We start from the raw sequence: 114,838 nt of genomic DNA, 5'->3' as shown, positions 1-114,838 counted from the left end.
GTGCAAGGCCTGCAGGGGAAGGCGGGAAAGGGGGGGCTTGCACGCGTGGCCCCAATATGCTGAAACATGGTGCCTTGGTTCAAGCCCAGCTCATTTCGCTGTGTGCTGCACAGAAGCCTTTCCAGAAGAAGCGAGCCTGTCCCAGGCTAGGGTAGCGTCTGGGACCAAGCACCTTCAGACCGCCAGGAGTGTCAGCGCAGAGTGGACGCTGGCCAGAGCCGAGTCTCAGAAGCTAGGGCCCCTTTGCAACTACTGTCTTGCGGACTGGGGAAAAGTCCCATTTAGTTTTGAGCTTGATTTCCCTTGTCTTTTAGGGGAGAGGAGGGTGTTGGGCTAGGGATCTCACCTGGAGAATTTGCCTGAATTCAGTGCAGATTCAAGGGATTCAACTCCAGCAGATGTGGAGTAGAGCATGCCCCTCCAAAAGGACACCCCCCAAGCAGGGCACACCCCTCCAGAAGGACATGCCCCACCCTAAGGACACGCCCCACCTCAGCAGGCCACACCCCTCCAGAAGGACACGCCCCCACCTCAGCAGGCCACGCCCCACCTCAGCAGGGCACACCCCTCCAGAAGGACACGCCCCACCTCAGCAGGCCACACCCCTCCAGAAGGACACGCCCCACCTCAGCAGGCCACACCCCTCTTCAGCTGGGCTCACCCCTCCAGAAGGACACGCCCCACCTCAGCAGGCCACACCCCTCCAGAAGGACACGCCCCCACCCTAAGGACACGCCCCACCTCAGCTGGGCTCACCCCTCCAGAAGGACACGCCCCACCTCAGCAGGCCACACCCCTCTTCAGCTGGGCTCACCCCTCCAGAAGGACACGCCCCACCTCAGCAGGGCACACCCCTCCAGAAGGACACGCCCCACCCTAAGGACACGCCCCACCTCAGCTGGGCTCACCCCTCCAGAAGGACACGCCCCACCTCAGCAGGCCACACCCCTCTTCAGCTGGGCTCACCCCTCCGAAGGACACGCCCCACCACAGCTGGGCACGCCCTAGGGAAAAGCATGCTCTCAGCAGGGCACGCCCCACTTTGGGGGCCCTGGCTTGGCTTGAACAGAAGGACCCTAGCAGGAGCCCTAATGCCCCGCGCTCTGCTGTCCAGGAGCGCCTTGGGTGAAATAATGACTCCTTAAGGGCTAGACTTGAGTTTCCTGCGGAGGGCAGAGCCCTTCCCCCCGCAGGGGGGCCCTGGCTCGTCACCTGCAAAGCTCCCCAAGGGGAGCCAGGGCCCCCCCCCACCCATCCGCTCACTCAGGAGCTGAGAGGAGGCTCCGGCGTGCGTGTGAGCGCACGTCTGATGCTGGGGAAGCACTGGGCGGGGTGAGGCGGGCTGCGGGGTCAGGGGGCACACCAGCCTTCCGCCTCAGAGCCTGGGGGTGGGGGCCCGTGGGCACGGAGCTGGAGGCTGCACTAGGAGGAGAGGCCGGCCAGGTAAGGAGCGAGTCCTCGTCAGAGGGAGGGCTCTGCACCCGTGAGCCCCCTCCTGAAAGACTGCGTGGAAAGCCGCAGAAAGGCAGACACGCTCGGCTCCGCTTGGCGTGGGAGCCGAGGAGGCAGACATCTGGACTCCGACCGGCTCCTCAGCTCCCCGCCCCGGACCACCCAGCCCAGCTGCGGGTACAGCTCGAGTCCTGTGATGCTAATGGGCTCAGTGAACCGGAGCCCTTCAAGCCCTCCTGGTCCCTGGAGAAACCCAGGGCTGTGCCGGGAACAGTCCACAGGCCCCTTGGCAGGGGATCTGCGCATCACCTCCGGCAGGTCCAACACCAAAGTGTGGAGCCGTCGAAGCCGCGTGGCCCAAATCTCCAAGTCCTGCCAGACGGATGTGCACTGTAGAGAGATTTTATAGAGAGATCGATCTCTTAATCATGGTAACACTCACGTTGTTCAAGAGCTTATCATGGTCGCGTTCCTGCTGAACTGAGAGTGGGGGAAGAAAAAGGAACCTGAACTTTGGGATTGGTTCTCCACCGGGTGCAGTTAGCGACGTCTCCACCAGGGGGCACCGCCACCCCAGCCTCGCTGGCTAGTCAGCTTGGGCCTCGCAAGTGGGAGAGGTCACCCCCAAGGGGTGAGGAAAGCGCGTTTCTCCATCCTTACTGCCGTTCCCCTTGCACACACGAGGAGTCGGGGTCCAGGGGAGTCAGGTAACCGGGCCGGCTCTGGGAATCCGTGGCCCTGGGCTCCCCGCGGTTAGAAGTCCTGTGGGAGGTCCACACACACAGCAGGCTTTTCCGGGTCCCCAGCCCCCGTCAGGCCCCACGCCCGGCGCGGCATCGGCTGTCCCACCGCAACCGTGGCAAAGGAGGGGAAGTCGGGGTGACCACACACGACCTATTCAGACAGCGGGGACCCCGGGCCAGAGGTTCCCACAGGCACGCCAGCCACACTGCCGGCCTCCCAACCCACAGGTAACGGTCAGGCACTGGTGTCCGGAGCCGGCTCCCCGCGGTTCTCACCCAGAACCTCTGGACCGGCCTAGGATCTCTGTGTTGCCAGGTTACCCCCACAGTTCTGTCATGTAGGCGCTACTGGGGCTGACCGGTCTTGCTCATTTCAGCCCAGTATGTACGTGTGTGTGTGTGTGTGTGTGTGTGTGTGCGCGCGCCGCGCACGTAGGTCCTGGGGCTTGACCTCAGGGCCTGAGCACTGTCCTGCTTCTTTTGCTCAAGGCTAGTTAGTGCTCTACCGCTTGAGCCACAGTGCCACTTTTTGCTTTTTTGGTAGTTTGGTGGAGAAAAGAGTCTCACACACTTCCCTGCCAGGCTGTGTTCAAACTGCGTTCCTCAGGTCTCGGCCGCCTGAAGAGCTAGGATCACAGGCGTGAGCTGACAGCACCCAGCCCAGGATTCTTAATGAACTCTCCCCAAATAACCTTAGAAATCCTCTTCGCTCAAATCTCATTTCTCCTCCATTCATTTCCCCTGGAACAACCCTATAATCTCCCTTCCTACAGGAAATTCTCCCTTATGGACTCCTTTCTCATCACAGGAGATAGTTATTACAAAATAGGATTTAAAAACATAGCTGGGGCACTGGTGGCTCATGCCTGGAATCCTAGCAGTTGACCAGCAAAAATCTGGCCGTGGAGTTGGGCACAAGTGGGTAGTGTACCCAGCCTTGAGCAAAAAAGCTAAGGGACAGCATCAAGGCCTTGGGTTCAAGCCCTAGGACTGCACAAAAAGGTAAACCATAAAAAACAGGATTAAAGAACATGATTCAGCGAGCACCAGTGGCTCACACCTGCAATCCTAGCTACTCAGGAGATTGAGATCTGGGGATAGCAGTTCAAAGCCAGCCTGGGCAGGAAAGTCCGAGAGACTCTTATCTCCAGTTAACCACCAGAAAACCACCAGTGGCGCTGTGGCTCAAGTGGTAGATCTCAAGCTTTAAGCTGAAGAGCTCAGGGGACAGCACCCAGGCCCAGAGTTCAAGCCCGACGGCTGACAAAAAAAAAGCAAGATTCAATAACATGTCTGAGTCATATTACAGATAATTTTATTATGCATATGTTTACATTGTCACACAGTATATATTTATACATTATATTAGAGACACAGGCCTTTAGGCCTAGTGTATAGATTTATGCATTCATAATGTTATAGAGCTGAGAAGGCCCACCTAGTCGCTTGCTCCTTTTCTCCCCAGTTTACAGACAGGTCAATTGAGGTCCCCCAAGTGCACAAGTCACAGGGCTCTGGTGACTGAGCTTCCTGGGCCCCGTGTCCCCACTCTCTTGGGTGCGAGTTCACCAGATTTAACTGCCCCTCGCCTCTGCCTCTGGATGCCTCCCTTGCTCGCGGAGGCTCGTGGCCCGCCGGTGCCCTCAGCCCCTCCGTCCAGGGCCATCGGCACAGCTGGAGTTGCTTAGCCACGTGTTTATGGGTCTCTGCTCTGGTGTTTATGGCTCTGCTTCGGCTCTGCTCTGTGTCCCCGCTCCTGGGAGGCAGCTGGGACGTTGGGACCGCCGGATGGGCGACGGCTGGGCCCTGGCCAGGCTCTGCCTCGCCTCCTTTCAACATTCAGCCTTTCCCAGGAGGCGGGAAAAACAGCAGGATGCCACACGCTAGGATCGGGTGAGAAAACAGAAACCCGGGAGAGGCAAGAGGAAGTGTAAAAATATATTCTGTGTGCCCGTGGCACTTAGTAGAGGCAAAAATAGGCCAAATGTATCTGTTGCCTGTTATCAATCTATCACTTATCTATCATCTACCTTCCCTATCATCTATCTGTCTATACCTATCTTGCTGTCTATCCATTCATTATCTATGTCTGTCTGTCTATCTATCTACTTACAAATACCATTATGGAAAATTTAGAATATAGAGACAAGTAGGAAAGCATAAATGTCAATATTCCACCACCTAGACATAGCCCCTCTTCACCCCTCTCGTCTGCAGCATTGTTTTGTGAAAAGGAGAACACCAGACTGTGTTAGAATTATGTTTATGGTTATAATGAAGGTGATGTATAGCGGGGTCCGGTTAGGTAAGTCGGGGTAAAGAGCGCGTTTCTTGGACGGTGTCACCCCCCCCCCCCGCTCTCTCCCAGGTTTCCCCTCCCGTTCCTACCCCTGTGTCGTAGCGTTCACGTTCATTAGTGCCTAGGAGTCCCACTGCTGCGTCCGCCCACCCCGTGTCCCCTCCGTGCTCCACCTCCCCTGCCCGTCCGCCCACCCCGTCCCTCCGCGCCCCTGCTCCACCTCCCCTGCCCAAAGACCAGATACACGAACAAAACAAGGAAAGAAGAAGAAAACCTCTTGTTTCTATTCAGACACCATTGTTTGCGAATGTCCTTTGGCTTTTATTTCCCTTTATTTTAGTTTTGAGACTCATCGTCCTCACACGTGCTGGAGTTACAGGTGTGCATCGCTGTGGCCCAACCGGAACCTCCTTCTCGTGTCAGTAGATTGGGAATATCTTTACATGCTCTTAAATCGTGTTCTAGCTAGGCCAGTGGCTCATGCCTGTAATCCTAGCTACTGAGAAAGCTGAGATCTGAGAATTGTGGTTCAAAGCTAGCCAGGTCAAAAAGTCCATGAGACTCATCTCCAATTAAACAGCCAAAAAGCTGAATTGGAGGCATGGCTCAAGTAGTAGAGCTCCAGCTGTTAGGGGAAATGCTGAGCAAGAGCAAGCTGCCCTGAGTCCAAGCCTTGGTGGAGTAACAAAAAGATTAAAAATAAATAGGTAAATAAAATGATACACATATAATGAGTGCCGGGCTAGATTCACCTCCCCTGTGCAGGGATGCTAAGCTTACTCCCTACCAGTGCTCCCTTTTCCACCCTCTCCCCTGGGCGCCCGACCCGCGGGTGGCCAAGGTGGAGCGAAGGGACACGGGCTAGCCTAAGGTGCACGTGGCCGAACGAGATCCCCTTTTCCTCCCTCCTTACCCGCCAAGGAAGCCAGGCGCACACGGATCTCGGAGACGCTTCGGAGAGCAATCCGGTTTAATCGGAGGGGCTCACAGTAATATAGTGATGATGATGAGGATTGAGCAGGAGCTGGCGATAGGCTGGCGAGCTTGTCGTCCAAGAGCAGCTCCCAAGGACCTCCCTCACGGGCTAACGTCACTTCCCATAGTACGCCCTCTGGGCAAAGCGCAGGAAAGGGGAGCGCACATGCTCGCTGACGCAAGATGGGGGATGGTCTCAAAGCTACCTCTTCTGGTTCCGGACCCAGCAGGAGATAGGTGTGGCTCACTTCCACACTGCCCCAGGGCTGGGGGAAGGGCGGCCTCTCGGGAGCGCTCTCCTCGCCCTTCCCCCTTAAGGCCAAGATGAATCCCCAACCATGAGGACTGTGTGCCTGCCTGTCCAGCCCAGCCCGTGGCCAGACCCTCTGCACAGCTGGAGTCACTGCCCCCGTCATAAACCGGCCACGAACTCGTCCACCGGGGAGTCTCCCTCCACGCGAGCCAGGTTTCCATTTCCAGCGAGTTGCAGCTGGAGCGGCAGCTGGCGCTGGGATTCTCAGATCTTAGCTAGGATTGTAGGTGTGAGCCCCCGGTGCCCAGCTAGCCTCCACGATTGACCCTCCCGCCTCACCTTCCCACGCGCGAGATCACAATGTGGCCGCCGGGCCTGGCCTACGTTGGCTTTTGATTTTGAAAAGGAATCCAAGTCATACACATTCACCGCGTCTTGTTCCAAAAATACACACAAGCCAGCCTAAGGGAGGGGAGCACGGGGTGACGGAGAAGCTAAGTGCTGCTTGCACTTGGCATGGTAAGGGGGCTTGGACATCAACAGGCACAGTGGTCCCCTCATTGTACAGGGGTGCCTTGGCAAGCTTTTGGATTTGATGGGTTTCCTGGAGTTGCTGGCGTGGCCTTCCACTCCGAAGCCCCACCCCCACCCCTCTGCCTCCCTTCCAGAGCTGCGTGGCAGCTTCTCCCCCCCCCCCCACATTAGCTACACGGTGACCATCTCCGGTGTCATGCAATACCCTGCTTCATGGACCACACCGCAGCTGGCGACGGTGGGATCCGTCGAGCTCTTAGTACCGTAAACAAAGGCCTGTGAGCGTTCTTGTGGCCGGCTCCTCGAGCGCATCCGCGGTTATCCACGGGACTGCGTGCCCTGCGGCTCTCTCAGACCCGCTAGACCTAGCGGCAGGAGCCAGGGCGACCTCCTCCTCCCCCGGCCCCGGGCCAGCGCAGCCCGCTGCTCTTTCTGGCATTTGGGGTAACACAGCACAGGTCCCCCGCACCGCCCAGCCGGGCCCATCCCTGCCTCTGCAGAGATGGAGTCTCAGTGTGGAGGAGCTCCCGGCCTCCCCAGAGCTCCGCTTCCACAAGTGCCCCGGCAGATGTTCAAAGGAGCGGGGGGGGGGGGGGGCAAGCCGCGGGGGGCGGGGGGTCTGCTCTAGCTGAGTGCAGGCCCGTGGGACCCCACGCGGGGAGCGGGAAGCCAGCGGTCCGGAGGATCGAAGCCAGCCTGGACAGACGGAGCTGAGAGACTCGCCTCCCAAACCGCGACCAGAGGCGGGAGTCCCACGGCGGAGCCCCGGCCTCGCCTGGAAGAGCCGAGCGGGGGCGTCGGGCCCCCGAGGTCAAGGCCCGCGTCAGGCCCCGCACACCAGCAGGTCAGCAGCTGCCCCTGCCCCTCGGCCCGGGTGAGGACAGAGGGGGCGAGGCCTGGCCCCCTGGACGGTGTCCGCTCCCGCCCGCCCTGCGCCCGGGAGCTCGGGTCCCTTCCCTCCCCGAGAAGGACACGCGGGGCGGGGAGGGGGGGCTGGAGGCCCCTCCTGTGGGCCCCTGGGGTGGCCATGGTGCTCCCGCCGTCGCTCCCGTGGCAGGCTGGCGGGCTCAGGCGCCTCGCGTGGCCCCCCCCGCCGTGCAGCCCGGCTGCCGGCTTCCCTTTCTGACCTGTGCCCGGGCCGTGGCGGCGGACTGGCCGTGAACAGAGGAGGAGGGCAGCGGGAGCCCACGCGGCCAGGCGGAGGTCCCGGGGGAGGAGGACGGCCGCCCCCCCCCCCTCCCCCCGTCTCCCTGGCACTCAGGTGCGGCTCCCCAGGGACAGCAGGGGCCGGCGGAGGCCCAGGCACGGCCCAGGGAAGCGCAGGACGCGGGGCCCGCACACACCGGGCCTCCTGCCTCTCAGCAAACCCCGTCGGTGAGTCCCCAGCTCCGGGCAGGCCGGGCTGGACTCAGATGGTCACACCGTGTGCCCGGACTCAGATGGTCACACCGTGTGCCCGGGGCCTCCGTCCCCAGTGGGCTGGACTCCGATGCGCACACCGTGTGCCCGGGGCCTCCATCCCCAGTGGGCTGGACTCCGATGGTCACACCGTGTGCCCGGGGCCTCCGTCCCCAGTGGGCTGGACTCCGATGGTCACACCGTGTGCCCGGGGCCTCCGTCCCCAGTGGGCTGGACTCAGGTGCTCACACCGTGTGCCGGGGCCTCCGTCCCCAGTGGGCTGGACTCCGATGGTCCACACCGTGTGCCCGGGGCCTCCGTCCCCAGTGGGCTGGACTCCGATGCGCACACCGTGTGCCCGGGGCCTCCGTCCCCGGTGGGCTGGACTCCGATGGTCACACCGTGTGCCCGAGTGGGTCTCCTCCGTCCCCAGTGGGCTGGACTCAGGTGCTCACACCGTGTGCCCGGGGCCTCCGTCCCCAGTGGGCTGGACTCCGATGGTCACACCGTGTGCCCGGGGCCTCCGTCCCCAGTGGGCTGGACTCAGGTGCTCACACCGTGTGCCCGGGGCCTCCGTCCCCAGTGGGCTGGACTCCGATGGTCACACCGTGTGCCCGGGGCCTCCGTCCCCAGTGGGCTGGACTCCGATGCGCACACCGTGTGCCCGGGGCCTCCGTCCCCGGTGGGCTGGACTCCGATGGTCACACCGTGTGCCCGGGGCCTCCGTCCCCAGTGGGCTGGACTCCGATGGTCACACCGTGTGCCCGGAGTGGGGTCTCCTCCGTCCCCAGTGGGCTGGACTCAGGTGCTCACACCGTGTGCCCGGGGCCTCCGTCCCCAGTGGGCTGGACTCCGATGGTCACACCGTGTGCCCGGGGCCTCCGTCCCCAGTGGGCTGGACTCCGATGGTCACACCGTGTGCCCGGGGCCTCCGTCCCCAGTGGGCTGGACTCCGATGGTCACACCGTGTGCCCGGGGCCTCCGTCCCCTGTGGGCTGGACTCCGATGGTCACACCGTGTGCCCGGGGCCTCCGTCCCCAGTGGGCTGGACTCCGATGCGCACACCGTGTGCCCGGGGCCTCCGTCCCCGGTGGGCTGGACTCCGATGCGCACACCGTGTGCCCGGGGCCTCCGTCCCAGTGGGCTGGACTCCGATGGTCACACCGTGTGCCCGGGGCCTCCGTCCCCTGGGGAGCCCGCTTGTCGCCCTGTGTGCCCAGGGCGCGGCCCAGACTCCAGGGTGTGGCCAGCTGCGCGGCTGGGCCTGTGGGTGGCCGGGCCAGGCCCCGCCCCATCTGTCTGACCCCAGGCCCTGCCTCCTGGCCACCGTGCTGCGCGGTCCCCGCCCTGCCGCCCCCCACCTTGCCTCACACCCCCTCCTGGCCTGCCCCCCCCCATCCGCCGTGCCGCGGAGGTGAGCCCTGGGGTGCTCGCACAAGGCACCATTCATCCAGGCGGCTGCTGATGAAAACCATGTGTGGTGGGGCCGGCCAAGGGGTGGGGGCTCCGGAAGCCAGGCCGAGCCGGGCGAGGACGCGGGGGGGGGGGCTGCGGAGGGGGGGCTGACCCGAAGGCCTTCCAGGCTGGGGAGCTCTGGAGCTAGACTGAGGCCAGGGAGACGAGGCCCTTCCCGGTTCCTGGCAGGCTCTCTGGGAAGGGCAGGCGCTGCCCCCAGGGCTGCGTGTGAGGAGGAGGCGCGTCTGTCTGTCTGTCTGTGTGGGAGCTGAAATCTGCTCAGCCCTAAGCCCTTCACTCCCAATCCCTTCAGGCCTCCGAGGGAGGCTCACAGGGTGCGGGGCTCACGCCAGCCACAGCAAGGGGAGGCCGGGGCCACGCGGTACGGTGCCAGCCTAGCAAGCGTGAGGCTCTGAATTCAAACTCCCCGTGCCACCCGCAACGTGGCCACCGTCCTCACAGTTCCTGAGCTTTGCAGGTGTCCGATAAAGAGACTGACTTCCTTCTTTCTCGTTGTTTTCCCTCCTGTTGCCACTTGTCCTTGCTCCTCCTCTCTTCCCCCCCTCTCACGGGCGGGAGGAAGAAGGAAGGGAAGCAGAAGAACGTGAGAGGAGAGGGGACCCGGGTGGCTCATGCCCGTAACCCTAACTACTCAGAGGGATTGAGGTTCAACAAGTCCACAAGACTCTCGGCTCCAATTCACCGAGAAAACGCCGGAAATGGAGGGGTGACCCGGGGGGTGGGGTGCCGGCCTTGAGAGAAGAAGCCGAAGGGAAGTTCAGAGACCTGAGTTCAAGCCTCATTATTGGCACAGGCACACACACGCGCGCGCGTGCACACACGCACACAGCCACACCCATGCCACCCACACTCACGGGAGGGATGAGGGGCCTGCAGACAAGGCTGCCTGCTCTTTGTGTTGTTGTTGATATTCATGGGACTTGAACCCAGGGCCCAGGGCGCTGTCCCTGAGCTTTTCTGCTCAAGGCTAGTGCCCTACCACTTGGGCCACACAGCTCCACTTCCAGTCTTTCTGGTGGTTCACTGGAGATAGGAGTCTCAGGCTGGCTTTGAGCGTCTATCCTCAGATCTCAGCCTCCTGAGTAGCTGGGATTACAGGCGTGAGCCACCAGTGCGAGAGGGTGTTCACTCGAGTTTCTTCTACTCAGCATTGTGCCGGGGATCTACTCAGGGCCATTAGGCAAGAAGAAGGAAAACCATTCAAGTTGAAAAGGAAGTAGCTAAACTCTACTCACAGATGACACGATCTTACATATAAAAAGCCCTGAGTAACCCCTACATAACTATTAAAAAATTCAGCAAGATTGCAGGGTCCAGGATCAATGTATTTTTTTTATACTTACATAGTGAACAATCCATGATTAAATTAAGAAAAACATTATTCACAATAGCAAAAAGAATAAAATACACAGAAATTTAACAAAAGATTTAGAACTCAGAAAATTACAGCTGTAGAAAGAAGTGAAAAGATTTAAATAAGTGGAAAAACATCATATATTCATGAACTGGAAGAGATACGTTAGCGTAGTTAACATTCAAGTACTCCTGACACTGGTCTAGAGTTGACACAATCCCTATCAAAATTCCAGATGATTTCTTTGTTCAAACCGGCCAGCTGATTTTAAAATTCAGGTGGAATTCCAAGAGATCCAGAATCGCAAAAACAATCCTGAAAAGGAAGATTCAAGTAGAAGGACTCACTCCCAGATTTCAAAACTTACTACCAAGTAATAGTATTCAAAACAGTGTGGTAGTAGAACAAGGCTAGATCTATAGGTCAATTGCGAGTCCAGAAACAAATCCTGGGCAACAGATTGTCAATCACGGGGCCAAGACCATTCCATAAGAACAACCTTTTAAATAAATAAGACAGAGGAGCAAGGAAAGAACTTGGGTCTGGGATCAGGAAAACTTTGATTCTGCCTCGGTGTGACTGAGCCGATGGCTTCACATAGAGATCAAGTTTTCTCATTTGTTAACACAAAGAGAGAGCTCTGCTCGTGAGCCTAGACGCAGAAATCGCCTTCTATGACGCCCTCACGGGGCCAGGGCCTGGGGCATGGCCAGTGGGGGAAGCTGGGCGGGGCTTGAGGGTCCTGGAGCTTTAGGGTCTGGGGTCTCGTATGCCCCTCCCCAGCCCTGGAGGGTGACGCCTTCTTCCGGAAGAGGTCGGGTTGGGGCTCGAGTCTGCAGACGGGGCTTGGCGGAGCCCTGTGGGCTGGTAATAAACGAACAGGAAAGGAGGCTCCATTACGCAGGAATGTCTGCGGCGGGGGGGGGGGGGGGGGGGGGGCGGGGGGTGTGCGGGGAGGCGTGGCAGCCCTGCAGCCTCGGGCCTGGCAGGAGGGGGGCCCCTCGCTCACCCCTCCTGGAGTGGGGCCAGTAGCCAGATGTTCCTGGCCCCTGGGGAGGAGCGTGGGGGTGGGGAGGAGCAGCCTCCCAGATGCTGGGCCTCCCCAGCGCCTCCTCCCAGCTGGGCTCAGGTGGCTCCCATTCCTCCGCGCCCCCCGGGGACCGTGGGTTCCGCTCACCCTGTCCCGCCGGATGCCGCCATTGGCGTTCTGTGTGAACCCAGTGCGAGCCCCTCCGCGGCGGCCAGGTGAGGGCCGCGTCCTCCGCCTTGGATGGGGGACACTGGGGGGCAGTCTCGATGTCCCCCTCCTCTGCCCCCCCCGCCTGGCGGGAGGGAGCGTGGCGCACCGTGACAGCGCCCCGTCATGTGCGTTTGCCCAGGCTCAGACGTGGGGAGACCCGGGGAGAGTGACAGCCGGCAGCTAAAGGAGACCCCCACTCTCCTCCTTGGAGAAAGGCCATGTGACAAGGCCGCGCAAGGGGTGGCCCTCGTGGGAGGCTGGGGGAGGGGCCCCACCATGAGGGGGAAGCCAAGCCCGCAGCCAGCTGCATGGAGCCAGCGACCCCACTGACATCCAATCGTACACACGCTCCCTGTATACAAGCCCAGCTGCTCTGCGGCTCCTGCAGTGTGCGCTACACACACACACACACACGCATGCACACACACACACAAACCCAGCTGCTCTGCGGCTCCTGCAGTGTCTGCTACACACACACGCATGCACACACATGCACACACATACAAACCCAGCTGCTCTGCGGCTCCTGCAGTGTCTGCTACACACACACACACACACGCATGCACACACACACAAACCCAGCTGCTCTGCGACTCCTGCAGTGTCTGCTACACACACACACACACACGCATGCACACACACACACAAACCCAGCTGCTCTGCGACTCCTGCAGTGTCTGCTACACACACACACACACACGCATGCACACACATACAAACCCAGCTGCTCTGCGGCTCCTGCAGTGTCTGCTACACACCACACACACACACGCATGCACACACATACAAACCCAGCTGCTCTGCGGCTCCTGCAGTGTCTGCTACACACACACACACGCATGCACACACATACAAACCCAGCTGCTCTGCGGCTCCTGCAGTGTCTGCTACACACACACACACACACACACACACACATGCACACACACACAAACCCAGCTGCTCTGCGACTCCTGCAGTGTCTATTATGCACACATACACATACATACATGCACAATACATGTACACACATACACGTGCACACATATCCACATACACATATCCCCCCCACACATACATATACACATATGCGTCTACACACACTAATAATAGAACAGTGCCACTAATGACACGCTCGCTGATTCACTGAGTATTCACGAAGTGCCAGGCCCTTCTGAGGCGTTGTTTGGTCATTCCACTGTTTCCATCAGGAGGTGACGTTACTTGCCTGGGGTCACAGATACACTGAGTCGAGGAGCCCTGCCCGGACCCGGCCTGCCCTCTGCCCCTTGCAGACACCCCGTGCCCTGCCCCCCTCCCTGCCTGCGGGCTGAGTCGGAGGCTCACCACAGAAACCCTCTGCCTCGCCTCGCCCTTGGTCCACAGTCCCACAGACCTGGCTTGTCCAGGTTCCGGCTATAAACCATCCTCTTAGCTCCTTGGGTAGACACAGTTGTTCCCAAAACAGGGCTTTTTAACTGGAAGGGGCAGCGGCCAAACCCATTCTGAGTCACTGAGTTCTCGACCCTCCAGGCCTCTGCCTTCTCTCTCCCCCCTGGCCCCTCAAGCCAGCCCCGAGGACCTGCCTGACAGTGCGCCTGGCCCTGGGTTGGCACTGGGGCCGGGGTGGGGGGAGCAGAGCTGGGCTTCCATCCTCTGAGATCTGGTAGCTTATCCCGAGGCTCAGAAAGGAGAGGCTTCCTTGCAGACACAGGAGGGCCGAAGGGCAGGGCAGAGTTAAGTCTCCTTGTGCCTGGGCAGGGTTTTGTCTGGGAAGCCAGAGGTCTGAGCATTGCGTGCTGCCTTTCAGATCCTAGCTGATGGGAGATGCCGAGTCCAGAGCTGTTCCAACATGGCGCGAGGAGCGTGTAAGTGCGGCACACTTTCCCTGTGCATTCTCTCCCTTACTCTCCTGATGGTCTGACAAGTAGGTGCCATTTTCCACATTTCCCCTAAAATCAGGAACAAGACAAGGAGGCCCACTCTCTTCACTCCTATGCAATATAGTTCTGGAATTCTTAGCCAGGGAAATAGGACAAGAAAAGGACATTAAAGGGATCCACACAGAGAAAGAAGAAATTAAACTATCCCTGTTTCCAGATGACATGATCCTATACCTAAAGGACTGAAAAACTCCACCCCAAAACTCCTAGAGCTAACCAACCATGTTGGCAAATAGCAGGATACAAAATTAACCCACAAAAACCAGTACCCTTTCTTTATGCCAACAGTGTACAAGCAGAAAGGGAAATCATGGAAAGAACCCCATTTGCAAGAGCCTCAAAAAGAATAAAGTACCTAGGAATTGACCTAATCAAAGATGTAAAAGGATCTATTTAGTGAAAACTACAAAAATCTAAAGAGAGAAATCAAAGTGGAAACCAGGAAATGGAAAGACTTTCCATGCTCATAGATAGGTAGAATCAATATTTTAAAATGGCTATATTGTCAAAAAATAATATATAAATTTAATGCAATCCCCAAGAAAATCCCAATAACATTCTTTACTGAAATAGAAAAAGCAATACAAAATTTCATATGGAACAACAAAAGACCTAGAATAGCCAAAGCAACTCTAGGCAAAATAAGCAGTGCAGGAGGTATCACAATACCAAATTTCAAGCTTTATTACAGAGCCATAATAACAAAAACAGCCTGATACTGGCACAGAAAGAGACATGAAGATCAATGGAATAGGTTAGAAGACCCAGAAATAAAAACACATACTTACAGTCAGCTGATATTTGACAAAGGAGCCAAAGACATACAATGGAATAAACAGAGCCTCTTCAACTATTGGTGCCAGGAAAACTGGGCAGCCACATACAGAAATCTCAAAGTGGATCCCAGCCTGTTACTATGCACTAACATCAACTCAAAATGGACTAAAGACCTCAACATCAGACCTAACACTCTGACTCTATTGCAAGATAGAGTGGGAGAGACACTAGAACTTATAGGCACAGGCAGGAACTTCCTGAACAAAGTCCCAGGGGCACAACAGATAGGAGAGACTGGAAAAATGAGACTCCATCAAAATAAAACATTTCTGCACAGCTAAAGACATAGCTACTAAACTAGAAAAACAGCCAACCATTTGGGAAAAGATCTTCACCAGCAATGCAACAGACAAAGGCCTAATATATCCATCATATACCGGGAGCCCAAGAAACTAATGTCTCCGAAATCTAATAAACCAATCACAAAATGAGCAAGGGAGCTAACGAGAGAGTTCTCAGAACTAGAAATAAAAATGGTACAGAAACACACGAGCAAATGCTCACCATCCCTGGCCGTAAAGGAAATGCAAATGAAAACAACCTTGAGATACTACCATACCTCAGTCAGAATGGCCTATATTCTGAATTCAGACAACAACAAATGCTGGCAGGGGTGCAGAGGAAGAGGAACCCCACTGCACTGAGCTGCTGGTGGGAACGTAAACTCGTACAACCACTCTGGGAAGTCCAGAGGTTCCTCAAAACACTAACCACAGAGCTTCCCTACCACCCAGCCATACCGCTCCTGGGCATCCACCCTGAACATCATGACCCCAGACATGACAAGGACACCTGCACGTCCATGTTCAATGTCACAGTGTTCTCAATAGCCAAGGTATGGAAACAACCCAGATGCCCCACAATAGATGAGTGGATCCAAACAATGTGGTACCTGTATACAATGGAATTTTACACTGGCATTCGAAGGATAAAAGAATAGCATGCACAGGGAAGTGGATGGAAGTAGAATGAGTCATGTTGAGCAAGATAAGCCAAGAGCAGAGAGACAAATGGTGCGTGGCTCTTTACCTCATACATGGAATATACGGGCGCATCTGAGGGAAGCTGGGAGGAGGGTGCAGAACGAGTGGAACGCGGGTGACAAAATACAGCAGGGAGCCCATCATCGCAACGGACAGTGATGAGCGTGAACTAAGCCACTCAAGGACGGAGATGCAAGGGAGGCAATGAGAGAGAAAGAGGGAGCCGACGATGCTAAACAAAAGGAAAGAAATGCACATGCCGCCCGATCCGGAATAAATGGTTTTATTGTTAACGTTCATAGACTTCATAAGCTTTGTACAGTACAACGGTGATTTTCATCATTGTGAAGGTTAAAATGTGTACTGTGAAATGTATGTAGTTACTTAATCTCAATTAAAAAAAAAAAGAAAAATTCTGGGAGAGTGCCCAAGCCCTGAGTTCAAGTCCCTTTACGGACACTAAACCAATAAAAAAAAATTTTTAAAACCTCATACTGTTCATTTTTTTTAATTTACAAAAGCTGAGCATCCGCTCAGGGCAGGCCTGTCATTGTAATCCTCGCTACTCAGAAGTCTGAGATCTGAGGACTGAAGTCTGAAGTACCCTGGGCAGAAAGGTCCAAGAGACTGGCCTGCGCACGGATGGCGTCGGCGTGGCCGTCGGCATGACCGCCGGGCCTGCTTCCGCGGGCGCCCCTGCAGTGACCCCATCCCGGTGGGCCCGTTGAGGAGCGCATGGTCTGCGCCCCTGCAGTGTCCCCATCCCGGTGGGCCCGTTGAGGAGCGCGTGGTCTGCGCCCCTGCAGTAACCCCACCCCGGTGGGCCCGTTGAGGAGCGCGTGGTCTGCGCCCCTGCAGTAACCCCACCCCGGTGGGCCCGTTGAGGAGCGCGTGGTCTGCGCCCTGCAGTGACCCCACCCCGGTGGGCCCGTTGAGGAGCGCGTGGTCTGCGCCGTGTGCTGGGTAACTTCTTAGAGCTGGGGATTCAGAGGGAGTGTGCCCCCCATTCAGTAGACAGCACCCAGTTGTCACCTGCGGGCTCTGGATAATGGCTTCTGATTCACTTGGCAGGGGGTGGGGAAGCAGCTACTGGGTGATGAGCCGCACAGCCTCACTCCCCCCCCCCCCGCGATGGGCGGTGTGGGGAGGCTGCCGTCTGCCCGTCAGGCATAGTTTCCAGGGCGAGCATCTTCAAAGGAGCTCATTCTGAGTTCCTTCTTGAGTCCGGGCCAGGGCGTCCCGGTGGCTAGGTTTCTTTGCGCGTAGAAGAGGCCCCTGTTTTCTTGGTCACGAGAGGACCCCGCTCTCCCCGAAGCGGCTGCGAACCACCTAGCGGGGAGAGGATGGGCAGCGGTGCGCGCGGCTGGGTTCAGCCAAAGCCCGCACGGAAGGCTGCCGGGAGGGTCTCCTCCTCCTCCTTCCAGGCCTCGGTGTCGTCCTCCTGTTTCCCATTACTCCACGCGGCTCCCTTCAAAGCGCCAGCCGCACGGGCCCTTTGATGTCTGGCCGGGGTCTGCCTCTGCCCCTGCCCTGTGGAGACATATCTCTGCTGAGGACCGGGGATGGAGGCCTGGGGGGTCCCCAGGCCTCTACCTGATAGGTGACCCCCGCCCCCCCCTCACTGCAGCCAGGACTGCAGGCTCGGGTGTGTGTGTGTGTGTGTGTGTGTGTGTGTGTGTGTGTGTGTGTGGAGGGATCATCAGAGCCTGGCCAAGGGGAAAGACCCAGTGATGGAGCCCTGCAAAGCGCCTAGGATAGGCCCAGAGAGAGCAGGGCCGCCCCTGGCCACAGGGGAGGCTGGTGGGGCGCCATCCTCCCGGACCACACTGAGCCTGCAGTCTTTGTTCTGCTTGAGTTTCTGGAACTGAGCGGCGCAGCCGAGGGTGGGGGCCGGGTGGGGGTGTCTGGAGTCACCCTGCCTAATCCTGGGCTCTGGCCCTTGTGCGACTCTAGGCAACTTGACGTAAGTCCCGGACACAGCTCGCTTCTCAACCTGTGTCTCCCGAAGAAAGCATGGCGGTGTCCGCATCTGAAGAGGTCCGGGAGTGAAATCAGGGCTCGTAAGCGTGGCGCGCCGGTGAGTGGCTTGTTCGTGGTTAACTGGGGAGAAGAATCTCGCTGGACTTTCCTGCCCCAGCTGGCTTCAACCCCCAGCCCTCGGGTCTCAGGCTTCGGAGGAGCTGGGATTTCAGATGTGGCCACCTCGCCTGCCTAACGCATCGGTACTGTTGATGATGATTAAAAAAAAAAAAAAGAGCGAAGGGGCGCGGCTGTGCGCCTCGCGAATGCACCTCCCAGGAGGGACCAGGGCTTCCACGCAATCCGAGAATGAGCCCCTCAGCCCCCCCCCCCGCCCCGCCCCGATCTCCTGCCTGTAATCCCAAGGCCCCTCCTGGGCACAGGGTGGGTCAGGCCCTGGGCGGGAGGAGGGCCCGGCAAGGGGACGGGAACCTGAGGGGTGAGGCCTTGCAGCCCCATCTCTGGGAGGCAGCCAGACTGGAGGGGAGGGGGGATGGTTTCCTGGCAAAGCAGAAAGGGCTTCGATTTTACTTGAAAACACATGGAGAAGTCCCTGGCGGCGGCCTCCTCAGAAACAGCCTCTCTGAAGTCGAGCCCGGGCCGGGGAGGCTGTTTTGCAGAAAGGGTCTCCAGGGAGCTGGGGGACGGGGAACGGGCTGAGACCATGCTCCTGCCGTTGCTGCGCCTGCAACCCGGCGTCCGGCATTTCCTGCCGTCCTGCCAGGCCCGGAGACTGCGTGCCCGCTACGTGGGGTCAGGGGACTAGGACCGAAGAAGGGACCCCCGCCCAGACGGCCGCCCGAGGGACAGCCCAGGCCTTGGCCTTTGGGCTCTACCTGCCCAGCTTTCCTTGGGCTTTTTTTTTGGTGTGTCATGTCTCTGGAGATAACACCCAGGACAAGAACGTTTTCTCTCCAAATGGAATCATTTGAAACATCTTGAACACACTTATTTCCAAAGGAACTTGTATTGCTACTGTAAATGGAAGCCTGGTAGTACTTCTTCAGCCTAGTAACCATACAAGTAAAATGCAACAAAAATGGAACAATGTTAAATTTTACTTAGCTGCTTGGGATTCCTGCTCTCCAGGACTGAGGAGAACATTAACAAATGGGTGCACCTGGCTAAAGACCATCCAGCCCCCGCCCCCACCAAGACTTTCCCATTGGATTCGCTAGATACATGAAAAGATGCCCAGGGAAACGTGATGATCAGTAACAAGAAACAATTTTTAGTGTAACTGCACCCCAAACATTGCATACTTAGGCTATACTTAGAAGAACAAAAATATTTACCTAAAATTCTAATTTCACAGGGCATCTATATTTTTGTTTGCTAACTCTGACCACTTTACTCTTGATGGATGAAAGCAAGCTTTTAAAGGAATGCTTCTCTTGGTGCTAAGAGACGGGAAGTGTCCACGGGCTATCCCTACACTACCGAAAATAAGGTTGAGAAGGCCTTTTCTGATTCAGTGGCATGGTTTGGAGGCAGGAAGGTCCTTCCGAAAAGCTCCATGGAGAAGCCGGCCGCCCCAGGCTGACCTTGCTCCGGGAAGACAGGCGGCTTGTGTTGAAGAGATTGCCCCAACCCGCCCCTCTCAGGCCGGAAAAGGATTGGGGGCGACCTTTCTACTGCTTTGGCCTCCCCCAGCATAAGGAGAAGAGGAGGAGGAATCTCAAGTCCCAAGTCTCCTCCCTCCCCCCTGAGTCTCTGGGGGTGGGAAGTTCTTCCCTGGGCTGCGTCTCACTGGGAGGCCCCCTCCCCGTCCCCCGGGCCAGGGCCGTCCTTGACAGTTGCCAGCTCTGCTGGTGGCTCCAATGGCGAGAAGAGACCCAGTCCTTGGAGCCGTGTCTCGGGATGAGGGCTGAGTGACCCTGACTTGACCGGGACATTCTGGGAGCCAGGCTGGGACAGAACCCACACAGGGCGGGCAGGCCCTTCCTGGGCGCCCAGTCTGCTGGTGTTGTAGGGGGAGCCCTGGAAGCATGGGTCGGGTGTGCTGTTCAGTTCCTGATTTGCTCTGTGGCAGCCATTTCTGAGCCTTCGCTCTGTGTTACGTGCTGTGAGAGGCTTAGCCTTCTTGCTGTGGATAAAACGTGAGTTCCGACTGGCTAGCGCTGGCGGGTGTCTATGGCGGGCAGGGTTCGGAGGCGGCATCTTCCACCAGAGGGAAACAGGCAGCGTGCACGGCAGGGAAGGCAGCTCGCAGCTGACCAAGCACCCGTGGTGGTGGGATGGTGCTGCTGGCTTTGGCAGCGTCTGGCTCTGCAATGAGACAACGGGACAAATGGGACACGTGGGCTGGTCGGCAAGCCGGGCACCAGTGACGCACACGAGATTCTCATCCTAGATTCTAGATTCTCAGGAGGCTGAAATCTGAGGATTGCACTTTGAAGACACTCTGCAAGAAAGTCTGTGAGACTCTTATCTCCAATTACCCAGCAAAAAGCTGGAAATGGAGGTGTGGCTCAAGTGGTAGAGGGCTAGCCTTGAGTGAAAAAGTGAAGGAACACTTTGTGTTTTGGCCCTGAGTTCAAGCCCCAATACTGGCACATCAAGAAGAAAAAGGAGAGAGAAAGAGGGAGGGGGAGGGGAGAGGAGAGGAGAGGAGAGGAGAGGAGAGGAGGAGGACCAACTCATGTATAGTCAAATGGTCCCCAGAGACCCTTACAGACCCCAAGTTCTCCATCCGCTGTATAAACACCCAGGTTTACAGAGCACCTGCTTTCCTTTGACTTGACAGAGTAATTATATATATTCATGAGGGACAGTGCCTGTGTACAAAGTGTGATGATCAGATCAGGGTAATTGGCATATCCATTGCCTCAAGCGCTATTATTCCTTTGTGTAGGAAGTATTCAAAATCTCCTCTGCCAGCTACGTGGAAGTATGCAATTAGTTGTTGTCAACCACAGTTCCCTATTCACCCTTTCCTGTTTACTTTCCTACTGTTCGCTCAACAACCTAGGTGGGCAGGTGGGCGTGGGGGGCACTATTCTTACAACTTTTTTCAGGTGCTAAAATCTTGGTGGGGCACACCTGTAATCTCAGCACTGGTGAAGAGGAGGCAGGAAGAGGAATGTTTCAGGTCAATCTGGGGTTGCATGGTGAGTTCGCGGCAGCCTGAGCCACATAGGAAACTGTTTCAAATAAACAAAATTAAAAACAACAACAACCAATAAGCAAGTCAAGCATCAGTGGCTCAAGCCTGTAATCCTCGCTACTCAGGAGGCTGAGATGGAGGTTCGAAGCTAGCTTGGGCAGGAAAGTCCATGAGTTATCTCCAATTAGCTCTTATCACCAAAAGGCTGGAAGTGGAGATGTGGCTCAAATGGTAGAATGCCAGCCTAGATCAAAAAAGCTAAGGGAGCACACTAGGCCCTCAGTTTAAGCCCCAGGACTGATACAAATAAAATAAAATAAGCAAATAGAAGATAGTGAAATTTAAGTTTTCCAGACCTCAATCCTCTGCCTAGAAGTTTGCAAAAAGATTCAGAGAGAGTCAAGATACTGTAGAGGTGGGTTGGGGCAGATATAATTGCTTTGCTCACCTACTTTCTGTATGATTTCCATGTAGGATGTATGTTGAGGAAAAAGCATTTGTGTGCTGACCAGGTGTTGGTAGCTCACACCTGTAATTCCTGCTAATTAGAAAGCTGAGGTCTGAGGATTGGGATTTCAAGCCAGCCTAAGCAGGAAAGCCTGTGAGATGCTTACCTCCAATTAACCACCCAAATGTCAGAACAGAGCTGTGGCTCAAGTGGCAGAGCAGTAGCCTTGAGCTAGAAACTAAATGTCCAGTCCATGACTTCTAGCTGTAGTACTAACACACACACACACACACACACACACGTATATAAAAATCTTTTTTTTTTCTTTTTCTGCCAGTCCTGGGCCTTGGACTCAGGGCCTGAGCACTGTGTTCCTGGCTTCTTTTTGCTCCAGGCTAGCACTCTGCCACTTGAGCCACAGCGCCACTTCTGGCTTTTTCTACATATGTGGTGCTGAGGAATCGAACCCAGGGCTTCATGTATATGAGGCAAGCACTCTACCACTAGGCCATATTCCCAGCCCCTGTGTGTAAAAACTTGGGCTGGAAATGTGGCTTATGGTAGAGCGCTTGCCTAGCATGCATGAAGCCCTGCCTGGGTTCGATTCCCCAGCACCCCATACACAGAAAAAGCCAGAGGTGGCGTTGTGGCTCAAGTGGCGGAGTGTAGGCCTGGAGCAAAAAGAAGCCAGGGACAGTGCTCAGGCCCTGAGTTCAAGCCTCAGAACTGGAATGCTGGAGAGATCTCTAGGTACCATCCCATCCCTCCTTCCCTCCCTTCCTGCCCTCTCATGAAGAGAAACTGAGGCCTGAAGGAGAGGGGGAGGCGTCGGGCTTAGGTCCCATGACATCAGTGGCAGAGTCGAGAGGCGGTTAGCCCCCGGCCTTCCCTGCTGGCCTTGGGGCAGGCCGCCTCAGGGGGAGGCCGTGGGGGGGGTGTGGAGGGCAGGGGGGAGGCTGTGCTGGGGCAGAGGTATGCGGGCCCCGCTGCCGGCTGATAAGGGACCCCCAGTGCCATTCCGGAGGGATATTTTATCAAGATGTAATTCTTCTCGGGGCAGACACTATTTTCTTTCTGGTGGAGCCGGGGCTGGCCGTTATGATAAGGCCTCCAGACATGTTCACACCGCGGCAGCCAAAACATGAGGCAGGAGGCAAAAATTCCCTCCTCGGTCTCCCCCACTCCAGCCCACTCCCCCCTCGTTTCCTCTCATTCTCTCCAAGTTCTCATGCCCCTCCCCCCCCGCCCCACAAGCTGGCTGGCCTCTTCCTGCCTTCCAGTAAGTCGGCCCAAAGGAGCCGGGAAGGTATGTGGTCCATTAGAGGTCAAAGGAGAGAGACGCAGAGGGGCCTCCCCAGGGAGAAGAGGTGCGGGGGGGGGGGGGGGGCAGGCCGTCTGTGACATTGTGACTGGGAGAGCAGAGGTTGCAGCCCTGCCCCTGGAGCCGCCTTGACTGTGCGTGTGCAGGCGCGGACACACACACACACGCACACACACACACACAGAATCCAGAGCAGGCGTTCCTTTGGGGCGTCAGCTGGAGGTGATTAGCCCTCCCCAGCCGCAGAGGCTCTGCTTCCTGAGCCCCTCCCCACCCCCGTCCCCGGCTCCATCGGCACTCGGTGGCAGGGGAGGGGGCTGGCCCTACCCCCACCCAGCCCAAGCCCCCGGCTGGGGACAGCGGGACAGACACAGATCTGGGGTCCTGACCCAACCCGTCACCGTGGAGCTGTCTTTTCTGTTCTCTAGGCCTCCATTTCCCCCTCTGCCCACGCAGGGGGTGGAACTCAGAGCTCTCAGCCTGGAGTCTCCTCTGGCTGCTCCAGAAGATAATGTTCTTTCCCAGGTTTCCTGGACACTTGGCACGCTGGCCACGCGGTCCCCCGGCTCAGTGCCCGGCCCCGCTCGGCTCAGGCAGTCTACCCCCTGCACATCTGGATGGAATTTACCCCCAAAGCAGCTGCACCGCTGCAAGCTGATCAGGACGGCTCGTGTGTCAGAGGGGCCCTGGTAAAGGCTCTGCCGGAGAGGACTTCCTGCCTGGGACCTAACGTCTCCGGCCCCCGTGGGTGCCCGTGGTGGCTGGGGAGACAAGGTGGCAGGGCCCTCCACCTCTGCGTGCACTCGGGCAGAGCCCCGTGTTGAGGGAGGGGGGGAGGTGTGCAAGCGTCGCACACCCCGGCTCTGCCAGGTGCCCGGCCCGCAGGGGCTCTCGAGCAACGCCCTTCCTGCCTTCATTCACCCAGGCACTGCCAGCGAGCCTTCACGGTCTGCTTTATGCTTGCGAGGGGGTGACCGTGAGGAGTTAGGGACTTGGTGCTGTTCCCCACTATGCTTTGGGGGGAAGCAGGATAATTTCGACTGTCTTCCTGTGGCTTCTGCTAAGTTGGCTTGTGGGGGGACAGAGGACTTTGGGGATTTCTGCTGTTTAGCATCTCCATTTATTTTTTGATTGTTACTATGAAGGTGATGTACAGGGAAGTTACAATTACACAAGTCAGGTGAAGAATGTATTTCTTTTTTAAACATATATTTGCTGTACAGGTGGTGAGCAGGGAGGTTACAGCTCCATAAGTCAGGCAACGAGTACGTTCATTTTGAACACTGTTACCCCCTCCCTCCTTTTCTCCCGCGTTCCCCTCCCCACGCCCTTTCCCCCTAAGCTGTATAGTTCATTTCCGACATAGTGTCTAGTGAGTATCATCGCTGCATGAATTCATCCTTTCGTCCTGGCTTGTATACAAGACAGAGGGTACAGGAAACGAAAGCAAAAAACAACTAGAAATAACTGCAAACAACATAATAAGAACCTCTCGTTTCCAATTCCTGGAGTTCTTTCTGATGCGTTTCCTCTCCAGTCCCATAGCATCTTCCTCTAACGACTGAATTCTTAGCCCATTGCCAGAGGGCTGCTTTCCACTGAACCCCTGGTGCTCAGCCCCGCCCCTCCCCCTCAACTCACGGGCAGCACTCAAGGCCGGGAGTTCAAGACCCGTGCACCGTACCGGCCAGGCATTCCACCAAATGTGGCACCTCTTGCCTAAGTAGTCCTGAACTGGCTTGGGTCAGACACAAGGCAGAACCTCTCGTTTCAGCCGTAGTGGATGCCCGCTGTCCAGGTGACAGCGCGCCGTCTGGGCTCCCTCGGGCCGGAAGGGGCTCAGCAGGCCCCACCTCCCCCCTCTACCTCAGAACCCCGCAGCCGGGCCCACTGCAGTGGGGAGCTGGGCGCGTATTCACCAAGGCCGGCGCAGGGCAAAGCACTGTGCTCAGCCACACTCCCCGGGCAAAGACAACAATCCCAGGCCCAGCCTCGCTCGACAGATAACCACGCCGTCCCTGGGACCCGAGCCCGGCTACGCAGCCGTTCAGAACCCACGCCGCGGTCCGCGGCCACGCGTGGGTGCCGGCTCCGCCGGGGCGGGCTGCGGAACCTCGGGGGAGCCTTCAGCCCGCTCCCTGCTTCAGGCGGTTGTCAGGAGAGAGAACAACACGGGCAGAAAGCCCTTCACAGGGCGCTGGCAGCCAGCGCCCCACTCACGGCCGGGCCACGACCCTTCTCACAAAACGGTAACGAGGGAGGCGACTGCCGCTCGCCCGAGCACTTCCCGACGCTTCCAGCGGGGACTTAGAGGGAGCCCTTTCCAGAAAGGCGCCTGGGCTTCGCGAGCAGAAGTCCAGCGTTCTCTCGGCAAGAGAGCTGAGGACTGAAAGGGGTGGACAAAGGGGGAGGGTGATGGGGGTGGAGGGAGAGGCTGAGATGGGGTCTGTGTCCACAGGGTCCTGCGAGTTCCATCACTCGGCCCGGCGGGTGGGTGTTGTAGGTTTGCTGTGGGGTGTCTAGACGGAAGGGCTTCTTCAGTGGGGTCAGGACACCTGGAGGGCCAGCCATGGGCACGGAGGCCCGTCAGGGCCGAACGCCAGCACCTAGCACATCCCAGCCTTCCCGACGGGGAAATCACCGCGCAGGGGGAGAGGCCCCTCTCCCCGGCTTGGGAAGAGGGCGCTCGCTCCTTGTCGGGGAGGAGAATCACATCCTCGGAGAAGGGAGCTTTTGTAGCTCTGGAGGAGGCTAAGCAGCCAGGTGTCCGGCTTCCTTTCTCGGGGAAGCTCTGGGGATCGGGCCGGGAGGAGGAGAGTCAGTGCTGCTGAAAGATGTTCTGGGTGGTAACAAGGCTCTGCCCCACCCCCCCCCCCGCCTGGAGCCAGGGCCCGGCGTGAGGGCTGAGAGAGGATCATAGTGCGAAACCAGCCCAAGCAGGAAAGTCCGCCAGACTGTCTATCCCTGGCTAGCAAGAGGCTGGGAGTGAATACGGCTTGGTGGTAGCGTGTCAGCCTTGAGAGCAAAAGGCAAGCGAGAGAGCAAGGCCCTGGGTTCAAGCCCCAGTGCACGCACACACACACACACACACTTGCTGTGAGCACAAGAGGGCAAGCACTGAGCTATCGATCAGCTGAGTAGGTGCTCAGACAAGCTGATGAGAAGACTGGGTTCCAGCACGAGCGGGAGTCCAGGCCATCAGCGGAGCAGAGCTAGCCACCGGGGGCGCGGCGCAGACCAGGAGGGACGGGGCTGAGCGCAGGAGGCTGGAGCTGGAGGCGGGCTGGCCATGCCGCACAGGCTCTGGTTCCGTCCTGGGCCCTGCGATCCTCTCCCTGCCTGACTTGGCCGAGGCCTGGCCGGCTCTGGGCCTCTGTTTTTCTTCCCGGAGGGCAGACAGTGCCCGGGAGGCGGGGAGCTGGGCTGTCGGGGAGAGGCACGCTCACACCTGAGGCCCCCAGGCCTGTCGGGATCTGCCGGCCTGCAGGGGATTTCCTGGGGCCGGCCGGTTCCCAGCCCCGCTGACGTCACCCTTGGATGGGTGCCCGGGGTTGCTGAGGGGGTGGGTGCCCGGCCCCGCGCGCCAGTGGGAAGGGCAGGCGGGCACGCTCTCGGCCCACACGCTAGCCCTCCCTCCCTCCCTCCCTCGGAGCCCCTGAGGTGAGGAAGGAGGGGATCCCTTTGGTTGAAAGCAGCAGCGGCGATACCCCCTCGGCCCAGGATCCTGGTTGGTTTGCTGTGTGACTTCAGGCAAGTTCCTGTCTCTTTCTGGGCTTTGGCCTCTGTTTCTGCAATGTGTGGAGGGCAGAGATCTCCGAGCTCCTGGGGACGGCTGGGGGGGTGGGGGGTGCCCTGGAGGGAGAATTAGGATGGGGACGGGATTCTAGGGGCGCGCTGCTAGGGAGCAGCAGGCAGGGTGAACGTAGGAGGGGTGAGTTGTAGGCACGGGGTGGGGGGGCAATGGAGCCCCCAAGCCTCCAGGCGGCTTCAAGAGGGGGTTGGCCAGCCCGAGTGGGCTTGGAAATATGTATGAAGTGTCTTGTGTCACTGAGACTTTTTCTTGGGGGTTTGAAGTGCTCCAGCAATCCGCCCTCTGCGTGTGTGTTTGTGTGTGCACGCGCACGTGTGTGTGTGTGTGTGTTTGCTGAGCAGAATATGGGCTGTATTTATTCATCCTTTAGCCCGAGCTCTTAAAAATATAGACGGCTAATGTCTTCAGTATGTATGAAATATCCCATATGCCGGGGAACAAAAGGGGCTCTGTTATTAAAGTTTCGTTTCCACACGCCCCCTCCCCTCCCTCCCGCCCGCCCCTGACACCCTGCCCTCCTCCCATCCTGTTCAGCCTGCGGGAGACAGCCAGAGCCAGGAGGCTGGCGGGCAGGCGGCGGGCAGGCGGCGGGCCGTGGACGGAGGCCGGGCATAGCGGGTCCCGCCGCGGCGCGTGCCGAGTCCCGCTCCAGGTGAGAGGGCGATGGTGGGGAAGGACGGCAGGGCCCTCGGGGCGGGGGGGGGGGGGATGAGCATCGGCGCCTCCGGGATGGCCACGGGGGAGCGTGGGCCAGGAGAGCCCTCCTTGTGGGCTCCGGTGGGTCTGGGCCCGCGGCGGGCTCCGCCGTCTGGGACGGAAATGCCCTCTCTGCTGCTAACTGAAACCACATGTGTTTCCCAGGCAGCGAGCGGGGCAAGGACGCCGCCAAGCCTGGGGCTCGGGACCGGGAGGACAGAGCCGTGGGCCCCGGGGTGGGCGAGGGGCTGCGCGGGAAGGCTGAGGGGGGTCCGCCCGCGCGTGCGTGTGCGTGTGCGTGTGCGTGTGCGCGCGTCTGCAGGTCTGAGTGAGTCGCCATTCCCAGGGCTGAGGGGCTCCCTCTCGGCCTCCCGCGGCCCAAGGCTGGCGCAGACACCTTTCCCGTCGTCCTCTGCTGGCTGACCCTTGGCAGAGCCGTCTCTGCCGCGGGGACCGGGGTCTCACTGCGCGGACTCTTCCGCTCCCTGTCCTCCCCTGTGCCTCTCACTGCAGCCTTCTCATACCTGCACGCCCACCACCCGTGTCCCAGAGGGCAAAGCCGAGAAGTAGAACGAGGGGTGATCGCAGGTCCCCCTTCACATCTGCTTTCCTGTGCTTCAGAGCCATCCCTTCCCCATCCCGCAGTCCTGGAAGGTGAGGAGACCCGGCACCGGCCAGGGGACAGCTTGTCATCGGGGAGGCCACGGGGAGGGGGCTGTCCCGGCCCAGCCCCGAGGTCTGGGGATTCCTGGGGAGCCCCTGGGGGAACTTGGGCTGTGCTCTCTCCAGTTCTGCGGCCAGTGGGAAGGTCAGAGTCCCCCTGAAGCTGCGCCTTGCTTGCTGGCTCTCGCGGTGGCCTTGCCCCTGCCTCACCGAGGCGGCGAAGACGCCTTCCTCGTCGTGCCTCAGTTTCCCTGTCCCGAGGATGGAATTCCAAAGCCTGGTTCATATACCTGCCTAGCGTGTGCCACCGTGCCCCGCGATCTACCTGTGTCGCTCTAACCGGGAATGTGCTTATTTGACCAACACTGGGGAAAATGTTTGAATAGTATAGCAAATTAATGAAGAGATTAAACAATCACAGTGTAAGCAAGTGAATTAGAATGGGGGGTCAGTAGAACCCCCCCCTCGGGGACTTGCATTTAAGCAGTGGAGTGGGCTCGACACTGCTACCGTTGCACATGCGCTCAAGTGTGCTGGTTCGGTCTAGAGCCAGACAATGTGATCTGCTGTGTAGCCCATCTTTTGGTCCCCACCAGTTAGCAGCCCTATAATTCTGTGATTACGGAGTAGAAAGCCCAGTTGCTACCGTGTGTGTGTGTGTGTGTGTGTGTGCGTGTGTGTGTGCGTGTATGTGCGTGCGTGTGCATGCGTGTGTGTGTGTGCGTGCGTGTGCACACACTCTGTGAGGAGGGGCAGGTGGTGTTGTGAGTAGCGCCGAGGGGAAGATCAGCTTATCCTGGATGGAAGTTGGAGTCCCAAGCGGAAGGGTTCAGGTGAGAACGTGAAGAACGTCAAGTTCTTCAGCGCGCCTCCGCTGGCTGGGAGCTGCCGGACTGGAAGGCCAGCTACGAGGCTACTGTGGCTTCCGCCTTTACTCCCTTAGGTTCCAGCCTCCTGGCTACCCCACTGCCATTTTCCTGACCACACAGGACTGGTCCCCAGGGGAGGCCTCCAGGAGGGTGCCGGCGTTGTGAGGGACCCTGAGGCGTACCCCCGTCACTCCGTCTACTTGACCTTGCTTTCTCCTTGCTGCTCTCTCGTGATCCCAAGCCCCCCAATACCCTGCTGCAGGAAGGACAACTTTTGGGCACCTTCTTTTTTTCTGTGTGTCAGTCCTGGGGCTTGAACTGAGCTTCTTTTGCTCAAGGCTAGTGATCTACCCCTTGAGCCACAGTGCCACTTCCAGCCTTTTCTGAGTAGTTGATTGGAGATAAGAGGCTCATGGACTTTACTGCCCTGGCTGGCTGAGAATGTTGATCCTCAGATCTCAGCCTCCTGCGTAGCTAGGATGACAGGTGTGAGCCATTGCTACCCAGCCCGGGCACATTCTTTCTCTGTCCTATCCTGTAGCAGGCAGAGGGGACCAAACTATGGCTCAAATACAGGCCTTGGCAGGGGTGGGGGGTGGGGGGAGGGCCAAGGGAAATAACAGTTAGAAGGAAGGAGCCCAGGGCTAGATCCGCCCCAACCTTGTCACTAATAGGTGGTAGGGTCCTGGAGAAGCTCTTGGCCCACTGTGGCCCTTCTCTCCTCATTGTCCTCGGAGCTGAGGTAATTCTCTCGCTCTGCCCTGGGTGGAGGAATGGCTGACTTGTAGGGGACTCTGGTAGGGAAGGGTGCTTTGCCTCCAGGACAGCCCTGTGAGCTTTCGGGTTGGGCTCCCTGAAGCGAGGACGAGCGATCGCATTCTTTAGGTCCAGCTTTCTTGGTGCGGGGTGGCCCTGCTAGCTCAGGGGCTTCAGAGAGTCCCATTCTCCTCATCTACACACTGGCAGGCTCGGCCTCCCCCAGGGGTGGCCGGGGTGACTGAACTCCCGCGGCTCCTGGCTTACAGTGCGAGTGAGGCTCAGAGGGCTCCTCCTTCCCACTGCCCCCCTTCCACGGTCCCGTGTGAGGCTCCTGGTGGAGTCCCATTTGCTGTAGGCAACCCTGTGAGCCATCCAGCAAGGTTCTGCCTTGAGCCTCCGGGGGGCAGGAGAGTTGAGTGGAGCCTTCTTTACCTGGAAGGCAGGGCGGGAATGTGGGCTGGGTTCACACCTGGAGGATGCTAAGAGTGAGCAGAAGACTCAGAGCTGGGGCTCCGGAAGGGAGGAGCTTGGGGGGGAGGGTCCCTCCCTCCCAGGACCTCCCTCCCAGCCCCAGTGGAAGCCGGGGGGAAGAGAGCCAGCAAGGAGAGGAAGAATGCAAGCAGTCAGGACGGAGCCCGGGTCCAGACTCGCTGCAGTTGTTTGGTCTGGCTAAGCCACCTCCTGGGCCGCTCCCAGGCTCCGCAGGCCGACTGCACCCCGCCACGCGTGCTTGCACATGTGCACACACACCCACTCCCACAAACGTGTACACTCAACACCAGCATGTCACATGCAGAGACCTCCCAAGGCTCGCTCGCACACACAGACACCTGAGGAAAACAGTTACGCAGATACACACATGCACACAGAGACATAGATACAGTGTGCACATACATTGTGTGTATACTCAGGTAGACGGATGCAAAGACAGACAGACAGACACACCAGCACAGACACAGCACAGAAGAGCCACCTGGGAGGATGGGTCTGGCCTAGAAGGTTTGTGTGGCATGCATGGGCACCAGGACTGGGGCTTGAACTCAGAGCCTGGGTGTTATCCCTTAGGTCTTTGGCTCAAGGCAGGTGCTCTTACCACTGAAGCCACAGTTGTACTTCTGGCCTTTTGAAGATAAGAGTCTCGTGGCTGTCTCTGCCCAGCTTGGCTTCAGTGATCCTCAGATTTCAGCCCCCTGAGTCGCTAGGATGACGGGGTGAGCCCCAGTGCCCAGCTGTCCTGGAGGGCTTTTGTGTTCCTCTCTTGGGCCCTGACAACTGACGCCAGATGAGCCCCTCACAGTGCCGGTGGCAGCGCACGCCGCGTTGGGGAGCACGCCCCAGACGCTCTGCTGTGAGCGCCTTCCTTCGGTGAGTCCGCTAGCCCGTCGCGAGGCGGGCGCTCGGGGCTCTGCCCTGCTTTGCAGGTGGGGAGGCAGGTTCGGACGGTTCGGGAACTTGCCTCAGTTGCAGGTGGTTTAGCGGCTACTTCCAAGCAGGCCACGGCAGTCAGCGCTGTTGGCTGACTTTGCCCCAACTCCCCCGCCCCCCCCCCCCCACCCCCAGTGCCGGGCTCTTGCTCTGGGCCAGGCTGGGTGGGGATGGGCTCTTCACCTCTGCGCTAGCCCGGCCCGGTCCAGCAGAGACAGGAGTCCGCCTTTCTCAGGCCCAGGGAGGGGAGTTCTGTGACCTAGCCATGGAATCCTCACAGAGAGGAGCAGTTCTGGGACTCTGGCGACAACAGAGCAGGGGCCAGCTGGCTCAGCCGCCAGGCTGAATCTACGCCTCTCTCCTCCAGACCCCACACGCCCACCCAGTAGCTCGTACTCCAGACTCTGCCTTGACAAGTATGTCCTGGGCTCATGGAACCACAGTCTGGGGTAGCAAGCTGTTGACAAAACGTGTTTCCCTCCCATTATCTTTCTTTCAGCCTTCATGTGCGGTAGAGAGGGGCTTGTTATCATACTTTTGTGTGCCGGTACTAGGGCTTGAACTCAGGGCCTGGGCACTGTCCCTCAGCTTTTTTGCCCAAATCTGGTGTTCTACCACTTGAGCCACAGCTCCACTTCCAGCATTTTGCTGGTTAGTTGACAATAAAAGTCTCACAGACTTTCCTGCCAGGACTGATTTCAAACTAAAATCCCCAGATCTTTAGGCTAGGGATATGGCTTAGTGGTAGCGTGTTTGCCTAGCATGCATGAAGGCCTGAGTTTGATTCCTCAGTACTGCATAAACAGAAAAATCTAGAAGTTTTGCTGTGGCTCAAATGGTAGAGCACTAGCCTTGAGCACAAAGAGGCTCAGGGACAAAGCCCAGGCCCTGAGTTCCAGCCCCAGGACTGGCAAAAAACAAATCCTCAGATCTCAGCCTCCAAGAAGCTAGGATTACAGGGGTGAGCCACAGGTGCCCAGGTCTGCTTTTGAAGGACTGACTCTGCCCTTTGCTGCCAGCAGGCTAAGTTGCTAAAATATTTTCTAGACCCTCCATTGGCAAAAGAATGCCAACTGCACAGGTATGGAAAAGAGGGAGATGGCATAAAAGTTGCAGATGTATAGTGAGGTCTTTTTGAAAGTTAAACATGATAAGATCTAGCAGAACTGTTGAAAGAAAGGAAAAAAACTGGCTCAATATAGTGGCTCCCACTTGTAATCCCAATACAGAAGGCAGAGGAAACCAGGGAGTCTGAGAGGTGAGACTCCAGGCAAACAGTTTCTATCTCAACTAATAAGGCTGCACATGCTGGCACAAGGCCCCTGAGTTCAAATCCCAGTATCACCCTCCCCCCCCCAGAAAAAGCAAAACCACCAACACAAACAGCAGAACTCGCCTTTCAAGGGTTTCCCGTGAGTATCTTGGTGCATAGGAAGAATCTGATGAATGTTAGCTGTTGGTCCAGGGAGGAGCGGGACTGGGGCCTCAAGTCTTTGGCTGTTCCTAATCCTGTAAGCCCTGAGCTCAGTGTATCCCGTGCTCACCGCCGCTGTGAACCTCCGGCCTGGAGGTTAAGGAGAGCTAGTTTGCTCTCCTGGGAGAGGGGGAGAGAATGGCGGAGGCCCCTCCGTTCCCCTGGGTGGCCAGATGGGCACCACATGACGTGAGGCCTCCTGGGGCTTTCTGAGGCCCATCTGTCCCGGGATGTGTGTGTGTGGGGGGGGGGGGGGTCCACAGAGGCGGAGGAGAGGAAAAAGCCCTCCCCTACCAGGTCCCCGCGGGCGCTGGGCCGGCCGGGCTCCTGACTGGAGCCCACAGGCAGAGCCCGCCATCCTCAACACCTCTTCCCCCGTGGAGGTCCAGGAATGAACAGAGCCGAGACGGAGGTCCCCCCCGCTCTCCTCCTCCGTGGTCCGTGGGCAGCCGGGGAGGGCTGGCCAAGAGGCAGCCGCTCTCCAGCCCATCGGTGCACAGGCACCGCTGTGAGGCCCGGGGCCTGCTCTCAGAGGCCGTGATTTAATTCGGCGTGGGGGTGGGTGGGTCTGGGGAAGATTCTAGTATGTGGACATGTTTGGGAATCGTGTGTCACCCCGCCAGGGGCTCAGTCACCCTTCACGAGCACGGTGAAGACACCCACTACTCAGGACAGAAGTGGAGCTTCATGATATAAAGGAGCCAACCCGGGTTCGGCCGCTGGGACACGGTGCGGCAGGGATTGGCTAGGCCTGGGCTTGAGCTAGTGGTGTGCTGACCAGAGCGGGCCAACTGGCGCTCTGTGTGTCTGTGGCCCACGTCGCGCTGCCAGCTGGTCCCTGGGTGCCGAGGTGGGAAGAGATGAATACCTTGGCTGTGCAAATGGTTTGGCCAACTCTTGCTCGTGGCCGCAGCTCTACGTGGTGGTGGGGGGGGGGTGGACTTCTGAGTGTTTCCTTTCTTCTATAAACTTAAATCACACTGGAATGTCCCAGCGTGCCCTGGGTTCCTCCTGCTTGTGCCCTTGGGGCAGGGCAAGGGCCTGGCCTTGGGTAAACCTCTCCCCACCTGGGCCTCTGTGTTTTCATGTGGCCAGGAGGAAGCTGCTGTAGGTGAAGGACCCCAGGGTGCGGCCTCGAAGGCTGGCCTTGGATCTGCCGCCCTGGGTCCCGTGCCAACCAGCCTTGACCTTTGTATTTATAGCCGTGACTCCAGTCTCGCTCCAGTTCTGCAGGAGCCAGCTCCCGGCCCACATATTTGTCCACCCAGCAGGGCAGAAATAGATGTGACGTACAGGGGACTTAGCTGATTTTGTGAGTAGGCTCGATTAGGTGAGTCCGTTTGGAACCGGCTTCGGTCCCCCAGAGTCCTGGGCTCCATAGGCAAGCCAGAGCTGGAGGGGGGCTGAGACCTTAAGCCAGCCCTCTGATCAGGCAGTGGGGAGGGGTGACGGTTGTCACTGAGGGAGGGAGGTGATCAAGGTCATGGAAAGCACAGCAGAGTCAGGACCAAAGGGAAGGGCTCGTTGTACTCTCTCCAGACCTGTCAGGTCACAGCTTGGTCATTTCCCTTCTCTGGGACTCACCCCCCTGGAGCCTCCATTTCTTTATTTGTTTGTTGGGAACAGTACAGGGTGCTGGTCTCCTAGTGTCGTTTGAGGAATAAACACAGTCGCAGTGAACACAGTGGACCAATGCCTGTCATGCACGCTGTCAATGTTCAATACGGGGTAGCTTTTTTTCTTTGTTTTTATTTGTCGTGATGATCCAGGGGCTTGAACTGGGGGTTTGGGCATTGTCCTCGAGCTTTTTTTCAGGGATAGTACTCTACCACTCGAGGCATAGCTCCACTTCTGGCTTTTTGGTGGTTAATTGGCAACAAGAGTCTCACAGACTTTCCTGCCCAAGCTGCCCTAGGCACTGTCCCACTGTCCCTTAGCTTTTCCACGCAGGGCTAGTGCTCTACCACTTGAACCACACCTTCACTTTCAGCTTTTTGCTGGTTAATTGGAGATAAGATTCTCATGGACTTTCCTGCCCAGGCTGGCTTTGAACTAGGATTCTTAGATCTCAGTGTCCTGAGTAACGAGGATTACAGGCGTGAACCACCAGCACTGGGCCCTTATTATGTCTTCATACAACCCTCCCAAAAAAGATCTGTAATAAAATAATACTGTGCAGGTTACCTTATGCAATCCTTCCAACCATATGATGTCATTACTATTATTGTCACCACAGCACATAGCATGTGCTTTACACGGAAGAGCTGCCTTATTAATTCAGTGAGCCTGGGACACAATGTTCACAAAGCGTGAACTGCAGGACTCACCCACTTCTGGCTTTCTTGCTTACAGCCAGCTCTCTACCACTTGGCCCACACCTCCAGCCCAGCCTTTTACTGGTTAATTAGAAGTAGAGTCTCAGGGCTGGGAATGTGGCTTAGCGGTAGAGTGCTTGCCTAGCATGCATGAGGCTCTGGGTTCAATTCCTCAGCACCACATAAACAGGAAAAGCCGGAAGTGGCGCTGTGGCTCCAGAGGTACAATGCTAGCCTCGAGCAAAAAGACACCAGGGACAGTGCTCAGGCCCTGAGTCCAAGCCTTGGGACTGGCAACAACAACAACAACAAAAAGAAATAGTCTCATGAACTTTTCTGCCCAGCTAGTTTCAAACTTCAATATCCTCCAGATCTCAGCCATCTGAGAAGGCAGGACTAAACGATCGTGGGTGCACAGCTGATACCGGCATTTATTTACAGATTGCAAAAAATATTCTGTCCTAAATGATAGGCATACTCATAATGGAATAAGAAAGTTCTAAAATGCTTCGCTATTGACTCATCAGTGACTCAGCATAAGAAATATATCTCCCAGGGATTTTCCAGGCCTTTGTTTCCGAGTTTGCCAACTAATGCTGATTTTATGTTTTTTATAATTGCGTATGAGGATTTGATACAATGGCGAACTTGAAATACACATGCCCTATAAAGCACTGCCTAGAATCCGCTAAGGTTTCTCCCCGTTTTCTCTTTCTCAACAACCCAGCCTCGACAGTCCTCTTTCCATTCCATTTAGCACCATCTGATATGGTTATTTATTTATTTATTTATTACCCACCCACCCCCACTCACATGTGAGCTTCATGTGGGCAGGGTTTCTCTTTTGTTCCCTGTGTCCCAGCCAGCGCTTAAAATAGCCACGGCCCACAGCAGACGCTCAGCGAGTGCGTCCAGTGAACCGCTGAACCGGTGCGTGACCGCGTCTCCCGCCTGCCGGGAGGGCCCCCGTAACTCAGTGAGCCGATGGGACTCATCCGAAGCCACTCAGGGCAGGCCGGCCTTCAGTGCTTCGCCACCACCCGTCTCCCCACGGCTCTGTCCACTCCTAGGGGTCCCTCCAGATTCCCACACCACCCCCCCCCCCGTCCATGGGCTCAGCAGCAGGGATGAGAAAGAAGGGCAGGGGAGTGGCGTGGGAGAAAGAGCAGGGGTCCCCTGCAGGCCAGGCTGCTCCCCAGGGCTGGCGGCTGCTGGGGGGGAGGGGCTTGAGCCTCCTGATGACTCCGGTTCCCTCAGTGGGTCCTACAGGACTTGGGCTCAGGAACGTGGGGTCACGCTGCACTTCCCCCCGGGGCTGACGGCACCCACTGGACAGAAAGGGGCGGGGAGTCTGAGGAGGGTCCACGTGGCATTAGTCCAGGCTGCTGGGGCTGCCCGCTCCTGCCCGCTGGCCAGACAGCCCAAGGCCGGGAGAGCGGGGAGAGACGGGACTCCCACCGGGCCCCCTTCCCGCCAGCACTTCCAGGACCTCGGGAGGCCCTGCTCTGGAGCCCCTTCCTCCGCGCCCATCCTCACTTGGGAAGCTCCACGCGGGGCAGGCTGAGGCTGAGGGCGGCCACCCGGGACTGAGCGCACGTGCTGCGTCTGAGTCCTGGCTTTCCCCTTCCCCAGGGCAAACCGTCCGCCTGGGCCGCGCCATCATTCGCTTAATAAATAGGCATGGGATGCCTTCAGGGCCAGGCGATAGGCTGGAAGGAATTCTTCATGCTTCATTCATCTGTTCAGTCTACTTATACTACGGAGACAGCGTGGCTTCGTGGACGGGTGTGGGTTTTGGTGCTAGACTGTCTCGACATGAACCCTGCCTCCTTGCTAGTGGGTCACACCTGTAATCCTAGCTGCTCAGAAGGCTGGGCTCTGAGGACTGTGGTTCAAACACGGCGTGGACAGTCAAATCAGAGAGATGCCTCCCATTAACTACCAAAAAGCCACAAGCAGATCTGTGGTTCAAGTGGTAAAGCACAAGCCCTGGGTGAAAACAACTAAGAGACAGCACGGCACTCAGACTCTGAGTTCAAGCCCCAGTACACTCTCTGTCTGTCTGTCTGTCTCTCTCTCTCACACGCACGCACACACACACACACGAACTCTGACTCAGCCACTTGCTGGTGGTGTGAGCTGGGCGGAGCGAGCGCCACTTCCGCGTCTGCACAATAGGGATGGGAACCGTGCCCTCCTCCCAGGCTGGCGCGGAAGACCCGTGAGGTGCTGCGTGTGAAGTGTCTGGAACCGCACCTGGCATGATCAACACTCCGTGACCCTCAGCTAGCATCATGGTCACTGTTTCGTGTGCCTGGCCCTGTGCTGGGAGCTGAGGAACTCGCTCCGGAACGTTCTTGCCTCGGGGCTCTCCACACCCCAGTCCTTTGGGTCTCCTGTCTCCGGCCCGGCCTGGCTGCCCTCCGCCCTGGCGGGGGTCCCCCTCCCCCACAGGGCTGAATCCCAGAATTTGGGAGGTAGAAGCAGGGCGATCCCAAGTTGGAGGCTAGTCTGGGCCACGTAGGGAGAACTTACCCCAGAAGACCCAACCCCAACGAGACAAAACCCCCCGCACAGATCATGTGATTTCCCTAGCACAGCCCCGGGGGACCGGACTGTGTGACTCCCACGCACGGTCACTGGTGTGCCCCAAGCCCGGGTCCCGGAAAGCAGGGTGCCCGCAGAGCCCCGGGGGAGACCCCCCTCCTGGGCGCCCCTCAGGCCCTGCAGGCTGAAGCGGGGAACCCCTGGGCTTTCTGTGCAGTCCCCCCAACCACCCTGAGAAGCAGGTTCTGTTTCAAGCCCGGTTTGGCATTGACACGGAAGCTCAGCAAAACAGAGACTTGCCTTGCCTAAGCCATCCAGAGGGGCGAGGGCGGGAAGCAGAGTCGGGATTCGAATCTGGACCTGACTCCGAGACGGCGCCTTTCCTTGATTACGTACGGAGCTGCAGAGGGAGGTGGAGGCCGGCGACCTGGGCCTCTCGCTCGCTGGAGGCAGTGACAGCACGAGTCCAGCTGGGATGGGCTTTCGTGTCACGGGACAGCTGGTTGTTTCCTATGTTAGCACTGGGGCTTGAACTCAGGGCCTGGGCACTGTCCCTTAGCTGGTGAACCACACCTTCACTCCTAGCTTTTTGCTGGTTCCTTGGAGGTAAGCTTCCCGTGGACCTTCCTGCCCAGGCTGGCTTTGGACTAAGATCCTCAGCGCTCAGCCTCCTGAGGAGCTGGGGTTACAGGCGTGAGCCCCCAGCACCTGCCCTTATCTGGCCTCTTCCATGGGAGCTGGTGAGTCTGGGAACCTGGCCTCCCCGGGTGGGCTGTCCCACAATGCAGGCCCAGAGCTGGCCCCTGGGACGGGGAGGCCCTGCCGGCCGCAGCTCAGTGCCTTCGGCCAGATTGGGGTGAGGGGCTGTGTGAATGTGGGTGGAAATGGAAGCAGAGCTCTAGGGCTGCCTTCCCCACAGATGGCTCTGCCAGCTGAACTCCGCACCCCCAGAGGCCGTGGAGTCCCTGGAGGTGAGGCCGCAGCTGCCACCAGCCAGGAAGAGGAGCGCAGACCCCGTGCCTCGGTCCCCCTCCCCCCCCCCCGCGTCCCCATGGTGACAGTGGGGGGTGCTCAGTCTCCGAGCCTGGTCTCCCGTCCCCAGGCTGGCCCCCTAACCCACCTCACTGCAGTGCTTCCTGGGCCGTGGCCCCGCCCGGCATGGCGAGTAACCCAGCCCGCCCTGGGGCAGCTACTGCTGCCCTCCCAGGCCCCAGGCCTGCCCAGGCCCCTGGCTGGGGGGGGGGTCCTCTCTGCCCGGGAGGGAGCCTTCACGGGGAGTGCTCCCAACAGCCCTTCCTTCCTCACTTGGCAACCTAAAGGCCAGCCGCCAGCCAAGAATATTTGTGTGGGTGGCGGAAAGTTAACTTTTCCGCCTCTCTCCTCTTTCCTGGAAACCGTGGCCACTGTCAAATACAGAAAAACAGAAGCAGGACGAAAGCGAGGCGAGCTCCCCCTCTCCCCCCCACCGGGAGTCAGAGCCTGCTCCCTCCCCACGCCCACTCCCGAGGCCTCCTGCCATCTGCCTGTGGGGGGGTGGGGTGGGGTGGGGGGGTGGGGTGGGGTGGGGGGGTCCAGGGGTCCCTTCCCTACCGTCTGCCTCACCTTGACAGCAGAGGGCAGGGCATGCCTGCCCAAGGCCACTTGCACAGCCGGATGGCCAGATCGATTAAAAATCCCACCGGCCCTCGGGGAGACCCCAAGATCTTTGAAATCCAGGGACAGAATTCTGGCTGGAGAACACGGGGGGAGGGGGGAGGCCTGGCACAGACCCCCAAGTGTCCCTGGGTCCAGCCTCATGACCGAGACGTCTGGACTGGGTTCAGATCCCAGTTCTGTCACTTAGTAGCTGCATTGTGACGTGTCCCAGTGGGGCCTCATTTCGGAGAGGGGATCATCCAAAGGACCTAGGGTCTCCTAGGGTGGCTGTGAGAGTCGACAGCAGTACCTAAGGGCACCCCAGGATGGAGTGGGGGGCTCAATATCGGCGCTTAGTACTGAGGCGCACACTAGCTTCTTCCTCCTAATGCCCCTCCTCTGCAGGGGACTCTAACAGGTGCTCGGCTATCTTTCTGCTTGCCCTGTGTGTTTTCCTTTCCCCTGATCGGCTCTGGGGGGCCCCGGGTCCTGCGGACGTGCTTATCTCTCTGCCTGCCTACCACCCTCTTCCTGGCACGGCCTCAGCCACAAGCCAGCGCCGCGTTCAGCCCACAGGCCCCCTGCCCGCGGTGAAGATGTGACCGCGGCCGCCACAGTCCGTCCGGGCCCCGAGCGCACGCCTGTCCACGGACCCCACGCTCCCAGGACTCTTCCTGGCTGTGAGCACCCGTGCGACAGCGTACCTCTCTCTCATTCGCACCGGAATTTGTGAGGCTGAGGAAGTTCACCCAGCTCAGCGGTGGTGGAATCGAGTCTTTAAACCAGATCCGTCCAGTCCAAGCTTTTCTCCCAAGGGTACTTGGCCCTAGGTCCTCAATGCTACCACGCAACCCTGGAGAGCCTGCCTCGCTCACTCTGTCTCTGCATTTTCCAAGCCTGGAACGTTCCCCTGCTCCACAGGCCCCCCACCTGGCACGGGCCTGTCCCTTGCTCGTCTCCCGCCCTTGGAAATCCAAAAATCCAACACCCTCCCCTCCTTCCCAATGACTCCCGATCAGTCACCGACAGGATCCTTCTGTCACCAGAGCCGGGAGCCTGCGCGGGGCTCCAGACTCCTCCCCCCTCCACACCCACGCGCCATCTGCCTCCCAGCCCCGCAGTCCTTCCGCCCGCCCGAGGCGCTCTCCCCCCAGCCCCTGCCGTCTCCTAGAGGAAGCCTCCGCCCTCCCCTGACCATGTACGACATGTATAAATAGTCGTACTATTATTACGGCTCTCATTATCATTCACAGCTCTTCTCATCAGATTTTAAGGTTTCATGAGCCACGGTATCTTTATCCTCACTACATCCCCTCTAATTTTTTTTTATGGTATCCAAAATAGAATCAGCTCTTTTTGTGTATGGAATGAGAGAGTAGCCAGCGCGTACTAAGTTGGGGCTCAGGCGTCGTTGGCAGGCCTCGCGTCCTCTTCTCCTGTCATCTTCAGTGCGGTGCTTTGTCGGCGTTGATTGTCCCTTATCTGGTATGCCTGGGATCAGAAGTGTTCCAGACTTGAGGGTTTTTCAGACGTTGGAATATTCACATGTGCGTAATGAAATATCTCTGGGATGGGGCCCAAGTCTAAATCATACACACACACACACACACACACACACACACCCTCAGTGTAACTTTACCCCGTGTTTTTTGCGTGTCTCCCTATTAGCTGTGGCCTCTGGGAGAGAGGTGGACTTGGGGCTCATCATGTTGGTGCCAAGAAGTTCTGGGGTTTGGAGTGCTTTGGGTTCCCGTTAGGGAGGCTCGTTTTATAGATGAGGAGCTGGGGGTTCAGAGTCCGCCATGCAAGAGGCAGGGCTGGGCTTCTCGGGCAGAGCCTGCGCAGGGACCCGCACCGGGGCCCCGGCTCACGGCATCCGCAGGGGAGGCCGAGCCCGGCTGTCCTCCATCTCACCCGCCTGTGGTCCCTGTGGTGTTTGTGCCTTTGGTGGAATGTGAGAGGATTCGCTCAGATACTTTCTTAATGTGCGTTGGGAGGAAAGCGACTTAACACAATACGCTTGTGGGCTTCTTGCCGTTACTGTTTCAAGTAATTAGTCTCAAGTAATAAAAGTAAGTTATTTGAAGTGGCTTGAAGGACAATGCTAAGTAAGCGCTGGGTAGCTTAAGGACAAGCACCAGCCATTTAGGAGATTGTGTGGCTGAGCCCGGAGAAGTACTTCCCCATGGAAGTGTGGGGTTTCCTCCCACGTCTCAGCTGGTTCTCAGAGCCACAGGATGGCAGGTCACGGCCCTGAGCCCTCGGTGAGTTCCCTGGGCTTTCTCTTCTGTCTGTACAGAGGGAGCACCGCGACGGGACCGCACACAGTAGAGGCTGAGAAGAGGCCCGGGCTCCGCTACTCCACCCAGCCCCCAAAGGACTCATTTTGCCCTGCAGTGGCCCTCGAGTCCCCTCCACCCTGAATCAGCGGAGGAGGGTGGATCTTCAGAGCGCCGGAGGAGGTCCCCGCGGGGGGCGGAGCGCGTGCCCAGAGCGTGCCCCAGTCCCCCCTCCGCCATGCTGGGCCCTCACTTCCCTCCCCCACCCCTCCGGCCCAGCGGGGGGAAGCCTGCCCTCTGCACCTTCCAGATCCCCGACGGCAGCTACAGGTGTCTGGCTCTGGAGGCCGAGGAGAGCAGCGGCGAGGAAGGCCTGCAGGGCGAGGCCGGAGAGGGCCTCGTGGATCTGGAGGACGACGAAGTGGCCCGAAGAAGCCAGGACAACGCTGCCTGCGGAACCGTCCAAGGGGAGCCACCGCTGCCCAGGGCTCTGATCACCCAGCCCCCCGGCTGCTCCTGGTTCCAACACGACGGCAGGACCGGCCAGGACTGGGATGGGGTGAAGGCCCAGCAGGGGATGACCACCAGCCTCAGCCCTGGCCCTGGCCCCGGGGAGGCCCGGAAACCAGGTAAGCTCCAGCAGCTCCTCTCTAGACTCGCAGGAAACCCCTCCGGTCTCCAGTATGGCTCTTGACTGCGTTTTTCCCAGAATGCATCACAGTGCCTAAGCATGGCGGTGAGAGAGGACCCATGGGCTGGCACTGGCGGCCCCCGGGCGTAACCCGAGCTGCTTAGAGGCCGAGAGTCGAGGGTCAAGGTCCAAAGCCCACCCAGGCAATCTCCAATTTACTAACAAGGAGGTGGAAGTGGAAATGTGGCTCAAGTGGTGGCGCATTAGCCTTGAGCAAAAAGCCAGTGAAAGCACGCAGCCCAGAGTTCAAGCCCTGGTCCCAGCCCAAAGCACACCCCAAGAACGCCAGGCGCTGGTTTCTCACACCTGCAACGCTAGCTATTCAGGAGGCTGAGACCTGAGGGTTAAGGTTTGAAGCCAGCACGGGCAGAAGATCCATGAGACTCTTATCCCCAGTTAACCACTTATAAACCAGAAGTGGCGTTGTGGTCCCAAGTGGCAGAGCACCAGCCTTGAGCGAAAAAGCTCAGGGGTAGCGCCCGGAGTTCAAGTCCCATGACTGACAAAACAAACAAACAAAACACACTCCTGCATCAAGAAACTGAAGGCAGGGCTGGGGATATAGCCTAGTGGCAAGAGTGCCTGCCTCAGATACACGAGGCCCTAGGTTCGATTCCCCAGCACCACATATACAGAAAACAGCCAGAAGCTGCGCTGTGGCTCAAGTGGCAGAGTGCTAGCCTTGAGCGGGAAGAAGCCAGGGACAGTGCTCAGGCCTGAGTCCAAGGCCCAGGACTGGCCAAAAAAAAAAAAAAAAAAAAAGAAACTGAAGGCAGGGGGAGAAAGCCAGTACTACATGTGGTTGATTTTGTTATTATTATTATTTGCCAGTCCTGGGGCTTGAACTCAGGGCTTAAGCACTGTCCCTGAGCTTCTTTTTGCTCAAGGCTAGCACTCTGTGACTTGAGCCACAGAGCCACGTCTGGCTTTTTCTGTGTATGTGGTGCTGAGGAATCGAACCCAGGGCTTCATGCATGCTAGGCAAGCACTCTACCACTAAGCCATACTCCCAGCCCCAAGGTTGATTTTTTAAAAGCCTATTTCTCACTCTCACCTGCTTTTAATCATTAGGGGTAACCAGTGACTAAAGTCTCCCGATTGCACTAACCGTATGAACTTGGCTGCCTGGGCATTTTGTGGTATTAGCACTTGAACTCAGTGCCTTGAGCTTGCTCTGCTTGCTCACCTGGTGTCCAACCCCTTGAGCTGCACCTCAAGGCCAGCTTTTCACTGGTTGTTTTAGACTTTCCTGCCTGGACTAGCTTCGAGCCTCCCGACCTCAGCTCTGGAGTAGCTAGGTTTACAGATGTGGCCCTCGGCTCTCGGCTCGTCCACTTCGGGGTGTGGGGGATGCAGCCCCCAGGTGGTCACTGCGTTCTGGGGACTTACAAGGCCGGCACTGAAGCCTTGGCTCTAAGATGGCGTGGGTGAAGACGCTGAGACCCAGCGTGAGGGTGTTGTTAGCAATGGCTGAGCCGGGCCCACGCCCCTCAGGGAGGCTTGGGTCTCCCATCTGTCAGGGATGACAAAGGCAGAGGCCGTATCACCTGGGCTGCACAGGATACAGTGTCAGCCTGGGGTGTGGGGCGCAGAAGGAAGGGAGGATGGAGCATCCCTTTCCCCTGCAGGGCGGGGGGGGGGGGGGGCCGGGGAAGCGCACACCGAATCGCCTCCACCGCGGCCCGCCGGCCGGGAAACGCTGAAGTGGGTCCAGATGGGGAGGACGTGAGCGGGGCCATGCCCCGCGCAGGCAGGAGCTGCTGCCAAACAGCCCCGGGAGGCCGGGGGCCCGCGGGGGACCGTCCTGGGAGGGCTCGTGCGTCAGGAGGCCGAAGGAACGCTTCTCTAGAGGCGTCACTAACGCCCCTGCTGGCACCGCACCAGCCTCCCCCACCCACCCCACTCTCCAAGGAATCCTCTTCCGGCCCTGGTCACCCGCCTCGGACGCAGTTCCTGCCCAGACGGGGGTCACACAGGGAGCTGGGAAAGCAGCAAGGCGGGGTCCTCACCTCCGCGGCAGCACAGATAAAGGGGCCACGACGCCTAACCCCACCCCAAATTCCTCCCCTCTTATGGACCTCTGCTGGAGTTCAAAAGGCAGACACACAGAGTTGGGATCCAGTGCCTATTAGCCAAGCCCTGGCAAGTCCCTTTCTCCTGGTAAGCTTCCCCGTCTCAATCTGAGAAAGCAGAATACCAACAGGAGCCCTAGCTACCCCCACAGAGCTGCTGTGAGCTTCCAGGGATCTGAGACGTGACAGTAACTAAGACAGCAGCTCTGTGAAGGATGTTGATGGTGATGGAAATTACCAGCATCAGCTCCACACAACAATTGTACTCTACGCTGGTCATTATTTCATTTAATTTTAGGAACCTCCCCCCCCACTTGCTCAGGGATAAACTGTTGTTATTAAGGGCATTACTCAGACAAGATCAGGGCCCTGAGAATAAGATGCATGGCCAGCAAGCTGCTAAGCCATGATTCGATTAGCATCATTATTATTTTTTGTAACATTAGGCTTGTGCTCCAAGCTAACGTTCTCTTTCTAAGTTGTGTGGTCTGTGGATGCCCTGGAGTGAGCAAGATTGTAGGTAGAGAGGACAGATACAAGACCGAGCTCTAAGGAGCTGATGACATCTCACTCGGAGCCAGGGCGTGTGGTGGTTTGGGATCTTTCTCACTTCACTATGTCTTTTCAAAGCAGGCATTATTCACCCCGTTTTACAGACGGACACCCAGGGCTCGGAGATTTATGTCACCCTATCAAGACCTCACAGTCGTTGCCAGCATCGAGTGTAGTCTGGGACAGCCCGAATCCTGTCTCATTAATGACTACACCGTTGGTCTTTCTGCTCTGTCTGGAACATGTCTAGGGACAAAGCAGGATGGGAGGGGGGGGGGAGCATTTCTCAGAGACGGCAGCTAGAAGGAGTCAAAAGCCAGGTCTTGGTCAAAGCTGCTATGGCCTTTCTGGGGACAGGGGGTGCTACAGAGCTGGTGCTCAGCTCACCAAGAGAATCCCATACCGAAGATGTCTTCCCTGGGTGCACTGTGCACACGCGGGCGGAGCCCAGAGACAGCACACAGCGAGTGGGTCTCACAGTAAATCGCTGGCAACGCTTCTGCCTCGTGAAGCTGCCAGGCATCTTGCTAAATGTTTTGTATGGATTAGTTCATTTGTTTAAATCTTCTAAATAGTCTTAGGAAATGCAAACTTCATCTTGTTTTCTCCCTCCTTCCCTTCCTCCCTCCCTTCTTTCTTTCTGAAATGAGAATTGGATTTAGGGTCTCATTTTTGTTAGGCAAGCACTCTAACACTTGAGCCATGCCCCTGGTCTTTTGCTTTTTAGCTAGGGGTTCATGTTAATTTTATCTACAGTGACCTCAGACTGTTGTAACAGAACTTGGTCATGGGAAACAGAGAAGCTACGTTTTTTTTGAGAGATCCATTTGGGAGTCTTTATTGGGTAGCCAGTGGCTACTGGTGGAAGCCACATTTTGAGAGGTCAAATTGGCTGCAGCCACCGGCTGGCTCTCCAATAAAGACTCCCAGGTTGCCCTCTCAAAATGTAGCTTCTCTAGTTCTCGTGACTAAGTTCTGTTACAAGACCGTGATCCTTCTAACTCTGTCTGCTGAGTGCTTAGGACCACGGGGAGTTTTCACTACCAACTTGATCCTCTCTGTCTCTCTGTGTCTCGCTATCTCTTTTTCTGTCACTAGCTCTCTCTCTCTGTCCTTTCCTTCTTTAGAATGTGTGTGTGTGTGCACATGTGTGCACATGTGTGCACGCGTGCCAGTGCTGGAGCTTGAACTCTGCATCAGGGTGTTATCCTTTAGATTATTTTGCTCAAGTCTGATGCTCCACCACTTGAGCGTCAGCTCCATTTTCAGTGTTTTGGTAGTTAGTTGCAGAGAATAGCACGGCTTTCCCAGCGTGGCTTTGAACTGCAATTCTTAGATTTCAGCCTCTTGAATAACTTGGATTACAGGCATAAACCATTGGTGCTGCTCACCATCATTTTTTTTTTTTTTCTGGTCCTGGGGCTTGAACTCTGGGCCTGGATGTTGTTCCCGAGCTATTTTGCTCAAAGCTAATGTTCCACCACTTGAGCCACAGCACCACTTCTGGCTTTATTTTATTTTATTTTTGCCAGTCCTGGGCCTTGGACTCAGGGCCTGAGCACTGTCCCTGGTTTCTCTTTGCTCAAGTCTAGCACTCTGCCACTTGAGCCACAGCGCCACTTCTGGCCGTTTTCTATATATGTGGTGCTGGGGAATCGAACCCAGGGCTTCATGAATATGAGTCAAGCACTCTTGTCACTAGTCCATATTCCCAGCCCCAGGCTTCTGGCTTTTTCTGTGGTTAATTGGAGATAAGAGTCTCACAGACTTCCCTGCCCAGGCTGGCTTCAAACTGGGATCCTCAGATCTCAGCCTACTGAATAGCTAGGATGACAGGTGTGAGCCGCTAGCACCTGGCACCAATTTGTTTTATTGAGATAATATCTCCCTAGCTTTTGCCTGGATTGCCTTCCAATCATCTTTCTTTCTCCTCCTCCTATGTAGCTGGAATTACAGGTCAGCAGTACTGCGTCTGGTTTCTAATTTCCTTATCTCTGTTTCACAGATGAGGAAACTAAGGCATTGAACTTTAAGTGAGTTGTCACAGCTTCACAACCTGTGGGTGGAGGATCTGAGATTTGAACCCTGAGAGGTCTAGGCCCATGCTTTTAAACACTCTCTATTGCTTCGTCTCCATGGAGACAAGGAAGCAGGCTGTGTTCTTACACCCACTGGGGCTGGAAAAAGGTTGTTCAGCTCTGGGAATAGATAGATTTGGCCAAGCCATAATTCCTCCTGTTCAAATGGAACAGGGGGGAGACCTAGGATCACTTCTGGTCCAACCTAGGTTCTTTGCCAGGTACCCTTCTTTCCTGGATGGGGGACATCTATAGAATTTGGGGTTTCCAACTCTAGTAGATACTGTTGTGAGACTTGGGAATGGGCATGGGGATAAAGATATGGGTTTAGATTGTCTGGTGAGCCTGTCCTTGGCCATCCTTTTTTCTTTTTCTTTTCTTTTTTTTTTTGGTGCCAATACTGGGGCTTGAACTCAGGGCTTGGGTACTGTCCCTTAACCTTTTTGCTCAAGATTGGCACTCTACCACTTGAGGCCCATCTCCACTTCTGGCTTTGTTTCCCCTCTGTTTAATTGGAGATGAGAGTCTACCTGACTGCTGGGACTGGCTTTGAATGGTGATATTCAGATCTCAGCCTCCTGAGTCATTAGGAAAACAGGTGAGCCACGGATGCCTGGCTTGGCTATCTTGATTAGGCAGAGGAAGCCACATCAGGTTAAGACCTGATTGTGGCCACCGGGTACTGCCACGGCCCCTGACTCTCAAGATTGTGACCGCAGACAGAACGAGAGACCAAGCGGGAAGCTGCCCGCTGCCCTTCCCCCTCACAAGTGGCTGCATAGAGTGATGGTGAGAAGCGTGACGCACACACAGGTGCGTGGGTACCGCCCTGTGCTCCCTGTTTGCACATGCCTCTGGCCCTGACACACTCACGGACACCGCAGACCCTGGCGCATGCAGGGGTAGACACCAGCACACAGCCCGCCAAAGGCCCCAGCCTCTGTGGGCATGTGTTAGATTTGCATCGAGAGCTCCAGTCCGATCTGAGAGCACAGCAGCAGTTCCTGCGGGTCGCAGACAAGCCCACCACCCTCCCAGGCACGCCGAGTAAAAGCGCCTTCTCTCCACTCTCTTTTTCTGCACACCTACCTTCGGAAAACTCTCGTGCATGCTCACATTTTCCTCTCCAGGCACATCCTCTCTTGAACGCCCACCGCCACACGCCTACGTGCAGCCCCAGTCGTGTTCTCTCCTTTCTCTTCCCCATCTCTGTCTCTTTCATACCCACCCACGCAGTAATCCTAGCCTCTCCCTCACACCCACACTGTTTCCTGGTTTGCCCGGCCGGCTACTTCCCCAGCACTTGCACTTGGAGAAGCCGTCTCGGGCCTCCCTCCAGAGTCCCTGCCAGCGCAGCCCACAGGACAGGAGTGGGGCCCCTGTCCGTGGGGGAAGGCTCTGGAGCCCAGAATCCAGACAGAGAGATGGGAGTGGCCAGAGGGGTCTGTCTCCTCAGCCCCTCTGAGCCCACCGGCTGGGGACAGGGAGGCAGCCGCAGGTGACACCTGTCGGTAGGTCTTCACTCCAGAGGGCCACGGTGGGCCGGAGGGGCCCAGCCGACCTCGGGTAGCAGAAGGCTCCACAGCGCGCGCTTGGCCTCTAGGGCGGATGAACGTGGAACCGCCTGGCCTGAAGGGGTGCACATCCCCCCTGCCCGCAGCGTGCTGGGGTTTCCCAGCCGCCGCGCCCCCCTCCTCCGGCGGGAGGGACGGGTGCGGGACGGTGGGAACAGGGCGAGTCACAGCCCCGCGGGCGCCCACCGGGCACCGCAAAGACTGCGGAGGGGCGGGGCTGGAGGGGCGGGGGGCCCCCTCGAGGGAAGGCGGGCGGAGGGTGCGCTGCGCGGGCTGGGGGTCGGGAACGCTGGCCCTGAGTCCTAGGGGGCCCGAGGCCGGTTCCGGGCTCCGGTGAGGGGCGTCGGGCGGGCGGGGAGGTGCTGCGGCCGGGGCCGGAGGGGTGACCCCCGAGACGGGATCACAGACGTGGAGCGAAGCGGGGTGGCACCGGGCACAGAGCAGAGCGGAGAAGCGGGGTGAGAAAGACAACCCAGGAACGTAGAGCCCGGGGACGGGCGCCGAGGCGCGCGGGGCGCGGTGAGCCGCCAGGGCGCCCGCGAGGCCGGGGGACGGCGGGGCGCGCCCGGGGGCGGCGCGGGGCGGGGATCGCGGGGCGGCGCTAGGGCCCCGGGGAGCGGGAGGCCGGCCGGAGAGCGGCGCCGCCCCGCGCTCCCCGCCCCGCGCCCCGCGCCCGGCGCCGCCCCGCGCCCCGCGCCCCGCGCTCCGCGCTCCCCTCGCCGGCGGCGGGTGCCCGGCAGCCCTCCGGGAGGCGGCGGCGGCGAGGCCGGGGCCCCGGGCCGGCCGCGGGGCCCGGATCGCGGGGCGCGGCGGGGCGCACCTCCAGACGCGGCCAGGTGCGCGGAGGCGGCGGCCCGGAGCGACTCGAGGTGAGTGGAGGGCGCTGGCTCGACGGGGAGCGGGCGCCCGGCCTCGCCCTCCCCGCCCGCACACCGGCCGACCCCCGCTGGGCCGGGAGTTCACACGTGGGCTCCAGGCCCCGCACGCGGGGCACCGTGGCCAAGTTGTTCCTACACTCGGGGCCTCAGTTTCCCCACCTGTACTCAGAGGCTAGAGGGATCTGGGGGCTCCGGCAGCTCAGAAGCCAGAGGCCGTCCTGGCCGGGCGCCCGGCGGGGAGAGCAGCCCGGGCTCTCGGGGAGCAACAGGTCGGGGCCTGCGGGAGCCCCCCCCCCCCCGCCTCCTCCCGGGCTGTCCGCGCGCTGGGCTCGGAGCGCCCGGCCGGACAGCGGATTGGGCTCCTGCGCCGCCCCGGCCTCCCGCGGGCGCCGGAGTCCGGCTTCCAGGGCCCGGCACTGGACGGAGTCCTCCAGGCCCCGGCACCTCCTAGGGAATCAGGCCGGTCCCCAGTGCCTTCGGGAGGGGGGGACACCTACACCGTCCGCGCCCGAGGCTCGCAGCACCCCCCTAACCCGGCCATTTGCTTGGAGATGGGACGGAGGGCGGGGCCCCTTCCCAGCCGCCGCCCCGGGCACAGGGTGAGGGGCCTGGGAGCACCTCACCGCGGGGTCTGGGAAAGGGTTCCCGCTATAGGCTTATTCTGAATGGGGACCGAGATTCCCTTCCTCGGGCGAGGGGACTGCAGCTCAATGGGAAGCTGCAGGTGGCTGGAAAGGAGGAGTCGCTGGGTGATCTGGAAAGGAGGAGTCGCTGGGTGATCTGGAAAGGAGGAGTCGCTGGGTGATCTGGAAAGGAGGAGTCGCTGGGTGATCTGGAATGGAGGAGTCCCTTTGCTGGGTGATCGGGCAGCCCCCCTCCCCGGCGGGATGGACAGGGTGGCCCTATCCAGCAGGCCACGCCCTGGAGGAGCGGGGCTGCGGGCACCCCCACCCCTTGGGTTTGAAGGATGAGACCCCAGAGGACACTAATCGGTGTGGGAGGGTGATGTGGGGCACCTCCCTCCGGTGTCCTCACCACTCAGGCCTGGCCTCCCTCCTGTGTTGTTGGCTGCTGGGAAACTAACAGTTTGCTCCCCCTCCACTTAGCATGTTGTCCCCCAGTGGTAGGATGAGAGAGAACCTGTTTGCTTGGTAGGGGTATCTATCCCCCGTCTCTGTCTCCATACTAGCGCTTAGGTTGGTTCCTAGCCTTCTCCGGTTCTTCCTTCCTCTGTCTGCACAAGAGGAGGGAAATCTGAAGAACTTCCAGGCAAAGTCACTTGCTGCTGTGCTGTCCTGGTTTGCAACTCCCAGTGTTTGGAACTGTCCCACTTCCCAAACCATAGGCCAAAACACCCCTCCCCAGCACCCCAGCTGTGACTGGAAACAGCACCCCTGTGGTTACAGGAACGCCTCTACCGCTTTCCGGGCTGTTCCCCTTTCACACTGCACCCTTGCTGTGGAAACAGAAAAGAGCCCACCTGTGGTGTGCAGCTGCCTGGTCCCTGACCAACATCAGCCCGCATTTTATCCAACCTCACGTTTTGAGTTGGAGAAACTGAAAAGTTTGCCCAGGATGGCAAACATTCTTTGGGCAGAAGTCAGCAGAGTTGTCCCCAGGGAAAGAGCGAGCAGCATCTTGATAAGGGAGAGGGGCTCCTCTCCCCAGAGCATGGGGCCGGGGGATGGAGGGCAGGAGAGACTTCTATCAGCATCTCCAGGGTGGCAGGGGTCCCTCAGCCCCCACACAGCTCCCCACAATCAGGACAACTCGCCCACCAGGATGAACACCCCGAGGCCCCGGGGCCTGGCCTGGGAGGCACCCTTTCCTTCAGGGCAGCTCCAGGGCCTCCAGACATGAGCTCATTGGAACCACGGATGCCAGGAAGGGAGGGGCTGATAGGAAATGGGCAGGGCAGCTAGGATCGGGCACCGCGGGTCCCTGGGGAAGCGGAGCGACACCGGTGGTCAGGGCCTGCAGGCTCTGGCCCGCTGTAGTGAGGAGGCCCAGGGGAGGGTCAGGACCAGGGCCAGGCTGACCTCCGCCACTGCCGGTTGGTCACTTGCCTTCTTGGGACTCGAGTGTCCCCGACTAGCAGCAGGATGGGCTGGGGCTCAGGGACTGGGTTCGCACAGTGGCAGTGCGACAGTTCACAGCAGAGACCGACAGGTCCCTGCCCCCGAGCAGATTGCATTTTAATCGAAGCGATAAAGTGAGAAGCAAGGAAGCAGGGAAATCAGTGAGATAACAGGTAAAAACGGCACTCAAAAGCCGCCCTGCCAGGATGGAGAGCTACAGGAGGGGTTACTCTAGGTTAGTGGTAGAGAAAGGAGGTCTGCGCGCATCTGAAGCACGGTCAGGGCTTCTTGGAGGAGGCGTGCGTGGTTGGAGCAGTGCCCGGAGGAATGAATAAGAGGGCTTTGTGGGAGGTGGAGCGTTGAAGGGGACGGCAAATGGTCCATGCTAGCGTGGGTACTGGCTGTGGGTCGCACGCTCACTTCTCCCGCCCCCGGTTGGAGACCCGGAGGGGAGACGTGGTCAGAGAGCGCACGGAGCTGGCCTCTGGGGAGGTTCTGCCCACGAGGCCCGTGTGTGCGGACAGCGCCCTGGACTCTGGGCTCCATCACTCCTCAGTGAGGCTGCTCAGCCCCCGGGCCCTGGCATGCCAGAGGCTTCCACAAAGCCCTGTCTCTGGAATGAGGCCTTTACTGACCAGCTACTACCAGACATTCCGCCATCCCGGCTTTCGCCCTCCGCGTGGTGAGGCCGGCTGCAGGAAGCCGTGCTGACCCCACCCGCCTCCCCCAGGGTGGGGGTGGGTGGCGGGCAGGGTAGGTGACCGCCGTGTCCCTTACTTCCAGAGCGGCTCCCATGCAGATGCTAGGGCTGGACCCCCTGAGCTCTCCTCCTGGTTGGCTGTAAGATGTCAACTCACTGTGTAATGGCGCTGGGCTTTTCTCCTCCATCCATGAAATAGAGGTCATCATAGACCCTTACACTGCTGTTGTGAGAATGGAACGGCAGATGCTCCCAGGTGAGCTAGAGCTCTTCCCTGGCGTTGTGGATCTCGGATAAGGAAGCTCTTCGGGGACGGCCTCTGCTCAAGGCTCCTCCGAGCACCGGTGAATCGCTTTCTGGTGTGTGGCTGGGCGTGGGTCTTGGTGGCGAGAAGTGGGGGCCAGCACGGGGTGGGGGGGGAGGCTTGGATGGCTGACCGGATGGGGGTCTTGGCGAATGGTTGGCTTCCGTGGGCGTCAGGCTTCAGCTCTGAGCTGTAGTGACGTGGGCAGGAAGGACCCAGGGCTCAGCAGACCCCAAAGCATGTGCGCCTGTGGTGTCACAGGTCGAGGAAGGGGCGCGGAATGGGCTGTGGATGCTTGGAGGCTCGACCCTGATCTCCTAGCCAAGTCTCTTAGGCCTGCACGCTTGGTGGCTAAAAGCAGTTTTAGAAAGACCGGTTCTGTTGCCGGGTTCTGTGATTGTCCTCGGCTTTTCCTCGCCTACAGCTCTGTGAGATAGTATGATTGCCGTTTTACCGACGGGAACCCAAGGCCCAAAGAAGCGGGTTTCAGTGAGCTTCCGAGGCCACACACACACACACACACACACACACACACGAGCTGACGCCCCGATGTCAGCCTGGGTGGCCCACAGGACTGCAGGCTTCCCCCTGCACGGCAGAGTCTTTCGGGGAGGTGCCAGGGGCTCAGGCGCCGCCCTCTGCCCAGAAGCCCACGCTGCCCCTCAGGTCCCGACAGCAGGGACTACACAAGATCCCGGCCGGGGCTCTGAGCCTGGCATGAAAGTAGCTCAGCCTCTTTTCTCACTTTCTCTGCTTCCCCGGCCAGGGAGGATTAAGTGTGCCCTGTGGGTACCATGGGCAGGAGAGGCCCTGGCACGCCTCTCTGAGCCTGAGTGGGTGCCAAGCACCTGACTTGCACTGTGCCCTGCAGGCTGCTGTGGCCTATCGTCGTCCAGTTAGGGCGACGGGGGCCACAGGGTTCCCAGAGACCTGCCCCGGTGGCATGGACGGGAGGAGCCTTCGTCGCCGGGTTGCCTGCCCTGCCTTCTGGGCTGCTTGGCACTGCGGGCGCTGTGGAGAGAAGGGGCTTAAAGAACCCTGCCGTCCATCTCCACGGGGGCCTTGACCTCCACCAGGACGAGGATCCAGATAAGAGGCTCCTGTCGGGACACGTGGACGTGGGGAAGGGAGGAACCTGATTAAAAAATAGACCGTCACGCGCATAGGGAGCAGGCAAGCCGCCGCCCAGCCTGAGCCAGTTGGCTTCTTGGTGCCCACATGCCAGGCCCCCCTCGGGCCCCCTGCTGGGGACCCCGCCCACCCGCCCTGGCTCCTGGCCACCCCGCCTCTGCCTGCTCCTCCCCAGCCCGGCCTCCTGGCAGATGGTGCTTCATTGAGCTTGGGTGGGCCTGACGCTCAGCTGTGCCAGAAAGGCCTGGCGTCACCCCACGCTGGCTGGCCGTGGGGTTGTGAAGCGGGCCTGGTCCCTCTCTGGGCCTGCAGGTGGAGGAGGGAGGGATGGTACTGATGAAAGCACTGCGCGTCGAAGCTTTCGCTCCATCCCAGACCCCACGGAGAGAGGCGAGGGCCGCCTCGGAGTGGCCTAGCTTGAAAATGCCAGGCCCACAGCTCCCTGGGGTTGCATGAGGTTGCGGGCGGTGGAGGTGACCGCTCTGCGGTAGGAATGTGAGCCATGCCATTCCTCTGCTCTTCCTCTCTGTCAGCTAAAGGCATGGTAGGCACGGGAGTGGGGACACAGCCGAGGTCCCTGCCCTGTGGGGGCAGACGGGATTGACAGTAAAGCAAATAACAGTGTAATTAAAAACCTAATGAGTTTGAGGGTGAGGAGGAATGTAACCTCTGAGGGCAGAGAAGCCTCCCTGAGATTTGTGCATTGGGATTTGAACTCCGGGCCTTGGGCTTTTGCCTGGCTTTTTCACTCAATGTTGGCACTCTATCACTTGAGCCATTCCCCTACCTCCTCGACCTATCAGCCTTTTCAAAGGGCAAGAAGTGTGATCACGAGTCCGTTGCTGGGTGCTGGTGGCTCACGCCTATAATCCTAGCTATTCAAGAGGCTAAGACCTGAGGATCTCGGTTGGAGGCCAGCAGCCTGTGGGAGTCTTATCTCCAACTAACCACCAGAGAACTGCAAGTGGGGCTTTCGCACTAGCTTCGAGCAGAAAAGCTCAGGGACGGCACCATCCGGGTCCTGAGTTCACACCCCATGAATGACAGAGAGTGGAGGAAGAAGGGAGAAAAGGGCTCGAGGCAAAAGAAGCAGCGGGTGCAAAGGCCCCGCGGGAAGACCGAGCAGATGCGGAGGGCCAGTGTGGTGGGTGTCAGGAGGGCGTGGCGGCTTTCGGGGTGCAGCGGCACGAGGCGGTGGCCCAGTCATCCGGGGCCCGGAACCCCAAAGGGCTTTGCAGCACACACTGGGGTGGAGGAACAGCCGGGTCCCGGGGCTGCCGCGGACCGTGCCTCAGTGGGCCTCTTCCTGGCTCCCTACACCGAGTCGGGTCCCTCTCTTCCTCCGCCCGTCGTGTTTGCACGTCGGTGTGCTGCTTCGGAGGTGGCCGCAGCCCTCCGGAGGCCAAAGCTGCGGGTGACGGCGCCGACAGCTCTCTCCCGGGCTCCCGGGCTCAGGCCTTTCCTTCGGGGCTCGCTTCCCGAAGCACCTGTGCGATAGAACTCAAAGCGTTGCCCGCCGCCCAGGAAATGCGCGGGAAAGGCGGACTCTCGGGCCCCCGCCCGCCCCTGACTCCGCATGCCTGCTGCTCGCTTCCCCGGGCCGCGCCTGCGCGCTTGGCCTGTGAGAAGAAGCCCTGTCCTGCGTCAGCCCTTCGCGTCTCAGCCTCGGTGTTGGAATGGAAAGTCTTGTCGTTGATAGTCAGGTACTGTCCCACTTGAAGCACGCTTCCAGCCCTTTCCGTTTTCGTTTGGTTTTGACGGGGTCCCGAGCCTCCGCCTGGGCGGCCTCTGACTCCCGTTCTCCGTCTGCGTTCTCTGGAGAGCGGGGGTTACAGGTGTGAACAACCCATCTCACCAACTGGGTCGGCTGTGTTTGAACTTAAGAAAATAATTTAAAACCTCTCCAAAGCTTCACATACAAGACATCGAGGAGGAGCCCTTCCTTTTCTCATTTATTCACCCCCTATGTGAGAAAGCGGGCCCAGGCATCCGTGTGGACGTGGGTGTAGACAGAGGCTGTCAGAGGGAGCCCCCACGTCCCTCCTCACCCTCACCTGGCAGAACTCGCCTCCGGCACCCTCTGTCGTGGGAGTTTGGGAAGGTGGGTGTGCAGGGAGGGCACCCGGCAGGCGACCTGCAGCCAGTGACAGCGTCTCTGCTTGCCCCACCGACTGCCCTGCCCTCTCCCCTCTGGCATCCCTGGAAGGGTAGCCGGGGCTATTCTTAGCAGGCCAGGATGGTGAGGAGAGAACGTACTAGAACATGCATTATTTATGCCTCTGAGTCAACAGGATTACATGCAGGGCTCCGGGGACACGGCCCTTCTGGCGTGGCCTCTGTGGCCGCGGTGGTGGGAACATCTACTTTGTACAGAGTAGGGGGGCAGCCTCCCAGAGCGCACAGCCCACGGCCCCACCCTGCCTGCCCTGGGCAGGGCGCTGGGCCTCAGCCCGGGAAAGGTGTCCAGAGAGAGGGCGACACGCGCCGGAGTCGGGGAACATCACCTCATTCCCAAGTTCACTCAACGTGGAGTTAGGGAGCACGTGTGTGTGCAATGCACACTGTTCTTCCCAAGCTCACACATTAGCCAAGGTGAGAATGAGGCCTGCGGCACCCAAATGTGTGCACCCAGCACCCTGTGCGTGGACTCATCCGCTCCACACACGAGTGTGCACACGCAGCACCGCGCACCGTGGACTCATCCGCTCCACACACTCGAGTGTGCACACCCAGCACCACACGCCGTAGACTCATCCGCTCCACACACTCGAGTGTGCACCCAGCACCATGCGCGTGGACTCATCCACTCCACACACTCAAGTGTGCACACCCAGCACCCTGCACCGTGGACTCATCCGCTCCACACATGAGTGTGCACACCCAGCACTGTGCACCGTGGACTCATCCGCTCCACACACTCGAGTGTGCACCCAGCACCATGCACGTGGACTCATCCACTCCACACACTCGAGTGTGCACCCAGCACCCTGCACATGGACTCATCCACTCCACACACTCGAGTGTGCACCCAGCACCATGCGCGTGGACTCATCCACTCCACACACTCGAGTGTGCACACCCAGCACCCTGCGCCGTGGACTCATCCACTCCACACACTCGAGTGTGCACACCCAGCACCCTGCGCCGTGGACTCATCCGCTCCACACACAAGTGTGCACACCCAGCACCGTGCACCGTGGACTCATCCGCTCCACACTCAAGTGTGCACACCCAGCACCACGCACCATGGACTCATCCGCTCCACACACTCGAGTGTGCACATGCAGCACCGCACACCGTGGACTCATCCGCTCCACACACTCGAGTGTGCACATGCAGCACCGCACACCGTGGACTCATCCGCTCCACACACTCGAGTGTGCACCCAGCACCCTGTGCGTGGACTCATTCACTCCACACACTCAAGTGTGCACCCAGCACCATGCGCGTGGACTCATCCACTCCACACACTCGAGTGTGCACACCCAGCACTGTGCACCGTGGACTCATCCACTCCACACACTCGAGTGTGCACACCCAGCACTGTGCACCGTGGACTCATCCGCTCCACACACTCGAGTGTGCACACGCAGCACTGTGCACCATGGACTCATCCGCTCCACACACTCGAGTGTGCACCCAGCACCATGCACGTGGACTCATCCGCTCCACACACTCGTGTGCACACGCAGCACCGCGCACCGTGGACTCATCCGCTCCACACACTCGAGTGTGCACACCCAGCACTGTGCACCGTGGACTCATCCACTCCACACACTCGAGTGTGCACCCAGCACCCTGCGCCGTGGACTCATCCGCTCCACACATGAGTGTGCACACCCAGCACCCTGCGCCGTGGACTCATCCACTCCACACACTCGAGTGTGCACACCCAGCACCCTGCGCCGTGGACTCATCCGCTCCACACATGAGTGTGCACACCCAGCACCCTGCGCCGTGGACTCATCCGCTCCACACACTCGAGTGTGCACACGCAGCACCGCGCACCATGGACTCATCCGCTCCACACACTCGAGTGTGCACCCAGCACCCTGCGCCGTGGACTCATCCGCTCCACACACTCGAGTGTGCACACCCAGCACCCTGCGCCGTGGACTCATCCGCTCCACACACTCGAGTGTGCACACCCAGCACTGTGCACCGTGGACTCATCCACTCCACACACTCGAGTGTGCACCCAGCACCCTGCGCCGTGGACTCATTCGCTCCACACACTTGAGTGTGCACACCCAGCACCCTGCGCCGTGGACTCATCCGCTCCACACACTCGAGTGTGCACACCCAGCACCCTGCGCCGTGGACTCATCCGCTCCACACACGAGTGTGCACACCCTGCACTGTGCACCGTGGACTCATCCGCTCCACACACTCGAGTGTGCACACCCAGCACCCTGCGCCGTGGACTCATCCGCTCCACACACGAGTGTGCACACCCTGCACTGTGCACCGTGGACTCATCTGCTCCACTCGAGTGTGCACACCCAGCACCATGCGCCGTGGACTCATCCGCTCCACACACGAGTGTGCACACCCTGCACTGTGCACCGTGGACTCATCCGCTCCACACACTCGAGTGTGCACACCCAGCACTGTGCACCGTGGACTCATCCGCTCCACACACGAGTGTGCACACCCTGCACTGTGCACCGTGGACTCATCCGCTCCACTCGAGTGTGCACACCCAGCACCATGCGCCGTGGACTCATCCGCTCCACACACTCGTGTGCACCTGGTACCATGCACCATGGACTCATCCACTCCACACACTCGAGTGTGCACATGCACCGTGGACTCATTTACTCCGCCATCTGGCAGGGCAGGAAGTGGAGGCCCTTTTACAGGGAAAGTCAGCCCAGTGACGGTGTGTCTTGATTGTGACCTGGCCGTGGTAGCCATAGCGTGTGACCAGGTGGAACTCGTATTAGCTAGAACAATCATTTTAGATGGCAGGGGTAGCATGCGGTCCTGGGGTCTGGGGGCCCTGTACTCCCAGCCCAGGAAGGAGAGGGACCTTGTGCTGGCAGGAAAACCAGCTGAACTCGGGGCTGTGTGCTTGCTAGGCAGGTGCTCCACCTCTTGAGCAACGCCGCCTCTGAGGTTGTCCCGTTTGAGCGCGAAGCCCAGGTTACTGCAGAAGTCAGGTGTGCCGAGTGTTTGTGACTTGCCCTGTGGGTTGGAAGTACAGTCTGGTGAAGTGTGTGGATCTGGCACAAGGATGGGAGCCCAGGGCCTGTGCACTGGAGGCCCTGGGACGGTCCCTGGGCTTGGGTGTAAAATGGCATCACAGCCTCCCTCTGCTCTTATTTCTGATGGATTAAAAAAAATGCTTGGAAAACTGCCAGGTGCTGGTGACTTGGCCCATCGTCTTAGCTCAGGAGGCTGAGATCTGAGGATCACGGTGTGAACTCAGCCCATGAGACTCTTAGCTCCAACTAACCATCAAAAAGCCAGAGTGACTCACGTGGTAGAGTGCCAGCCTTGAGCAAAGATGCTAAGGGACAGCGCCAGGCCTGAGTTTAAGCCCTAGGGTCAGCATGTGTGTGAGCGCGCGCGTGTGCGCACACACACAATGTTAGGAAGATGATGACAGTGCTGTGTGAACCCAAAGGGTATGTAATTAGCAGAAGTCACTGTGTATAGAAGTAAATCTTATGGCAGGAGTTGTTCACGTCACGTAGCCTTACCACCAGGCAGAGCAATTCCAGGAACTTGCCTGTGTGTTCTCTACCTGTGAACTTATTTATAAAATTACAACTTGTGCTGGGCAGCCGTAGGCCACGCCTGTCACCCTTGCGGCTCCGAAGGCCGAGCTCTGGAGAGGGCTGCTCAATGCCATGTAGAGCAGAAAAGCCCTCCAGGCTCCGACTCCAACGCAACCAGCGAAACGGGCCCGGCCAAAGGCGAGGCTCGAGCGGTAGCGCGCGGTGAAACGGGCCCGGCCAAAGGCGAGGCTCGAGCGGTAGCGCCCGGTGAAACGGGCCCGCCAAAGGCGAGGCTCGAGCGGTAGCGCCCGGTGAAACGGGCCCGGCCAAAGGCGAGGCTCGAGTGGTAGCACTCGGTGAAACGGGCCCGGCCAAAGGCGAGGCTCGAGCGGTAGCACTCGGTGAAACGGGCCAGAGAAGGGAGAGGCCCCGACCGAGACTCCCCGGGGAAGCCGAGCCCTGGCTGCCGCTTAGTCGGCAGAGTCCACCCTGATGGGCGGTCCGCGCTGGTCCTGCGCGTGCGCTGGGTGCCGTGCGGGCTCTTGACCTGGCCGAGGCCGCGTCCTTGCTGTAGGAGAGGGTGCACAGAGTTCTCCACAGTGCCTGCTGCGCCGGGGCGTCGGTGAGCCCCGGGGGAGGGAGGCCGCCGTGGAGGCGCAGACGCACACGAGGGAGCCAGGACGGGGCGCCACATCCGGCACGTCCGCCCCGTCCTGCTGTAGCGCGGGCGGGCCCCGCCTCGGCTCCCTGAGGACAGAGCATGCGGGCCGGGGACGGACGGGCGGCCTCCTGCAGGCGTGCCAGAGCCTCCGTGGGCTCACACTCCCGCGTGTGTCCTGGGTCCTGCTCCGCCCTGTGCCATGCAGCGTAGAAGCAGGCAAGGCCGCAGCGCGTGGCCGTCTGTGCAGAGGCGCTGTGCTGTGTTACCACGGGCCGAGGCCTCTCCAGCGCACGCGCGTGTGTGTGAGTGTGTGTGAGAGAGACAGACAGATGCAGAGGCAGAATGACAGAAACCAGAGAGCTAAAGCTCTGCACACACACCCCCCACACACGGAGAGGGCGGTTGCAATGCAGGGTGAGCGCAGTAGAAGGAAAAGGGCAATTAGAGAACCTGCTTTCCTTATCCATGAGCCACCTCCAAAGCATGGGCCCAACCCTCACTCCTGCCCCAGGGCCTTAGCGCTAACCGCTACGACTAAGGCCTCCCTCCCTGAGTTTCTTCGTTTCTTTCCTTCCACGATGCACCTTCCTGGAAGGACAACTTCAAGGATTAGATTTACCTTTGTGAGCCCCTCCCCACACCATGAACTCCTTTCATGCCTCCTGGCCCCGCTTCGTGTTTCTGAAAGCATTTATTCTCCGACTTTCGTGTGTGTGTGTTCTCTTGCTCCTGAGAGAGTCCCGTGGTCTCCGTGGCTGCGACGGCCCCTTCGGTGGCGTGCGGTACATACTGGGCGAGTGGCTGGGCCCGTGCACCACCTAGAGCTGTTTTCTCTAATTGTGTGGTTCTGTCACTGACATCTCCATGGTCGCTTCTCCCTCCCCCGTCACCTAAGAGCCCACCAGCCCCTCCCTGGGCTCACACAGCCACCAAGACGTCAGACACCCGGCACTGCCAATGCTGGAGAATGGAGCTGGCGTGTGCTTGATGGTGGACGGAAGTGTGAGGCACAGAAAATGCTGGTGAAGAGAGGAAGAGAAGGAAAGAGACACGGGGACCCCCCGCTTTCTAAATTAGGGTCAAAGCTGAAGTATCCCCAGCCCTTGTAATCCTAGCTACTCAGGAGGCTGAGAGCTGAGGATCACGCACGGTTCAAAGCCAGCCCGGGCAGGGAAGTCCGTGAGATTCTTATCTCTAATAAACCACCAGAAAACCAGAAGTGGAGCTGTGGCTCAAGTGGTAGAGCTCTAGCCTTGAGCTAAGGAGCTCAGGGACGGGGCCCAGGCCCAGAGTTCAAGCTCCACAACTGACGGAAAAAAAAAAAAGTCAAGTGGGAGCATGAGGCCCTGCATTCAAGCCCCAGTTACACACACACACACACAGAGGCTGAAGTGTGCACAGTGCTTCATGCTTTATACTCATTCTGTAGCCTGCTTGCTCAGCCGTCACCCATTTTACTGACAAGGAAGCTGAAACTCAAAGAGAGGAAGTGATTCACAAAAGGGGGTGAATGGACGCCCTTCTGGGGGGGGAGAGACAGGCGGGAGCAGAGTGGGTGGGCTTGGGGAGGGCAGAGCCGGCTGAGTGGATATAGGAGTAGGAGGCAGAGGCTGGAAACAAACCCCTTCCTTTGGGGCTTCAGTTTCCTCACCTGTAAAATGGAGGGGAGGGCACTCCCTGTCTCCCACCTTGGAGGATAAAAATATCAAACAGTGACAACACTGGGCTGTATTGGTGGCTCACGTCTGTGGTCCCAGATACTCCGGAGGTAGAGATCAAGAAGATAGAGTTCCTAGGCCGGCTGGCCCCGGCAGGAAGTTAGTAAGATCCAAGTAAGCCAGGCAGAGTGAATTGCATAGGTAGAAGGATGGCAATCAGAGCGGCTGTCTCAGGCAAAAGCAAGAGACCCTATCTGAACAATAAAGCAAAAACAGGCCTAGAGGGGTGGCTCAAGCGATAGCGCATCTGTTTGACAATTGTGGGGCCCTGAGTTTAAACCCTAGGACTTAAAACACGTAAGAGGATGATGTTGTTGATGATGATGACGATGATAGAACCTTGTACCTCATATCTGAGCTAGCCCAAGGTGAACATGAAAACCTCTGACAAGTCTGCCATTGTGACTGCTTGCTGCGGTCACCACGGGGAGATTCCAGCACCTTCTCTGGCAGCCCTGCAGGGCCCTCTGTGCCCCAGACCTGCTGGTGATGGCGGTGCTTGCAGGAAGGGCTGCAGCTTGCTGGGCTGTCATTATCATTCCTCTCGCATTTTTTCCTCCCGGGTTATTTATTTTTCTGTGGGGAAGGAATGCAGGGAATTTACCACGGGGCTGGCTACACAGCAGCGTCTTCTTTCTGAAGGAAGCACAGACAGATGGCGGGAGGGGCGGAGGGGCGGAGGGGCGGCCCGGCTGGCGGCAGGGTCGGAGCCACGGCCTTTATGTAACCACCCAGAGCCCCACGGCAGAGCCTGTGGCGCAGGGCACAGCCCGGGTCCTGACCGTGGACCTCGGGGGACTGAGCCTGGCTGCGCACGGCCCCATGCTGTGCTCCTCCCTTCGCCGGCTGGATGGCCTGGCGCCCTGCAGCGTCTGTGCTTCCTCGAAGTGCCTCCTCCGGTCTACCTTTCAAGACCTCCGGCAAAGAAAGGCATCCGTCCAGGAAGCCTTCTCAGTGGCTTCATCATTTATTTCTCTCTGCACTTCTAAGTGCCGGGAGCGACACTTCGCCGAACACCCTACCTCCCCACCCACCGACTTGCCTTCCCTCCTCAGTCTCCTCGCTTCCTCTGGGAGCCGCCCTCAACATGGCCGCCATCAATCTACCATCTACTGATGGGAGACCTGTGAGAGCGCCCGGTGGGAGGGAGGCTCTGGCCCGCTGGGCTCTGGCTGGACCCTGGCCCAGTCCCAGCCAGTGAGCCCTGGGAACTGTGGGGTAGCCTGCACCAACAGCTGCCATCAGAGCCCTGCGTTGGGCCCCTGGGTCCCCAGCTCTGCCTTCCCCGCCAGCCTTCCGCCAGCCGGGGGCTTCGGGGTCTGGCCGGAGCTGGCCTCCCGGGCTTCGGGGTCTGGCCGGAGCTGGCCTCCCGGGCTTCGGGGTCTGGCCGGAGCTGGCCTCCCGGGCGTCGGGGTCTGGCCGGAGCTGGCCTCCCGGGGGCTTCGGGGTCTGGCCGGAGCTGGCCTCCCGGGCTCTCTTTTTTTTTTGCCCCACTCCACTCGAGGCCTCGGGGCAGATGGAGTCAGAGAGTAGCGCTGACAGGAGTCTGGATCCGTTTACAAGGGCTTCCTGGAAGAGGTGACCGTTGGGTGGAGAGTGAGTGGAGCCTTCTAGAAGGAAAAGCACTCCAGGTTTGGGATCCGTGAGCCTGCCTGGCTCCAGCTCTCTCCTGCCCTTTGCCCCCTTTGGGGCCCGGGAGGAGGAGGCTGTCGCCAGTGGCTCCGTGTGTCGTGGGAGAGCTTCCGTGGTGAGTTTCTGGGAGATTCGAAGAAAGATACGTGAGCTCTTTTCCCGCAACATCCGGAGCGCCCGAGGCGCCGGCTCTGATCAGATCCCTGGAGCGGCGGCGAAGGCGGCGGGCGCTCTCCACGCTCTCGCTACGGGACAGTGGCCTACGGAAGAGCTAGGCTCTGATTCCCACGGAGGGGAGCTTTGGGGGGCGGGCCTGGGTCCGGCGGGGCCGCCCGAGGTGTGGAGCCCAGCTCTGCCCGGCCGGGTCGCCTCGTCCCGCTCCCCTCCGGTGGAGGTGGGGCGGGCAGCCCTCCTCCTGGTGTGCGGTGTGGTCCCGAGCTGGCACGTGCTGAGCCCTCCCCGGAGGGGGGGCTCCTGCCCACACGAAGGGCGCACTGAGCGGACCAGGGAAGGCTTCCTTTTATTTGCGGGGTGGGCAGGAGGGGATCCTGGGGTTTGAACTCACGGCCCCACACTTGTCACGCTAGCCCTTGAGCCACACCGAGGTGCTTCTCACTTTATCTGTCAGATAGAATCTTGCAACGCGGCCCAGGCCAGCACTGGACTTTGCGCGTCCTGCTCCTGTCGTCCCCGGTAGCCGGATGACAGGCGGGCACTACCGTGTCCCGCTGCTTCTTGGAGGAGAGTATCATTCAAGCTAGGGGGGAGCTTGGGGGGCGAGGAATGCAGAAAGAGTAGAGACCCAGAGTGTCCCCGGTGAGGTCCCCGCCCGGGCACCCCGGCCGCGGTAGCAGCCGTGGACCCCCGAACCCCTCCAGCACCGCCGGAGCACACAGGCCCGTGAGGCTCTGAACGCGGGCGGGGACCAGGCGGCCCCGACTCCATCCCTCGGCCCAGCACTTTGAGCAGGAGAGAGGCAGGCGCGGAGCCGGGAGGGAGGCTGGTGCTCTGGCTGCGTGGGGTGGGTTGATTGGCGGGGGAGAGTCCGGGGGTGGAGAGGCCATTTAAAAGGCTGTTGCAAAATCGGTTTTCCTGATAAAGAGCTGGGCTGAGTCATCTGTGGAGGAGAGAAGTCACATCCAGCTCCCGGCGCGCTGTCGAGGTGGGATTTTCCTCCTCGTCAGCCCCGCAGTTGGCTGCCTTTCCCCCGGGGCTCCGAGAGCCACCGAGGCCCGCAGCCTCCGGCGGGAGCCTCGGGGAAGGCGGGCGGCGGCGAGGACTCTGGGTGCACAGTGAGTAGAGGCCGGGGGGCCTGGGGGCAGCGGGCGAGCCGGCACGTGGCACACCCCCCACCCCCGTCTGCAGTTTGCCTTCTGGGCGTTCGAGGAAAGGCACAGGGTGACTTCTGTCGGTGGCGGGCTGGAGCTCTGCCTGGGGCTCCCCACTCCTGGGCGGCCCGGTCCACGGCTTCCCACCTCGGCGTGCATGCTTCTGCATGGAGGAGATGCTGTGGTCTGTGGGCCAGGGGCAGGGTGCACCCACAGGAGTGTGTGCGTGAGTGTGTGTGTGTGTGTGTGTGTGAGATGCAAGAAGGGCTGGCAAGGGAGCCAGACCATTACTCAGGCTTCCCATCTTCCTGCCCCATCAAGGCCAGAGGTTGTGCAGAGGCCAGGCATTGGTTCCTTCCTGCCTCCCCGGGGGGGGGGGCAGTTTATCAGCCTGTTTACCCATGCCGTTGCCAGGACCCTGGGCAGCCACCATGGGCCGCCCCTGGCTCCCCTCGCTCCACAGGGGCAGGACTCGCCCATGGACGCAGTCCTGGGAAGAAGCATTTCCTTGCTTCCACCCCGTCCGGACCTTGTGCTGCCCCGCGCCCCAGGCCTGCCCCCTCCCTGGGGCTCTGATCCAGACTGGGCAGGCGCCCACAGAGGGCCGCGGGGGTGGAGGCCGGGGCTGTCCTTGCCCGAGAGAAAATGACAACGGGGCATCGCCTCACCCCCAATTTCGTGGTCTTTTTATGCCACTGGTCTTCACACCTGTTAGTCATTTCTGCTTGAGTAAGAATGAGTGCACCAGCTCTTGTTCTGAGAGGAGGGAAGGAGAGAAGGCAGGAGCTGCTGGGAGCAGCTGAGGGGAATCGGTGCTGGGACGGGGAAGGAGAACTATCTGGGGGGGACCCTGGGGTCTCTTGCCCTCCTTCCCTCGGGAGCCCTGGTGTAGAAGATGGACTTTGTGAGGTTTGAATCCCAGCCCTGCCGGGGTTTCATCTACAGTACAAGAGAATTCACGGTGTTGTTGGGGGAGGCCGGAGGATGAACGGGGCTCTGAGCAGAGTGCGCGGCTGGGCACCTGGGCTGCGTGTGTGGCGCCTGGCGCCCAGGCAGAGTTCACACTCCCCCCACCTCTCCCTCTGCCCCGCGGGGCTCTGGGGCGTCCTCCCCCCAGGCCGGGAGCCCTCCCGCTGTCTGCGGGGCTCCGGGTCACGTATCCGGGTGAGTCTCGAGGGCTGGCGTCTCACGCTGGCTCCAGGCGTGGGGGTGGGGTGGGGGGGCGGTGCCACGGTCTGCACAGGTGCAGGGGGGCTCCGGCCTCCTGGCCCTGCGGGTCTCAGGCACCGGGCAGCAGTCTACACCGCAGCCGTCGTCTGGGGAGTTGGAGCTGGCGCTGCCGGGGCCTGTGTCAGGATGCCGGGCGCCTCTCGCTGGCCTTCACCGCCCTTCCCCAGATCTGTGTGTGCCGGGCGGCAAAAATCGCCGGCATTGTTGCCTGGGTCTGGGCCAGACCTCCTGCCAAATTCCTTTCCTGTGGAGTCACCACCGGCGGGGGTGAGGGACAGGGCTCCCGGGAAGGAGCACTCAACCCCACGGAGCCCTTCGGTCCCAACACTCCCTGGGCCGGAGCCGGGAGGGGGCCGCCCCAAGTGCGGCGCTGTGGGGTCGTCGTCGCTGGTCCCTGCCATCTGGCTGGAACGGAGCCAGGCGAGGGGCAGCGGAGCCAGCCCTGGCCGCTCCCCGTGACCTTCCTGACCTTCCCTCCCCAGCCCCAGGCCAGCTTATCTCTAAGGACCCTTCACAGTGGCATGTGAGGATTTAATAAGCCATGGCCTTGTAGCCAGCTTGGGGCTGCGATTGGGGCAAGAAAGGAAAGAGAAAAGCAGCAAAACACAGAGACTTCTGGAAGAGTCAAGCACGAGAGGATTTTCCGTGAGCCTCGGGCTGTGGGAAGCTGCCCGCCGCGAGCCTGGCACCCCGGAGCTGAGCTGGGAGCTCAGTGGGCCTCCAGCCCTTCTCCCAGCTCCGAGCTCTGTGATGTTGGGGAGCGTCCCTGCCCTCTCGGGGCCTTGATTTGCTCATCACCAACAGTTCTGTGCCTTATAGGGTGTTGTGAGAATTAAATTAGGGGTGTAAAGCATAAGTATAGGTGTGTACCAAGTACTCATTCAACTTTAGCTACAATTGGTGCAATTGTGCCGTCAGATTCCAAACATTGGTTATTCTCCTGGCTGTGATTTCTATCTGGGAATCTTGGCAGAGTTGGAAGACTAGGGGAGAGCTGTTCTGTGTGACACGCAGAATCACAGCAAAAGTGCAAGCTGAGGGTGGGGGTGCGGCTCACGTGATAGAGCAAGACCCTGAGTTCAAGTCCCAACTCTGGCACAGGTGTGTGTGACACACACACAGAAAAAGTGGGAGCTAATGATGTACAGAGGACACTGTAGCAGAGGAATGAGTGCTAGTGAAAGTAGTGAGAGTATGATGCTGAGTGTATAAACAGAGGCTCGCGCAGGGGCTGTGTGTGTATGCCAGGGGGTACCAGCGATGCCTACTTCCAAGATTCTGGGCTTCTGTGATTTGGCCATGCTTCCCTGTAACTTTGGAACCCCTACTGGGTGGCTTTCTGGACCAGGACCTATGTGGTCTTTGCTAACTTGGATCCCTGCCAGGGAGCAGAGGGGTCACCGACCACCAGCTCTTCCGAGGGTCGGCTGAGCCCTCTGCTTTGTCCTCTGGGCCTGATGACAATGAGCCCCTGGCAGTTGGTGCTCAGTGCTCCCCACTTCTCATCTTGAGGCGCGATGGCTCTGGGAGGTGTGGTAGAGTGCCAAGGTCACACAGCTGGTGTGACAGCTTGGATTCAAGCCAGGAGACCTAGTTTGAAGCAGAGCAGAAAAGGGCACTGTGGGGGCTGGGAGCCCCTCAGGACCTTCTGTGTGCCTGGCAACCTCGACTTAGTCCCGCTCAAAGGAGCAGCCTGGCCAAGGTCCCCTCCCCCACTTACATGGGGTTACCTGGTCAGGAGAGGCCTGCTACCAGGTGGGTCCAGGTGTATGTTGTCACTGTTTCCGGCCTGGGAGGGAGGGGGGAGAAAGAAAGGGGGGGGGGACTCTGAACACAGGGCCTGAGCACTGTCTCTGAGCTGCTTTTGCTCAAGGCTAGCGCTCTACCACTTGAGCCACAGCACCACTTCTGGCTTTTTCTATATATGTGGTGCTGAGGAATCGAACCCAGGGCTTCATGCATGCTAGGCAAGCACTCTACCACTAGGCCACATTCCCAGCCCCAGGAGGGAGAGAGGGAGGATGTTGGAGCCAGAAAGCCTGTTGTTGCTTGGCCTGGACCCAGCGTGGTGGACCTCCCTGCAGAGTCCAGTAGTGGGGGTCAGTGGGCTCCGCCCTGAGCTATCTCTGGGCCTGGGTTCCCCATCTGTAGAGTGGGTGGCAGTGAAAGGTTCTCCCGCCAGACCCTTCCAGCTGTGAGCGTCTGTCTGTCTGTCCAGAACGCTGAGCCTGGCTGGCAGAGTGCCTGGGAAGACTGTCCCAGCAAGCCCCAGCCCTTGCTAATGAAGGCAAGGTAGGAGGAAGGCAGGGGGCAGGGTCAGATTCCTCAAGAACTAATTAGCTTCCCACAGGGGGTGATGGGGAGTGTGGAGGGAGGGATTTTTCTCAGCCACTGACTAAGCAGGCTTGTGACTCCCGCCACAGGCTGATTCCGCCAACGGACAGTCAGATCGTTCCTTCATGCAACCCTGTGCTCACTCGCTCAACTGCACAACTTGAGCACTATGTACCCGCTGGGCGCACCCCGTGGAAAGATAAATGGCTGTCCTCAGGGAACGTAAGAGGGCCCGGACCCCTGACTTCAACGTCCAGATTGGACTCAGAGCACCCTGAGCCGTTTCCTACTCGTGCTCCCCTGGGGGGCCTTGCACTGGGCGGAGGACTGACCCCCGTCTTTCTCTGTGTGACCTTGGATAATGACTTAGGAGTCTCTGGGCTCGTCAGCAGACGTGTTCCCTTCTGCCAAACGGGGACTTGAGACGCTCGCAGCTGCTTGTGTGAGCATTCAGGGAGAGGACACGGTGTTCGGTGCCGTCAGCGCTGAAATTAGCCCAACCTGGGACTCTCGAGCGTGGAAACGTGTGAATCTTAACAAGAGCGTCTCGCTGAAAATGGCAAGAACTTCAGGGCTTCAACTTCAAACGTCAGAGCGGGAGGGGCATTTTCAGTTAACACCTTTTCTTACGTTTATATTTACGTTTATAAATAAAAGTGGATGCATTTGCTAGTTTAAGAAAGGTGTTGATAGCTCTCTATAAAAATCAAAGCAAATTACTATCCTATGAGTTTAAAAGTACAAGGACCCTAAGAAAGGCTCAGAGAAAGTGGGTGGGGCTGTATTTACACACTCAGCAATCTTCACCGTGTCCACTCTAGCCCGCCACTACTCTAAGAGCCGGGCTTAGTGCTACACCAGTCAAGCCAGGTGAACAGATCGATGATCAGTGATGCATAGGAAGAGGCTCATTTTAGAGAGGTGCCATTTCAGCTGAGACCTGAGGGGCAAGGGGGACCCAACGAGGACCTGGACTGCCATCTGGGAAAAGCTGTTTTTGCGGTGCAGCGATGGTGAAGGCCAAGGTCCTGGTGCAGCCGCGCCGGGCAGGAGAGGAGCAGGCTGCAGGGGGCCGGGTGGGAGCCCCGCGGGGTCTTGGGTTTTCAGAGGAGGGGCTCAGTTTGGTGATGTGCCCGGTCCACATCCCCGGGGTCTTCTCCTCGGGAAAGCTAAGAGGAAGGCTTCTCAGGGGTGGCGGCCGGGCCCTGCGGTGGGGGGGGGGGGGCTGCGACTGTGCGCGCACACGCCCGTGGCAGCCCGTCCGCAGCCCGTCCACACCCCGTCCGCACCGCGTCCACACGCGCTAACCTCGGCCTCTGTCCCTCCCCGCAGCGCTGAGCCGCAGCAGCAGCGTCGCCGAGCAGGATCTGAAGGAGGCCAAGGCCCGCAGCCAGCAGATCGCCGCCCAGCTGACCACCCCGCCCGGCCCCCACTCCCGCGGGGTGCGGCTCTTCCACAGGCGCAGGCAGAGGGTGAACGAGTTCACCTTGGAGAGCCGAGGCCAGCGGGGCCCGCCGCCCGGCCGCCCGGGTGATGCTCCGGCGCCGGGCCTGAGTCCCGCCCGCCCCTCGACGACGCAGGGCCCCGCGCGGCGCCCCGGCATGGAGGGCTACGCGGGGGAGGACGGCCCGCTGCGGCACCTGGAGAAGGTGGCCAGCGAGGAGGAGGAGGTGCCGCTGGTGGTCTACCTCAAGGAGAACGCCGCCCTGCTGACGGCCAACGGGCTGCACCTGTCCCAGAGCCGCGAGGCCCCGCCGGCCGGGGCGCACGAGCCGGAACCGGCCCTGGACATCAACCAGAACCTGACCGACGGCGCCCCGGCCGCCGACGCCAACCAGAACCCCGCGGCCCGCGGCCTCCCGCAGAGCCCGAGCCGGCCGCACACCCCCGAGGCGCAGCGCCCGCGGCCCGGCTCCGCGGCGCCCGACGCCGGCAACGCCGGCGACGCCAGCTCCCGCCCGCCCGACGCCGACGGGCCGGCCCCCGCCCCCGGGGACGAGGTGCGGGCCGGCGTCCTCCTCGTCGACCAGGCGTCCGCGCCCCCCGCGCCCGCCGGCGCCCTCTCCAGGGAGGCCTCGGCCGTGCCCGGCGGCGCGCCCGCCCCGGACTTCGCGCCCAGCTCGCCGCTCGCCGATGCGCACCCGTCGGCGGAACCGGAGCCGTCGGGGCGGCCCGCCGCCGCCCCCAGGATGTCCAGCGAGGTCCACCTCACGCTGGCCAGGCCCCAGGCTGTGGTCAACAGGACGGCCAGGCCCTTCGGCGTCCAGGCGCCGGCGGGCGGCGGCCTCGGGGAGCGGAGCCCCCGGGTGGAGAGGCGGCACCTGGGAGAGAAGGCCCCGCCGCCCCCCGCCCTGGCCGAGCGCAGCCCCGGGCCGCAGCGCCGCGCGCCGCCGCCCAGCCCCGCGGTGGAGCGGCGCCCGCTGGGGAGCTTCACCCCGCCGCCCACCTACGCCGAGACCCTCTCCGCGGCCCCCCCGGCCTCCCGGGGCCGCTCGCCGCCCGCGTACTCGGCGCTGTACCCCGGCTCCGACCCCAGGCCCGGCGCCCCGAGGGGCCCCGCGGCGCCCGCCAGCAAGACGGGCATCCTGGAGGAGTCCCTGGCCCGCAGGGGCAGCCGCAAGTCCATGTTCACCTTCGTGGAGAAGCCCAAGGTGACCCCGAACCCGGACCTGCTGGACCTGGTGCAGACGGCCGACGAGAAGCGCCGGCAGCGGGAGCAGGGCGAGGCGGGCGCCGACGAGGAGCCCTTCGCCCTGGGCGCCGAGGCCTCCAACTTCCAGCCGGAGCCCGCGCGGGGCCGGGCCGCGCCCGCCGAGGAGCCCGTGCCCGAGTGGGCCTCGTGCCTCAAGTCGCCCCGCATCCAGGCCAAGCCCAAGCCCCGGCCCAACCAGAACCTGGCCGAGGCGTCCGGCAAGGGGGCCGAGCTGTACGCGCGCCGCCAGTCGCGCATGGAGAAGTATGTCATCGAGTCCTCCCCGGGGCACCCCGAGCTGGCCCGCTGCCCGTCCCCCACCATGTCGCTGCCCTCCTCCTGGAAGTACTCCACCAGCGCCCCCGGGGGCTTCCGCGTGGCCTCCCTGAGCCCCGCGCGCACCCCGCCGGCCTCGCTCTACCACGGCTACCTGCCCGAGAACGGCGTCCTGCGCCCGGAGCCCACCAGGCAGCCCCCCTACTCCCTGCGGCCCTCGCTCTTCGCCCTCTCGCCCGTCAAGGAGCCCGCCCAGGCCGCCGCCTCGCCGCGCTCCGCCTCCGCCCGAGCCGCCCCGGCGCGCGCGGCCTCCCCGCGCGCCGCCTCCCCGGCCAAGCCCGGCTCCCTGGACCTGGTGCCCAGCCTGCCCCGGGCGGGCCTCCCGCCGTCGCCGGCCCTGCCCCGGCCCTCCCGCGCCTCCCCGGGCCTCTACGCCTCCCCCGGTCAGGACGGCCTCCAGCCCGCCGCCAGCCCCACCTACAGCAGCGACGTCTCCCCGGTGTCCCCCTCCAGGGCCTGGTCCCCCCGCGCCAAGCAGGCCCCCAGGCCCTCCTTCTCCACCCGGAACGCGGGGATCGAGGCGCAGGTGTGGAAGCCTTCCTTCTGCTTCAAGTAACGGGTCCTTCGGGGCCCCCTCTACCCGTCCAGGCCCTTCTCCGAGGGCCCCCTGGAGAGCAGATGTGGCAGGAACCGGGCGCGGGGCTGAGCCGTCCAGGGCGCGACGCCTGCTCTGCCCGCGGCTAGCTCCGCGACCTCGCGGCCGCCCCTCTCCCATCGGCCGCAGCCTCTTCTCCCAGCAGGGGCTGGGACTTCATGTGTAGGCGGGAAGGAGGGTCGCCCGGGAGGACTCCCGCCCCCGGCCCCGACGCACTGCAGGGACGCCCGGCACACGCCAGCGGCCGGCTGGGGAAGGCCTCCGGAGCTCCTGGCGGGGACTCTGCCCGCCGAGGGTCTTTCTCCCTCACTCCTAGCCGCACTCCTAGCAGCTCCCTTCCTGTGGCTGGATTCTCACCTCCCGGCTCCTGTCTCTTCCTCCGGCGGCCTTCGCAGGCCCTTTCCTCTTCACTGCTTCCGACAGCTTGCCTCCTCCATCGCTTCTCCTCTCCGGGCCCTTCTTCCGGATGCTGACTTGGCCCACCGCCATGGTTTGATGCTTCCCTCCTGCTCCTCTACCCAGCTGTCTCACCGCTCTCCAGGACCTGGCTCCCCTTAGGAGACGCCTGGGCCCAGGCGGCAGTGCTCAATCCACTTGGCTTGACCTCGCTGTTCTGGGGGGAGGGGAACCCAGAGGGCCCCCGGAGAGCGGAAGGGCCTATAGAAGGCTGTGCAGATGTGGGGTGCTGCTAGGAGAGGGGCCCCTTAGTAGCATATTAATGGGTGGCTTGGGCTTCCACTACGGCCCAAATCTCCTAGACTAAAAGGAGACTCCCGAGTGCCTCGGAACAGGCCCGGGGAGGGGGGGCGGTAGGAGGTTCTGGTCCCGCATGTACCTTCTACTGTGTGGCTCTGGACTTCCATTTTCTCATTGATACAAGGGTTCTTCTCACTGGAGATTGAGAAGACAGGGTGGTACCGGGGCAGAGGCCTTGCAAGCGACGAGCCAGGCCCCTGGGAAGGAAGGGGAAGGGACGTGCTGTTGGTGAAGGGCAGACGGGGCTGTGTCTGTGAGGATGGCGCGGTAAGGCGAGCACTGTGAGCCGCTGCAGGAGGCCCAGGGCCAGCACCCCGGGCCGGGCTGGCTCAGGGGGGATTGCCCAGAGACCGCGCAAGGGGGAGAGGGCTGGGGCAGGACCCAGCAGCTCAGGGGACCCTCGAATGTTGAGGAAAATCTGAGCCTTCCACCTGGATTCCCACAGACTGTGGTGTCTTTGGGCCTCAGTTTCCCCATTCACACAGTGAGGTTGCTGAGTCAGGTAGCGTGGGATCCGCCCCCAGCCGCCCTCCCTCCGTCAGGCGGGGGTGGGGGGTGTGTGAGAGGACAGCACCAGAGCGGGGGATTCGGATGGAAGCGTCCCAGGGCCCGGGTGAGGACCACCCACTTCCTCTCTCCCAGCCCTATTTCTGGGCTCCCAGAGGGGCGAAGGGTGGTGGAGGCGGTGCCCGTGCCGGGCTGAGCCTGCAGTTTTCGTGAGCTCGCGGGCCGGTCTCCATGGGAACAGGGGTGCCTTGTCAGTGAGCTCATTCCACACGGAAGAGGGGGCTGCGGAGGAGCCGAGTGGCTCCGCTCGTTCACACCCCCCCCCCCGCAGGAGCAGCGTGAGGCACTGCCCTGGGACCCACCCCCTTCGATCCTGGGGGGCCTGCCGCGGAAGAGCCCCTCCCTCTGTCCTGCAGCTCGCTCAGCCGGGCCCCGCTTTCCCTAAGTTGGTTTTCTGTCCTGTTCTCAATACACTCTGCCTCAAACCTGTCTTGCTTCTTTCTTCCTCGCTGTCGCTGCCCTGGCTCTGGGTGCCTTCCCTCCTCCCTGACCGCAGCCTGGAGGGGAGGGGGCTGCTCAGCGGTGTGTGAGGGAGGGGGACCCTTGGGGCTGGGTGTGTGTGTGTGCGCGCGTGCATACCTGTGGTGCGTCTGACTCCCCCCTCCCCAAGGCAGTCCTCGGCCCAGGACTTCCCCTGGGGTAGGAGCCAAATGGACACACACTGGCCCTGTGGCCCGGGTTAAACTGGGTCCTTCAGCTGTGACGCTGAACCGTCTTCACTCTTTTTTTTTGGGGGGGGGCAGTCCTGGGGCTTGAGCTCTGTCCCTGGCTTCTTTTTTTGCTCAAGGCTAGCACTCTGCCACAGCGCCACTTCTGGCCATTTTCTGTATATGTGGTGCTGGGGAATTGAACCCAGGGCCTCATGTACACGAGGCAAGCACTCTTGCCACTAGGCCAGATCCCCAGCCCCGCCCGTCTTCACTCTTGTTGCCTCCGGCCTCCTCCGTGCTGCTCCACGTGTGACAGTTCCCCGCATCCATGGCTGTGACTGCCCGGCTCCTCACACCACTGAGCTTGGAGAGGAGAGGGCAGCCACCTCCGCACCTGGTTCCCATGTGACCTCGTGCAACCCCTCCCCACCCCTGGCCTCGGTTTCCCTGCTGTGCAATGACAGGATTGTAGGAGGGACTGAGAACTCCAGTTGGTTTCTGGCAGCCCATGGATGCTACTTTCTGAATGTTCGCCCACTGCATCCCCAGGGAGTTCAGTGAGCCCTACAGCAGCAGGTGAACAGCTCTGGGTTTTGTATTGTGCGCCCCTCTGCCTCGCTCCCTCACATGCAGTCCCCAGACATCATTAGGATGAGGTCAGGCCTGGCCCGCCTCCAAAGGCGGCTAGCGGTGAGCTAGCCAGCTGCTCACCCCTGCCCCCAACACTCTAACCCATTCCCCAGCCAGTTCATTTCATAGTTGGCTCAATTCCATTACTCCTTCTACTTCCTGGATCCAGTAGTCCCCTGTGAACAAAAGGCACAGAGAACTCTCTGGAGAGTTTTAGTTGGTAGCAGTTTCCCAGCCTCCTTTCCTGACTCAGGTGTTCCCATTTCTCAATGGTTGTGGACTATCTTGTGGGCTCTTGTCCACACCTCCCGACTCTAGATGGGCATTGGGACATGCCTAAGTCCTCCTGACATGGCATTCAGCCCCAAGACTCTGGCCTCTAGTCCCTCCTGTCTGGCCCCGGATCCAAGACCTCCAGTGAAGCACTTCTCCCATGGTGATGTCTGCCTCCCACTGGTGGCCCACCTCAAGCTTCCTGGGATGTCACAATCTTACAGCCGCGTGCGTTCGGGGTCTGAGGCTCACATATACACATCCCTGACCTGGGAATAAAAGAAGGGAGCATCTCACACTGAGATTTAACCTCCCTATCTGATTACTGGGAGCTTGGGTGTCCCCAGGAGGCCCCTAAATGTCACGGTGGTATCACCATTCCACAAAACGCCCCCTCCTTGGGCTGCTGCATAACATTCTCCTGAATCTGGGTTCACTGGAAAACACATCCAACCTGCCTCTGCTCCCTTTTGATTGGGAGGAACTAGACTGATGGTAGAAAGGTTGACTGGGTTAATTGTGGCAGACTGCTGAGTGGATGAAGGAATGGATCTTGGGGATGGTTCTAGATGTTGACTGAGTGGGAGACAGTGAAGGACTAGCTGTTGCTCAGAACTTGAATGGGTGAATGGATGATTGCTAGTGAGCTTGAATTCCACTGGGAACCCACGTCCGCTGCCGGGTGCTGGCATCTGACAGGCTGCACGGTTGGGTGGCATGGATTTCCCAGCCCTCCACTTCCAACCAATCTGCTTAAATCCAACCTGGTGTAGACTCTGGGCAGTGTACCGTCACGGTGCACGCACACACATACCTTCTGGTGGTGCAGATCACACCAGGTTGTCATCACACCCGTGAGCTTGTTTTTCACATTAATGAAGCCTCGGTGAGAGGTAAGGGATGAGAGGGAACCTCGTCGACGGAAAACTCCTTGATCCGGTGAGACACAGGCTGGGCACCCTGCACCGCGGGGCGCGGTGCACCCGACGAGCTGGGCGCCCGGTCTCCGCGGCCTGGCGTGGCTGGGCCGGGGCTGCACATCCCCGCCACTCAGGAGGCCGAAGTCAGAGGACCCGGATCTCAGGGTGGAGGTTCGAAGCCAGCCTGGGCAGGAGAGCCCATGAGACCCTCTGCCGCCAGGGAACCAGAAGAGGGGCGTAGCCGCGGCTCCTCCCCTCCCGCGCTGACCGCTCCGGTCTGGGGCTGGCTCGGGATTCGAACCCGGGCCCGCTCACCGGCCCGCACTAACCGCCCGCCCTCTGCTCTCTCCCCAGGACCGCCAGGACGGCCGCCCCGCCTCCCCGCCCTGGACGCCGGCGGCGGCCCGGCCCCCCAGCAGCCTGGACGGCTGGGTGAGCCCGGGCCCGTGGGAGCCGGGCCGCGGGAGCCGCGCGGGCAGCCCGCCGCCGCCGCCGCCGCCGCCCCGGTCCCCCGCGTGGAGCGAGCGCTCCGTGTCCCCCGCTGCGCCCCGAGGCCGAGCCGCGGCCCCCCCAGCCGCCAGCTGCAGGCGCTGCTGGCGCGGAACATCATCAACGCGGCCCGGCGCAAGAGCGCCTCCCCGCGGCCGGCGGGCGCCGAGCGCCTGCGGCCCTTCTCCCCGCCGCGCATGCGCTCCCCGCCGCCCCCGCCGCCGCCGCCGCCGCCGCGCATGCGCTCCCCGCAGCCCGCGCAGCCCGCGCAGCCCGCACAGCCCGCGCGCCCCGCGGCCTTCGCCCCCATCGCGGGCCCGGCCCCCGCGCCCGCGCTCCTCGGGGGTCCCCGCAGCCCGCAGCCCGCGCCGCCCAGGCCCTTCCCCTACCGCCGCTCGCCCACGGACTCGGACGCGTCCCTCGACTCCGAGGACTCCGGGCTCAAGTCGCCCGGCATCCTCGGGTACAACATCTGTCCCCGCGGGTGGAGCGGCAGCCTGCGGCTCAAGCGCGGGAGCCTCCCCGCCGAGGCCTGCACCACCTAGGCCCCGCGCCCAGGCCCCGCACCACCCAGGCCCCGCGCCCAGGCCTGCACCACCGAGGCCCCGCCTCGAGGCCTGCACCACCGAGGCCCCGCGCCCAGGCCCCGCACCACCCAGGCCCCGCGCCCAGGCCCCGCACCACCCAGGCCCCGCGCCCAGGCCTGCACCACCGAGGCCCCGCGCCCAGGCCCCGCGCCCAGGCCTGCACCACCCAGGCCCCGCGCCCAGGCCCCGCGCCCAGGCCTGCACCACCCAGGCCCCGCACCCGGGGGAAGCCCGGCCCCGCATCAAGGCCTGCACCACCCAGGCCCCGCGCCCAGGCCTGCACCACCCAGGCCCCACCCAGGCCCCGCATCGAGGCCTGCACCACCCAGGCCCCGCGCCCAGGCCTGCACCACCCAGGCCCCGCGCCCAGGCCTGCACCACCCAGGCCCCGCATCGAGGCCTGCACCACCCAGGCCCCGCGCCCAGGCCTGCACCACCCAGGCCCCGCGCCCAGGCCTGCACCACCCAGGCCCCGCATCGAGGCCTGCACCACCCAGGCCCCGCGCCCAGGCCTGCACCACCCAGGCCCCGCATCGAGGCCTGCACCACCCAGGCCCCGCGCCCAGGGGAAGCCCAGCCCCGCGCCCAGGCCTGCACCACCCAGGCCCCGCGCCCAGGGGAAGCCCGGCCCCGCATCGAGGCCTGCACCACCCAGGCCCCGCATCGAAGCCTGCACCACCCCGGCCCCGCGCCCAGGGGGAGCCCGCCCCCGGAGGCCCAGCCGGCCCCGTGCCCAGGGGGACCCTGCTCCCAGAGCCCCGAGATAGATGCGGGATCCAGGGTGGACAACGACCCGCGCTCGCGCTCTGGCCCCGGCTCCACCGCGCCCTGGGCAGCCTGGGCAGGACCCCGGGCCGTCCTGTCTGCGTAAGGCCAGGCCCTTCCCGACCCATGTTCCTCGCTCTCGTCCGCATCTCCACGCCCCCCCCCCCAAAAGCTGGGCACCAGGCCCTGCGCCCCGCTGCGCCTCCAGCCCGGCAGAGGAAGGGTGCCTTCAGAGAACCCCGCGCCGGCCCCCAGGCCGTCGTGGCCTGACCACGGCTCCCTGGCACCGAGGCCCGGGCAGGAGCAGCTGTTTTCCATTCCTTCTCAGCGAGCTCTATTTTTACCAGATGACCTTTCCAGAGCTCCCCCAGGCCGGCTCAAGGTGCCCCACCGGCCTTCTGGGGGAGAAGGGCCCACGCCAGGCCGCTCCCCCGCCCCATCTCAGCCACCAGGCGAGAACTCTGTGGGGCCATGGGTTTCCCAGGCCTAAGTCTCGGGCCTCTGGCTCTTCTGTGTCTTTGGGCCGGTCCATGGTAGGTTCTGGACTAAAAGCTGAGCTGTGGGGGAGTGGGGAGAAGAGATATAGAGCTACCCAGTGACCTTACCCGCTTGTCCCCTCTTGGAGCTTGCCTTTTGGGAAACAGGGAAGTGAAGGAGTTCTTTGTTAGAGAAAATGAAACCCAGGGCTAGGATGCCTAGAGGAGATTCTGTTTAGCAGGGTGGCTAGCTGGCTCTGCTGGTCTCTGGGGCCATGGGAGGGTTCTGCTGGTCCCGAAATGCAGATCATAATGTTAGGAAGTGGGGTCGGGTGGGGGTGGAGGAGGAGGATGGGGCTTGAACTCAAGGCAGATTAGCTTGGGTGGGTGGGTCAGGGGTTAGGCCAGGTTGACGGGTGTTTCTGTCCGCCTAGAAAGTTCCCCCTTCTTTAGATTCAGCTAAAGGACTAAACTGAGTCCTCGCTGTGCCAGTGGTCACTGTCCTTTCCACTTCTTTCCCATTGCACGGTGGTCACCGGAAGCCCTGTTGCAGGCCCCACCCTGGCCCTTACTCCCAGAGGCTGTGGTGCTGATTCTTAGGACCCGAACCAGGAGGAAGGTGGTTGAGCCCTGTGGTTTCCAGACCCTAGAGGTGGGCGAGGATAAAAGATAGTGCATGTGAAAGAATGTTAGGATGTTGCCAGGATGAGTTTTGGGCTTAACTACCTGTCAGAATAACACTAGCCCTGGAACTTCTGGGTAAGGCTAGGGGAAAGCTAGCATCAGAATACAATTGGTTGGGGTGGGGGTAGTGGTGATTTTGAAATATAAGAAGTGATCACAGAGGGTTCCTGAGGCCTAAGGATTGGGAGCGCAGGCCCTGTTGGTGGGAGTATGTGAGGGCACTCAACTCAGTTAGTAATGCGTTATATTGGCCAACGCCACTACCTTCCATAGGGCCCATTGTAGCAAGGGTAACTGGGGCTAAGGGGCCTCCCAGAGAAAGACCCGGGAGTGGTGGCACCGGCCATCAACTTCTACCTGCATTTCCCCAAAGAGCCAGCAGGAGGCAGACTTGGGAAGCTGCCTCTGTCTCTGGCTGTTCTCTCCATTGTGACTGACTGCCTTCCTCCTCACCCTCTTCCCTAACCTCCTAGAGCTTGCCCGTGTCCTGCCTCTTGTCTCCAGTAGAATTCAGCTCAATAAATGCTTCCTGTATCTTATTCCTGTGTTTTTACAAAACAAAACAGAACTGAAGCCCTTCCTGCTTCCCCAAATATGAAACCGCGTCTGGGAAGATAAGGGGAACACACGGCCTGGTGACTTGGGAATGAACATCCATGAGGAGAGATAGAGAATGATGGAGTGGGGGGGGGGGGGATGACCGTGATGTCACAGAGGAAATCCTAGCATGGAAGCCCAGGTGTGTCCCTCACTAGCTGGGTGAGCCCTCTCCCCCTCTAGCCAGCTCCCCCATCTGTGGGATGGGCTAGTTGGTTAGGTAATGTCTCAAGGTGGCACTATCAAGGCCCTGGAACTGGGGTGGGCAGCTGGATCAGGGCCCCGTCTCTGGGCGGCTTCCTCGTGCCAGGTCAGGGTCCCAAGGCAGGAGGAGGAGCCACAGCAATGGGTCCCATCGGAGTCCGGACGGCCTGGGTAGAGCCAGGACTGAGACGGACGCGTCCTCTTCCTGACGAGGCAGCCTCTGCCCGAGAAGGGGGCCGGGCCCCGCTCCCAGGCGAGGGTGAGCCTGCCCTGAGGACATCCTCCTCTGCCCCTCCTCCGGACTCTCAGTGACCCACGAGACAGAAAGCTGAGCTCGGGCAACGCCAGCACCGGCTGCTGTCCCTCCTAGGTGTGGGGGACGTGACCTAGAACCGTGCTAGGTGTGGGGGACGTGACCTAGAACTGTGCATCTCCACACACCTACGGGGGTTCCCGCCCTGGCTCCCGGGCCTCCTAGCGCTGCCCACACCTCCTCAGGGATGGGCCTGGTCGGGTTCCACCTTCCGCTGGAACTGCTCCCCAGCACAGCGTCCAGACGCCTGACCTCAAAGCAGGCCCAGCGCCGGCGAAGCGTGGTGCCGGCCCCCACCACGGCCCGCTCCTCAGCTGACCTCGCTCCCCTCTTCCAGTCCCCCTCAGGACCCGGGGAGTCCCCCAAGTGTCTCTAGAAGCCTCCGCCTCCTCTCGGTAGGTGTGGGCAGCCACCCCATCTCCTCTGCCGCCAGTTCAACTCCCCAGCCCTTGACAGCCCGCGCAGTGGTTGGAAAACACGAATGCGGCCAATGGACTGCAGCAGCCTCCTCTGTTCAGCAGCCAGCTCTTCTTACAGTTGGCTGGTCAGGTCCGGCCCCTCCCTGCCTGCCCCCCACCCACCCCAGCACACCGTCCAGCTAGCTCTGGCCCTGCCGGGGACTCGCCATCTTTTATTATGTTTATTTTGGGCAGTAGTGGGGGTTCAAGTCAGAGATGCCTGCTTACTAGGCAAGGGCTTTACTACTTGAGCCATGCCCAGGCTCCCCCCCCACACTTTTTTTTCCTTTAGTTGTTTTTCAGACAGTGTTGCCTTTCTGCCCAGCTGTCCTTGGGCTGTGATCCTCCCACCAACACTTCCTGAGTGGCTGGGATTACAGACACGCGCCACCACACCTGACTCTCCTACTCTGCCCCACCCCCACCAATGCTCTTGATACTTCCAGAAACCTCTTCAGGATCTTGTTCAAGTGCCTCCTCCCCTGGGAAGCCTTCCCAGCGCAGGTGTGCACTTCTTGAGGCTTGTTTGGAGAACATAAAGGAAGGGGGAGAGGGAGGGAAGAAGGTACAGAGGGAAGGAAGAAGAGAGAGAAGAAGGGAGGGAGGGAAGGGGAGGTAAAGATACTGGGGAACAATCTATGTATGTCCACTCATGGATTCATTTATTCCACAAGCATCTAGAGAGTTCCTATCAGGTGTAGTTGGGCACGAAGGACAGAAGAGTTACAGGCTGCAGTGGGCCCCAGCCGGCTTTGCCCGTCGGTGGCCATGGTGCCATGGTGGTTATTGAACGCCCGTGGACCCACGAATGAAGCCTTCTGTTCGCAAGGGCCTGCTGCCCTGCCACCTGTCTTCCCCAGAGCCTGGAGCTGTGAGCATCTGGCCCCGGCTCTTATTGCAGCCTGAAATAAGGCTGTGACCAGGACAGTCCAAGAATGATGCTGCCAGCTGAAGCCAGAGCTGGCCTGGGAACTCGCTCTGCTCATTGGCCGCTGACCGCGGACAGCGCAGCCACGGACGCTGGCCAGGCACCTTCCAGCCTCCCCGCGGAGGGCTAGCCTGGAGGGGCCGGCGCTCCTCCCTGCCCACCGCAGGCCCCTCTCTCAGGTAGCGGGCTCTGAGGTGGCTCGGAGCTGTGGGGAGCGGGTGGGGGGAGGCTGGTGATTGCGGGGGCGCTAGGCCTCCGGAGGCCTGCATCCTGGATTGTGGGGAGAAGCCTGGGGAGGGCGGCTGGGACTGAAGGTGGGGGCTGGGGCTGGCTGTGCCCGGGGCCTCAGACTTGAGGATCTCAGCCGCTCAGGCGAGCAGCTGCCTGTCTGTAAAGCCGGGCACCTAACCTAGCATCGGCGAATTTGAGTACATTCTCATGATCCTCGCCACAAATGCACGCAGACTTGTGCATGTGTGTGCTCACGTAGCTTTAGGGTTTGAACCCATCGACCCACCCAACCGCCTTAAGTTATAGCGGGGAAACTGAGGCATGGGGCTGTGAAGAGCTCCTTGTTCATACTTGCAGAGAAAGGCAAAGGCCCCCCCTTGGACTCAGGCCCCTCCCACTGACGGGGGGCCCCGTGTGGGTGTGGGGAACAGGTGGACAGACGCTTTCCTGGAGGAGGGAATATGGCAAAAGCTAGACGCAGAGGAGAGGCGTACTGGGCGCGTGCACAGCCAGGTAGCTCAAAGACCCCGCCTCTTCTTCTGATGCAAGTTAAGGAAAGGTGGCTGGCGGGGGTTCCCTGGGTCCGATTTTACCTGTAAGTCTTCGCCCAAAATGGATGGATAGTGTCATGAGATGGGACAGGGAATGGAGGAAAAGGAAGACCACTGAAGGGGCCAGGGGGAAGAGATCACCAAGGAAGCTAGCCCAGGCTGGGGATGCAGGAGGACAGGTGGCGGTCTCAGCCATGTTGGTCCAGCCTCAGGGCCAACAACTGGGAGCAGGAGGGACGCAGGAGGGACGCGAGAGCGCTCAGGCCCCGCGCCGCGCACAATCCCTCTGCCAACCGCTTTCCATCTCCACTCGAGCTGTGCTGGGTGTACAGACGACCGTCGTGCCTGAGAAGACCCCCACCTCCCTGACACCTTCCCCCGCCCACCCCCGCCCGTGCCCCAGAGACCAGCTCCGGAGCAACCCGGGCCTCCGTGTCCTCTCTGTGTCAGAGGCTCTGGAGCTCAAGTGGCTTCGCTTGCGAGGGTGGCGCTGGTCCAGGCAGCTCAGGGCCGGGGCTGGGTGGGGCAGGGACCTGAGGGAGACTGGGGAGGGAGAGGTTCAGGAGGAAGGGAGGCTTGTGGGGCCCTTGGTGAGAGCCTTTTCCACAGGATGATCTCCAAGGAGCAAAAGCAGCCGACCACAGCTGTCATGGGGAGCCTCGCTGGGCCAGGTACGTGGGGTCGGCGCTTGGCCTTTGACAGTCTCTTCTCCTGGTCCCAGGTTAAAGCAGTCAAGCCCGTTTCCCTTGGGACGGGCCAGCCGGTGACATCCAGCGCCGCCAGGGGGCGGGGGCGGGGAGTCTGAGGAGCCTGCTGCCTGCCTTGGTGCTTTCTGAGGCTTTGGGGGCACCTGTCCTCCAAAGACCAGGAGCTGACCTTGAGGCCCCCAGGCGTGGTCCTGGCCCCAAGACCACCTGGGCCCTGGCCCCGGGGAGGGCCTCCTGGAGGCCGTTAGCAGAGTGCTGGGGGCTCCAGTCCCAGGCCCAGCCCCAGCCGTGCCCGTAAGCTGTGCACAGGACAGATACATCCGCCGCCACCCTGCCCCACAGCTAGAGGCCCGGATGAGGGAGAGTGAGGAGGAAGGCAGGAGCGGCTGCTCAGCCAGACCCACTGTTCCACTTAAAGTCAGGCATGTTTAACGAATACTTCATCCAAATTGTATGGTCACTACATGTGTGAGTTCGGGGCTGGGAATATGGCCTAGAGGTCGAATGCTCGCCTCGTATCCATGAAGCTCTTAGTTCGATTCCACATATATAGAAAGAGCCAGAAGTGGCGCTGTGGCAGAGTGTGAGCCTTGAGCTCTAAAGCCTAGGGTCAGCACTTAGGTCTTAAATGCAAGCCCCAGGACTGGCACCCAAAACAAAACGAAACAAAACATTCAGAGATTCCCAGGATGACGGGGCGCTCAGTTGGGAGGGGTGGGAGGGGCATTCTCCCGCGCGCCTTGCGATGAAGGGGTGAGTGTCTTCAGGGGAGTGGGGTCCCCTGATGAGCGACCTCTCTGGCCTGTCTGTAGTCCCTTCGCTGGACCTGGGGAAGAAGCTGAGCGTACCCCAAGACCTGATGTTAGAGGAGCTCTCGCTGCGTAACAACCGGGGGTCCCTCCTGTTTCAGAAGAGGCATCGCCGTGTGCAAAGGTTCACTTTGAGTTTGAAGCCAGCCAGCCGGGGGTGAGTAAGCCTCCATTGTATGTACTCAGGGGGAAACTGAGGCCAAGAGAGACAGTGGTTAGCTTGAAGCCAAACACTGAGCCCGGCTGAGGACCTCCAAGAGCCCCTCATTTTCCAACTGGGGAGACTGTGGTGCGCCCATCAGACTGAGCCCCAGCACCATGCGCTGTCTGAGGAGGAGTCTCCCTGCGGAGACCTTCCCAGGCCCGAAGCGGAGAGCAGATCAGGGCGGGCTCCCCCCAAGCCCGCTGCGGATCAGGGCGGGGCCCCCCCCAAGCCCGCTGCAGATCAGGGCGGGGCTCCCCCCAAGCCCGCTGCAGATCAGGGCGGGGATCCCCCCAAGCTTGCTGCAGATCAGGGCGGGGCTCCCCCCAAGCTTGCTGGAGATCAGGGCGGGGCTCCCTCCAAGCTTGCTGAAGATCAGGGCGGGGATCCCCCCAAGCTTGCTGAAGATCAGGGCGGGGCTCCCCCCAAGCCGCAGATCAGGGCGGGGCTCCCCCCAAGCTTGCTGCAGATCAGGGCGGAGCTCCCCCCAAGCCGCAGATCAGGGCGGGGCTCCTCCCAAGCTTGCTGCAGATCAGGGCGGGGCTCCCCCAAGCTTGCTGCGGATCAGGGCGGGGCTCCCCCCAAGCTTGCTGCAGATCAGGGCGGGGCTCCCCCCAAGCTTGCTGCAGATCAGGGCGGGGCTCCCCCCAAGCTTGCTGCGGATCAGGGCGGGGCTCCCCCCAAGCTTGCTGCAGATCAGGGCGGAGCTCCCCCCAAGCCGCAGATCAGGGCGGGGCTCCTCCCAAGCTTGCTGCAGATCAGGGCGGGGCTCCCCCCAAGCTTGCTGCAGATCAGGGCGGGGCTCCCCCCAAGCTTGCTGCAGATCAGGGCGGGGCTCCCCCCAAGCTTGCTGCGGATCAGGGCGGGGCTCCCCCCAAGCTTGCTGCGGATCAGGGCGGGGCTCCCACCAAGCGCGGAGTCGCACTTCCAGCCGCCAGGACCTGGGGGGGGGGGGAGGAACCCCACCCTTCATGGGAGATGGATTGTCCGTCCTTCCCCTCTTCTCCCCTTTCACTGTGTGATGGCGAGGGGGTGCAGAGGGAGCCTGGCCGCGTGTCCTAACGAGTCCCTGTGCCTCCTGTGCCCCCCACAGACGGAGGCCAGAAGCCCCCGGGGAGAGGTGACGGGGGCCGCCGCGCCGGGGACGGTGAGCGCGGAGGGGCGGGCGGAGAGGAGGGGCGGGGTGGGGGGAGAAGGGGCGGGGAGTGGAGGGGAGGGGGCGGGGAGCCCGGAGGCGGGGACGCTGGGGGGGGGGGCGGCGGCAGAGGGGGGGCGGGCGGGCCCTCCGTCCTGAGCGTCCGGGACCCGGGCTCAGGTTGCCAGTGGCCCCCAGGGGCAGCACCTGCGCGCTTCCCCCCGCGGCCTCGAGGACGCCGGAGCCGCCGCCGCCGCCGCCCAGCCCGAGCGCGCCCGCAGCCCCAGCGCCCTGGCTCCCGGTGAGCGGCCGCCCGCGGCCCGGGACCCCGCGGGGGAGGGCGGGGCGCGGGTGGGCCGGGCCGCACACGCGCACGCCCAGTGCCGGCCGCGCGCCTGAGTCGCACTCCGGACTCGGGGTCCCGGGCTCCGATCCTGTGTCCGGGGCGTGGCACCCCGCCGCCCCGAACGCGAGCCTCGGGTCCCGGGCGGAGAGCCCCGGCGACCCCCTCTGCCCGCCGCCCTCCGCCCGCAGGCTACGCGGAGCCGCTCCAGGCCGTCCCGCCGGAAAAGTTCAACCACACCTCCATCCCCAAGGGCTACCGCTGCCCCTGGCAGGAGCTGGCCCGCCCCCGCGAGCTCCGCGGCGACCTCACGCCCCGCGTCCCCGACCTCCGCAATTTCAACCGGTAACGCGGGGCGGGGCGGGGCGGTAGGGCGGGGCCGAGCGCGTGGGCTGGGCGGAGGGCGGAGCTGAGCGGGCGGAGGGGCGGGACCAAGAGGGAGGGGCGGAGCTGGGCGGGCGGAGGGGCGGGGTGGAGGGGGCGGAACCTAGAGGGAGGGGCGGAGCTGAGCGGGCGGAGGGGCGGGGTGGAGGGGGCGGAACCTAGATGGAGGGGCGGAGCTGAGCGGGCGGAGGGGCGGGACCAAGAGGGAGGGGCGGAGCTGGGCGGGAGGGCGGGGCCGAGAGGGCGGGGCGGAGCTTGGGGTGGGGCAGAGCTGGGAGTAGGGCGGGGCGGAGGGTCATGAAGAGTGGGGAGGGGCGGAGCTGAGAGGGCGGGCTGAAGGGAGGGGCGGAGCTGAGGGGCGGGGCGGAGGGGTGGGGCGGAGCTGAGAGGTTGGGCGGAACGGAGGGGCGGAGCTGAAAGGGCTGGGCTGAAGGGAGGGGCGGAGCTGAGAGAGTCGGGCGGAGGGGTGGGGCTGGACGGGCAGGCCAGAGGCGGAGCTGCGAGGGCAGGGCGGGGCTAGGAGGGCGGGGCGGAGCTGAGCGGGCGGGACGAGGCTGGAGGGAGCTCAGTGGGCTGGGCGGATTGGCGGGGATTGGCGGAGCTGAGCCGGTGGGGCGGGGCTAGGAGGGCGGGGCGGAGCTGAGCGGGCGGGACGAGGCTGGGAGGAGCTCAGTGGGCTGGGCGGATTGGCGGGGATTGGCGGAGCTGAGCCGCTGGGGCGGGGCTAGGAGGGCGGGGCGGAGCTGAGCGGGCGGGACGAGGCTGGGAGGAGCTCAGTGGGCTGGGCGGATTGGCGGGGATTGGCGGAGCTGAGCCGGTGGGCGGGGCTAGGAGGGCGGGGCGGAGCTGAGCGGGCGGGACGAGGCTGGGAGGAGCTCAGTGGGCTGGGCGGATTGGCGGGGATTGGCGGAGCTGAGCCGGTGGGGCGGGGCTAGGAGGGCGGGGCGGAGCTGAGCGGGCGGGACGAGGCTGGGAGGAGCTCAGTGGGCTGGGCGGATTGGCGGGGATTGGCGGAGCTGAGCCGCTGGGGCGGGGCTAGGAGGGCGGGGCGGAGCTGAGCGGGCGGGACGAGGCTGGGAGGAGCTCAGTGGGCTGGGCGGATTGGCGGGGATTGGCGGAGCTGAGCCGGTGGGGCGGGGCGGGGACCGGGCGGAGCTGAGCGGGGCGGAGCCGGGCCGAGCGGGCAGCGCCCCCACCCAGCAGCCACACCTCACAGCTTTTGCAGGGTCTTTCTGGGCGTGGCTGGCGCCGGGCACAGCCCCTCGCAGGTGCCGCCCCGGCCTGGGCGGAGCGAAGGGTGATCGCGCCACACCTCCCGTGGCCCGTTTCCCGAGGGTTCTGCAAATGAAGAGGCCGGGCGTGCGAGCGACCCACCCGGAGCCACAGGGGGCCGGGGCGTGGGAGCGACCCACCGGGAGCCACGAGCGACCCACCCGGAGCCACGCGCCCGCCTGCGGGAGCAGGGCTGCAGGCCACCGTGCCATCCCCACCGATGTTGGGGGGGGGTGGATCCCTACTCTCGCGGTCCCGGCCCACCGGCCTCTCCTTCCTGTCACCAGTGGGGTGAAAGAAGCCTAAAAGGCAACGCCGAGGCTGCCCAGGGCGGGGAGCAGGGCCAGAGGGCCACTGAGGACGGATTGGCACTGGCTTGGCGCTGTGGTCTCAATGTGGGTGAGATGCAGACCCCAGGGCTGGCTGTGTGGGTGTCAGTCCTGGGGCTTGAACTCAGGGCCTGGGCACTGTTCCTGGCTTCCTTTTGCTCAAGGCTAGCACTCTGCCGCTAAGCCCCGTTCCCAGCCCTAGAGCATTGTTTTGAAGCTTTCTAGAGAGAAGCTTTTTTTTTGCCTAGGACCAGCCAGTTCTGACTCTGGAGACCCCTCCTGTTCCATGCACACAAGGGGAGACTTAGGAAAGGCAGAGTGGAGCAACATGTCAACCATCATACAAACCTTTGCTGTATCAAAGGGGAAACTAAGGCCACACGCCATTGCCTGCACATAGCAGTACTTTGCCATTTCTCTTCTGTTGTTCTTTTTCCTCAGGACTCCCGTGCCATTTGGAGGAGCCCTGGACGGGGAGACCTTTCACAGGGAAGGCACCCCCTTTGTCCCAGAGCCCTTTAGTGGCTTGGAACTCCTGCGCCTCAGACCCAACTTCAACAGGGTGGCTCAGGGCTGGGTCCGCAAGCTCCCAGAGTCTGAGGAGCTGTAGACGCAGCCTGTAACCTCTTTCTCAGCCTCAGAACTCCTGGAACATCGGAAGCCAAGACTTACGGACTGCATTTACAGTCTATGAAGAGCCTGCACACACAACTGTTGTTGCAAATGTCTCAAAGGTCACAGAGCTCAGTAGTTTCCAAATGCAGATGTGTTTCAAGGTCAGCTGAGGACAGTGGTCCTCACACAGACTTGCAGTGCCAAGAATCTCTACTAGTAACTCGTCCCGCCAGGTGATCGAAGTGCCCACAGTTTGCCTTTAGGAATCCACACCCACGTGTCTGTCCCCCTGTTGCAGCCGCTGACACCCCCATGGCGGCCGCTGACTCGCAGCCCAGCTCCCTGTGACCATCTCTGATGGGGAGCCTTGCCTCTCACTGATGCCGTTGGCTCCAGCAGTCATCTTAGGATGTGCCACACATGGCCAGGCTCGGGTCTTGAGGAGGAAAAGATAGAGGGGAAGAGAGATGTATGGAGTGATGAGTGGCTTTCATTTCCCCTGGAGCACACGAATTGACAACTGAGGCACGAAGCGTCACTGATCAGAGCAAGGTCGCCGACCCTGGCCCTGAGGTATGATTCCAGAAACTTCTCCTACAATTGGAGTGGGATGTTGGAAGGGATGAGAATCCACTGAGGAAACAGGAGTGTGATGGGAAGAGTGTCCTGGCGAGCAGGTAAATCAGCACGTGCAGAACTGAGTCCAGAGGAGAAGGGGGCGCGGGGGGGGCTTTACTGATGGCCGCACTGGTTGCTGTGTGGCGCACAGGCTGAGAGGAGCAAGGCTGGAGGCCGCAAGCCTTCAAGGATGATGCCTGGAGTAGGGGTGGCCAAGGGGGTAAATGCCAGGGGGCACCGCCAGGCACTTTACAGGACAGAAGCCAAGTGGGATATTATGAGGCTTCCTTGTTACCCTCTAGCTCGAGCAGGCCCCTCGGCTCCAGTGACGGTGGGGTTGTTGGTTCTGGTGGTGGTGGTGGTGGATAATGGTGGTGGGGCTCTAGCTTCTTACCTCAGGGCTTGGGATGGCAGAGCTGCAAGCTTGAGCTCAGAGGCTGGGCTCCGTCCCTGAGCTTTTTCGCTCAAGGCTAGTGCTCTACCAAGTGGGCCACAGCGCCACTTCTGCTTTGCTGGGGGTTAAGTGGACACAAGAGTTTTATGGCCTCTCCTGCCCGGGCTGGCTTCAAACTGTGATCCTCAGATCTTAGCCTCCTGAGTAGTTAGGATTATAGGCGTGAGGCACTGGAGCCCAGCTGGCAGAGCTCCTTCATATAGCCAAGCCTGATACTCGGCACAGGTGAAAGGTATTGTCCTCCTTTTACAGATGAGTTTCCACAGGCCCCAAAGAGAAAACAGACTTGCCCAAGAGTTGAAGTCAGGGAGGCCCTGGGAAGCTAAGCCTGGCCGTTCCCTCACCGTGGTGCCAGGCCTTGGGACTTAATGGAGCCTGGAGCATCCCGTTGGGTGGAACGGGATCAGGTGTGGCACTGTGAGACCTGTGAGCTCGGGCACGTCCTCTCACGTGCCTGGGGGGAGGGTGGGCATTGGAGTTCTTTTAGGAAGAAGGAGCGTAGTTGGAAATCCATGATCGAGTAGCAGATGCAGCTGGAGAAGCGGGCTGTGCGGCAGCGCCAGGCGCCTGACAAGCGTCTCCAGGCCCGAGGCCCCCCGTGGAGTCACCTGCCCTGCGCGCTGGAGTTTCCACTGCCCCTCCAGGTCGCAAGCGGACAGCAGCTCGAGTTGTGTTTTTGTTTGTAACTGGTGGTTCAGGGCCTTGTTTGCTAGGCAGTACTTTATTGTTGACTCTAGCCCATGGTGACTTAGAACTGCTGACATTTGATGTGTTCTCATGGATTTGGGGATGTGGTTTAAAGCTGGAGTCTGTGAGCTGGACGACCATGCCCCGAAACGTCTGCAAGGCAGAAGAGGACTTGGGTCACCTGGGTCGGTCCTGCAGAGCTCTGCAGCTGCCAGCACAGGGTAAATACGGGAGCCTCAGGGGAACTTGTGCACCTTAAGGTGGCCCTCATCCCTTTGAGAGGGTGACTTTGGTTGATTTCCAAAAATCTTACTCTAAAAATAGTTTGTGAAAGTTATCTTCCCAACACAGCCCAGAAAAAGGAATAGAACTTGGGGCCCAACAAGTCCCTTGTATGAAATGACTTTTACCTGTTTTTGTTTTTTGCTTGGGGCTTGAACTCAGGGCCTGGGCACTGTCCCTGAGCTTCTTTGGCTCAAAACTAGCACCACTTGAGCTACAGAGCTATTTCTGTGTATGTGGTACTGAGGAATGGAACCCAGGGCTCCATGCATGCTAGGCAAGCATTCTACCACTAAGCCACATTCCCAGCCCCATTTTTGTTCTTTATGTGACTGGGTAAGACTAGCCAGAACACCAAGAAACCCAACCTTAGATATAGCAGCAATGAACACGACATGCAGCCACTTGGAGCCATTTCAGAAACGTAATGAGTAAACAAGCGCATCCATGACTACTGATGGAGAAAGCCTTAAAGCCAGCACAGTGGTTACCGGGGGAACTGGATTATTTCTAGGCTTGAGTAATTGCTATATAGATGTGAATTTAAAAATATTTAAAATATGTGTTGGCTGTCCATGTGTCTTGTGTGCTTTTTGATTTATAGCTTACCAAAAGAATCTTTTAAAAGGGTGCACTGCACAAAAAGATGTCTGGAGAACTAGCGAACTAAAAAAGTGCTCACAGTGTTGAGAGGCAAGAAGGGGAAAGAATATGAGCAGACAGAATACGCTACTGAGCAGCCTTTTCCAGAAATAATGGTTATCAGTCTTGTCTGTCACCGTAACAGGACCCAGGACACTTTTGGTGTCTGCGAGGCTGGGGAAACACGTGGGTAACAGGACCCAGGACACTTTTGGTGTCTGCGAGGCTGGGGAAACACGCGGGTAACAGGACCCAGGACACTTTTGGTGTCTGCGAGGCTGGGGGAAATGCAGGCCACACGCACCCAGAATGTGGGTCTGTCTCTTCCTGCACAAGTGGCAGCACCCATCCCAGCCGTACACTCAGCAGACAGTGTCTTGGAATTGGCTTCATGAGAAATGGATTTATAGATAAAATTCTGCCAGTTTTTATATAACCCAATGAGTAAGAATAGCATTGGGGGTTTCCATTTATCAGGAATCTGTGCTGGCTATGTTTCGTGCATTATTTTACTTTAGTCTCACAGGAATAAAGGCTGGGGCCTTCTTATCACGGCATGGATGTAAAAATAAAACTCAAAAGACAGCCTACATTTACATATAACTTGTTCTTAACCTTCGTTGACCTCAAGTTCAACTACTAAGGTATTAAGAAAAAAGACCCAGAAATCTAGAAATAAGCCAATATTTGGAAAATTGACCCGTTTTAATTATTTAAAAACAAAAAATACAACATCCAATTTCCCTTACCATCTACAATTCAGTTATAGTCAAACATTCTAACACCAGAGTCCCCTGCCCAGAGGCAGGGAGTTACGAGGCGCCGAAGACACACCAGGTGAATGCTGAAGATCAGAATCCAGCTGTGCTCACAAGTCTTCCTTCAAACACACTCCAAGGCTCTTGGCAGTTTTTTAAAGTGTTTTATAGGAAGTTCTTTAAAACTGTTTCATCTCAGGCACCATTTCTTCAGTGACACACAGCTCCGTGAAATTTGTGTTTCCATTTGATTGATAGGAATAAAAAGTAACTTTTACTTTGTCTTTTTCTGGTGGCACAGAGAGGTAAAATCGTCAGATTCCTTTAGTAATAAAGGAGAGAAAGAAAAGATCTAGGCTGTGTAGGGTGCTGGTTTCTGCTTGTCTCTGAGGTGTGACTTCCAAAGAGTTACATCACACTCATGCCACTACAGTGATTAGTATTTTTTTTAGATGATAAAAAAGAAAATACCCAATAGACATTAAAAATGGTCAAAAGTTTTTTTTTTTTTAAACTGCAGGTCAATTTTTGTCTCCCTCCCCAAAATATACAAAGTGAACACATTGGGACAGTAACACCCATCATCCATCTGGACGTTCCAGTTCGCCCCTCTGCTTGCTCCCCAGCAGGTTTAAGAGGAAAGGCATTGCGTTTTTAGTAATGTGACAGCAGTAACCAGCTGTGCTCACGGCAGCTCATCGGCGGTCCACTGATCCTTTCCAAGCATGGAGGGAAAGCATGGCTGTCACTCTCTGCCTGCCTCTGAACACATTCAGCTACCATGGAAACTACAAAGGAAGGAAAAATATGTTTATTCCGAGGTTCATGGACTGGGGTGTGAGAGCGCCCTTCTTCCAGGAAGCCGAGTGGCGGCGTGCGCTGCTAGGGGCTGCTGTGCTTCCCGGCGTGGGCGCCCATCCTCTGCGGGTCCTGGGAAGGGTAGTGGATCGGTCCTGGAGCCCGCATGAAAGGGGGCGGCGGTCCCATGGGGTGGAACATGTGTGGCCCGAAACCTGCACACGAGAGAGAACAACGGGCCTGTTAGGCTTGCGCTGCCTTTGGCATCTTCTCAAACCCACACACCTTTCTAAGATCAAATGCACCTACGCAACAGTCAAGGAATTCGAAATGTCAGCTTATAGGACTTGCTTAGGATTATTTACCTGTTAGCATTTCCTTAGTTTTAGACATCTTTTCCCTCAGTCAAAAAAACAAAAAAAAAAACCTCCCCAAGAGTCGAGGCATCTGCTATGTTATCTTAGCCTCTGCTAAGTATCAAACACCAAATTCTAACACGACGTGGGAGGCAAGGAAGAAATCAGGCTGACAGCAGAATGGAAATGTTGAAAACAGTCTTTCTTTAAAGAAACAGGCTCTCAACTACAGGACACCTGGCCCCTGAGATATCAAAGAAATTCTTTAGGGCAGTACTACACCAAGTGCTGGTCCTTGGATTTCATACTACTAGCCACAGGGAAGATAAAGCGCTTGAGCCACAATGTAACTCAATGACACAGCCACGTCCACCATGTCTTTATAAGGCCACTTTCTAGAGGAAGGCGTGGCCGTGGCCAATTCATGTCCTAGCTCAGGCTCTGTGTCTTCCTGTAGGCAGGCAAGGCTTTGTGGAGTGACGGCGGCCCGCAGCCCATGTTCTGAGCAGTAGTGATCTGGAGCATCAGTGAAGACTCAGCAGCAGATCACCGGGCTCCAGCAGCGCTGGCCCTCATGACACGTACTCACACCTTCAGAAGGCCAGGAAACGACCAACAGGAACCTCAACCCCAGCCCTCCTGTGGAGGTCTACAGGGTGGACAGGTTCTTTGTGCCTGCCCACCTGGACCACAGGGCTGGGAGGGAAGACACACGTTACCTGGGGGGGGGTGGCGGGGCGATGCCAGGGGGTGGTGGCAGGGCGATGTTCACCACAGCCGGGGGGCCACTGGGGGGCAGGTTGAAGTAGTTGGCAGAGGCTTCTTCTTCAGCAGCAGGAGGAGGAGGAAGAGCTGGGGGAGAAATAACAAGCCATACTCAGAGATCAGCAGCAGTTTCCACCCCCTGCCAGGAGAAAGGAGCCCCCGCAGGGGTAGGAAGGGGGGTGGGAAGCTGCAGGACTCGGCACTCACCTCCTGGCAGGCCGGGAACAGGTTCTAGCTTGATGCCAGAGTCTGTGGTTCCGTCCTTCTCTTTTTCTTTTCCTCTGGCTGCTTGGGATCTGGAAGACACACATTCAGTGCAGGAAGTCAGTGCTTCGCCCCGTTTTAACTCACACCTCCCTCTGCCCGCTCCACCTTCCAAATGGGGTTCCTTTCCTTCTCGCCTTCTCTTCAGCAAGCATTCTTCTCCTCTAAGTGTCAAACTGCAGGGTGGCTTAACGCAAAGGTTTTGAAGGCAAAAAGATCTGGACTCAAAATGTGGGTAGAACTGCTGCCGATACTATAAGGATGCAGCACAGAGCTAAGCACAGAAGATAGGGTTGCTGCTGCTACTAGCCTGCTCCTCCCAGGCTCACAGTGAGAAACATCTTCCCTTTTGAACTTGAAATTAGGCCATTTTACTTCTCTTATACAGCCAACCATTTTCAACTTAAAACAGTCATTCTTCTATTTGATCTTCTCCCTTAGACAATCAATGTCTGAGGGCAAAATTGAGGTGTAATTCAATTTCGTAAGTCTCAAATCCACCTTTCATGCTCTGGTATTATACCTGGCTTATAATAGCTAGTAGCAATCATACCGAGAAGGAGCAGAAAAACACCATGAGCCTTCCAAGGAGACCATCAGCAAAACCCTAAATACATTTCCCAAGCAGGACCTTCCAACAGCCACAGGAATCATATACCACACACAGATGGACTGCCAAAAGATGGTGTTAAAATGATCTTGTCGATTAAAGCCCGTTTACTAAATAAAAGCTTCCAGTGTCTGTCTAGGTAACAAAGCAAGTTCCTGAAAATCTCGGTGAGACGTATGAAATGGTTTCTCCCTTACCTTCCCCATTTTACGTTGAGCCTGCGGCCATTGACAATCAACTTGTTAAAGGACTTCTCAGCGGCCACCTCCGCAGCCTGTCTCGTGGCAAACTGGATGAAAGCACACTGCTGTCTCTGCACCACGGTGATCGTCCGGATCTCTCCAAACTGGTAGAAGTGATTCCTGCCGGGCACAGGCAGAGAAAGCAGGTCAATAACCCAGACCCGTCCAGGAGACGGAAAAGGCTATGAGAGCGTTCTCAGTGGTCATCAGGCATGCAGGCCCCATGGTTACACACCCAACTAGCTGTAGGTATTAGTGCTGTTTCTTATGAGGTAGAAAAGGGATAAATAGGGGCTCTCAATCACTGCTTCTGTGGAGAAATGAGGGCCCTAGTGGGTTCCCTAAGGGCTCTTAAGCCCAAACTTCTAGGTAAGGCACTGGTAAGCTACAGCTCTTACTACGCACGTGCCGAGAGCCTTTTCTTGTTTTGTGCTGGCGACTTGCTACTTTGCTCAGGCTTATCATGAGATCACCATCTTGAGCCCACGATCCTCCTGCTCCAGCCTCTGAGGTAGCAGAGACTGCAAGTGTGCACCACCACACCCAGCTATGCGTAAAGGACGTTTTAAACGCGTGTAGAGGGCTGGGTGGCGAAGGGCTCGCCTACCATGACAAACAACAAACCAGGAATAAAATAAAAACTCAGGCCAAGAGAATTACGATGCTACTATCTAAGAAACCACAAAACCTCACATTTTTATTCTATAGCATTTTTGTTGGTGGTGGTGGTGGTGGGGCTTGGACTCTGGGCCTGGTATCCCTGAGCTCTTCAGCTCAAGGCTGGCACTCTACCACTTGAGCCACAGCGCCACTTCTGGTTTTCTGGTGGTTAACTGGAGATACGAGTCTCATGGACTTTCCTGCCCAGGCTGGCTTTGAACTGTGATCCTCAGATCTCAGCCTCCTGAGTCGCTGGGATCACAGGAGTGAGCCACCAGTGCCTGGCTCTACAGCATTTTCTGTGGGCCGTGCTAGGTTTGGAACTGGAGCAGAGAGCCACGGCTACAGCTTTTTGCTTATTTTTCAGACATGGTCTCCTACTTTTTGCTTGGACCAGCCTTGGATCTTGATCCTCCTAACTATACTTCCCATAGAGCTGGGATTACAGGCATGTACCACCACGGCTGGCTTGTTTTTGAGATAGGGTCCCATTAACTCTTTTGCCTGCACTGGCCTTAAACTCGATCCTCCCATCTCTGCCTCCCAGGTGGCTGGAATTACAAGTATAAACCTGCAATTAATTTAGAAATTTCCAGCCTTTCATAGAAAATCTGCTGGCCTCTTGTAACTAGCTCACTCAGATAAGGTTTAAGGGAGACAGTCTATGAATTTCTGTCCACTTTATCTCTATTTGGAAAGGTAATTTCCATTATTATCAGCTCAGGCTTCATTATTTGCCAAGCATAATATAAGCCAAACAAATTAAACAAAAAAAGTCAAATCCTAGTATCCTTTCAAAAGCCAACAATTTAAACCATAAAGAATTATGCCCACAATTTTAGGATCATAGCACTGGTGGCTCATGTCTGTAATCCTACTCAGAAGGCTGAGACCTGAGAATTTCAGTTTAAAGTTAGCCCAGGCAGAAGTGATCAGTGAAAAGGCCTGACTGCAGTAGGGGTGGCTCAGGTAGTGCCCACAGTGACAGGAAAAAGCCACGTGTGAGGCCCCACGCTTAAGCCCCAGCACCAGAAAAAAAGAAAATCAAACCATTCTCTCCTTCCCCTACATAACTAATCATTCTTGAATGCATGCTGTTCTTTACAATTCTAACAGATTGCTCTATGCAAGGATGGATAAGTATTCTTTTTTTTTTTTTTTTTTTTGGCCAGTCCTAGGCTGTGAACTCAGGGCCTGAGCACTGTCCCTGGCTTCTTTTTTGCTCAAGGCTAGCACTCTGCCACTTGAGCCACAGCGCCACTTCTGGCCATTTTCTGTATATGTGGTGCTGAAGAATCGAACCCAGGGCCTCATGTATACAAGGCAAGCACTTTTGCCACTAGGCCATATCCCCAGTCCTGGATAAGTATTCTTTTTTTTTTTTGGCCAGTCCTGGGGCTTGGACTCAGGGCCTTGAGCACTGTCCCTGGCTTCTTTTTGCTCAAGGCTAGCACTCTGCCACTTGAGCCACAGCGCCACTTCTGGCCATTTTCTGTATATGTGGTGCTGGGGAATCGAACCCAGGGCCTCATGTATATGAGGCAGGCACTCTTGCCACTAGGCCATATCCCCAGCCCCCTGGATAAGTATTCTTGATAAACATTATTGCTTTGACATCATAAAGGACAATTTCATAAAAACATGAGTATGACTGCCTAAGATTGTCTAAGGAAAACTGTACTTAGGATTACCAAACTTATCTTTGTTCTCATAAATGAAATATTTCAAATGATTTAAAAGAAAAAAGAGCTCTTGAAATTGTAACCACAGACCTGAGATCCGTCTCGGTGATTGTGTCACCCAAACCGCCGACGTAAAGCGTCGTGATGGTCTTGTCCTCTGGCGGGTCCAGGCGAGGCATGGTGGAGGCTCTCTTCAGAAGCTTATCTGCCACAGGGTCATTGATCCCATAATACCGGTCCTTAATGTTCTGGTCAGCAAGAGGGTCGTCTGGATCCGTAGGCTTCTCGTGCCTGATCCACAAAACAACAACGAATGAAGGAGGAGCCAGGTAGAGAATGTGCTACATCACCTCATAGTAGCCACACAGCAAAATCCCAGGCATATACCCTGGTGTGTTTGGAATTAACAAACCGTTTCCACACCAAAATACTATGATCAAAACAAGAGATTTACTGGATTCCACAAAACCTTCTTGGCTTCCTAAAACCCATCTAAATGGCCATGTAGGGTGAAAGATTTTCCTTACAAAGAAATATTCTGATATGATCCACCTCAAAAAGGTGGACATATAGCTATGCTTTAATTTACGATGAGACTCTAGTGACCTTTTCTAGGAAAAGGGCATGTTATTTGTTTGGTTTTCTTTACCTAGTCAGTTGAGAACTCCTGAACCAAATGCTTGCCAGTCCTTACTGAAACATACACACCTTCAGAAATTGGGCCTCTTTCTGACACCAAGAACACACTGGGATTCAAACCATTTATGGGATGAAAGTGAGGACTTATTTCTCAGGCGGAAACTTTAGGACAGCACCTACATTACATGCCACAGCAGTCTAGTTTCCTGAGGCTCAAAGTAGAGGTTAATTAAGCTTGTCTAAATAGTTCTGTGACACAAGATAAGCTTATTAGTTGCACGAGATTTGTACTGTAAAGCACAATGTAAAGCACAGTGCCCTGAGTGGGGAACCTTTTCTCCACTAAAGACCAAAACTTAGATACTTATAAAATCCAACAAAATGGATCCACTCAGCGGCAGGCGGCCCATGAGAAAGACCTGCCACGCGCATGTGCTTCCGGTGCCCATGGAAGGACACGCCCGACCCCGGCTCAGGCAGTCGGAGGACGAATCACAGGAAAGCAAGCACAGAAGTCCGCTCAGCACTCGCCTGTAGGGACACTCTTCTCCTCGCTTACACTCTCCCTTCACCCAGAAGGAGCAAATGTGGGGCCGGTTCCTTTTGTAGTAGGGTGTGGTCCGGGCCAGCTTGAGCAGCATGTCACTGGTAGACGTGGCCTTCCCCAGCATGCCAACTGGTCGTGTTCCATCCGAGTTAGAGATCTACATGAGGTATACAGACCATCAGTTCAGTAGCAATTTTATCAAATTCTCAGATTCAATCCTCAACAAAACCAACAAAACAACAGCCCCCTACCCCCCAAGTACAACAGTAAGCAAGTGGCGGCATACTTCTCTCTCCATATTCTGTGTATAGTACTCTTTGTTGACATCTGACTTTGGCATGTCGTCTTTAAAAGAGAGTCCTGCGTCACGGACTTGGATGGGCAAGCCTGGCACAAAGAACAGGAAAATATCTCAGATGTATTTACAGCCACACGTGCACTACATATGCACACAGAGGGAGTACATGCTTCTCTTCTCTTTCTTACTTGGTACCAGACACTTTACTGAATTTTTATTTAAACTCTTCAGTACCATCAGGCTGTGTACGATGCTGCTACACAGAATTCTAAGAAACTGTCCAAATTACTGAGCTGTTATGAAATTTAATTGAGTGTTCCAGAAAATCTTTTAAGTAAGCTTTAGTCACAGTCAAAGTTGACTTGTAAACATTTGAGCCACAGCGCCACTTGTGGCCTTTTCTGTTTAGGTGGTGCTGAGGAATCAAACCCAGGGCTTCATGTATATGAGGCAAGTGCTCTGCTGCTAGGCCACATTCCTAGTCCCAGGAGTTTTAATTTTCAAAATGCTTTGTAAATGAAAACAAATGTAAGTAATTTTACAAATGAGTTTCAATTCAACATGTCAACTGATGAGTACAATTATTCATCTTGATCAGTGTCACTGGCTTTCATCGCCCTCAACTCTCCTAACCCTATTCAAACCTCCAATTTTTCTTCTCTTCTTTTGTGTGTGTGGAGGGGGGGTGCGAGGGGACTTGAACTCAGGGCCCGGGTGCTGTCCCGGAGTTTCTTCGCGGTCAAGGCTAGCGCTCTACTGCTTGAGCCATAGCACTACTTCTGGTTTTCTGCCTGGGCTGGCTTTGAACCCCGATCCTCAGCTCTCAGCCTCTTCAGAGTGATAAGGTCCTGGTACCTGGATGATCAATCCAAATTTAATATAATAACGAGGAATTCTAGACAGAAACCCTCAATGTAAGGTCTGGAAAACTTTATCACCTTGTCTAAATGCCATCTGATGTTTCAGCAGCTAGGATTACAGGTATGAGCTGTAGCTGTATTTTAGTCTAACCACATAATTCAGACAAATGTCTAAAGCATAATTAGGTCTGGAACTTCCTGTAAGGATTGTGGAAGAAGTTTTGGTGCAAAGAAAAAAGCCCAAGGCAAGGAGATTATCACAGCACCATGGCTACAGAGATGGAAATACACGCCAGTTCTAACTGATTCTCAGCTGTCCCTCAAGTTGCTATTATTGCTCAGGGGGACCCTACAACAGCCTAACTATGAAAAGCATACCACAGAAGACATTCTAAGGTGGGACCAGAGCCAGAGATAGGAAGAGAAGTGGGAAATCAAAAAAAGACTAGATTGCTTAGAGTCCCCACACACTTTCAGTATCATCAGCCATGGCAAACGTACCATACTCAAGGTCTAAAAGGCAGGTCTGACAAACATTCTTCAGTTTACTGCAGGTCTGGCACACTTCAGTCTTCTTAAAGCGCATGCGGACCCCAGGGCACCAGCGAAACACTGTGAATGGCCTGGCACAGATCTGAATACACAGAAAGAGCCAGTGTTAAGGTCTAGACTGAATGTAAGAACGAAGAATTCTAGACAGGAACCCTGAATGTGGGGCTTAGACAACTTTAACAATCACCTTGTCATCTGGTGCTCCAGCCCAATTTACAGTACCCTTCTCTAGTGAACTTGTAAAGAAATGCAATACTCAAAAAGTCAAATCCTCCCACCTTAGAGTAAGCACTATTAATAATCTGCTCCTTTACCTCTTTGGGGTAAAGGGAGGGAAAAGCAGGACATTTTATAATCTATTGAGAATCTTATGACTTTCCTCTTCAGCTGAAATGCTCATGTGCACAGTCCTACAATGCTTATTATACAAATCTGGTGTGTTTAATGACAATTCCTACCACATTAAGAATCTCTACAGGGCTGGGAATATGGCCTAGTGGCAAGAGTGCTTGACTCGTATACATGAAGCCCTGGGTTTGATTCCCCAGCACCACATATATAGAAAATGGCCAGAAGTGGCACTGTGGCTCAAGTGGCAGAGTGCTAGCCTTGAGCAAAGAGAAGCCAGGGACAGTGCTCAGGCCCTGAGTCCAAGGCCCAGGACTGGCAAAAAAAAAAAAAAAAAAGAATCTCTACATTAAACGGGTCATTATCTTACCTCCCACACTAAATAGTTAGCAGCCAATGAATACAGCTATGATATATGAAGACTTAAAAGTACTGACTTTCATTGGAAGACCTCAAGGTTTAGTAAGTGGAAAGCTAATTTGTAGGCAAAAGGAAAAGAGTTATTACAGTCAGTCCACAATATTTGTGATTTATTGCACATGGTTTTGACTATGTATTGATAAAAACACCCCAAATATCAAAACCAAAAGTTTAATTTCCACATATGTATCACATAGCTCAGAGAAGTGCTCAGTCAACCCAGTTATCACCGTGTAACTGATTGTCAGTTAATCCAGTTAACACTGTGTAACTGTGTGATCCTGACGTTTTTTCCTTGCCCTAATTTTGTGAAAATATGCCTTCTATTAGCAAATAGTGCTTAAGACACAAAGTTACAGTAATCCTTCCAAGCCAAAAAGGGCATGAATATGCTTAATTTAAATGATAAAGTGAACATTTTGGATTTGCTATATGGGAGAATGTCTTTTGCAGAAGCTGGGCAACACCATCAGAAAATGAATCAAGCTCAGTAAAGTAATGAACTCCATGCATTATTAACATTCATGGTCTTCTCTCAACAGTGGTCTCCTGGGAACCATATGCCTGCAAATACCAAGGCCTGCTGTACTTCACAGACATACTTACTTTGCATTCTTTCCCATACTTTTCTTTGGTCTGAAATAGAAGAGAACTGGAGTTACAGGAAGAAAATACTCAGATGTCTCCGCCACCCCCCCCCCAACTACAGTAATAAGGAATCTGTCTTGAGATCCCTGACATCCTAAAGACAAAAACACAAACCTAATCAAACCAAAGCACAATGAAGCCACCTACTTTAAGGGTGGGGTAGAGCAGGACATTTATTCGTGAATATAACATACAATTGAGTTACACTCTGGAGTTTACAGATAAATAACAAGTATATTTACACAGCATTCATAGGCTGACTCCTGGCTTCTAAGAACCAAAATCCTAAATTTCCATAGTCCTCAAATCAGGAATGATGAAGCCACAGGCAATTCCTTTGACAGTTTGTTCAGTAGGTAACTAGTCTAGCCTCATCTCATCCTGTGCTTTTCCCCAAAGTTCTTCCAACATTTTGAACATATACCAGCAAATCATCTCTGAAAATGACTGACTGCAATAGAGCTAACCGAATCCCTGTTATAGGACTCTGAAGGATGGTGGGTGAAAGGCATGAGACCAGGAATCAAGAACCAGTCTATGGCTGGTTCTTGCAACTTGCTGAAACCCTTGGAGCCTGAGTGGCTTAACTTAAATTCTAGCTTTACTCTTGGCGATATGAAAAGACATAAATCCAATCAACTTCTGGCTAGTAGGTCCTACTTTCTAGGTAAATGGCCAACAAAGATGAGCTGTGATGACTCCTTACAGGATTACCGATAAACATTCCAAGTGAGGCAGTAAGCAAATCCCTCCGAACTCTGGTGGAGTAAGAGAGAGTCGCTCTTCCTCAGGGCTGTGAGAGACAGTCGGTGGCTGGCGGTAAGCACCGCCACACGAGGAGGAGAGGAAGAGCAACCGTTCCCACTGGCTCCCACTTACCATTCGGATGTAGGGGTTTTCTCCGAGACACGTCTGGCACAGAATGGGGAAGTCCTGGGGAGAAGGGGAGCCGCGGTTGAGGACGGCGCTCCGAGGCCCCCGTGGCCGCGGTCAGCCCCGTGGCCGCGAGGGGGAGGAAGGGCAGGGCGCCGGGCGAGCAGGAAGCCCGGGGCCGGCACGGGCCGGGGGCCAGCACGGGCCGGGTCGCGGGAGCGGCGCGGCCCGCACTTCCGGCAGGCAGCCGAGAAAAGCCCCGCCGCCGCGGGGTCGAGGCGGCCGGGCGGGCCGGGCCGGCCTAGGCCGCGTCCCCGCCCCGCCGCAGGGCCGCGGCCGGGCCCCTCCCCGCCCCTCCGCCGCCCCGCAGCCCGCGGGAGGCCCGGCCGCGCAGCCTCCCCCGGCCGCCCTCGCCGGCGGGCCGGCACACTCACCGCATCCTCCCAGTTCTGCCTGTTGTAGGTGTTGGAACCCAGAGAGGTCGCCATCTTGAGAGTCCCGAGGCGGCCGAGCTTCCGAGTAGGGACCGGGGACCGCCACGATCCCGTGAGGCCCTGCGGCCGGCGCCGGGCCGCTTGACGTCTTATGGGTGCGTCGGGCGTTTCCCCGGGGGCGTGGCCTCGCGCGTGCGTTAGGACGCTCTCCCGGCGCCGGGCGGCGTGCGCGTGCGCAGTGCGTGTCTGTCTGGGAATCCGGGGAAAGCGTGGCGGGGGGGCGGTGGGGAGGCCCGCGCCCGCCCTCGCCGCGCGTCCCTCGGGTCAGCCTCCCACCTGGTGCTTACGGTAACTCCCTCGGTAAGGTGGCCGGATCCCGCGAACAGATCGCACCGAGAGTCCCGATATTAAAAAGCAACCCCGCTTGTCCCTCCAGTACACACGAGATTATACTGATGGGAAACAAGAGCCACTTTCTACCTAGAGGATTCCAGCGAACTCACACTGAAGCTGCATCTCCCTCCCCCCTGAAGGCTGCATCCTGTCCCCCCACACTGAAGCTGCATCTCCCTCCCCCCACTGAAGGCTGCATCCTCCCTCCCCACACTGAAGGCTGCATCTCCCCCCCCCCACACTGAAGGCTGCATCTCCCCCCCCCACACTGAAGGCTGCATCCTCCCTCCCTCCCCCACTGAAGGCTGCATCCTCCCTCCCCCCACTGAAGGCTGCATCCTCCCTCCCCACACTGAAGGCTGCATCCTCCCTCCCTCCCCCCCTGAAGGCTGCATCCTCCCTCCCCCCACTGAAGGCTGCATCCTCCCTCCCCACACTGAAGGCTGCATCTCCCCCCCCCACACTGAAGGCTGCATCCTGCCCCCCCCCCACTGAAGGCTGCATCCTCCCTCCCCACACTGAAGGCTGCATCCTCCCTCCCCCACTGAAGCTGCATCTCCCTCCCCCACTGAAGGCTGCATCCTCCCTCCCCCCACTGAAGGCTGCATCCTCCCTCCCTCCCCACACTGAAGGCTGCATCCCCCCTCCCTCCCCACACTGAAGGCTGCATCCTCCCTCCCCACACTGAAGGCTGCATCCTCCCTCCCCCACTGAAGCTGCATCTCCCTCCCCCACTGAAGGCTGCATCCTCCCTCCCCACACTGAAGGCTGCATCCTGCCCCCCCACACTGAAGGCTGCATCCTCCCTCCCCACACTGAAGGCTGCATCCTGCCCCCCCCACTGAAGGCTGCATCCTCCCTCCCCCACTGAAGCTGCATCCTGCCCCCCCACACTGAAGGCTGCATCCTGCCCCCCCACACTGAAGGCTGCATCCTCCCTCCCCCCACTGAAGGCTACATCCTCCCTCCCCACACTGAAGGCTGCATCCTCCCTCCCCCACTGAAGCTGCATCCTGACCCCCCACACTGAAGGCTGCATCCTGACCCCCCACACTGAAGGCTGCATCCTCCCTCCCACACTGAAGGCTGCATCCTCCCTCCCCACACTGTAGGCTGCATCCTCCCTCCCACACTGAAGGCTGCATCCTGACCCCTCCCCACACTGAAGGCTGCATCCTGCCCCCCCCAACACTGAAGGCTGCATCCTGACCCCCCCACTGAAGGCTGCATCCTGCCCCCCCCCAACACTGAAGGCTGCATCCTGCCCCCCCACACTGAAGGCTGCATCCTGCTTCCCACACACACACACACACTGAAGGCTGCGTCCTGCCCCCCCCCCCCAACCCTACGTCCAAGCAAGTATGTGGAACCCTCCTAAGAATCATGGTTCAGTGGCTGTGAAGACCTGGCCACTCCACACGCAGTTGGTGACCGCAGGCCCTCGCCGGTCACCCTCGCTCCTCCACTGCGGAGGCTGGGACCCGGGTCGGGGCTGTGAGCCCCCGGTGGGTTAGGTGTCTCCCTCCACCTCCTGTGAGAGTGGTGCCCTGCCCTTCTGCTTACCTGTTTGCCTGCTTGTTTGCTGTCAGATTGTTTTCAAGTAGACATGCAGTGATGGAGTGAACTCCACACAGTACAAGGGGCAGAAGAGAGAACTTTATTCAGCGAACTGCCGGCCTGCTGCTAAATCCCAGGCGGGGGTTGCAGGTTCCAGGGTTGCTCCTCCCGGGGGGGGGGGGGGGCTTATATAGGGCAGGGGTGAGAGGTGTGTCCCGGTGGCTTAGGGTGTGACCTCAGAGGAGGGGGAGGTAACTGCCTCCAGGTGTGCCAGTTAACTGGGTAACAGGACTGAGATTTAAACAGCCGGGGGCATCTGCAGGGAGTTCTCCCCGGGGTGGACCTTACATTTACTTATTCATTAAAGCTCTGCCAAGTTTTCTTACCATTGTGACCTGTACAGAAATTCTTGTCCCGGGATTGGAATCAGACCCTAAGTGAAGGAAAACTTCACTAAACCAACCTCACCTCCATCTGGTAACATGCCCTTGAGCATTAGCAGCTCAGGGATAGAGCCCAGGCCCTAGTTTAAGTCCCAGGAACAGGACCAACACACACTCTCTCTCTCTCTCTTTTTCTGTCTCTCTCTCTCTCCCTCCCTCCCTCCCTTCCTCCCTCCCCTTCCCTTCCTCCCTCCCCCTCCCTTCTTCCCTTCTCCCTTCCCTCCCTCCCTCCCTCCCTCCCCTTCCCTCCCTCTCTCTCCACTCTGGTCTGGAGTTCAAGCCCCAGTATCTATATGGGGAAAAGAAAAATAGAAATTGAGATTTGGAGAGATTAAGCTCTTGGTTGTGAATCTAAAAAAAATGATAAAGCCAGACATTCCAAAGCAAAGGTTTTTCAACTTATAGAAAGGGTCTTATGGATCAACACATCTGTGTAAAACCCCAACAATTCTTGCAGTTTTTTTTTTTTTTTGCCAGTCCTAGGGCTTGAACTCAGGGCCTTTTTGCTCAAGGCTAGCCCTCTACCACTTGTGCCACAGTGCCACTTCCAGCCTTTTCTATTTATGTGGTGCTGAGGAACCAAACCCAGGGCTTTATGCATGCTAGAGAAGCATTCTACCTTGAAACCACATTCCCAGTGCCTCAATTCTGCAAATATGTTCTTCTAAGAATTTCATTCTAATATCACTTTCATGTTTGACCTTCCATCAAACTTCTTCATATATTCATTTAAAATACCTCATTAAATAAGGTTATATAAAGCATACTTTACAAACAGTTAAGAATTTTAAAGCTGGGAACTGGTGGCTCACACTTGTAATCCTAGCTATGCAGGAAACTGAGATGTGAGGATCACTGTTCAAAGCTATCCGGGCAGAAAAGTCCCAATTAATAACAAAAAAGTCAGAAGTGGAGGTGTGGCTCAAGTGGAAGAGTGGTTAAGCAGAGAACGCCAACTGAGACTGTGAGGCCCCGAGTGCAAACCCCAGTCAGGGTGTGCATGCACATGCACACAAACACCACACATACAGACTTTACTTTTTAGTTATCAAGAAGTTTTGCATATATTCTCCACACGTAAGTTCTGCTATCCCAAACAAGTTCTCTCATGCCAATAGACAAATTTGCTCTCCTCACTCTCAGCCCATAGCAGCTATTCATCTGTGTTCTGTCCCCTACGGAAGCTTCTGGGCTTGGGATGGTGTTCTGCATGGGGTTTGATCCACTGGCTCAGGAGCTACACTGGGACGCGTGGTTGCTGTGATTGTCTTTAATGTATCACAAATATCCTATATCCTAGCATTGTTTTGTGCTTCATTTTCAGTTTACACCTGTCCTACACATCCGCATGGTGAAGCCAGTGTCTTTCTACCTTCCACATCCTCTAGCAATTTATGTTTGTTACTAGCTGCTCGCTAGCCTGGTACTAGAGGAGGAATAAAAGGTTCTGTGTTTTAATTCAGCTTCGGGCTGTAGCAGGTACTATGTGCCTAGGCTTTAGGACTCGTTCTTTCTTAGCACTCTTTCCCTTTTTTTTTTTTTTTTGCCAGTCCTGGGGCTTGGACTCAGGGCCTGAGCACTGTCCCTGGCTTCCTTTTTGCTCAAGGCTAGCACTCTGCCACTTAAGCCACAGCGCCACTTCTGGCCATTTTCTAGATATGTGGTGCTGGAGAATCGAACCCAGGGCTTCATGTATATGAGGCTAGCTCTCTTGCCACTAGGCCATATTCCCAGCCCCTCTTTCCTTCTTTTCATGTACCGGTTAAACTTTTACTTGTATCTGGGTTATAGAGGAGAGTTCCTATCTTTTCTGTGGTGGAAGGAAACTTTTAATAGACTTGGTAAAGAGTGGTTGGTTTAGGATTGCAGCTTATCCTTCTCACAGGCAGAGGTTTTGCTTACCTTGTCTCAGCAGCAGCAATCTGAGGAGAGGCAGCTTGTGGCCTGGCCTCAGTGGTTCAGGCCTCACACTGAGAACAGAACATGGGCAGGGAGGCAGACTGCATGCCTTTCCCACAGGCACACCCCCCCCCAAACCAAGCAAGGCTCTCAAGAGCTCTCATGCGGTAGGGTTACTCTTAGTGCTGATTAGTATGTACAACCACCCCCCCCCACCGTGTTTGAACCCCTAGGTTCATACTTTGTCTTTATCAATTACTATTTTAGTTCACTTCCTCTTACTTGCTGTATAGTGGCCAAAATGCCTTTCTCCTCATACTTGTTACATGTCACATACATACGTACACATATGTATCTATACACACAGAGAGAGATTCTCCTTGGAATTCAGGCTGTTTGACTTCCCTGCCATATCAATTGTTTGATATATCCAAGAATGTTTATAATTTTGTCATCTGTACACTTTTTGTCAGTCATAGGGCTTGAACTCTGGGTCTGGGCCCTATCCTCTTCAGCACAAGGCTAGCAATCCACCACTTGAGCAACAGCGTCACTTGTGGTTTTCTGGTGGTTAATTGGAGATAAAAACCTCATGAACTTTCCTGCCTGGGCTGGCTTTGAACCATGATCCTCAGAACTCAGCCTCCCGTGGCTAGGATTACAGGCGTGAGTCACTGGTGCCTGGCATCTGTCCACTTTTTGAGAGGGGCTGAGGATTCTTGCATCATGGGAAGACACTTCTGCAGAACTCCAAACCATGTGACTTAAATTTACAAAAATTTAAATTTACAAAAACCCCTTTCTATTACCTCTGCAACTGTAAAATAAAATTAGTACTATGTACTTAGATGTAGCCTTAAATGGAAACGTTATTTAGCAGGTGCTATGGTTGCCTGGGAAAGCTTGTATTATAAAAATGAGGAAGTGTAAGATATTACAAACATATTTTCCTGGCTTTAACCAGAACAGGGGAGGGCTATGAACGAGAAGGAAACGACTTTGTGATCGTTTGATTCTATATGACTTAACACTTGGAACTTGTCATTTTGGGTAGGTGTTTCAGAGTAAATGTTCTAGAATGGTTATTCAGGAAGTAAAATGTATAGTACGTTGGATGGCAAGAGATGAGTGGCCAGTGCTGTGGAGGTAAAACAAGGTAACAAGGGAATAGGGAATGTGTACATTAGGGAAAGGTCAGAAGAAACCACACAAAAGCAATTTATATATGTGTGTATGTGTGTGTGTGTGGTGGTCCTGGGGTTTGAGTGCTGTCTCTAAGCTTATTTTTGCTCAAGGTGACAACTCTACTACCTGGGCCACAGCTCCACTTCTGGCTTTTTTTTTTTTTTTTTGGCCAGTCCTGGGCCTTGGACTCAGGGTCTGAGCACTGTCCCTAGCTTCTTCCCGCTCAAGGCTAGCACTCTGCCACTTGAGCCACAGTGCCGCTTCTGGCCGTTTTCTATATATGTGGTGCTGGGGAATCGAACCTAGGGCCTCGTGTATCCGAGGCAGGTACTCTTGCCCACTAGGCCATATCCCCAGCCCCACTTCTGGCTTTTTTTTGAGGTAACAGTCTAAGGGACTTCCCTGCCTGCGCTGCCTTTGAACCATCAGATATCAACCTTGTGAACAGTGAGGACTACAAGTGTGAACCACCCATGCCTGACAGAAAGGCAATATTGCGCAAAGACCCAAGTGTGGTGGTAGTGAGCTATAGGAACCTTAGGGGAGCTTTCCAGGCAGAGGGGACAGCCTGCATGGGAGGACCAAAGGGCAGGGAGGCTAGGGTGGCACGAGGCAGACAGAGCCCAGGGGAAAGCCTCAGGTCCGGTCCGGCCTCATCCACAGGCTGACAGAGGCTGTGCTGGTGAGAGGAGAGCGGATGTGGTAGGGTTGAGGCCGGGAGTGGAAGCAGGGCTGGCTTAGCCGGGAGCAGCACCCGTGCAGGCAGTCACAGGAGGGAAGGGAGGTCTGAGCACAGCGGGAGGTGGAGGGTTGCTTCCTTGTAACGGTTGTATATTTGAAAGGAAATCTCTTAAAAAATGACCCAGGAGATAAAGCTGGTAGAAGTATAGCCACATTTATAGAATGGTTCTGAGCATATATATAGAAGGAACACGTAACAAACTCTACCTATAATACTGTTAAAAGTAATCAGGAACGACATTTTACCTTGGTCCATCTAAACAAATGGAAAAGAGCCTGCCTATGGATTTTCACAAACCAAATTTAGAAACTCAACTGTGGTCAGATTTTGAGCCAGGCTACTTCCAAGCAGGTTTTGTGAAACAAAACCAAAGACACAGCCAAATTTTATCTGCTTTATTTCACTACATTAGGCAATAAGGCAAAACAGTAACCTGTTACTCATAAAGATCAAGGAGTGTCTTCCATTCCAAAAAGAGACCAAAAATGATGTCTCTTCACAAACACGCATAACATCTAGCTCATTATGCCTGTAATATGCACTTTGATCAAAAGAACACTGGTGTGATCAAGTCACAAACCCAAATTAACTTAGCCTTAAGTTTCCAGAATTACAGTTTCAGGTGCTACGTACGGCCTTGTACGGCCTCTAACTCTCCTGTCACGGTGCGCAACGACTAGCACTTTGTCTAACACAAGAAAAGGGCAACAGATACAATTTCTAATTAACCAGCTGCAGGTGCTGAACCATTTCTACGAACACACGATACTGGTTTGCACTAAAACATATCTGGAGGAAACATCAGACCAACAGCTCTGCTATTCTGTTAGTGCATTTGGCTTCTGGAGAGCAAAGTTATGACCAAAAGTGTTGAGTACTTCTGTTACCACAGGGGAGTGATGGGACCCATTATTTCAACATTGTTTCTTCTGGCAACCCACCACAGAGGCACGCAGACCTACAAGCGACAGGAGCCCATTCTCCACTCTGCCGCCTGCACTGGCAAGCCGGGGACCTTCACAGGAGGCTGTAGCAGTAGCGAATAAAATTAATTTGATACTGTAGGGGGGTCACAGAAAGTTAAACTATCCTAATAGCCTGAAAACTATTTTCCTGCTAGAAAGGTTCTATCTTAGTTACCATTACCATCATATTAGAGTTGTCTTACATTGCAGCATATACATTACACTGTGGGAATATTGACCTTACAACTTAGTGTCTTTCAAAAGTTTCTTCAATAGTTTCATCTTTCAAGAGAATTGACAAGGACTTTGTCGTTATCTGTACTCTAGATTACCTATTTGATTTTTTTTCCAAACTAGACTTAAAATTAAACATAAAATGAGGGTAAACAAGAAAGTTTTCTTCCGAAGTCAGCCACTTACTAAGAATACTTAAAAAAAAAAAAGTGGTGCAGCTGGTGGTCAACTTTTTTAATTTCAGAAAGTGTCCCAGAAATAAAGGTTAGCAACTTGGCTCCTGCCTCTTTTAAGGCATGCGGCGTGTCTGCAGCAAGCGGGCATTCCGTGCTCCTTGCAAACTTCACGGTTACAGCCCAAATGGTCTTATTTGTACACTGCACAAGTCTTCATCTCCATCAGGGGTAAAGTTCTTTTTGTTACTACCCAGTTTTGAAGTCAGAATACAATAATTAATTTCAACTTCAAGTAGTGGAGAGAGCACTAGTTCAGATCATGCTAAAAATCAAACCTTAAACATGTGTTCTGCATTCCAGCAGTAAACTTGTCCACTTATTAGGTTTTCTGTGAGCTCTTTCCAGATCCCAACTATTCAGAACAATTTCTTGAACTGAAGAGCAGAAGAGAGCAAGGCTAGGGAATGAGATCTACAGTCTGCCTCCCTGTGGCAGCATTGGCCCTCCATACCGCGGCCATGTTTAAAATGAATGGGATCACTTGTTTCTCAAAGCCATCTTCAAAGTTCCATATTATATTGAGGAAAAGTTTAAGAGCCACTGGTAAATGAGAGTCCTATTCACCTAGAAGAAAAGGGCAAAGAGAGCGCCTCAAGAACTTGACAGGTCTCCCCCACCTGAAGACAATTCTGAGTTCGGTCAAGTGGAAATCCACGGCGGCAGGAGGCCCTGAGGGCAAGTGCTGGGGTGCGCTCCAGAACGCCCCTCTGTATTTCGTGGAACACGGACACTGACGGTGGGTCATTAAGAACAGGTCCAAGTTTAGGTTATTATTTAATGTTTCATGTTAGACTGTGTGAGACCAGAGAGAGATGGTTTCTCAGGTGGCATCTAATGCCAGCCACTCTGAGGAACAGCCATCCCTTCACTGGGAGGGAGCTGTGCTATTACTGAACGTGCAGGGCTGAGTGAGGGAGACAAAGACTTACTGGTGTCAACAGAGTGAGAGCAGGAGGAGCTAAAGTCTTACTGCACTTCCAGGACCTGGCCTAGGCTCCACCTGAAGGAAGGGGGTTCAGAGTGCATGAGGACATGGTTATACACAAGGCCTAGTGAGGACATGGTTATACACAAGGCCTAACGAAGCAGGAGCTTCCATGTTTAACATGGGGTGGTGGCGTCACAGATATGCTTGGGATCTGGTCACCAGGGAATCTTTTAAGGAAGAAGTGGGCCCAAGCTGAGTTCCACATGCTGGGTGAGCCAGATGACTTCTGTGCCCTGGTCACTTTCTTCGATAGGGCGGATGGGGGCAGCCAGGTTTTTGAAATCATGCTTCATCTTGAAGCACACGGTCACTTCGCCCTCCTCACGCTGTGGGGTAACTTTGATGAAAATGCCCACTTTGTTGGCTTTCCTGAAGGCTATAATGCTATGGAAGAAAATCATAGTGTTAGTAAGTCACACAAAGTCCTAGTGCTACCAAAGCACCAGGACTAAGTTATAATACTATGAGGAATCTGTGGGATGACTACATTCTTGTTTTATCAGCAATAGATGTTTTGTTCATATTACAAAAGTAAAATATGGTCATAAAAAACCTAATCCTTGTTCTTTTACACAGCTCATATACACTGTAAGGACTTTGGTTCTTAACCTGCCCGGCATTTTCCTACATTTTAAATAACATGATGGAGACCACCTATTCTGTAACTTCATTTTGTTTACTCTGTCTGTTTTTTGGTCCATCTTGGGGCTTGAACTCTGCCTGGGCACTGTCCCTGAGCTTTTTTGCTCAAGGCTAGTGCTCTACACTTTGAGCCACAACGGTGCCTCTTGTTTACTCTATCATAACCTTTACATATTAGTGTACACAAATCTTGTTCATTCTACTTAATGACTATACAGTATTTAATCATGAATTTGCCAAAACTGGTATGCCGAGAGGCTGCTGCCAACTTTCCTCCATTATGACCGTGGGCTGCAAACGTCCCTTTAAATTTACCACTATGGGCATGCGAAAGCTTGTCATAAAATTCATATTTCTAGTCCCTGGCAGACTTGCTAGACATCCTCAGGGCATGGGCCTGGAATTGTACAGAATAACAAAACTACAAGGTGTCCTGGTACCTCCTGAAGTCAACTGAAGTTCAGTAACCACTAATTTCACCTTTGTCTTTACATTTCTACTCCATCTTGTGTTCTCTTCAGTATCTTGCTGAGGAAGACCCTGGCCTGTTTGGTTATAAACCAGCATAATAAGCTATTGCTTCTCTGCCCAAGCCTAGTTCTTTTGCTTTGCATTTCTGCTGACCCCACATCTGCCTTGTGTGCTGGATTTCTGTCAGTCACAACAAGGTCACTCACTCAGGGTCATCCTGAAAGTCCTGGGGCTCTGCCAGCTCATCATACTCGGCGGCTGCGTCCTTGCCCGCCAGGACCAGCTCTTTGGGAGGGACCACCACCTGGAGAGCAGAGATAGGTAGGCTTCAGACAGGAGCACAGGTGGGAGGACCAAGTCTTCACGGTACATCCAAGTGAAGCTAGCTTTAGGACACAAATAGCACCATACTCCACAGAGCTGAAAACACTGGTTGCTAATACAGACATTCCTGACTGAAGCATAAGACCAAAGCAATGTATGGGAGGAATACAGTCCAGTGGCTGCCTCAGCTCACTGAGGCTGCAAGGGGGAATCCAACTAGTGAGAAAGAGGAACCTTCCAATTGTATTTTTAATATCCTTTTTAACTTTTGCTTTGTTTTAATGCTTTATTTTCTTACATGAAGAATGCATGGATGTTTGCTATATTTAGGAAGTATCTTTTGGAAAGCCAGGTGCAGGTGGGATAGCTGTAATTCTAGCTACTCAGGAGACAGATCTGAGGAGTACAGTTCCAGGAAAGTCTGTGTGACTCTTACCCCAGATAGCCACCAAAAAGCCAGAAGTAGAAGTGTTGCTCAAGCGGAAAAATACCATTCTTAAGCAAAAACAAACAAACAAACAAAAAATCGAAACTCTAAGTTCAGTCTCCTGGTACTAGAACAAACAAAATCTTTTGTTGGGTGCTGATGGTTGATCCCTGTAGCCCTGGCTATGCAGGAAGCTGAGCTCAGAGGATCACAGTTCAAAGCCAGCCAGGACAGGTAACTTTGAGAGACTCTAACTGACTAACAAAATGTCAGATTGGCAGTATGGCTCAAATAGTAGACAACCAGCTGTGAACAAGAAAAAAATCAGTGACAGCATGAGGTCTAATATCACCACACACACGCACACACACATATTTTGAGTATTTAACACTATTCACTTTTCTTTCTTTTTTGAAGAAAATATGAAAGAGAAACCATAGTTCCAACGTAAAACATATATTGTGTCTGGTGGTATGGAGGTTTGAACTCATAGCTTCACACTTGAGCCACACCTCCCAGTCATTTTTCAGATAGGGGCACATAACTTTTGTCCAGGCTGGCCACCAATCCCGATCCTCCTGCCCATGCCTCTCCTGTGGCTGGGATTGCATGTATGCACCACCAGGCCCTGCTTGTTCATTGAGATGGTTCTCATTAACTTTTTGCCTGGGCTGGGCCTCAAACTGCTGTCCTCACTACTTCTGCCTCCTTCCTGAGTAGCTGGGATTACAGGCTTGAGCTACACATCCAATCTCCTTATCTCCTTTTAAAAACCCACATGGCTCTCCTGAATTCCTTGACACAGAATATACAAGGCATTAACTAAATAGTAAGATGGTGATTTTGTGTTAGTTGAATGAATAAAGTGTGGCCTCTATATTGTGCCAATGATTCTTCTAGTACTGGGAATTTTAGAACAAGAACTTTACTCTATATAGCATGTATTACTGATTCATAATTCAGCATGGTACTTGTAACAAATATATATCCAAAGATAGATAACACCCTCTCCTGACTCTTTAAAAAATATAGCACTCATAAGCAGTTCTAGTTAGGAGACAAAAAAAAATGAATAGACCTAGCTTAAAGATTTGCTATCTTTCATTTTCCACCACTTTGTTTTACATCTGGATCTGTAACAGGTGCGGTTGATATTAGTCTTTCAAGTAGCAAAATTAAGGCTTAATTGCAACATAAGGGTCTATAGAGCACATAACAATTTTCCATGACCACAAGTACATCTACTGTCCTTATGTCATTGTATGTGTTTGTGTTGAATATACATTCCAAAGTACATTTATAACTCTGTGTGTGTGTGCACACGCACGCGTGTGCCAGTCCTGGGGCTTGAACTCAGGGCCTGGGAGCTGCCTCTGAGCTTTTGTGCTCAAGGTTTGTGCTCTAACACTTGAGCCACAGCTCCATTTCCTGGGTAGTTAATTGGTGATCAGTCTCACAGACTTTGCTGCTTGGGCTAGCTTTGAACCGCAATCCTCAAATCTTAGCCTCTGGACTAGCTAGGATTACATGTGTGAGCTACTGGCACCTAGCTTCTTTTACAACTATGAATACAGCAGCATATGGAGAATATTAAGTCTGAGAATCTGAAGAACACAGAAATCGTCAGTAGGGAGCTCGTAGGTTATGCCTAGAAATTTGGACTTTTATGTTGAGCGTAAGAGAGATGATAAATGATTGACATGCCATGCAGAGTTAGATTTAGATCAGCCACCTTGGCAGCACCAGAGATAAGAGGCTGAAATAGAGATGGGGCTATGTACCAAACAGTGAGGCCAGATAGGAAGTTACTGTTAGAGACGGTGTAAGAAACAATGAGAGATCTTGAAGCCTGTGGAGGCCTGCTGGGAACAGGACTTCGAAAAGGCAAAATGTCTGGAAGGCTGTGGTGCTAGGCCATTTTTGCTGGCTATAAGTGTGGTCTCCGGAACCAAAGGGAGTACATGGCTCTCCTTAAAACTGAAGGTGTCTATGCCCGAGGTGATACTGATTTCTACTTGGGCAAGAGATGTGCTTATGTATACAAAGCAAAAAATAACACAGTGACTCCTGGCGGCAAACCTAACAAAACCAGAGTAATCTGGGGAAAGGTAACTTGTGCTCATGGAAACAGTGGCATGGTCCGTGCCAAATTCCGAAGCAACCTTCCTGCTAAGGCCATTGGACAAAGAATCCATGTGATGCTGTACTCCTCCCGAATTTTTTTTTTTTTTTTTTTTTTTTTTTTTGCCAGTCCTGGGCCTTGGACTCAGGGCCTGAGCACTGTCCCTGGCTTTTTGTTCAAGGCTAGCACTCTGCCACTTGAGCCACAGCGCCACTTCTGGCCATTTTTTGTATATATGGTGCTGGGGAATTGAACCCAGGGCTTCATGTATACGAGGCAAGCACTCTTTGCCACTAGGCCAAATCCTCAGCCCCCCCTCCCGAATTTAAACTAATGGAAATTAAAGTAAATCTGTGCTCTTGTATTTTAAAACAAAACAAAACAATGAGACTTCCCTACAGGGCGGTGGCTGTGCACACGGGGATAAACAAAGTCAAGCTCAGGCAGTGAAGAGATGCGCGATGGTGTGAAGTCATTTAGCTAGGCCAAATGAGGTCATTCAGGCGAGGTCCAATGAGGCCACGTGAGGGTCTGCGGGACAAGTGAAAGTGCCCCTACCTTGGCAGTGCTGTTGATGTTATCAGGGTCCCCCTCCTCACACTCCAACAGTGTCACATGGGTGAGGTTTTCCACGGGGTTTGTAAGAGTCAGGAGGACCTGGCTCTCCTGGAGAATAAGCAAAGACTCTCTTAGACATGTCCCAAGCACCAACTACTTCCCAAATCCCACTTCCATTGTTCCAGAGCCATGATGCCTGC

General features: G+C 57.6%; 3 protein-coding genes and 1 pseudogene across 3 annotated transcripts; 3 read left to right on the top strand and 1 right to left on the bottom strand.

Annotated features, from left to right (window-relative positions):
* Nucleotides 1–26,738: 26,738 nt before the first annotated feature.
* On the top strand, nt 26,739–76,076 carry LOC125345125 (synaptopodin-like). The gene is given in 5 exon segments (XM_048337367.1): nt 26,739–26,823; nt 40,854–41,462; nt 68,850–71,071; nt 75,291–75,500; nt 75,503–76,076. Coding segments are annotated over 4 exon segments (3,291 nt in total). The 5' UTR covers nt 26,739–26,823; nt 40,854–41,071; the 3' UTR covers nt 75,971–76,076.
* A 4,083-nt stretch (nt 76,077–80,159) lies between these two features.
* LOC125345124 (myozenin-3-like) lies at nt 80,160–89,228 on the top strand. The gene is given in 8 exon segments (XM_048337366.1): nt 80,160–80,616; nt 81,829–81,890; nt 82,739–82,864; nt 82,867–82,892; nt 84,031–84,084; nt 84,253–84,373; nt 84,607–84,760; nt 86,842–89,228. Coding segments are annotated over 7 exon segments (711 nt in total). The 5' UTR covers nt 80,160–80,616; nt 81,829; the 3' UTR covers nt 87,011–89,228.
* A 1,160-nt stretch (nt 89,229–90,388) lies between these two features.
* LOC125345123 (pre-mRNA-splicing factor RBM22) lies at nt 90,389–101,596 on the bottom strand. The gene is made up of 11 exons (XM_048337365.1): nt 101,453–101,596; nt 101,025–101,078; nt 100,104–100,133; nt 98,679–98,811; nt 97,306–97,406; nt 97,004–97,176; nt 95,924–96,124; nt 93,447–93,611; nt 92,583–92,671; nt 92,334–92,462; nt 90,389–91,472 (listed from the first exon to the last, which is right to left on the bottom strand). The coding sequence occupies exons 1-11, from the start codon at nt 101,504–101,506 to the stop codon at nt 91,339–91,341; spliced, it is 1,263 nt and encodes a 420-aa protein (XP_048193322.1). The 5' UTR covers nt 101,507–101,596; the 3' UTR covers nt 90,389–91,338.
* A 12,215-nt stretch (nt 101,597–113,811) lies between these two features.
* On the top strand, nt 113,812–114,180 carry LOC125345126 (annotated as a pseudogene).
* The last annotated feature ends 658 nt before the right edge of the window (nt 114,181–114,838 follow it).

The sequence above is a fragment of the Perognathus longimembris genome, unplaced genomic scaffold, assembly GCF_023159225.1.
Source record: "Perognathus longimembris pacificus isolate PPM17 unplaced genomic scaffold, ASM2315922v1 HiC_scaffold_5321, whole genome shotgun sequence".
NCBI lineage: Eukaryota > Metazoa > Chordata > Mammalia > Rodentia > Heteromyidae > Perognathus > Perognathus longimembris.
Note: the sequence above shows the minus strand (reverse complement) of the source record. Positions and strands in the feature narration are given on the sequence as shown.

Excerpts from the sequence above, each read along its gene's own strand:
- LOC125345123 (XM_048337365.1), bottom strand. The coding sequence starts at position 101,506 with ATGGCGACCTCTCTGGGTTCCAACACCTACAACAGGCAGAACTGGGAG. Across the intron at positions 92,463-92,582 it reads TGTTCCCGGCCTGCCAGGAG|CTCTTCCTCCTCCTCCTGCT; the intron begins GTGAGTGCCGAG and ends TTTCTCCCCCAG. Across the intron at positions 91,473-92,333 it reads CATCGCCCCGCCACCCCCCC|CAGGTTTCGGGCCACACATG; the intron begins CCAGGTAACGTG and ends CTCTCTCGTGTG.